This window comes from Dermacentor albipictus, chromosome 3 (genome assembly GCF_038994185.2).
Source record: "Dermacentor albipictus isolate Rhodes 1998 colony chromosome 3, USDA_Dalb.pri_finalv2, whole genome shotgun sequence".
Taxonomy (NCBI): domain Eukaryota; kingdom Metazoa; phylum Arthropoda; class Arachnida; order Ixodida; family Ixodidae; genus Dermacentor; species Dermacentor albipictus.
The window spans coordinates 63,811,564-63,955,742 of NC_091823.1; the positions used below are offsets into that span (position 1 = coordinate 63,811,564).

At 46.0% G+C, this 144,179-nt stretch overlaps 6 protein-coding genes across 6 annotated transcripts in view; 2 read left to right on the forward strand and 4 right to left on the reverse strand.

The window, feature by feature from the left end:
• Positions 1-258: 258 nt before the first annotated feature.
• LOC139046734 (alpha-tocopherol transfer protein-like) lies at positions 259-17,133 on the reverse strand. Its single transcript, XM_070536614.1, has 6 exons — positions 16,703-17,133; positions 7,980-8,135; positions 6,370-6,621; positions 5,515-5,708; positions 2,886-2,996; positions 259-633 (listed from the first exon to the last, which is right to left on the reverse strand). The coding sequence occupies exons 1-6, from the start codon at positions 16,755-16,757 to the stop codon at positions 442-444; spliced, it is 960 nt and encodes a 319-aa protein (XP_070392715.1). The 5' UTR covers positions 16,758-17,133; the 3' UTR covers positions 259-441.
• Positions 17,134-24,322: 7,189 nt separating this feature from the next.
• Positions 24,323-42,940, reverse strand: LOC135905238 (alpha-tocopherol transfer protein-like). Its single transcript, XM_070535511.1, has 6 exons — positions 42,897-42,940; positions 36,517-36,672; positions 35,180-35,431; positions 33,975-34,168; positions 33,176-33,286; positions 24,323-29,948 (listed from the first exon to the last, which is right to left on the reverse strand). The coding sequence occupies exons 2-6, from the start codon at positions 36,653-36,655 to the stop codon at positions 29,763-29,765; spliced, it is 882 nt and encodes a 293-aa protein (XP_070391612.1). The 5' UTR covers positions 36,656-36,672; positions 42,897-42,940; the 3' UTR covers positions 24,323-29,762.
• A 3,405-nt stretch (positions 42,941-46,345) lies between these two features.
• On the reverse strand, positions 46,346-86,788 carry LOC135905257 (uncharacterized). Its single transcript, XM_070536447.1, has 11 exons — positions 86,696-86,788; positions 83,567-83,708; positions 82,115-82,360; positions 80,495-80,688; positions 79,122-79,232; positions 77,474-77,855; positions 57,839-57,997; positions 50,260-50,511; positions 48,423-48,616; positions 47,285-47,395; positions 46,346-46,639 (listed from the first exon to the last, which is right to left on the reverse strand). The coding sequence occupies exons 1-11, from the start codon at positions 86,777-86,779 to the stop codon at positions 46,466-46,468; spliced, it is 2,049 nt and encodes a 682-aa protein (XP_070392548.1). The 5' UTR covers positions 86,780-86,788; the 3' UTR covers positions 46,346-46,465.
• Positions 86,789-104,872: 18,084 nt separating this feature from the next.
• Positions 104,873-123,553, forward strand: LOC135905259 (alpha-tocopherol transfer protein-like). The gene is made up of 6 exons (XM_065436280.1): positions 104,873-105,241; positions 108,469-108,643; positions 112,921-113,163; positions 119,250-119,443; positions 120,244-120,354; positions 123,173-123,553. The coding sequence occupies exons 1-6, from the start codon at positions 105,233-105,235 to the stop codon at positions 123,356-123,358; spliced, it is 918 nt and encodes a 305-aa protein (XP_065292352.1). The 5' UTR covers positions 104,873-105,232; the 3' UTR covers positions 123,359-123,553.
• Positions 123,554-124,929: 1,376 nt separating this feature from the next.
• On the reverse strand, positions 124,930-126,209 carry LOC135905260 (alpha-aspartyl dipeptidase). The gene has a single exon (XM_065436281.2). The coding sequence runs from the start codon at positions 126,011-126,013 to the stop codon at positions 125,258-125,260; it is 756 nt and encodes a 251-aa protein (XP_065292353.1). The 5' UTR covers positions 126,014-126,209; the 3' UTR covers positions 124,930-125,257.
• Positions 126,210-138,792: 12,583 nt separating this feature from the next.
• Positions 138,793-144,179, forward strand: part of LOC135905261 (trichohyalin-like) — a 48,027-nt gene continuing 42,640 nt past the window's right edge. Inside the window, exon 1 of the mRNA XM_065436282.1 lies at positions 138,793-140,839. Within this exon, the coding sequence (XP_065292354.1) occupies positions 139,205-140,839 (1,635 nt within the window). The 5' untranslated portion in view covers positions 138,793-139,204. The remainder of the gene's footprint in view (positions 140,840-144,179) is intronic.

Genomic DNA, 144,179 nt, shown 5'->3' on the forward strand with positions numbered 1-144,179 from the left:
AGTTTTGTTGTCTACTTACCTCGTAAATGCGTTTGAAATTGTGATTTTCATGAGGTCCGCTGTCTTGAAGGCATCGCTGAGCCACGATGAATACCGCACATTTGCCGTCAAGTCATTTTGAAGTGTCACACCAAGCAAGCTTTAATTTGCAGTTTGTGTTTGTGTTTGTGTGCAAGTGTGTGTGTGCGTACGTGTGTGTGTGTGTGAGCATGCGTACATGTGCCAACCGCATTTCCTCACAATGAAAATATTGCTCTTTAATAGCCCCCTTTTTGACAAAGCCTCTTGACCAAGCTACTATGATACGTTTTATTATTCAGCCCAGTAAATTGGGCGCCATTACTTTCAGACACTCTTGTGTCATAGAATGTCTTATCACAAACGTTCATTCGGCGTTATGCGCTTTCGCTCGTCAGGCAGCGCTAGCAGCGCGATACTGAATCATCTGCAACGACTGATGGGCATGCGATATCCGTACCGGCTGATCTCGTCGAAGAACTTGGCTTTGCTTTGCAGGTCTTTTTCTAGCTTGTCGTAATCGTAGAATTCGTGAGTTCCGCCAGCTTCCTTGGGTATTACGTCCGCAGGAAGCAGGCTGTGTAACTTCACCAGGTCGTGTCCCAGAAGACGAACCTGAAGAAAGCAAAACAAAGTGTCAGCGTGAACAAATAAGCGCGTATATTATATGCCTCAAACTATGTAGACATTCGATAGAAGCGATTTGTCAGCGAAGTCCAAGGGCTATTTCGAAATGAGGATGTTTGCTTCAACCGCACAGCATTGTATGTTCGACAACTCCTGCTAAATCGTCGCACAATGCTGGGTTGGCTGCAGTGTAATGTATTCGTACGCCCACTAAATCAAGAGTTCCAGGGGCAAATTATGCAAACTTGAAAATTCGGGGGATAAACGAAACCTAAACACATATACGTGTTCACTTAAATTCCACTCAGTGCTGCATACGGAGCGAGACAGAAGAGTCAAAACATTTAAGAAACACATGAGGAAGAAGTGCAGGTAGCTTCAAGTTCAGCCAACTTGCGGCACCTTGCTCTGTCACTCGTAAAAATTTTTGGGATTTGCGCAGTCGAGACGAAAGTCTCGCTTTTCATCTTCGCTCTCTTCTTTTGGAGACGCTTTTACTGCTCAATTTGATTTGCCGCGCAAGCCTTGAGGTCACCGTCCGAGGACTCGTCACCAACCAAAAACGCGAGGGACATTGGCGTCGGTCCTGCAAGAGAAATCAAACATCACAACACTTTTACAGCGAAGCTAGACAAAGTGTCATGTGCCTGTAGAGGTCGTATGTATAGCAAGGTGCTGTGTGCTTCGCCTTAACGTTTTGCAGCAAAGCCATTAGTGCGATTTAATGGGCACGATATAGTATATGCGTCTTTTCACGATGTCTTGGGTAAACTACACAAGTCCGCGAGTTTCTATTTAGAGGAAAAACAAGCCGCATTGTGTCTAATGTACAAGCAAATCTTGAATTGTGCTCGTCATTAAGGAGCTAAATGAAAATTGCTAAGTGTTCATTCTTTGCCTGTTTAGGGGAATTATATGAAACGCTTACGAAATATCTCCGCTGCGCTAGGATAATTAAATTTGGCAACAATTTTATACTTGTAGGGAAGTTGGGATCACGTTATATGGTGGGTACCGAAAGTGGGATGTGCGTAGGTTGAGTAGAAGCGTTGGAAATAATTAATAAATTATCGTATTTAAGGGGCATTATACGAAGCGCGTACTTGGCCCGGTGTTCTAGGAGAGCTCAACGGGGCACCGAGATTTATTTGGTCTGTTACATAACGCCTGGCACGTTGCTTCTTCAATCACCTGCACATAAGTGCTGTACGCTCCTCTTGTTGTCGAAGTTAGCACGATTACGTTGCGTCACCTGCTGCATCTTCTCTTCAAGTGTCCCTTCCTTACAAGAACTATTCATTCTTCATCTGAATAAATATAATCATTATAGTATTGTGCGAATATTCGAAATTTCGAATACGAATCGAACAGTCCTTGCCGTTCGAATTCGATTAGAATTCGATTCATGAGCTTGCTAATTGAAATTTCCGAATATTCGTTTCCATTTAAATATTCGAAATACTGAACAACACTGCAGAGTGTCGAGCGAGCGAGCCCGACGCATGTGATCACTGTTCCGAAGGATATTGCTGCAGGAGAGCGGCAGTTCTTGTGCAAAGGCATGAGTTCCTTTGGCGAACTTACGGGCACGTAAATTCTGCTAGATCATTTACAGTCTCGAGTTCTCGTCTCCATTTAGGGAAACCAAACTATTATTTGTCCACTCTAAACGTGTATGCATAATTTAAAACGACGTGAGGTGCTCTAGAATCACACTCCTCCCCTTCAAAGAGCACAACAACCTACGTGCATATTTTCGCTTCATCACTGTCGTCATGGTGCTCTCGATAAACGAAAGCATTTGTCTCAAACTTAGAATTTATTTAGTTGTCTCGGAAGCAATATGAGAAACTATTACATGCATGTATCAAATAACTAACTAATCCTCTCGCTCTTTTTTTTTCTTCTTTTGCCAAACAGCCTCCACGCTCCGAAATGGACATAGGGGCTTGCTTAATTGTCTTTACATTGCGCTTTAAAAAGTTATCAAAGTGGACTCCACGCAAACTGTCGAAGCTTCCAAACATTCGATCTTGGTTTCGATATCCGAGTGTCGTTTCTCTCGAATATTCGTATTCGTATTCGATTACATTCGGATATTTCGCTATTTGCACACTCCTAGCAAGCATCTCTTCGCTTCCTTAAGGCCAACACAAGGAAACTGGCACTCCGTTATCAACGTTGAATACACACGTAAGTGCAATTCTGTCACCAAACTTGCATACAATTTCTGCGCTTACCCTTTGGAGCAACTTTGGCTTCATAAAACGCTTCGCTGCAGCAAAAAGTACATCAAACAATGCTGGGTTGTGGATTACGTAGAGGGCTTTGACACGGATGGGATAACAGTCCTGAAAAGAATGGGTTGCATTGCGTTAAGCAAAACCAAAAATCCACTTTGTAGTCCTCTTCCAAGCCTCCAAGCCCCTGTGTCCCAGTCAACCTCTTCCCACCAATTACGTTTAAAAGCAAGCAAGAAATGGCGTATGTCTTTTCAGGGTAGTTACAGACTCTTACATGATGGCTTCCTTGAAAGGCTTAAATCCACGAAACACTGTCATCGTGATCACCAAGCGTTTCCGTTATCTTTGAGATCTTAGCATAAATGTCATCGGTTCTATTCTACATAGATGGCTTTCCGTTTTTCTTAGATTGAATTTTTTCTCTCTTTCTTGCGCCATCTCTCTGGGTTTGAAGAAAAGAACACACACCCACAAAGAAATAAAACGTCAGGTACTTGAGCTAAAAATTAAGTCGTTACCAATACTCCTGTTCTTATTTTCGGCGTGTAATGAATGACACACAAAAACACACAGCAAATGTGTGTCTGGAGTCATTTCTTTTTATTATTGTGCTTTTTTTTCTTGAAATGTGAGTAGTAATCTTTAGGAACATCACACACTATTCGGTATGCGTACATCCTCATTTAACCTCTTTCACTTACACGTGGGTCCCTGGTTATGTGCTACTGGGTATATGTGACTCTCCAATTAACCTATTTCAAGTCAGCTTGGATGGTTGAGCGTGGACCAAGGGGTATTAGCGCTCCTAAATAAAAAAAGAACACGGTACTGCAATAGCGAGCCGCTAAGGAAAATTAAATGCGTATAAGATATCCCAGAAGATCCCGCATCCCAATGGCTGTAGGCGTTAATGCAATGAGTATCGACGCAATGTAGCGACACACCGTATTGCCGCTGCTGAAACGCGACATGTGTGACCTTAACATGTTGCTTTTTAGCGCGAAAGCTCAAAAAAAGAAAGACAGTGAGATGCGAAAGGAAAGGAAAGGCGAGCGCTACGCTTACAACAGTTGTAAGTGTAGCTCTCATCGTTCCCTGCCTTTCCTTCTTCTCTTCGCTCTCTCTCTTTTTCCTTTCGCCTCTGACTGTAATTATTTTTTCGAGTTTTTGGCTTAAAAGCAACATGTTAAGCAAACGTCAGCTCGCCCAATAAGCAGTTATTCTCAAGCGACATGTGTGAGGCGTGTGTGCAGCCGGGCCCCTCTTTCGTCGCGAATTCCTCGGGACATACGGTGCCATGTGCCGGTGCTGGCATGACGCCCACGCGTGGCGAGGGACTGGTAATATGAACACACACACACACACACACAAACACACACACACACACACACACACACACACACACACACACACACACACACACACACACACACACACACACACACACATATATATATATATATATATATATATATATATATATATATATATATATATATATATATATAAAGACGTTCATTGAAATGCGGCACATATACCAAGTGTAACGTACTCATTGACCCAAGGTTGGTTTCGAACACGATTCCCCTCAGCACAGCAGCCCAATTGCCCTACACTATAGACCATAGATTACCCAGTGCGCCAAGCTGACGGGAGAACGGTTAAAACACAAAACCAACTAGCCTAAGAAGGCTAATCACATTAAATTTTTTTAGCATCTTCGGTGCTGGGCTGATTTGAACACGTAGCATATAGGTGCAGCAACCAGACATGTCAGCGAGGCGCGCCGCGAATGCACTGGTAATTGTGCCGCTCTGCAATTAGGAAAACTTTTTTGAAATTTATCTAGTGCTAGGCGCGATAGAACCCGCGTCGCACGGTTTCCTCAAGCACCGCAGCGCGGCGCTATAGCGAGCTGCGCTACGAATGCGTGCGGCCAGCGAAAACAAATTTCAGCGTTCGCCCACACCAATGCGCCACGCATCTCGGAGGTCTACCAAAGACTTCACGTCGTCGCCGGTAAATGGCGCAGCGTGTCCTGAAGGAAGAAGAAGCATGTGCTTGCTGCTTTAAAGCTAGGGAAAACGATGGAGCATGTTTTATTAGAATGTGAAGATGTTTGCCCAGTGGTCGATTTAGGCACTACTGGCCTGCTTGAAGCCCTTGGGTTCAGCTAGAGCAGGGGAAAAGTAAACATGTCCGCAATAGAGTTTAGTAAGAGGCAATTGGAAGATTGGTGGATGAAAAGTAGGGAAACGACAAAAAAAGGAGACGTACAAAAGCGAAGTTCGCAATAGGGGCTCAGAAAATTTGATTGTGGGAGCTCATTGTGTTATTTTTTTAACCTAGGTATAATAACAAGTATAATAGCAAGAGCTTGGTGGCGCAACCCACCGCCCTATTCCAAAGGGGACGCTCATAACATCCATCCATCCAGTCATCCAGTCATCCATCCATCCATCCATCCAAAGCGCGAGAGTGAGCCCGGCTGAAGTACACACGTCATGCATGACGCGTTTTGGCGATTTTAATTGTACTCGCATTAACGTCGACAGTCATCCTAAAATGAGTTCTGCCTTGTTTTTTTTTCTTTTCTTTTTTCGCAAGGGCGTAAAATCAATCTCACCTGCATCAGGTACAAAAGCTTGCTGATGAAGTATGGTGTGTACTGCGTAATGTGGTACACACTCAGACCTTTGAAGTCGAGCACGAACACGACGCCTCGGACCTGTACGTCCTGCTGAAAGAGCAGCCACTCGACCTGTACCAGGCTGACTCGGAAGTAGTCGATGAGCGAGCACTTTCGGCTGTTCCATGCGCCTGAAAGCAGCAACCATACACAGAAGCCACAAGAAATATGAGACTCTGAGCCGAAATCCTACTGCGAACAGAAACACAGCAGTAGACCACGAAAAACGCCGCACAGTTCTGGGCTTGCTCGAAAGTCCTTTCGTTGCTACGTGCCACACCTCTTAGTGGACACTTGAATATAAGACCAGAGCTTGTATGCAGTACTATATGTAAACTTTGTACAGGTATAGTATTGGTCTTGTTAGCACATTTTGTCTAAAACTTAGAGGAAAACAAAACTTCAGACAGGTAAAGACGTTGCTAGACAAGTGGCAGAATCTTTCAGGACTCTTCTGCTTTTCGAACTGCGAGCACGCATTATTTACAACAGCTGAATAAGACAAAATAGACAATTGAATGTATAATGTGACCTAATTTCAGAGTTTTCTTTTCCTTCCGAACTTGGGCAAATGCGAATCCGTCACATGTGAAAACTACGTTGATTCAGCATTTGTTCCAAGAAAACAGGACCACTGTCAAACGCTGTCGTAATTCATAGCGGAGTAACATGCGTGCAGAGGATCCGCCTCCGTGGCGTTCGCTTCGTTCCCACGGAAAGTCTTCCGCAAGTACAGCCGCACTAGTTTACCTAAAAACTCACATTTCGCAAACAGGCAGACGCGATTCTTACCCAATCTCAGAAGCACAACTCCTCTCCCGAGTGAATCCCTTTGCCGGGACACTGTGACTAGGCGGTGCTGGCGACATGTGGAGTCGAACGGAACCGAATATGGATTCAAGTTGTCAAACATTTCCCGTGTCTCCTGCTTGACGCGGAAATACTTTCGAATGTTCTTAAAGGCCTCCTCCACGTCGTACTTGCGGGCGCGCAGAAACTTTACCAAGAACTCCTCGTCCGTGGGGCACTCCAGCCAGGACTCCTCTGAAAGAGGGAGACATGCCATGACTGATCATTTTACAGTATCAGCAGCAGCAGCAGTGTGGTTTAAAGGGATGTGATTTAGTTGGGCACGCTTAACGTGAGTTGTCGTCGCGTGGCTTACTTTAATGCCACAAAGCCGAACGTATCATTATTGACACGCCGACTCTGATACCACAAAATTCAGGTTTAAGTGAGAGAAGCTTAACAGAAAGCGCATAATAAGTTTTGGATACACTGGAGCTAAGTTTCATTTGTGGATAGCTCGGAGAACCAATCACTAAATAAGCAATTATAATGCTAATTATATTGCGTCTAAGCACATTTCATTGCCTTCTTTTCTTGTTTTTTTTATTATTTTTGTTTTTGGCACGAGCATACTCTCATAGGTCAGAAGTAGAGGCGAACTAGTTCTATTTTCTTTTTCTTGATCTGCAAAGGTGTTAGGGCTTCCAAGAGTAATACATCAACAAACGAAACAATGTAATGACAGTCATGGAACTAGGGCCTTAGTCAAGAAGGCCAGAGTGTCAATACCACAACCCCTAAATCAGCCCTAAGCAATTCTTGACAGAACAATATGTACTGAGGTGAAAGCACATGTTAAACCATGTGGCGTAAAGTGACGTAAAGCGTAAAGTGACGTTATCTGTCAGCCCTTGTTTAGCTGTGCGAAATAAACTCCAACCAATCAGTTAATCAGTTTCACTAAGTGAACGATGTATTTTCAATAAAGGCGAAGACGGCTGGAAACGATCAGCGTCGTAGCCAGGACAGCTGCTCCGTTGTTATAGGACCCCTCAAAATTTTACTGGTCCATAAGAAAACGCCCTCTTAGCATTTAGAAAGAGATAGCGATCACGCTCAAAACACTTATTCAAGACATCCCCAGGAATCTTGGCCATTAACCCCCATAGAAGTAGTCTACCTTCAGTGCAATAAAACTGCGTAACTATATAGGCAGCATCTTCAAAAATTATTTTTCAGAACGTCTACCGATTTTCAACAAGCTTTTGTCAGCGACGTCGAACAGGTACTGGCTTCTAATAGCGTATGCCTTTACGGCACTGAGTTAGCAGGGTTTAGTTAGCAGAGCTGAGTTAAGCAGGGTTTTTGTAGGGACCAAAACACTGCTGTTACGTATAGCACTAAGTGTCGATTAAGTGCCAAAAAAGGGCATGTGTTTAAAAGTAAATGCCCTCTCGACGTCGCTATTTGAAACTTGATGAAACTCCGCGGATATCTCTCTCTCTCTCTCTCTCTCTCTCTCTCTATATATATATATATATATATATATATATATTAAATGCTTCTTATTATGAATCCACTACGCTGCAATCTGTTTGTCTGACCAAACTTACCGGAGAGTAGCCGGCGCAGCTTCCCGATGCACTTGGCTTTCACTTCGGCCGTTTCCCCAAGCTCGCGCCTCGCCATCTCCTCCAGGTCTGCTGTCATGTCACCTCCTATTTTATTGGCGACGCCTAGGTCGCTTGCCATCGAAAACTCCTCGCTTTCTGGAACAGGGTGAAAAACGCACACATATAAACGCGTTTTTGTATACAGTAGGCTTCCGTTGAGACGAACTTGCACGGACCGCGAGAACAGGTTCGCCTCATCAGCGATACACCGAACGAAACTTTCTGCTATTCATCGCGCGGCCAAATGTCTACGGCACAACATAATAAACAGAACAGCATTAAAGCTAAAACGCAGGCGGAAAAAGAAACATTGATTTACGTGATGCAGAAGTTTGATTTGTGCACCCTTGCTTAAGCTTTGTGGAGCTATCGTTACTTGCTACCGCTGTGAATATATGTGCACTCTCGCAAAAGCTGACATTTCACCAAGCTTGATAAAAACGTTTTCTATACCCTCATGTTAAAAAAATTTACCAATGTATTCAGGGAATTATCGGCTGCGCCATGTGTGAAGTCGGTTGTCGTTGCTTCTGGGCAGTGTCCTCACCGTAGTAATCAACCTGCAGAGGCACATCTTCAACACCCTCAATTATTGTTCTTATGGTGTCACCACTACAGGTTTCCATATCATCGTCGACCCTGACGTAGTCAACTGAAATGCCGTTTACTTCTCGTGTAGCTAGAAGATTCACTTTTTCCAAGTCTACGATTAGGGCTTCTGGTGGACCCGAGTAGACGTCAGTCGCGGATGTTGAAGTTCAGTCTATTCGTATCAGCGGTTTGTGTTGGGATATCTTGTTGGGTATATAGGGAAACCTCCAAAAGTGTACACATTGCTCGTATTATCCGAAAGCTTGAATTAACCGTGGTCATTCTAACGGAAGCCTACAGCATTTCTGTGCACGCTGGGCAATGAATTATGTTAGGCGCGGTCAAGTTTAAAAGACTGCGTGTCGGTTTGCAGGGGTGTTTAATGTTTCGTCCTAATATCTTCTTTAAATAATGAGCGCCTATTATTCAATACTGAATGCTACAAGTCATTTCCTTGGATATCTGGAGCAAATAAGTATATTACTACGAAGAACTAGGGACGCGACACTATACAGGTACAAACGTTGAAAGGTGAGACGATAAATCATAATACGTAGTTTGTTTACAGTCACATACCAGCTTACAAAGCAAGTGTACAAATGAGCGTCAACAATTTATTTCCTGCGTACCGTTGCACTGCAGTTAACATGATAAATAAGAAAACTATCTGTATTATTATAGATCCTAGTATTAAAATATGTAAAATAAAAAAATATTTTACTTCACAGGGAGCGTGCGTGTTCAGCAAATGAAACCAGTTGATTTCCTGTGTTTGTTCAGGGTAAGGTTACAACGTTTCAGAAGAAGGATACGAAGATAAATGTGGCACATGATTGCAATAAAGTTCCTCAGCAACATGTAAGACATAACACAAATAAATTTTAACGTCTGCTATTGTGTTCAATGTCTACGTGAGTGCCGATTGACGCTGTTCAGCAGATTTCAGGCACTCGCTTTTCCAAGCAATTGGAAATGTATAACGCGTAAACAGTGTACCGTATACATAAATGTCATGAAAGTGCAAACTAGATGTCGTTTGGTTTAGTTATTTTTGGTAAGCGAACAAACGTGGGAAGGTACCGTGATTTGGGTTTAATCAGTTTTCATTGCTCGCCCCTATCACTAGTATGTTCGCCCATGATACAAATTATCATGATCATGATGACGATTTTTATTATTCGCGTTGTACGTTACACGGTTTCGTTGAAGCCAGAACTGTAAGCGAAAACAGCCACGACGTGCAGACAGATACGGTTGTCCGGTCAGATCCGGCTGCCCGCGTTCATTCGGGAAACTTAACTGCAACCGCTTCAAAACATTTCGAACCCCCTTTCCAATATCGACGCTTAGCAAAGCACGATCTTAGTGGTCTCATTGACCAATAGTCGGACCGCCGACCCCTTTCTAGGCACAGTTCGCGCAGTTATCAACCCCAAAACTGAGCCATATTGCAAACCGGTCCGAACGGTTATTCGTCACTCGAGCGCTTAACTGAACTCATTACAAAAAACCGGCACGCGAAAACCGGAAGGCAAATCATCCGGCGACCCGTCGCACGTGCTTTGCACAGATAGATTGCAGTGTATGCAGTGAATGTAAAACGAAGAAGGGGGAAAGTGGGGATAGGTAACTGGTGGCCAACTTCTTGCGCAGTGAAAGAACGCGGGCAGAAGCAGCTCGCTGAAGCACGGCAACAGCGCGATGGGGAGGATCGCTGCGCCCCGTGATCATATCGGCATGGGAGAGGTGAGGGAAAGTGATGAGGAGGCGTTTCACGTAAGACGCGCCCGGAAGTACACACAAAGCTGGCAAGCTCGCGCTCCCTCTACAACCCGCTCCTCCTCTGCGCACGGCCTGTAATTGTTGGCCGTAACGATATCTCCACTTCCGGAACTACTGGCGTCAATATACGGGTGCGGTGCGCTGAAGGCGCCGCTCGCGTCCCGGCGCGAGCGGTGCTAACATGATTTGAGATTTGCATGAGATTGCCTGATGGTGGGCGGGCCGATTGGTTTGGCGCGTGTAAAGGAACATTGTCTTAACTACTTTATCAATTTGACGTATGATTTTTACGGTATCGCTTTTCTTTTCATCATTTTGTGGCGTCTGTTCATTTTATGAAAACACGCGCAGGAAAATAGGACAGGTAAATAACAAAACTTCTTATCGCTGATGAAAAAGAAAAAGAACGAAGAGAAAACATTACGAGTTTCTCTTGGTCTGGAGGTGCACATCGTATCTACAGTCACTGAATGAGGCCTGTCGACTTCAGGGATTGAAGTAATGCAAGTATCTCTTTCTGAGCTTGCGATACATGTGGTTACTGTACTTTTGTCCCCGTGAAGGTTTTCTTCTTTTTGTCTTTTTAATCCGGGTGATCTAACGCGGCGTGGAGTCGAAACCTCCTTTCCCCTGCTTAGGGTAGCAAACCAGACGTGTGTCTGGTTGACTTCCCTGCCTTCACTTCACTTTTCCCTATCTCTCTCATCGCTGGCAATTCAGTGAAGATACAGCTAGACCTAGCGGAATATTTCCACGAGTATTATACATTATGCGGGTACAACGCACATGTTCAAATCTTTGTCAAGCGAAGCTTTCCCGAAGTGGGTATTTAAGTTCGGCAAAACTAAATCCGATGCCTACAATAGTCTTTATTTTCATTCTACGCGACGTATCATCTCATGCAATGACCGTGCGCTACAAAGGTCACGACTCCAGCCTTGTGCGATGTTCATGTTTATGGGCTTAATTCATTGTTTACGTGCTATGCCCAAATGCACACAGCAGCTCATGCGGATGCAAACAGCGAGACGGTGACGCAACGATGTCGCTCACGAGCATGGAGCCTTGATGTTCGATGTCTTTCGAGGGAAGAATGGCAAAGAGATTGGGTCGGCGAATGGCAAAGAGCAAAGGGACGGGCGTGGGCTACTCGTGACTCCTCTTCTGGTTCGAAATAATTATGCTTCCCGTATTGAGCAAAACTTGTGTCACGGTGTCACGGAGGTGTCACGGAGGTGTCACGGAGCGAAGTGTCCCAGTCCCCCTACTTTAAACAGAGTGCTGCTGCTACGCTTGCCGGTGAGTAGAAATACCCGATAGGAGTGCCCGTGTAATAAACGTATTCAAATCGCAAAATGCACAGGCAATCTCGCACATTTCTTTTTTTTTTCGCGCCGTCTTCCTTATAGCCGGGGTGAAGATCCCAGCAAAATGGCGAGGTATGCTGGTTGGTGAGCGTTCCATCCAGAACCCTTCGATCTATCATCTCGGCCGATTTGACCAACCTCGAAAGTCAAGAAAACCTGCCCCTTGATGCGAACCCTTTCAACGCGCAATTCACTTTCGATTTCCAGATATGCCCCCGGTTGCACGTGGCTTGCTGGTCTCGCTACGTATTTTCAATTCACGAATAAGTAAAACGGGTCTTATTGCCGTTTCACGAGCGCATTTACCACGAAATCCGCTACGGCTGCAAAAAAAAAAAAAATCCGTTTCCTTCGAACAGCGTAAACGATATGAGCAGTGGAGAAATAACATCCCAAAGTACGTTTATTGCACTTCCTTCAATTTCGTAATCGAGACAAGGGGGCGTTACCTTCCTTCTTGGTACCCGCCGTGGTTGCTCAGTGGCTATGGTGTTAGGCTGCTGAGCACGAGGTCGCGGGATCGAATCACGGCCGCCGCATTTCGATGGGTACAAAATGCGAAAACTCCCGTGTGCTTAGATTTAGGTGCACGTTAAAGAAACCGAGGTGGTCGAAATTTCCGGAGTCGCCGACTACGGCGTGCCTCATAATCAGAAAGGGGTTTTGGCATGTAAAACCCCATAATTTAGTGTTTTTTTTCCTTCTTAGTCCTCCCCGTTAAAGTTGACGCACTCGTAGTCTGCCATTGCTTTCTTTTTTCATGTTTTAATGTCTGCCACCTGTGTCGGCCGTGCGCGCGCACCTACTGAAATTGGTTCAGCTCAAAACACGCGAGCAGTGTATCTCAGTGTGAGCAAGTGAGCCAATGGCGTTAAAACTGGAGAAAAGAGAAAAAATTGAAAAACAATTTTCCAACTCTTCTAATGAGGCATCACTAGCCATTCATCATAGAAGCGTGCAAACTCGTAAACCTAACTTCCGTGCGCTGAAAAAAAAGATATGTATATATCACTGAGAACGCAAAAAGCTAGCGCGAAATTCACCGCGGCACTTCGAACCTACGTCAAAGTTACCCCGGTTCACATGTACGGGATAAGGCTTCCTGTCATTAGAGTGTTGCCGTCCGCTTCTATGTGGTTAATTTCGCTTCATCCTGTACTGCAGAAAAGTCTAATTTTTCGTTCGAATACATGCATGGCGGCGTTTGAAAGAACTGGAGCGCAAGAAGTGGTATTTGCAGACACACGGTAGATACAAACGCGCTATCTATCAGTACGTGCAATGTGTAAAAAAAAAAATATTGTTGCATAAACAATCGCGTATTACAATTACAGTACCCTCAGAAACTGGGCAAGGACGCTGCTGGGCCGACTATGCCCATCGTGCGAAATCATCGAAAACAAGTTTTATGCACGGGTTGCATCTTGAATCCGCGGCCGCCAGACGTTGTGCAAGCCTGATTAGTCACACGATTCGCTGCCATTGAGTAAATGCTGTCACGTGTTGCAGACACCAGCGCACGTACTTTGCGCGGATCCCGAATAAGTGTGTGAACGCGGTGCATGATGGTCTCTCCGACTGTGCGCATGGACAGCATACCACTGTTCAAGTAATGCATTCTAGCTTCTTTTCATCACCCAAACAGCACTATGGTGACTACGGGGACCATTTTAGAGTTATTGAACGGCACCCGCTTGCATACGCTGCTCTGTAATAATGCCGCACCATTGTGTACTCGTATGGACGCACTTCCTCCTCTTCATTCCAACCCTTCATCTTGCTTCTTTTATCCGCCTTGCTCAGGGCACAGAAGCTAGCTAGAAAAAGTTAGCTCAGCTGGCTGCGTTCAGTAATTACAGTAGCCGTCCCTGCTTTTCTCTCCGCTTTAATGCGCGTCCATAGGCAGGAAATGCTTCGTGTGATATTAAACGGACCCGCACCTTACTTGTCGTCTTGTACACGTGCCCGCGACATGGGGACATATTCTCGGATGATCACTTTCGGCGATACTATCGCTTTAGCGTGACACAGTGCTCAACCAGCCACTGAGCTCATGCGGTTTAGCTCAACCAGCCAATAAGCGCGCACTGAAGGTGATATCGCCGAAAGCGACCGTCCGAGAATACGTCCCGTGGCTTTTATAGATGGATTGAGTGAGGAAAAGCTAAACGAGGAAAGCTATGGAGGTAAGACAGGCGAACGTCCTCTTTGCTACCTTCTACGGAGGGGGAAACGTCAAAGGGGATAAAAAAAATCAAAAGCGACAAAGTGGAAAGAGGCAATGACTCAGTTCGATGCACTTCGAGAACAAGATATGCGCACCGCGAATTCGCCCCTTGCGAGGTAGCAAATTTCATGGTCGAAAGTCCACACCACATTTGCGTGCGTGCCGCATGTTTCGGTAGCTTCCTGGGCGTCGACTTTGTGGCTGTCTCGAGCTTTGTCGTATAACTGTCTCTGTGGCATCGCAGGAGGGTCTGTCTCTGCTGTGGTTCTGATGCAAACATCGTTCTCGACAAAAAAAAAGAAAAAAAAACAACGTACCATGACAAACAGTTTGCGCAAACGAAAGCCATTCTGCCGTAGGCCCCTGACTCTCCGTTTCTTTTCTTTTTTTTTTTAAGCGATTAGCTCGCTTGGGCTCTTTTGCCAGTTTTTGTTGCCGGTAGTTTGTGGTGCTCGGACTTTGACCTCCAACACAAAGACACCGATGCAAAGCTCTCGCTGCGCGAGAGCTTTGGGTCATCGGAAGGTTTAGGTGCTGTGTAGGAGCGTTCGGGAACCACAGCCTTCCTCTTCCCTCGTCACCCTCTCCCCCTCTGGCATCTGCTGGAGACGGCCCCAGCGGCGAGTCCCTTTCCACGCCGACGCTCGCACGCCTGGAGACAATGCTTATATCAAATTAAGTTCCGAGATTTTCTTTACGTGCCAAAAAGCCATGATTTGATAATGAGGCGCGTCGTAGGGGTGGACTCAAGGCGAAATTTTACCACCATGAGGTTTTCTTAACATGCGCAAAGGTCTTGCATTATGTCGCCCCCATCGCGGTCGGGGTCGAACCCCCGACCTCGAGCTCAGCAGCGCAACGCCATAGCTACTAAGCTACCGCGACTAGTGGGAGACAACAGCGATATTACGAATCGAATTGTATACGTATAGCCACCGCTACAAAAGTGATGGCTGGTTAAACAGCTCCGTTCCCTGAATTGCGCAATGAAACAGGAAATGCTACCTAAATATCCTCACCGCAGGAAATATGCGCGACAAAGTCAATCATTTTTTTTAATAAAGTCAATAGTTCTCTAGAAGCGTTCGGCTATTCGCTTACATTGACAATCATCGTTTTCGTCTTTAGTATTGCCGTGTTACCTCCATCGATATTATTTTAGCAGCTACAGCATGCATTTGCCGAGCGCGTTGCCTCAAACTTGTCCATAGTCGCCACGATACTTCATCATGTTTTTTTTCGTCTTGCGCACGAGCTCTTCGCAGGCGTCGAAAGCTACAGCGAGCACATTCCGGAAATGGTAAGCTCACGCGTTAGTAATCAGTGCGCCTGCCTCGTAATTTGTAGATTGCTGACTCCAATCGAAGCTCAGCTGAAGGTGTAGGATATTTTCTTCACATCAAATATATTTTCATGCAAATATTGCAGGCGTGCAGTGTAGCGCTGCAGTCGCTTAGACACCTCTGCAAATCATTGGTGCTAGGCAATTTTTCTTTTCTTTTTCGTTTTTAACTGGCCATGGCTTCGTCCTTTTGTTATGACATGGTGCTCTATGCTTCTCGCAACATTTATTTAGAGCAGTTTAGTGTTAAACCACACGCAACTGATTCAGCTTACGAAATAATTTTCAGTGGATAAATAAATAAAGCAAATATGTTTTCGTTAAGTAAAGGATGTATACTAGTAACGGTCATCATGGGCTAACCTTCTGGCATTTAATTTTTTTATTACCTTGCTGGCTAACGAATCCGTCTTGTGCACTCATTGGATAAATTAAACTAAAGATGTCGTCGCAACAAATATGTGATGACGAAACAGGTCAAGAATGGTAATGCAATAATAAAGAGGCGATAACGACGTGCTATGACAGAAGGGCAAAGTTTACACAAATTCATGCAAGCCCATGATTGTCATGCGGCCTGAGCTTCCATTCCTTCAGCTAGTCCAGACATTAACGTCATACTTCCGTTTAATAATTTAGTATGAACGCTCTGCATCGTTAATCGTTGGTTGTAGTGAAAGTCGGCAAGGTGCAACGATAGTTATGGCGAAGCAGGATCTACGTCGCATAAGCAATCAGCGTTGTTGCGAGAGCGGCCTAAACTTTAACGCCTGAGGCCTTTGTGTCCCGTACCTGCTTCACCAGTAGCAGCCGATGGTGTCGCTGTTCTACTTCCTAAAGCCGTGGCGGATGCTCCACAAAAGTCCGGTTTGCGATGAGCTTGCAGAAGCCACACGAAAAATTCTTACAGCGCCGTCCTTGCGCCCCAACCCCTTCATAGATTCTAATCTCTTACAGGCTTCTGAGCACATCGCTGGCGGTCGTATCTTACCATTACAAAATCCAGCAGGTTCCAGGGGACTCCAGCATTCGAATCCAGAACGTTCAGCACGTGAGCCGAATTGCGAAGCCGTTACCGTTTTCTGTGGACTAAGTCGGCGACTGTGGACTAAGGCTAAGCTTGCTGCGCTGAGCGTCGGATACTCTTGCAGATTTTCGCGGTCCGTAGTTAGGTTAATAGCACAAAATGACGTTAATCTCGACAGAGTTCGTACAATTGTCAAATGCGCTACGGCGCGGTGACTTGCTCCATATGGATCGACCTTGCCTAAATTTAAAACGCACAGAAGTTTGCAAGAAGAAAATTACCTGTCCATTTCGATGTTCGCGACCTCTCCCAAAACACTGCGCTCACCTTTGAACAGCGTCTTCCCGTCGGCTTCCCGCTTGAAGCGACCGACCATGTGCATCCAGGTATGCTCCGCAGAGAGCCAGCCGTCTTGCTTATCGTCTTTCACTGGAGCGGCCGTAACAACTTCCGGTTTCGGAAGCGGGATGCGATGACTCCGGCACCCCTTTTCGTTTCGTATGCTGTGCGAGGCAAAGCCAGACGTGCTACAGCAGTGCGCCGGGGCGACAGTGTTTGCTCTACAGCAATGGCAGCGGGCGACCGTCTAATCCGCTCATCTGTACAATGTTACGCACACACTTCGTCTCGGCACTGTCGCGACCGTCACTGTTACTCGCGGTTCCTCGTTCGCCGAAAGTAAACTTCCGTCTCGCAGGCCGGGCGCCGCGTGCTCGTTTCCGAGCGCTCCTGGCCAAGTTAGCGAGCACACCATTGGGAAAGGCCCGCGCGCGACCCCAACTCGCTTTCGCCTAGAGGGTTTGTTTTCTCTTTCTCGGACCCCGCCGGGCCAACAAACAAGGCGGCTTTTCCGGTTTCCCCCTTACCTGGTCCACTCTTTCTCCGTTGGTCACGCTTTTGGTGCTACTCTCCGCCACGTCCCCAGGCTCCACGGTGCGCTTTTATGGAACCAAGAAACATATGATTCGGCCGCAGCCAGACATTTTGGGCAGCGCCACAGGCTATTTCAAACTTGGAATCGTCGCCTTTTTGATGCAGCCAATGTTTTCCCTCGGGAATTTTGTGGATGTTGTTGTTTACTCGCGAGCTTCCGTTTGATAAGGATGTATTCGCAAGAATTGGTCGTTGTAGTAAGTATCAGTTGGCTGGACGATTCTGTTTCCAGCCTTCCAGCACTGTATTGAGAAATTAATAGCTCCGCTGGGCGAAACAGGGAAAACAGGGTGTACTTCGATCGTAACCTTTACGTAAACCTCTGCGAACTTTCTTTCTTTTTTTCAACTTTTACATTTTATTTATCTGGCTGTCACTGCTTATGAAGTTGTTTCTTAGTACCGGACTTTCATTTCGTTTCCCTTTCTTCTTCATGTGTTTAACAAAGACGTGATGTGTAATTTCGATGCAGATAAGGATTAGCTGGACAGCCTTGTTGACTGCCATGCGCAAGTAGCGCATATAGCAACCCATTCAAATTGCGTGCAACGATAAAAACAGCATAATAGCAAAAGGGAGACCGGTATTGCTCTATTACTGTTAATTTTACTGCAAACACAGAAATAAAGAAGAAAAATATGTTCGGGACTTTGGACATTAGGAAACAGTGTCAACACAGATGCAACATCGAAAAGCGTTTCTAGACATTCCAGCAGCTATCCAGGGGAAATGCTCCAACAGGAAATCAGCGCCCGCCGATTTGAGGTCGTGATTGCCCGTGGACAAAACAGCAGATGATAGAACAACTGACGCTTGTCGCGGCTTCGTTGGCTCATGCAACCCCCAATACACCGAGCGCTCAGAGCTCAAATGACACGTTGGGCTTCTGAAGGACGGAAGCTGTAATTCGAGAGTCTGGTACTAAAAATGTGCGACATATTCAGGATGCGGCGTGATTCCTTTTAGTTATACTGCTTGTGTTTAGACGGCAAAGCGCTCTGTTGGGGCTTGTACGCTGCATTCCGTTCCATATGGTCCTCTATATCTCGCACAGTTTACCTAAACCTAAAGCGCCTGCCGCGGTGTCTACTGTGCCGGCTCAGTGTCTCACTCACTCAGTGTGAGTGAGTGAGACCCACTGAGTGTCAGACCCACTCACCCTCCGCGGCGTTCTGCTATACAGATGGCGATATGGAGGTGTCAGGATTGGGGGCTCAATCCCGTCGCTCGTGATCCGTTGTCAAGATTGGAGTCCGGCATGAATTAGAAGGTAGCTGGCCCATGCCGACGTCCAACTTATTCACGCTGAGGACGTTGATGAAGGGAAGGACTGCTTCTCATCGAGAACGAGGAATATGGGTTTATTTACAGTATTTATATCAGTCTAACATATCTGTTTGAGAAAGTACACCAGTCTAACATGACTGCTTGAGAGAGAGTGTCCTGAGCAGCCGCACAACAGTGGTTTTTAAACACTCGGTCCTCTCCCGATACAAGGTGATCCGAACGTTCGTTTCGTCATCGCAAACTAGCCGCCTCCCCGCAGGACGGTCTACACACACAAATGCACACACGTTCGAATGTCCGGAGCCGACGTCAGAGGGGCCCCGTAGAACTCGGAGCCGTTCCGGGTAGCGCATTGGGGAGTTTGGGAACAATAGTTGGCCCGCCGAACTCATTCCGTCACAACGGCGACGACGCTAGAGGTTGGTGGCGGTTTCAGCACAAAGCCTGCTTCATCGAACGCATCCTAGCTGAAGCGACGGAGAGTGGGGGATGCCCGTATTGTTCCCTGACACAAAGTCGATTTAGTCACGCTGTGGCTAGAAGTGGGCGGCGACGCTCCCGGACTGTTCCCGCCATAGTTGAAACTGCGTGGCAAACTTGCACTGCAGCTGGCCGTTCTTAACAGCGGGTATCAAGCCTCGACGTGGTTGCAGGTACGTAATGAAGGCAGAATGTCACATAGCAGAGTGTGGGTGTATACGCCAGTTGGCTATTCATGAGTTTGGGAAGTTACCACAAGCAGAACACGGAACTTGAAGAAAGGTACAAACACGAAGTGGTACTGACAACTGATGATTTAATGAAACGAACGCCAAGCTTATATAGATCAGACACACGTGTGCACCCGAAAAGCTTGCGGTAACTTCCCAAAATCATGAAAGCAGAATACACGAATGCTCGTATTTAAAGATTTATGTGCCCGTTAAACAACCCGACGTGGTCGAATATAATTCGGAGCCTCCGGCTACAGTGTTTCTCGTCGTCCAGAGTTACTTTGTGATGTTAAATTCTCAATAACTAACCATCCAATACAAATAGTCGCGCACAAAATGATCAATATTTACGCACTTTCGAGCCTACCACCTCGCCTAATAAGAGCGTATAGATATACTGCCTCGCGCTGACCCAACACTTGAAACCATGCTCCATCATAGTGTCATCTGTTATGCCTTTGTCTGCTTTTATTTCTTCATTCGCTTACGTCAGATTTTTCTTCCAAAGTAACTTTTTCATCACTGTGTAGCAGGGGTGTACATTCGCTATCAAAAGCCTGGAGTACGTTGTATTTGTGAGAAAAGAAAACTGAATGCCCGCGGAGCCTAGGCACATATATAGCCTCAAATTCAGAGTTGCAGACCGCAGTCGTTCGTGGAAGCTCCGAAGTAATTCATTTAGTTAGAATTGGCATGCCGTAACAGGTCACGGCCTGTATTAACAAAAAACACAAAAAACACTAATTGTGTTGGAATTGTTCGTAATAGAGAATACAAGGCAATTGTGATGCTGGACATGTTATTACAGTAAAAACCGCCAGCCAATGGTAAAGTGCACTTAGGAACAAAGAGCCACGTGAATTCGACCGCAAAAATGTGTCGTTTTCGTGAAATCCGTGTTCTGAGAGCATTTTATGCCGTCTGTACTTCTCTATATGCGCAAAGTGTATAACGACGACGCTGACGGTCACAGTGAGGTTCCCATACGAGGGCAATTCGATTGGAGTATAGAAAGGTATTCGCGTGAGTTGTCAAGATGTATCCATTCGTGTTCTTGCGCCATGAACAGTTTGCACGCGCGAAGTGGGACGCCCTTGACGCGTGGCGGTGCAGGCGCGCCGCCTCGCCCGCTTTCGAAATTTTCGCCTCGCCCGCTTTCGTTTGCCGAGAGGCAAACGTCCTGTTTGCCTCTCGGCAAGCATCAGTCATGCGACGTCTTGTGCAAGTCGCGAGCAAATATTTTCTTCCAGTTCTAAACTAATACCAGCTGCGGTGGGTGTGTGTGACCTCGCCTTATGCACGTATACGATGCACGGGCGACGGGTGCGACGCGAAAATAATCAAGGAAAAAGAGAAATGTCGCTGTATCACCGATTTCGCCATACAGCAGCCGGTCTTATCACTACCATCGACAGTTTGACGCTCCTTTTCTTTCGCCCCCCCCTGCCCCCCCCACCCGCCGTTCAGGCCGATCTCGTTCTAGTTTGTTTTTCCTTGGGGTTTGGCTCAATGGGAGCAACGACGCAGAGATCGTTGACTTGCAGTGGCGCGGACAAAGGTGCGTGTGCCTGTGCGTGTGTATGTGTGTGTGCGTGCGCGTGCCTGCAGGGGCCATTTCGTCTCGGAACGCATCAGATTTTACTGCGAGAACAGTTAGGTGCTTGAAACTGGGTTTCTGTACTGTCCCTTGTGCGGCCGTCGTCGTCAGACTAGCTATTCATCCTCAGTTTCACTTTCGCGATGTAGGGAAAGTAAGACAACATAACTTTGCCCATCGCTGCAATAAAAGCGCACTTCTGTGCGAATTCGCAGTTGCGAGCTGGACGCGCTAACCACTGCGGTGTGGCACAGCTTTGGTGCTAGCCACTGTGGGCGGGGTGTTGCGCACCACGCTGAGAATAGCAACTTCTGCGCACGTGCTTTGCATCTTAGACTACAGGCAATATCGTGGCGAACGAGAACGACGTTATGCATATGGCAATTAAAAGAAAAGTCGTTCCTGAGAGCTCGGGCGGGGTCTCCTGTGCCATCTTCCTGCTGTCGCAGAGTTTGAAGCAGGCAATATGACTGAAGTATAAGCTGGTTTGCTTATTATTTCATTTTCTTCGCGCCTGTGAGAACGACAGGATACAGCTTATACGTGCCGGCTGAAAACAGCCGCCGAAATCAAAGTCAAGGTGATAACACCTTGACTTTGATTTGGCGCAACAGATGACTGCATATAAAACGACCACAGTCCGGGCACTCATTCCCCACAGGTGACTCAAGGCCCACCTGTGATGAATCCGCCAAATTTGAAAAAAAAGAAAAAAAAACGTTCTCAGGTCAAGGGTGAACCTCGGGTAGCTCCCTATCACCTTAGCGCTACATCTGCGAGCGCGAAACCACTCCAGGCGGTCAAACTTATCCAGCAGCCGTTCAATATATCTCACTGTTTCTTTGGAATGTTAGGCCTGGTCAATCAAGTGCGCGCATTGATGCAAGCACATGCGTAATACACGACCGTTTAACATATACGAACTATATAGTCGGTGACAACCTAAGAATAATACTGTGGCAAATACTATATCTCAAAGGGAATTCCTATAGCCCAATTGCGTTCGCTCATTTGTGTGACGTCACGGTGGAGGCAAACTTCTTTCAATGTCGGCGTCTTTCGGCAACTATATTTCGGAGTATGAAGGCCTGGGAGGAGCTCGCACCAAGTCTATAAGTCGTCGCCTATACTAAAGCGCATGTGGAAATGTTTACCGTTATGTACATTTGCATGCGTAAATGCACTCAACTTACGAACAGCTGTGTTTCTGCAGTGGGCATGTACCGGGTCGAACACTAAGTGTTACCAGACAATGACAACAGCGGAAACACCCAAGCGAGTTTAGAGCCCAGAACGAACAACGCTGGGAAGTAGTGGCCGCGAAGAACGATTGCTTTTCGGTGTGTGTTGTACAGTGCATTTTTCGCATTACCGCTAATGCTTGTATTTTTTCAGCTTTGAACAAGTCAGCCTCTCAGTAAAACGACCAGCACAGCTTCCGGTCTTCCGCGTGTTGGGCCAAAACAACAATGCCACTGCCGAGAAACTCGGTCCACCGCTACGAGCTTTTGCTTTCCGCGAGGGTATTTCTGGACGCTCCTCGCGGCACTTCCTCGTAGTGTTTCCGCCCTCGGAGGTTGCTGACCGGGATCTTGTCGTCTGCGGCACAATCCAAAGTCGTTGCGCCATGTTGTTGCATAAAGAGGGAAAAGATAAGCAGCTTTGAACGCAGACAAAAGAAAGTAAAGCATCGCCTTCCGTTTAGCAAAAACTAACTGTTCTTTTCGTTGTTACATAACCGCATTTCTGAAGTTATATAAGGACAACACTGTGCACGGAGGAGGAAAACTGCATAGAAAATCACACGAGTATCGCAGAGCTACTCTTTACAATGATTATTCTTATCGCAAGCATTTGGCAACGCACGACGCCAAGCGAAACGGCTCCCGGCAGAAAGCTGTTATCGTATTGCGCCGCTTCATTCACCTTCGCACTGTCGGGTAAAGCGGCAAGCGCGTCTAACGGATTTCAGAAGTGTCTGCAGGTGGTTGCACCGTAAAGCGCCTGCTTTACGGTGCAACACTCAGCATGAGAACAGTTAAAAGCATACACCAACCAAGAAAGTTTATAAAGGAGCCTTGTTCACTATTCTGAACAAGGCTCCCGTGCGGGAGCCGAAACCGCTCTCACTTTTACAAACTTTCGTGGTTGTACGTGTCCGCTTTTAACTGTTGTCATGTATATTCCCGGCGAGATGGGTTTCCGTCCAATTCTTGATTTCAACACTCAACGTGGTTTTCCAGCGTGCCTGCTGGTTGACTCCTACCCCGTAGAGCAGTGCAGACATCAAGCGCAGCAGTGCATCATCAAACGTTCCACATGTATACTTACCACGCGTATCCCCGTATTTATCCGATTGCAGAAGCCGTTCTCTTCAATACTTGTTCCGATTTACCTCTTTTAATGTATTTCTATCTCTTTCCTTTGCTGATCGGGTACTTATTGAATCTATGGTAGTTTAATGGGCATTGTGACCTAGCGATCAGCGTGATTACGGCGAGCGTCCCTTTACAGGAAGTCGAAAAGAAGTTCAAGCTCTAGATACCGGCTATAGATGCCGATCTGTAGAGCCGGGTGGAAGCCGGGTGGATGACGGTAGATAAATAATGGAGTCTATAGAGCGACGACCAGACAGCCAGCCATATTTCCTTATTCTATAAAACAACCAGGAAAAAATGTCAGGATAGTTAGTGCCTTGGGTTCGTCCAGTAGCGCTGCTCAGAGGGTCGACTGAAAACACAACCGCTTCGCCACCGATTCTCAAACTCAGCGTCGCTGGCTTGAGCAGTACACTTCCGTTGGTTAGGAACCTGCCGTGTACTCCATTTTGCAGCAATGCGGTACGGCGTGCATGCCTTCGCAATGGTGCCGCCATGATTTAATTCCGAGTGATAAGAGTTGCCGAACAAGGAATGTCCCTGGAGCCTCGAAAATTTAGATGTGTGCTTTGAACCCCTGGCATTCTTTAGGGGCGGCCACCGCATGCTCGTATTAACATGTATTAGTATAGTTAGTAGGTAAGCATTATAGGGCTACTTCCCTCGAAAATCTGTCTGTCCGCCCACGTGTAACGGGTGACACGACCCGCTCGGTAGGTACGCATGGAGTCTTGTGGGGCAGTGGCGTAGCCAGAAATTTCGTTCGGAGGGGGACTCACGTTGCAGCTTGGCCTTATACAATTTGTTAAGGGATTAAACAGGCGAATAATTATTGCAGTGTCATTGCCACAGATGCTACAAACGAATTCTTGAACGCTACGCTCTGTCAAGACAAATAAAATATGTGTTTTTTCATAAAAGAATGTACTCGTATGTCCCGAAACTTCTGCCCGAAATAACTGATATCAGTGTGTTCGATGGGGCTGGTTGGTTCATCTTTGGAATAAAAACAGGAACAGCGAAACACAGGACGAGCGAGCAAACAGGACAGAAAATGCTTTATTTGCATAAGCAGCATATAAAGACATCATGAATGTGACAAAGAACATAAAAAGGAGGATCAGAAGGATAACCGTCAGTCAAGAAGATAATCAAGCTTTTTTGTTGAGAGCGTGAGGAGGCATCGCTGAGGCATGTTTGCGAGCTGCTCTGAAGCGCTCGTGTGAGCACTCTGTTGAACAGAGCTTTTCAGCGCAAGTCAACAGAATAACATCAGCAGGCTACCCGACCAGCGTGTTGTGCAGTGTTGCTGGTGGCCTTGTAAAATAGTTAAAGAACGCCGGAAAGCAAACTATGCAGTCATCGCCTTCGAGATCTAGGCTTGCCGTCATTCCTTATGTACACCATGTTTCCCACAACATTATGAAGATTGCGGCCAAGGCAGGAGTGAGGGTGGTGTGCAATGCCCTTAATAAACTGAGCGGGTTGTGCAAATTAGTCTATAGGGAGGATACTGTCGCGCGCAAAAGCTGCTATGAGAATCATGTTCGCGGCTTTATTGACTGTACAACGCAGGTCGTCTATGAAATCCCGCTTGATCGTAAACGCTGCTATATCGGGCAAACGGGGAGGTGCATTAATGATCGCCTGTGCGAGCATGCCGCTTCACTAAAAGAAAACCCACACATACCCGCCGTGGTTGCTCAGTGGCTATGGTGTTGGGCTGCTGAGCACGAGGTCGCGGGATCGTATCCCGGCCATGGCGGCCGCATTTCGATGGGGGCGAAATGCGAAAACACCCGTGTGCTTAGATTTAGGTGCACGTTAAAGAACCCCAGGTGGTCAAAATTTCCGGAGTCCTCCACTACGGCGTGCCTCATAATCAGAATGTGGTTTTGGCACGTAAAAGCCCAAATATTATTATTAAAACCCACACAGTCATCTGTGACATGGGTGGTTGCACCCCGATATTTAAGAATTGTGAAGTAATTGGCAGACATAGTGAAAAGCGTGCACGGGAAATCTTTGAAGCATTTTGCATAATCAAAAGTGGCGACGCGTGCGTCAGTTCTGCGTCCCTGACGCTCTCAACAAAGAACTTGATTATCTTCTTGACTGATGGTTATTCTTGTTATCCTCCTTCTTATGTTCTTTGTCACATTCATGATGTCTTTATATGCCGCTTGTGCAAATAAAGCATATGGTTGCTAGTCAGCGCTCTGTCCTGTTTACTCGCTCGTCCTGTGTGGCGCTGTTCTTGTTTTTATTCTAAAAACTGATATCAATGCTTCCGTGTTTTTTGTCTATTGAATAAGTGAAGAAAATATCACATGAATTTTAGAACTGTATCAGTTCGAAACCAGCAAAGCAGTGCATGCCGCTGATATGAAAAATGTAAAGGCCATGAAATGAACAAGTTGAGGACAAATATTTTAGTGAAGCTTTGTCATTCAAGAACCTTGTTTACATTTTTGTACATATGCAACGGCAAGGGAAAAATCCCAATGACGCTCTCTTTTGTTCCAATGTATTGCGCAGGAGCAGCTGTCACCGGTTGTGTAATGTAATTGCATCAAAATTATAGTCGGAACAGGGAGCATACATAAAAAGCAGGTGTTCTGCGAAATATACAAGGGCGAGTCAAATGAAAGTGAGCAAATGCGAATATATGACAAACGGGGTACGTTATTCAAGAGTAGTCTCCATGTGCGTTTAGACGTTTGTCCCACTAACTAGCCATTCGCGTGATTCCCGTCTCATAAAACTCCTTGGGTTCCTGCTTGTAAAAGTTTAACTGACAGTTTCACATCATCGTCCGATTTGAATCTGTTTCCCTTGAGCTGTTCTTTCGATTGCCCAAAATGTGGAAGTCGCAGGGTGAGAGGTCTGGGCTGTATAGCAAATGTTGCAGCGTTTCCCACTTGAACTTTGCCACTTTTGTATTAAACACATCAGTGACGTGTGGACGGGCATTGTCGTCGAGCAAGACGACTTCATTCGACAATTTTCCACGTCGTTTGTTCTTGAGACACACAGCCGATCGAGCATTTCACAATATCGGAAACGATTGATAGCCTCTCCAGCTTTAGCAAATTCGATCAGCAATGGCCCCTGACGATCTAAAAAAAGAAGTCAACAGCACCTTTCCGGAGAAAATGACGGCCTTTGCATTCTTTGGTGGTGGTGAGTCCGAATGCTTCTGCTTTAAGCTTTTCCGTCATGTGTCAGGCTTGTAGTAGTGGTACCACGATTCGTCCCCGGTCACAATTGCAGACAAGAAGTCGTCACCCTCATTGTGATACTGGATCAGATGAGTCAAGGTAGCGCCGAACCTCTCCGTCTTCTGGTGGTGGTTCAAAATCTTGTGCATCCATTGCGCACAAAAGAGCCGATAACCGAGATGTTCATGATTTACGGCGTGAACCGAACCGTGACTGATGTTCACGCACTCTTCCAGCTCATCGGATCTTATCCTCCGTTCTTGTCTAATCAGCTCATGTACCTCTGCAATTGTGTCGGGCGTGATTGCACGATGGCTTTGACCCGGTCGTGGATCGCCTTTGCAACTTTCACGTCCTTCGTTGAACCGTTTGCTCCAACGCTTCACAGTGGCCTGTGAAATGCAATGTTCACCATACACGGCAGCCATACGGTGACTAATTTCTTTTTGGGAAACACCTTCAGCTGTCAAAAACCTCACGACACCACGCTGTTCAACTTTTGCAGCGTCCATTATGTCACGCAACCATGTTCATCCCAGTGTATGAGAGCATTAAAGAACCTTTATCCTCACACCACCGTGTCACTTTTGTAAATCAGAGATGCCTGTGTGCTACGCGCGTGCCTCGCAGATAATGGACCGAATCATTATTGCGCGGAGTGTGTTGGCTAACTTCCATTTGACTCGCTCTCGTATATTAGAAATGCGAAGACACAATGGAATATACAAATGCGAAGATACAGCTTGATAAAGGGCAAAAAAAAGTGTCACTGGTAACAAAGTTCACTGCACGTATACACAGAACATCGCAACAAGATATCTAAGTATACGTAAAGGTCTCCAATAAATATGCGTATCTAAGAAAAGGTTGCTGCATATAATGCGTCAAACAGGGCAAATAAATATGTTGCGCAGTCACAGATCACAGAATCCCAAGCCCCCCCCTACAAGACTTTCCGGAGAGGTTGCGCTCAAGCGAACGGGTTGCAATCCGTCGAGTCCCCACAGTGATGGCGGCGAGCGACCATTGTTTCTTTTTCTCGTCTGCTAGCCAGAAAGCATTCAAAACTCTGTCAGGCCGAAATCCACTCGGCCAGACAAAAACGAACGCTCACCGAAATGCGCCGCGCGGTGGTCGGGGCAACACAAGAAAAACGCATGCGCTCTAGCTTGCTCTGCAGCCCGCGGGTAGCGAGACCAAGAAAATTGAAGAGGCTCAATGTTTTTTCGCGAATAAAATTCAAAGTACAAAAAAATAGAAACGTAGAGACCTTTGCTGGCTTTAGTGTCTGACTTGGATGCTCTGGCGCAGGTGAGAAAAAAAAATTCACATTCTTTTCTGTGACATGATGCCACAAATGAATCACCACAACGCTTCGTTTCATGGGACCTCGCCGCGTGCTTTGTGAACATCTCTGATAGTGTCGTCATTTCGGTTGTCTCGTTGTATGTTCCGATGTAAGACTTTAGAAAAGTCAACGCGCCTTTGACGTCAAATGTTTATGACAACATTAAACGCACAAAGTTCTGGAATTAAAGATCTAAAGCACGACTTTGGAAATTTCAATGTACCTTTCGCATCAAACGTTTATGAGAACTTGATACCCATAAAATTTCGGAATTGAAATTCATGCGCTCTGTAGATTCCGAGGCCTTCACGAGAGGCCGCGACGAGCCCGCTCGCCATCAAAGCGCCCTTGAAGCTTTGTGCTCGGATGGGCCTCCTTGCGTTATGTGACTCCAGGTGCATGGCCATTGCCACAAAATCCAGCCCGAGTTCACACTGTTCGCGCTGAAATGTCTTTTCGAGCAGGAAAAAGACATCTTAGACAAAATTCAGAATGATTTCCGGCGCCGAGGGCTGTTTGGATCGGTGGTGCGGGACAGCACGAAAATATTACCGGGGGGGAAGAGGGGGGATGGCCTAAGCCCCATAAGCCCCACCTTCCCCCCCCCCGGCTACGCCCCTGCTGTGGGGGATATATATGCCAATGCCTTACAACCACGTATGAATACTGATGTGTCGGCTGGCGCTCATGCTGATAAGAGCACTCTGCGAAGTGCGTATGCGCCACTAAGTGTTAAAAGCAGAGTGCCCCTTGCTAGCGGCCCTCTCTTTCTTGCCGAGCCTCAACCCATAAGCATGGGTTAATAAACGTCGTTCACCCGGAACTTGTCTGCTCCTTTCGACACGCCTGGCGCAAAACGTAACAAATACTGTGATGTATTATTATGTCTATAGAACACTACAGTTACAGTCGGCATAGACAGAAAGTTGGCTACTGCAGTCGGCGCAACAAGTAGCACTACCATTTTTCGCAGGTATGCACAAAGCCTATAAAGGAAGAAAATTGAAATATTTCATTTTGGTTTTGCATAGGAAAGCATTGGCAAATAAGCAAATGAAAAGGACACAGCAAGGACAAGCCTTCATTGCGCATTGCACAAAAAATGGTCGCTCTATTGCAATCCACGTGCGAGGTGACGATTTTTAATATTCCGGCTATTTTCAAAAATGGCCTGCGGTAGGTAACATAATTCTTATCCTTGAGCTGGATTGTGCGAAGAGGCGCACATTACTAGCAGGAGAAATGGAAACACACGTTCAACTCATTAACGAAAATTCACTAACTACGTACTTATCTACTTCACCGAACATATCGCAATTTATGAATTGTAGCCGGTCAGGTTGCTAAAATTATTCAGCCGAAATGAATCACCAGGTTGACACCAGCTTCGAAGTGTCAGACGAAATACGTGGGCGTTCCAGTTACTTTCGCATTTCAATGCACAAAAGACCGTTTTGTTAAAAATGTAAGTGGAACAACGGTGCATTTCTATGGCGAGTTTGATGGGACGTATCTCTAAACTGGTGTCATTCTGTAAATTCATTCCGAGTGAATACGCCTTGCAAACTCACCCGCCAGAATTAGTAAATAGTAACACGTCCGTAAAGTAATTTAAGAAGTTGATTAGTGAATTTTTCTAATTAGTTGAATATGTGTTTCGATTTCTCGCGCAATTAATGTCCGCCTCTCGGAATAATGCAATGCAAATACTAGAATTGTGTCATCTGTGACAGGCAAGATTTGAAGATTCCGGAAAACTTAAAAATTATCACCCCGTATAACGCGAGCTAATGTCACTTACGCTACTAGAGATATTAAGCTAAGCAAACTCATTTTAAAGAGCTTTGACCACAAGGAACGTGATGCCTTCATAACAAACAACTCGTATTGCTTCTGACTTAGTTCAATGGCTACTTCAGGCTTTCTGTGCGATAACCGAATCGGCTGATGTGCTCGAAGTAGCTGTTAGAGCTCTTCACGTCCTTTTCTAGCCTGTAGTAGTCGAAGTCTTCGTGCGTGCCACCATATTCCACGGGTATCACGTCAGCTGGAAGTACACCGTGAAGCTTTTGCAGGTCTCCGCCCATAAAGTAGATCTGAAATAAAATCAGACGATATTTGTTTTTCTAAAAATAATTTGTTTATGATCCACTTGGAAGCCTGTCTTGCTTCTAACCATAACATAAACATCCGTATTGCCGGCACGACATCTTAGACATTATATGGTTTGATTTCCACTCATCGATAATGCACCAGGTGACACGTGCGAACAAAATTCAAGTCTCTGAAAAATAGTTCTGCTCCATCAGTGTAGAAAAGAAACGGTACACTTAATATATGGACAAATTTTGTCACTGACCCAAGCCACTTGCAACATAAAGCATCGATAGCTCTCTAAATGAATGAATTAATTAATTAATCACTTTATTTTGTTTAATTCACAAGCAGGCAGGAATAGCGAATGAAAGGTGCCATTCGGCAGCTTGACGAGCCCGCTGCCCCCATTACCAGGGTTTACAGCAGCAGAGACATAATTATACATTAAATCAAAATAAACAAATAACTAAAGGTCACATCATTACAGTAACGAGATGGCAAATATAATCACTATACAGGAAGTATCTATACCAATAAATTATGCTCTCGCGCTTGCAGGTTTCAAGCGCAATTTGCTCGAAGCACAAGAAAACAAACCTAAATTAATAGATTCACAGTGACTGAGAAGATCTGCCAGCGTATACCACAAGCGCAGCATTCCCGAGTTTAAGTGCCCGGTTTGTATTTGTGCCCGGTTCATTCACTACCTGGTGCACGTATCACCCGCGTGCCTGCTCTTTCCTGGAGAAATCAGTTCACGTTATTATTTCAACTTTCGCCTAGTTTAAATCATCACATACTTAGCAGTATGTCTCCATTCGAGTATCATCTCCGAGAAGCTTGAGTGGTGTGCTCTATAGCATGTGACGTCACCTGTGGAACGCCGCGCTGCACGCGTGCTCGCAACAGGAAGCCTGCTTGAAAGCAGTTGGTGCACCACCCCGGCTCGACTTTTTAAAACCCCGTAAATCTTCTACTTTGCTGGCAGTGCACGGGCCTGTTTTAGTGCACCATGCGCCGCGAGATCTAGCGGAAGGAGTTGTAGCATCGCAGGCCGTCAGAACTACGCTTAAAAAGTGGATCGCTACTCGAATCGTATGCCATAGTTATCAGTGTGCATGCATGTCCACGCCCATCGACGCACAAATAGCTTGCGATGGTTTTTTTTTGCGTGGTTGCTTTACACAACACACCTTGACTGCGCGCTCTGCCCTATCTCTAACGATGAACTGCAGCACTGTAAGTTGTGCTGACCGTCTCTGCACTGTTCAATGCACTGTTCAATGCAAGTTCAATGCAAGTTCAATGCAAGTTCAATGCAAGTTCAATGCAAGTTCAATGCAAGTTCAATGCTTGTGTACAGCACGCCATGCGCGGTTGGCCGCATGCTCTGTACGCCCCATTCCATTAATTTTTGTCGTCAAGCGCTCGAAGAACATATTACGGAAGCCGGTCGAGGACGTTATGAAGAAATTAAGTAGTCGCTGCGATGTACGTAGTACTGTGATCCAGCAGCAGGGTGACTAAATCAGGCATTTACTGGAATGTGGCATTCACGGTAAAATCTGACGTTAGGTGAGTACGGGACGGATCAGCAATGGTAATTGGTCAGGCACGATGAAACCCGAATGTGCAAAGAATGCAGAGCGCTAAGAAGGCATCAAAACATTGCACTGCGTGGTGCCAGGTCCCACGTTTACCTGATATTATTGCACGCATTGCAGGTACAATAGGGAGATTCCCCACTTTTCGTTTATGAAGTCATGTTCTAGGGAAGTATATTATAAAGTCAGCGCAATCGTAAGGTTTCAGTGCCATAAAATGAAACAAACCGTAGTGGAGCGCCGCTGTTTAGATTTCACTGCGTACTGCCTAAATGCTCGTTTACAGTATTTCGATGGTAATCAAATATATCGAATCCCTAGTATGTCTTGACGCGCGGGCAAAAGTAGGTGGAAAAGCAGACGACGCTAGCTAGTGATGTGCCAGAGTGCTGACACGCCTTGAAAATTTAGGCTTGACTAACTCCACCTTGTCTTTAGCAATAAGAGCGGCACTTCATAATGGCGTCCGCTTGGTTCTTGAGCGTTATCGGTCGGTGACCATGTCAGAAACAAATAATACAAAAAATATCCCACATTTTATGAGGAACATTTTTTTTTTGCCTTGGACAGCGCGTACAGTTCGCGCGCGCGATTTGCCCAAAAATATACATTATTAAAAACTGCAAATTGAAAAGTTTCGCTATTTGGTATGCCACTTCCGGGTCATTACTTTTTTTTTCTGTTAACATTAACGTATCTGCACATGCGTGTATCTTGTATGCCGGGTGTTTCAACGAGCACTTACAATATTTTTTTTTATTGCTTGTGGCAGATAACGCAATTATAGTCCATGAGCAGGTCCACTCGTAGAGGCGGAGCATTATTTATTAAGTGGAACGACAGGGCACTTTTGCCACAAATTTGATGACGCATATATCGTAAATGGCGTCATCCACACAATTCTTTTCAAGTGGATATACCTTGCATTCTTACTCGCTAGAATATGTAAATTGCAATATGTGCCACGTGGTAATTAGTTAAAAAGCGAATAAGTGCGTTTTTGTTGATTAGTCGATTATGCAATATCGATATTTTGCGCAAGTAATGTTCGCCCTCTTTGAGTAGACCAGCTAATGGACTAGAATTGTGCCACCTGCGGCAGGCAATCTTTTTTTTTAATTTGTAAAAGTGCCCGCTGAAACACCCTGTATATATTTTCTGACGATGTTTTGGAAAAAAAAACAATTGAGAGTATATAGCGCTTGCTCCGTCTCCACCCCACTTCCTGTCGTGCCGTGTTTTCTGTCACGCCTGCACAGACTGTGAGAGTTGCGGCGTCTGAGCATGTATTTCGGAGCCCACAACAGGCAATACTGTGCCGAAGGTTGATGACGTTGTCTGCATCGCATAGAAGTATTTTGTGAAACCCTGTGAAATCCTGCTGCTCTCGCAGTAAATGAATTAATTTGAAGCCAGAAGAATCACTGAAGTCTGACTATCCTTCTTTTCTTCAAACGAGTTTTCTTCACCAGGAACGTGCATGCCTGAGTTATGGGCAAGGTTACGTGGTATATGTATGGACCTATATCTCCGTGTAACATAGAGATTGGTGCACACGTGCTACGAAAAAAAAAAGTGGTTGCGCAAAACAAAAATTATGCTACATCGAACGTTCAACTCACCCGTTGTAGAAGCTTCGACTTCAGGAAAGGTTTGACAGCAGCGAAGACAATTTCGTATGCAGGGGGATTATTGATCACGTAGATTGCTTTAATGCGTACCGGGTAACAATCCTGTAATGAAAATAACAAGGAAGCTTGAAGTTCCCAATTCACTCTTGGGCACCGATTCTCGGTACGGAATAATTCCTTTCATGGCGACTTAGTCAAACACCATTGTTCACTAGTCATTTACTAATATGTGTAAAACGAGGCACTTTAAATGCAATGGGGCACATTTACATGCACGTCGTGCGAACAGTGTAACGTGCGTGACGCAGAAAAACGTCAACGCTAGTTTCGTAGTAAGTGGGACAATAATAGGGGCGCAAATGAACACTGGGATCGGGAGCATTGTGACGTTTGCATATTTCTTGGCACACCTGATCTATTCTCATGTCGTGGTATATCTGATTGTCAAGAAACAAAGTTGTCCAGTTAATGAGGTGCACTTTATTCAACAGCTTCTCGTCTAATGGAGATACCGAGTACGTACACGTGCAGGAGTATATGCGGCTGCTGCAGACTGTTCGCGCAAACCAGCATGTGAGCTAATCGTATCATCCAAACTGTCAAAGATAAAGGCACGACATGTGCTTCTGAGAAGCGTCAGATTGTCGTACGACAGTCGCACCATCAACAGCGTCTGATAACTTTCTTACAAGGCTCGAACGGTTTCCTACAGGTTCGAACAAAGCGCTGTTGCTAAAAGCGTTTCCATTCGGTTTTCTGCGATTGCGCGTGGCACTCGCCTTCTGTATACCTGCATAATGTGAGCCGTCTTCTTGACGAATCCCGGCGTGAAATGGGCCATGTGCATTATGCGCAGATTCTTGAGGTCGAAAACACACACGACTCCCCGAACCTGCGTCTCTTCGTCCAGCAGTGCCCACTCTGCCATCACCAGCGCTGACCTCATGAGGTCGGTTACCGAGCACACGCCGGTGTTCCATGAACCTGGAAATAACGGGGCACCAAAATATGTGCTCAACAGATGGGTTTTCTAACATTTCACTTCTGATAGCAAGGCCCTGTTCCGATAAGATATGCGACAGAGAGGAAATACAACGTGAAAAAATTTAAATGGGTTAACGGGAAGGGCATCTGATTGGAGGGGAGGAGAGTTAAAGCGACGATAGAAAAAGAACTTATGCTTGCGCAATTAGAATGTCACGCGCCCAATAGAAATCACTCGGGCTCACTTGAACTCAATAACGCAACAGCGCATTCAGGCCCCGGTGCGCCAACGAGTAGCGCTTCGATATGTTCTGTGGGCACAATGCGCAACCGTCACACTGTGTGTGTGCGTGTGTGTGTGCGTGCGTGCGTGCGTGCTTATAATCGTTCCCCTCTCTCACTCTTTTCATGTGTGTCCCTCTTAAGATCTTTGTCTTCCCTTACCCCTTTCCCAATGCAGGGTAGAAAACTGGATATCTATCTTCTGGTTAACCTCCCTACCTATCTCTCTCTCTCTCTCTCTCTCTCTCTCTCTCTCTCTACAACCTCATTTGAAAGGCAGACATACTGCTTGTATGCAGCGAATAAGCGTTGAACGCTAAAAACAACTCGCCGTTCTTGCTATGTCTCTTCATCGCTGATTATCGGACCTACTATGTCCATTCGTTCGCTTTTCTTTTCTTTTTTCTCTTGTGTCATTAATAAAATGACCCGCTGCGCAGGACCATACGCATATCTAAGTGGATTAAAATACTTGGAGGCCATCCAGTGAAATGTATCGTTACATATTATACAGGTCAGGGCCGCAGTAATGACGTACAGTGGTTCGTTTCACTCGTTTCTGTTTCTTTCTTACCACCCACCGCTCACGAACTGCTGATGCTGATCATAACGTACGCGTAGCGCTGCCCAGATCACTGACCAAACGCGAAAAGGACTATTGCAATAGAATTATTTATCCCGGCCCCTGGGCCTTCTGCAAGCGAGTTTGGGGAGGAAGAAACGTCTCACCAAGCTTTATAACGGCCACTCTTCTTCCCTCGGGGTCCTTCCTCTTGGACACCATCATGAGCCTATGGTCGGGCAACACTGCGCCGAGAGGCACCGTGTACGGAGAGAGGTTCTTGAAGAAGTCTCCCGACGTTTGCTTAACGCGGAAGTACTTCTGGATATTCTTGAAAGCCGCTTCCTCGCTGTACTTGCGGGCCCGCAGAAACTTGACCAAAAATTTGTCGTCCGTTGGACAAAGTAGTGGCTTGTCCCCTGCACGAAATGAAAAAAAAAAAGCTTTAGAAACGCGGTACTTACGCGGGCTTAGCGTACCTCAACATAACGTCACTGGCAACGTGCGCACGCAGAACCCAAATTCTTTAATTGTTTTATTGGTCACGTACTCTTGTACGCCAGGTTATTTGTGTCCCCTAACTTCGGGTTTCCTATTCCTTAACCGTTCTAGTAAGTACTTGAGAAAGAATAGCCCTCTTATTTTCTACGGAACATTATTTACCTCAGACAGAAGTCATTCATGTGTATTATCACGGCTTCTTTGGCAATCGTCACAATTTGGTATCGAGAATCTACATAGCTTTGCAGAAATTCCAGCTAAGGAATAAAACCACTGTTCCCCAGGAGAGCAACACATGTGAGGTGAGCGAGAGAAACAAATAACAAAAAGAAAACGAACAGTAACCAGCCTATTCAGCAGCATCAAAATACAGAAATTAGCATAAACAATGCAGTAAGGCTGCTCGTACTGTTACTGCATTTTCACAAGAGACACAAGACCCTACAGCCTTCCACAATCATTAGGCAAGGGATCTGGGCGCATGCTCATCATACCCAATTTGCTTATAAAGTATGTACCCTTACTAGAGCTCGAGTTCCCTGCGTGGTGGCGTGGGTCCTTCTGACAGAGAGACCTTCCGGGATATTCGCATCTTGAAACATCTAGAATATCATGTATTTTCGCTGTGTTCTGCCGAAGCTGTCACGCTTTGCGCATGCTGCGCAAAAGAAGCCTTAGAAACACAATGGAAATAAATTTTGCAGCTTCGTTTCCATAGCGCACAATACAAGGGGCTGCCAAAGTCAAGGAATTGCCATAAGGTCTTCTTCCCCATGACAGCGATGCATAGGTGCTCTGCTTAGGCGTAATACAAAAAGTAATGGCCAGTAAAGGAGCTCTGTTGATTTGAGGAGGCTGTCACCAGTGCCCCATAAGCGGTGGCCAACGCCGAGGGACTTCGATGTCTTTTAATGTACCCGAGAATATGGCGAGACTGAGCGGGCATTCTAAAGGCAACTCAAGAGAAACATTTCAGGTGTGAAATGGGTTCGAGGCTACTCACCGGCGATGAGCTCTCTCAAACGCGACAGGCAGCGAACCTTGACCTCGGCCGTCTCGCCGAGTTCGACTTTGGCGACATGTCCGAGGCCGGGCGGCGATGCTGCTCCCTTTCGCGACGCCACAGAGTCAGTGTTCGTCATGGCCTTCCCCGAGTTCCCTGCGTTGCGAAGGTGGTATGTGCTGCACATATGTATTGTGGTCGCGTGCTCGCCAAACACATATCGAAAAAGAAAAGCGTGCTGTCACGCGCTCGGGGCAGCCTTCTGGATGAAAACGAAGAGACTCATTGTTTATTCAGACAAGGACAAGAAGAAGGGAAAGAACGGACATTTATCTTTTTTTTAGGAAGCTCATAACAAAGGCACGAATGATTGACAGAGTATCAGCACCCATTCACATACGCTCATCACTCAGTCAACAGGGACAGTTTCATATAGCATGAATTTCAACAGAATGTGCGTAGAAAAACAGCGATAGGCAACATCAGCACAATATTCACTTCAAGTTGTCCTCTGTATATAGTGACACATGTACTTGTTTATCTTTCACCGGTGACCGCTTTACACCCGCCAACAAATGTTGCCCGGTGAAGACACGCGGGCACCAATCATTACTCCGGAAACTTCGATAACTCGTGTATAAAAGCCGACGCGCTTGACCAGCAGATCAGATTTCCGACGATAACCGAAATGTGTTCGCCGCTGTCGTTGTGCTTTACAGTACCTTGCTTTTGTGGGCACAGGTTCGCCCATTAAAGAGTTAATTTCGTTATTCACAGTTTTGCTACTGTGTTCTTGACCGTCACTACCACCTGGCAATATACATAAACGTATAATGCATGCGTACGTGCCGCAAGTATACGGAAAAGATTGCGCGTTTGAATCTGAAATTCTGAGACATCATAAATAAATTCTAGTATTATCCCAGCGGCAGGTCATCAATCAATCTGTATCGCTCCATCCATCGCTTACAGCGCTCAGTGATTCTTACGTGTAATGACTCCATGCTTATTGATTTTTAATCATCTGCGTCTCCTCTCGTTAACTGTTAATCTTAATTTTTTTAAACATTGCACATACCCACGAGAGGGATTGACAAATCGAGTGGGTCTCTCGACATAGATGTGTGTTTTTGAGGTTGCCGATTGCACGGCAAAGTTTGCGTCATAAGTCACACGGTTTCAGTTCTTTTAACTACAGCTTTCAACATTATATGCACTCACTTTCGAATAATTGTTCAATATATGCGCCAACTTCCACTGCAGGTTATCAGCATATATTATTCCTTTGGAGCAGTTAATTCTACGGAATGAGGCAGCTTGACATGACGACCCGGCTCTGCCGCGTTTATGCCCAAAACATTTACCGGCATAGGCATGTTCTATAACGATCTCCGTTCTGTGGTAGGTTTTGCAGGAATGTTGGGCCCATACAAAGTAGTCTTGTAAACCAAACAGCCTTTCTTGCTAGCGCCAATATTTCACGGAATGCTGGCATTCTTGCACGTGCTTTATTTTCTCGTTTAGATGCAGTACTTGACCCTCCCCTCCCCCCCCCCCGCCCGTTTCGTTCACTTTAAAATCAGACGTACTCGTCGTCTGTAACGTCGTCGTGCGAGTGATGTAAATATTGTCAACTAAAAGAAAGTTGGCCCCATCGAGCACTTGAGCGAGACCGCTGGGCATCCCGTTATCTCCACTACGGATGTGATGCTTTAAGGTGTGTGTGTTTTCTTTTTCCTAGGCTAAACAGTGAACTGCTGAATACATGCACAAAATATAAAGGACACAATTGTGCAGCTCAACTTCTCTGTGGAGTTGCAGCTCGAATGACCATGTAATTTAGCCGGGAAAGCCATTTATACCAGGCTGTCATTACGAACCCAACATTCACTGGTTCATTAACCTTTTTATCTGCGATGTGTGGTATTTTTTATGGACGCTCGCAGCTGTGCCCGTGTTACGTGCAAAGGGGCAGGCAATGACCCCCTTGTATATATTTAGCAATCTGGAGCCTATTAAAAACGAAAAGTATAGAGCTTCGCCCAAAGTACGAAGCAATGGCATCACTCGCTTATGCATAGTACCACCCATAGTACATATCATGGTAGTTTGCGCAACATTATATACTGTAAATATTCACAGCGACATTTTAACAATCTGCCCAACACCAGCGGTCCGAGATATCGCTGTTTGTGTACCCCACATGCCTGATACAACAGTACGTTCCAGAGCAGCCCAATGATCGAGACAAGCGAGTTGAGTGGCCCAAACGCAGCCTGCGAGTCGGGTCATGTACGAGCTTTCTGAGTCAGCCCGCGTGTGCTCAGCCCGAGTGAGGCCACAAATGCACGAAATCCAAAACCAAAATATATCAGTTCTTACATATTCTTCATTGATCCATTCCCTCCCGTCTCTTACCTACAGCTGTTCCCCGATGTAACGATTCCTTTTCCTGTTCATTTTGGTAGCGACAGCTGTTGCTTCTTCCTTCTTTTGCTTCAGTGCTTCGCTTTGCATCGTCGGCTTCGTTCACACAGCTGACATCAGTGCTGCCTCCTGTAGCATGCGCCATTTGCTTTATTTGTTTGTTTGTTTGTTTGTTTTTTATGTGCTTACACGCTATAAAACTGATAACGATATTTTAAGACAACCTCGAGAACACGTCGCATCGTCTTAGACACAAACGTTGTCTGTCATTTAACGACTGCAGACGTAAACGGCCAATTTAGGCGCGCCAGAATTTAGCCGCAACTCACGCAGCCATAGATCATCACAGGAAAGTAATCAGAGATCAATGACCAGGAAATGAAGACGCAGCGACAGACGGATGCCAAAACACCCGACGTGCCATGGACAATATGCCCCCTCAGAATACGCTAGCTTTAGGCCTCACTGGGTCGGTGTACCTACTCCTAAAAATATGGTTTGTTTAAAGCGATACCGAGTTAGGCTGCTTTCAATTGGCACTTAGATCAAAGAGCAACAGAGTAATTTTTGACGTCCTTTTCTTTTTCGCGATGCAACATAGCGTTCCTCTAGCTCAAGTGGAGCAGTAATCATTAAACGTAGCCGAAATCAGTAAAGAAGGTTGGTAGATGCGGGAAGTGACGTCATATCCCAATGGTGCAGCAGTCGTCGGCCAGCAAACTTATATAATATATATATATTCCAATATTGTACAAAATATTCGCCAAGATCATCTCAAATAGAATGATGATAACACTGGACTTTAGTCAACCAAGGGAACAGGCAGGTTTCAGGAAGAGATAATCTGCAACGGATTGCATCCATGTCATCAATCAGGTAATCGAGAAATTGGCAGAGTAAAATCAGCATCTCTATAAGTCTTTCATAGATTAGGGAAAGGCATTTGATTCAGTCGAGATACCAGCAGTCATAGAGGCATTATGTAATCAAGGAGTACAGGAAGCTTACGTAAATATCTTGAAAAGTATCTACAGAGATTCCACAGCTACCTTTATTCTCCACAAGAAAAGCAGAAATATACCTATAAATAAAAGGGCCAGAGAAGAAGACACAATCTCTCCAATGCTATTCACTGCGCGCTTGGCAGAAGTATTCAAGCTATTAAAATAGGAAGGCTCAGTAGTAAAGATCAAGGCGAATATCTCAGCAACCTTCGATTCGCAGATGACATTGTCCTGTTAAGCAACTCTGAGAACGAGTTACAATAACTGTTTGAGGACCTTAACAGAGAGAGTATAAGATTGGGGTCAAAGATTAATATGCAAAAGACAAAGATAATGATCAAAAGTTGGGCAATGGAACAAGAGTTCAATATCGCCAGACAGCCTCTAGAGTCTGTGAAGGAGTACGTTTATCTAGGTCAATTACCCTGATCATGGTCATGAGAAGAAAATTTACAGAAGAATAAAAATGGGTTGGGGCGCATTCGGCAGACACTGTCAGGGCCTGGGTGGAAGCTTACCATTATCGTTAAAAAGAAACGTGCACAATCAGCGCATTCTACCGGTGCTGACATATGGGGCAGAAACTTGGAGACTGACAAAGAAGCTCGAAAACAAATTAAGGACCACGCAAAGAGCAATGGAACTAAGATTGCTAGGCATAACGTTAAGAGACAGAAAGAGAGCGGTTTGGATCAGAGAGCAAACGGGTATAGCCGATATTCTAATTGACATTAATAGAAAGAAATGGAGCTGAGCAGGTCATGTAATGCGTAGGTTAGGTAAGCGGTGGACCATTAATGCTACAGAATGAGTGCCAAGAGATAGGAAGGTCAGTCCAGGATGGCAGAAGACTAGTTGGGGTGATGAAATTAAGAAATTCACAGGCGCTAGCTGGAATCAGTTGGCGCAGGACAAGGGTAATTGCAGATCGCAGATCGCAGAGGCCTTCATCCTGCAGTGGACATAAAACAGGCTGCTGTTGATGCTGACGAAAGTTTCTCTTGCACTCGCGAATACCAATGTGCTTTCATTTTTCTAGCCGCTAATGTACCTACACACCTACGCCAGCTGGTGAATGGACTGTCATCAGTTAAAGCAATAAGTCAGCGTCAGCCAAACACAACGTTACAAGATGTCACCAACGCTACTACTTTTGTCATCTTTCCCCTATGTTATGTGGTATTACATCGCCTCTATTCTAAATTTAGCTCAATGAACATTGTGGTTACACGTTCGACAAGGTTATATCTTCTGTAGCTAGGCCCTCACTAGCCAAAGCAAGTTGAAAGTTATTTATCGTGAGTGTAGTAAAGCTATACAATTCGGGACTTCAACGAATACTCCACTTTGCTGGCGAACATATACTTTACCAAGCAATTAAAAATAATGAGTCTGAGAAAACGCCCAGAAGCATTGACAGCTATCGCGAACGGCCCGCTGGAAAGCAAGCATTGGCGGGCCTCCGTGCGGTTCAAGATGGCTGCGCAAGTGTAGTGGTGCGGCAAATCTTTTAACTATCTAGGTGTTAAACGAATATCACAGGCTGCACTGTTCGTCCATATAGCACCGGGTCAACTTGTACCCACATGTCACCGCAAGATCACAACTTTGTAGTTCATGTATCACGTAGCTGTCCATAACACTCTACACTGCCTTCGCTGCGCGTCAGACATTCCGCTGCTCTAAAACTCCGTGCGCTCGACACAGAAAGCACGAGTTCTGTATAATTGCGTTAATTTGAATATCAACCGCCATATCACTATTCGTCACAAAAATCAGCATCACCAAGGCTAACGCCGCCGCAGTAACAAGCACAGTGCTGTTCGAGGAGATATCAGTTAAGTATCTTAGACAGCGAAATTAACCAAGCAAGGCTGGAAGCTCGAAACTGTCGAAGGCCACCGGTTGATGCCTGAACTTTTTTGCGGCGGCTACAAAGGTGGCCTTCTCTTTCCCGTAGCGTAAATTTAAACTGCCCCGATTGCTTCGATTATAAATTCGCTCATAAAAACGGGAAATTGCTTAATTTTTTACTCAGCCAAAAGCGCTCCCAATTTCTGTGAGTGACATTCAACGGATCGATTGCACCCAGTCCAGAGCCCATGCGCAGCAGCCCCACCGACGCCATAATGTAATAGTCCTCTCCACATTTCCGTTGTGTTTAGGTTTGATGAAACATTGAAGAGAATGGTGATGAGAACATATTTTTTCCAGCGAGTTTTAAGTGGCACTCAAGTCGGGGAGGGGAGGAAAAGAGAGGTACAAGTGCTTTTTCTTATATACACACTCCTGTTATTGAATCTTTTCAAGTTCTCACCTACCTTCACTTTGGTCTCGAGGGCTAAGAGGTTTTTCCACGGCACAAATACGGAAACACATTGTCATTCTTACCATAGTTACTGATGAGCCCCCTAAATACCGTACTACTACCGACAGGAAGCTAAACATTTTGACCAACTTGCCTTTCTGATTGAGCTAATTATGACTTTCAAGTGGCTCCAAGAAAACTTAAGAGTGCCCCCTCGACCTCTCCGTCCTCACTCCCCCATGAAGAAGGAGCCGAGTTGGTTCCGAAACGTCGAGAAAACAAACTTACTTTTTTTAGTTGGAGCCACTTGAAAGTCATGCTACTACTACCGGCATGCTACGCGGCAGGGGTGTCGTTACGAAACTTGTGAAATCGGTTCGTACTCGCCAAAGTGTGACACCACGAACAGATAGATATATGGAGCGCTATTTTTCCTGCAATGCGCCACTCCACGTAGCACGACCATATCACAAAATTACAGTATCCTGTAATTACGCAGTTGTGTAACGCACCACGATCACGAAGTATTCAGATCGCGAATGAAAGCGCGCTTGCAGTAACGGGAACGCCTGTGGAGTTCATTGAAATGAAACAGTATACACTGACAAATCAAGCAAGCTGCATGGCCAAGACCCACTCACCTTTCAGGACAACGCACCGAATAACCACTTGGCTCGAAGGCACGGTTGCATAACAACTTGTCATGCAGGGCTCCAATATATCGCTTTCCGATCTCGCGTAACCTTCGCTCGAAGGTCCCGCGCTCCGGCAAGACGTTACGTTCTAGTTTGCGCTCTTCACACATGCTGTCCTTGGCCTACTCTATTTCTTCATTTCTCTCTTACACATTTTACTATCATAATATCCTCCCAAAAGTGGGATTGTTTTCCGATATTTAATAGTTCTATGTACATATACTTTTTTAGAGGAGATGTGAAGTCGGTATAGCTGTTTAGACTTTCGAAAAGATGGTACGCGTGCCCACGCACGTATAGAATCACAAAAAACCCCGCAGTGTTGGGACACACAAGTGCACACAACGAGCGCTGACTTCTAATTGACGTTCATCGAAAGATGAACGGTATTTTACGTGCATGCACAGAGTTCGCTCAACAAAAGCAAAATAGCAACAGTCGTGTGCGTGAATTGCAGTTTTTTTCTGTAAGTGCTTTGGCTTTTGTTCCATGCCGTTCTCTGCATAAACATTAACGTCAGTTGGAAGTCAATGCCTTTTGGTGCGTGTTCACGTGCTGAAACTTGCTGGCCCACATGTTGTTTTTCTGTGTGTGTAGGATTGATGAAAACACGACAAAAACTTTGCTATAACAAAAACATCTCGAGCAGGTAAAGCATACCAGCGCCGCTTTTGAATACTTTTTGAGTCTGCGTTATCGGGGTACGTCGTCTCGCGATGCTGTTTTCTTTTTTTTTTTCTCAGCAGTCAAGTGTAGCTTGCAGCCGCCACGCATGCAAGCGATAAAGAACAAACTGGCCATCTTTTCTTTTTTTCATTCACTCCCGGATGGCAGGGCGGCAGTGCGCGAGTGGCAGTTACAAAGTTTGATATCCTGTCCTTTGTGCATCACGTAGAAATATTTTCGGATACTGCTCTCACCTTTGCGCTCCACTCTGCCTCCCTAATAATAATAATATTTAGGGTTTTACGTGCCAAAACCACTTTCTGATTATGAGGCACGCCGTAGTGGAGGACTCCGGAAATTTTGACCACCTGGGGTTCTTTAACGTGCACCTAAATCTAAGCTCACGGGTGTTTTCGCATTTCGCCCCCATCGAAATGCGGCCGCCGTGGCCGGGATTCGATCCCGCGACCTCGTGCTCAGCAGCCCAACACCATAGCCACTGAGCAACCACGGCGGGTACTCTGCCTCCCTATACCAGCTGAAACGGCTTAAAAGTTCAACGCATCAGTATGATTTAATTGTAGTATGAAACACAGCGAAAGGATAAATGTATATTTGGCGACATAATTTTTAGCAGACCTGATGTATGCCGTATAAAGCGTGAATTGACACCTTACAATCGAAATTTCCCTCCTGAGATGCGGTAGCTTGCCTTCTTAATACAAAATATTTATAAGATGCTGGCGCCTTTAAGCGACACCAGCTACAACTTTCCGGATATAATGAACACGTGCCAAAATTGAACGAACAAGACGGCATTGAACAAAATAATGGTCACAAGAACAAAAAAAAAGAGTCAGACTTGATAGTCAGGTGGTGTGAACGCGCTAAAGACAGCTTACAACACTCGCCACTTAAAAACAGACTGAAATCGAAAGTCCCATTCGCACAGTTCATCACAATTCGCAGTCACAGTCGAAGCCACAGTTTGCGCTACTTTGTCTTATATGTTGTTGTTGTTGTTGCCTCAAAGTATGGCTCGTACCCACGAGAGGGATTGGCCACACTGGATAGATTGAAACGAACACCTAACAACATACCAAAAGGTTAAAGGCGAACATTTAGGACGAATCATTTGCCAATAAACTGATAACACCAATTTTGAGAGTACCTATACATCAGTTAGACTGAAAAGTTAGATTGAAAAGCTCAAGAAAATAATAACAATTTAATGAAATATCCCACGGTCGGTAGCCTAGCAGTGTAACCTTCCGGATGCTTCAATAAACTTGTGCAGAGCACTAATCGTCGAACTGTGGCTTGTGCCTAATTGACAGGCACCAAAAGACAATGTTTGGCGTTGTAAGTGATAAACCTAGTTTTGTAGGTTGAAATATGAGGAACATATCTTGCGAAAGGAGAAGAAGCGGCGGCAAAAAAGAAATAAATGGTCAATAGTTTCTGGTTCATTACAAAAAGAGCAGAGGTTGGTTATGTATAGACCAGATCTATGAAGGTAACGATTTTTGCAATTTGAATTTCCTTTTCAACCAATTCACTGATATTCACCACCGCCTGACAATTCGTTTAGTGGCACTTGTCACGGTGTAGTGACGGTGACTAAAGCAACAAAACTGTAAATGTAGAAACTTGCGTTTTATTGGGCGAGCCTGTGCGTAGGTGAAAGAGCGCAGTCACGTAGTTTTATTTCATATTTCGCGGACTTTCTTTAAACGCCGAAAAAAAACGCCACGCAGCATATACGTTGCCGCAAAAAATTGGATCGGTCGTTTCTGAACTCCCTCTACAACGCAACGAAACACACTTAGCACTTAAGTGAATATTACGAATATTGCATAATTCATATAGGTAATTAACTAATTAAGCGGAATATAAAGAATACTTTAAGGAGTGTCACATGACCGCAAACCATTTGCCTTTGGTTTCGTTCAGCTGCGGTTAACCATATTCTTTTTTTATTCCTTGGCACAACTTACGTGAAACACCCTGTATGTATTTGTTTAATTACATACTGCCCTATATCGCAAATGGAAGTAACGAAAGTCTTTGTCATGAGAAACGACTACAACGTTCTACTGCTGAACAAACACACGGTCGTTGGTTCAATTCCTGACCTCAGTGACCGCATTTCTACTTGCGTACAGCATGAAATAGACACTCGTGTACTTATATTTGTGTGCAAGTTACTTAACCTCAAGAGCCCAAGGGTAATCTAAAGCTATGCACAAGGGCGTCTTTCGCAACGCAGATACAGTGCAGCTTTTTGGTCATTAAAGTTAGTCATTTGAGCACGAAAGAGACTCTTCGATGCAGGTGGAACGGCCGGTAACGTCTGAGAAAAAATACAGGGAACCTTAAAGCTATGTTTTTTTTTTCTTCTGAACATGTAGTTATAATATGTTAGCGTAGTTCATGTATAAGTTATGATTTACATAATTTGTATGGAGTTATCTTTGTAATTCTTAATAGTGTAATTTGTATAACGTTCTGTAAACATCACAAAACTCGCAGAAGCATTGAAAATTCTTTATCTGTTCTGAAGCTGCACGCTTTTTAGGATTTAGGAGATGCAAGAAATGCGGCAAAATAAAACTTTCCGTGAGCAGGATGAGGCGGCGGGTGTAGTGGCGGGAATATTGGAGGGAATATTGCGCATTGGGCACTGGTCAAAGAATCCAAAGCGATCAAAAATAACCAGTCAGCCAGTCAAATCACTCATATTCTTTAACAAACACCTGCATAAAACGCGACATCTATTCGCTATCACAGACGACAAAGCCAGGGGCCTGAAATATTCCCGAGGACGAGTATGATGCATCATCTGTTCGCTATTTCCCGTACCCGAAGCGATTGACGTATTCGAAGTAGTCGCTCGTGCTCGTCACGTCCATGTGCTGGCTCGAATAATCGAAGTCCTCGTGGGTGCCGCCAAACTCTGCCGGTATGCAGTCAGGTGGGAGCAGGCCGTGGAACGTACGTGGGTCGCAGCCTAGAAACCGGAACTGAAATAGCAGCAAAAAATGAAGAAAACGAGCTATCAGACGGCGTCATCAGCGTACTAGGTAATAGTGAAGTATTTTTTAAAATTCAACTTCCTTCCTCTCCCTCTTCCATGCTGCTATTGTGAGGTCGTTGGCAGTAGTGGTGTTGTGGAAAGGGAATGGTTATGTCACTACAAGTCATTGCGTTAGATAACGACTAGTAAGAAATGAAGGAGAAGAAAGAATTTTTTCAAATGGCATAATTATTGTTTAACAGCTGCTTCGCCGAGAAAAAAATACGAGGCAAGAATCCATTTTCTTTGGGCGTGTCATGAGAAATCCTTCTAGCAGTTGCGGAAAGAAGCACTGAGTTCTTTTGACACATACTTTTGCCTCTTACAAAGCGTGTGGAGTGGCTCCGGTTCCACATTTACGTTAGCATAGTTTTTCCGTTTGTTCCGATATTCTTTATTTTGCTAACTTTGACGGGGGCATGTCAGGGCTAGTGGCGTCCAGTGAAAAGCGGCAACATACGTTAAGCATCAAAATAAAATTTTGTTAACCACACTGTTGCTGCTCTTCATTCTAGGAAAACTACTATAGAGCAACAATTTTTGAGCTGATATAACTGATGATCGAATTGAGAGAACTCCTGCAGTACATTACCCGCCGCAAGAGCTTGGATTTCAGGAAAGGCTTGAGAGCAGCGAACAGAAGTTCGAAAATAGGAGGATTGTTGGTGACGTAAACGGCTTTGCGGCGTGCCGGATAACAATCCTGGAAAATAAGAAAGGAGGAAAAGATTACATGCCAACATTCACACAGTGATATAAGACCGTTTTCAAGAACCACCCGTCGTTACGTTTTTGGGTCTATCGCGTATGCCATGGCGGAATGCGAAAATTCTCGTGTATTGCGCTTTGGGGCTATACGTTAAACAATCCCGGGTGTTTAAAACGTATTCAGAGCCCTCCACTACACCTTGTAGCCTTCCCATGCTACACCCTATCAAATAATATTTGACTATACATATCCCAGAGACATTAAGCACTTGCGCATTTGTAAAGCATGTATTTCTATTTGTCGCATCTTGGTCCTGCCAGAAATCAGCAAATAAGGAACATGACATCGAACACCTCAAGGCCACGTGAGATGTCCAAATTGTTCGGTTTTATCATCAACAGCAAACGTCCAGAACCTGCAATGGTTATTTTCAGGGAAGATGACTGCGTGAGGTAGCATATTTAGAACAGTCAACGGACTGATCGAATAATGAGTTATATTTATTAGCCTATGAATGATAACTTCCGTAAGCCACGGTTATAAGCATTTTTTGCACTACAAATAGGAGCAGTGTTTTTTTTTTTTCATTTAGATCTCATATATGCACAAATTATTAAAAATCTGCATTTTACAATCCTTGCTTTGAAATGCGATCCGTGACATCGGCAGCTTTTGGGACTGCGCCTGAAGCATCCCACTGCATTCACTTGATGATGAATTTGGTGTTTTATGCCGCAAGACCCAAGCCACGTTCACGTACACATTCGCAAAAAAGAAAATGAACTGCCATTTTAATGCAATAATTTCTATAGGACTTCCGAACCCTAGCTGTTCCCCTGCCTCCCCCCGAATCGCACGTGGCCCGAAAAAGTCCCAAGTTCCTTATCCCTACGCAGCATGGTAGCTCTCGTAATTTTCCTCTCATCAGTTTTCATTCAAGATGTATACAAGACGGTGTCGCTTAAAAACGCTGCGTAGGCTCTTACGTCCCTCCATGTAGGCGGTGCACGTCTCTTCTCACCTGTACAATATGTGCCAACTTCCCGAGTAAGAATGGAGTGAAGTGGGCGAGGTGCGATATGCTCAGGCCCTTGAGGTCAAACACGCCCACGACACCCCGTATCTGAGTCTCCTCGTTCAGCAACGTCCACTCCGCCATAACAAGAGCCGCCCTGACCAGGTCGGTGACTGGGCAAATGCCAGTGTTCCAGGCCCCTGCAACCGAGCGGGAAGCGATTACGAGGACGGTAGCACAAGCCAACGACAATTTGTCCAGGAATGAGAAATAACGGGAGTTATCAGTCCCTTCCTTGTCCTCGTCTGTGTCTTGCGCTGCCTTCCTTACAATTAAAAATTACCAGTTGGTCCAGTAGTCAGTTCCACTAAAAGCGAACGCTTCGCGTAGGCGCACGGTGATGCGCAGTCGCCAGGAAAAGTGCACGGGACACGTGTTTCACGACACATGTGAATCGCTACTCTGTTAAGGCCTGGTGCTTCTACGTTAATAGACCACTGTGCGTAGGTCACCAGAAATACGACGGACAAAAGCTTTGAAATCAAGGCTATGTGACCGGGCAAAGCAGGAATAGGGCTTTCTGGCAGATACCGTGTCCTCTAAACTCTTAAAGTCGACTGTGAGTATCATATTGTTGACAGATTGCTCAAGTGCCAGCAAAGGCTCCAGGTAAAGAGCCGAATAATTAGAATTAAGAAAAAATTGAGTGGGAAAGACGCAGTCACAAGTAGAAAGTTAGCTCGGAATTAAAATTTCAATTGATTTCGATATAGGGAAAAAAAATCTGCAGTGTGTTGTGCTGTTATCTTGATGCTACATGTCTACAGGACCCACTTGGCCGCCGACTAGAACTTGTCTCTTTACTTGCCTATCGTCTGTGCGTATTGACAGCTCCGTCAGAAATGGGCTACTTGGTAACTCGCGACATTCGCAAGACCGCGAGTGTCCAGGGCTCGGGGGCTGAAGCCCCCGAGTTTCGGTTTCGCGCGCTCTTAGAACCGCAACTCGTCCTGCGTTAGTTCCGCGAGTAATCGAATTTTTCCAGGTCCGGAAGTGGATACGTCTTGTAGGGGAGCTCACTCCAGTTAACAAACTACGATGAGTCCACCGAAATTAAAACTTGGCAGGTAATAAATATACCTTTATTACTCATACTCCGCTTAGTAAATGGCGTGTAACGCTAGCTGGGGAGGCTAAAGAGACTTTCTGCAGTGACTGCATTCGCACCAACAAATAGTTCGGTGTTCTTGCTAGCAACTAGGTGAAGCTGTTCTTTATTTAGAATCAGTATTAAGTTAAAAAAGTAACCCTTAAATAAAGAACAGTGATCCGTGTATTTATACGGCTCCTAATACGTTCTTTCATAACAATTTTTTTGGTTTTATGTAATTTTTTTTTCAGTCCATCGCGGCAGCCTAACGTGCAGGCTCACGCGAGCAAACGCCATAAGCACACAGCGAAGCACAGACGGAACCCGCAGCACACGGAGTGATAAGTTTTGGTGGCGGAACTTCGTGCGTAGTTTCCATAGCGTTCCACGCTAAGTATGAAACGAAGTATAGTGCGTAATTACAAAGTATCACCCGTCAACCCATTGTTGCCACCGCTGACTGCTTGTTTCCGAAGGAAACGTCCTTTTAAATATTACTTAATATCTTCGTAGAAACACGCGGTACGTATTTCACTTTACACTTGCGTATGTTTGAAGAGAGTCAAACTACAGCCATCTCGCGGTTCGTCAACAAAAAATCATTACTCCTCCATTATTTTTGTACACGCACGCACAAACACACGCGCGTGTCATTGCTCGTTATTTTGTATTTGACGTAGCAAACAGCCTTACCGAGTTTCATCATCGCCACAGCCCTTCCCATGGGATCCCTGTGCTTGGAGATCTTGATGAGGTGGTTGTCTAGTATGACATTTTCGTAGCTTGCAGTGTACGGCGTGAGGGCCTTGAAAAATTCCGGCGAGTTCCGCCTCACGCGGAAATACTTCCGCATGGCATTGAAGGCAAGTTCCACTTTGTACTTCCGGCCCCGAAGATATTTAACCAAGAACTTCTCGTCCGTTGGCCAGACTAAGGAAGTGTCGGCTGAAAGTGGTGATAAGAGGTTTAGAGGTATTGAGTGGAAGCATTCATCAAAGCCGCGCGACAACTTCGAATGCCACAGGTTTTGCTCGATGTTCACACCCAACGTCTCGCAAAAATAAGTGCGAGAAGGAGTATTTTAAAAGTACGAGGAAGCATTTTTTTTAAGCATCTTGAATGTTGGCATCTTTCATTTGGCATTTCGCTCTCACACTGACACTCTTGCGCGCCGATAACCACAGCAGAGCATCGCAATCGCGAAGAGTTAAGGGGAAATGGGAGCAGGGTATTCAAGCGCTTAGGCGGGCTTCAGTTTCAGTTTCAGTTTGTTTGTTTATTCAGACATACATTGCCTGGGTTGAAAGGACTAAAAGGCAGATGAGCTCTGCCTGACTAAGGTCCCTCCACCCATGCATTTGCTCAGAAGCAGTGAGAAAAAAAAAAGGAAAAACAATGGCTTTGTACATTAAAGCGCCACAAAAAGATTTTCATGAACAGAGGTAATATCGTGATTAGGCATTTTAAATTGGGTAACGGAAACTCACAATAATGCAACAGCAACAAACCCATAAGAAGCACAAACGCGTACATAAATGGCAACATATTAAAAAGTACAAAGTTTGTGCAAGCGTTATACAAAATGTAACATAATTCCATACAATGTATAACTATTAGAAAACGCAGCAGAACACAGAGGTTATAGAACAATAAAAAGGTTTTTTTTTTTTAACTCAAGAACTTATTTAGGACAGAGCACCAGACAGTAAGTAAATTGTAACATTTTTCTTTAAGCTGTGGATAGAAGTACAGTTTTCAATAAGTTCGTGGATATGACTATTGTTGCGGAGAAAGTTAGGTATAAGGTAGAGCAATGTTTGATTACCGTAAATGGTTCTGAATAACGGTATTCTAAATCGCTCGTGTCGGAGATCATAGGGAACATTAGTAGGGTAGCACTGAGCCATATAACTAGTCAATTGATTTCCAATTTCCTTGCGAATATACAAGGCGAGCTTCAGATTAAAAAGTTGGTTAACAGTAAGCAATTTAAGCTTGATAAAATATGGCGCAGTGTGTTCAGTTGGTTCCAGATTTTCTATGCAGCGAACAGCTCTCTTTTGTATAATTTTTAACCTTTCAAGGTTCGTTCCTGAAGTCGTACCCCATATTAAGAGACAGTAATTGAGATGGGAATGAACTAGTGAATAATATAACTGGAGCTTTAGCCAGTTTGGTACTAGAGACCTAAGTTTATATAAGACAGAAATTGATCTAGACATACTGGCATGTACTTTGTTGATTTGCGGTGTCCAACTGAGATTTTCATGAAAAAGTACACCTAAGAATTTAAACAACGGGACACGCTCGATGTCATTATTTTTAAATCTAACAGAAATGGTGTAATCTTCGCGTTTATTTCTGCCTTTGAATAAAATATATTTACTTTTACTAACATTTAATTCTAGCTGGTTACACTCAAGCCAGTAAGAAAGCGATACCAACCATTCGTTCGCCGCGATTTCTAAATCTCTTACACGGCTTCCAGAGAAAAACAAGCTGGTGTCATCCGCATACAGAACTATAGAGGAAGATTGTGGTACCGGCACGATATCATTTATGTAGATAGTAAAAAAGAGTGGACCGAGTATAGAACCTTGTGGTACACCGAATTTCAAAGGCTGTAGCTGAGATTTATACCCGTGGAGAAACGTATACTGTAGCCTGTCTGTTAAGTAACTGCGCACTAATTGTAGAGCTACCCCTCGAATGCCGTAGTGTGGTAATTTTTCAAACAGTATATTATGCTTGACCGAGTCAAATGCTTTTCGGAAGTCTAAAAAAATTCCTAGGGTGAACACCTTGCTATCAATATTCTTTGCTAATTTTTCTTTGATACTAAGTAAAGCTGTTTCAGTAGATTTTTTCTCGCGAAAGCCGAATTGTTCCTTGATAAGCAATTCATGTTCATCAAGAAACTTGGTTATTCTTGTTTTTATTATGTGCTCTAAAACCTTTGAGAATAAAGGTAACACCGAAATCGGTCGATAATTGTTAAGATTATTCAAAGGACCACCTTTGTGCAAGACCGCAACTCTAGCTATTTTCATATTAACTGGAAAAATGCCTGTTGATAATGCTCTGTTGCAAATATGCTGCAAAGGTGCTGATAAAAGGTTAGCAACGAAAATAATTGGAGTAGCTTTAATGTCGTCATTACCGGCAGCAGTATTTTTATTTAGCTTCTTAAGAAAAGAGTTTATCTCTAATTCACTGCAAGGAATTAGAGATAACTTAGTTTAACTCTAATTAGTTAATTAGAGATAATTAGTTTAACTCTAATTCACTGCAAGGCTACGCACCCGGTGATTCGAAGGCCACCCGGTCCGGGAACTTTCCTAGCGCCTCGAATGTACAAGGGCAGTGATGCCCTCTGCGGACGCCGTCGTAAGACGCAAGTTGACTCACAGCAGCACTGGAGGGCACTGATGTCGGCGCGGGCGTTTAAAGAGATTCGAAAGAACCCAACTTTCCTTCTCGTCTCTGCGGCATAAAGGGGCAAAGCCTTTCTCGACGCTGTCCGATTAATGTCCGCGCATAACTGTCCCTTCTTATTCAGGGTGTTTCAAAAATAAAAGGTATAATTACTGAACTTGTGCTACCCAGAGAAAGCCGAGGTTTCCCGGCCACGGCGGCCGCATTTCGATGGGGGCGAAAACACCCGTGTACTTAGATTTAGGTGCACGTTAAAGAACCCCAGGTGGTCGAAATTTCCGGAGTCCCCCACTACGGCGTGCCTCATAATCAGAAAGCCGAGGTTGACGGTGGCCATGATTATGCTACAAGAAAGTCAAAAGCCTACATCGCATCACAGGAAACCATCGTAGATACGGCCACTGGTTGGCTGTAAAACAAATGAGGTGCCTCTTGCTATCTTAGCTCGATTGGCCGTGTTCAACAAAAACTTCATTCCTCGATCCTGAGAACCGGGTGATGAATTTGGAAGGAACGACGATTCTCGAAGTACTATGACTGCTGTGGCAAGAGAGAGAGAGAGAAAAAAGAATGCATAGAAAGGCAGGGAGGTTAACCAGAGGCAGTTCCGGTTGGCTACCCTGCACAGACGGAAGGGTGAAGGGGGATAAAAAGAGAAAGAGAGTGGACAGGGGAGATAGAAAGAAATGCAATGCAAAAGAATAGACAGTTGGGCGAGTTGGTACGGTAACATGGTCTTGGCTTGTAGCGCGAAGTGAACACGGACACAGAAAGGAGCAGACAGGACGAGCGCTACAGGCCTCGTCCTGTCTCCTCCTTTCTGTGCCCGTGTTCACTTCGCACTACAAGCCAAGAAAGAAACACACACGAGCACGACCAAACCGCGTACACTACAGAGTGGTAGGGGGCGGCTTTCTTACAGTCTATCGTGAAGCCCCGCATGCCGCAGGAACCTTAATAACGCGGTTAAGGCCTTTAGCGTGGGTGTTCTGAGGGAGTACTGGCCTAAAGCTTTGAATTCTGATAGTGGACGATTGTCCAACTGGGCCAGTACTCTGCACAGTACTTGTCTCCGCGCACTACATCGCGGGCCGGCACAGATAATATGTGCGAGAGTCTCATCGATGTTGCATGTGGCGCACGTGAGGCTGTTGTGCATTCCAATAAGGAAAGCATACGAGTTTGTAAATGCAACGCCTAGTCACAGACGGTACAGCATGACATGTTCACGTCGTGGTAACCCAGGCGGTAGATGCATCCGTATGTCCGGAGACAACTAACGCAAACGACACAGGGTAAATGCGTTCGAGTCCCACAGAGGCAAAGTGCATTCACGGGACATCAGTCGCAGCCCAGCCGGAGCGTCTGTTCGCGAAAGCGGAATCAAGGCACGTTGACAACTTTCATGTGCAGATCGGGCGGCTTCGTCGGCTTGGTCATTCCCGCTGATCTTGCAATGTCCTGGAAGCCATTGAAAGATTTTGTTGTTTCCCTTGTCATGGCTGCGATGATACATGTGTCGAATTTCTGAGGCCAGTTGTTCGTTGGGTCCGTGGCGCATTGAGCTTTGTATGCACTGAAGGGCTGCCTTGGAGTCACTAAAGAGTGTCCATTGTTCCGGTGGTTCCTGATTAATGAAATCAAGTGCAGCACGCAGTGCCGCAAGTTCAGCGCCCGTTGATGTGGTCACACATGAAGTTCTTAATTTGATTTCTTTGAATTTTGCCGGGATGATGACTGCAGCAGCTGAGCTGTCGAGTTTTACCGAACCATTTGTGTAGACATGTTGCCGGAATCTGCATTCGTTGTGAATGTGTTCCAAAGTTGCTTGTTTCAAAGCTTGCAACGGCGCTCCAGCTTTCTTTCTGTTCCTTGAATTGTCAATTGCACTTGCGGCTGGTGCAGACCCCACAATGGATTTGATAATCGCGTAGCAGGCGTAAAATCTGATGGCAAGTAGGACTGATTTTTTACAACACTTTTGGCAAAGTTTGAATGTAGCCTTTTTGCTGGCAAGCAAGCAAGATGGTGTGAGGGAATCCGAGACAGGTGTCGGATATGGGCTCTCAGGACATCTGTGTCTATATAGACTGTCAAAAGAGTTTCTCCGGCAATGGCCCCTTTCGCAATGGCTATAATAATGGTCACTGAGCGTATAACGTCGGAGCGCGCCATTGTTGTCCTAGGATCAGGTACGACTTCGACTCATTTTTTTTTTCATTGATTTCTACCGTAGAAATGGTACGTATGTTACCACGCAAAGATGATTCGTAATTCTATATTGATTTTTATAGTACTCTCAACAGGCTACTCGACGTGCCGGCTAGAGGGAAAGTAAATTCCATTTCAAGAAAATCAGGAAGGTCAGCCTGAAGTAACATATGCTTCGGGCCTGCAACTCTGCTCAGTAATTGCAAGCGGAAGAGGAGAAAAAGTGGGCTAGGAATAATGAAGATGAGGACAAGCACACTTATGATGAGCTTGACGGCTCAATTCGCTCATATAATGTGCGGCAGCGGCTTTTCATCACTCAATGGCTTGTTGCATTTGGCGCTAAAGAAGAGGCTAAGGCATGCCGCTTAGCAGAGTGGAATAGGTCGGCTGGTCCAATCTTCTGGAGCATATCGTTCAGTGCACTTCATGCAACTCTTTCCGGTCGGTGCATTACACTATGGAGCACCTTAGGACACCGATACAGCTGCACGTACAAGAGAGGGCGTAGCTGCAAATTGGCACCCTTCGGAAATCCAGCTCAAATTAGCGCTGCGTCAATGATAAAACATAATCCCCAAGCAAGGGCCGAAATTTCGTATGAAAATCCGAGCCTAACGAAACAATATCTGCCTTATGGGATGAAAATAATTAGTGTCCATACCTTAATGATCACCAGTATACACGACACTCTGCGTTAAGCAACAGAAAGGAAGAAAAACAGTGCTAGGCAATCGCAGCGAATGTTTACGTATGACGGCAGCTGCGCAAAAAAGCGGGCACACCGTACCGGGCTGCTTAAAATAGCCATTGGATAAAGTTTCACAGAGGCTAGAATGTAGATCAAGCTAGCATACTTTTAAAATAAAATATAAAACGCGTAGAAGTTGGAGACGTAAAAACCGAGCCAATTACGTGCAATCGTGCCAAAGCCCGACTTCAAGAAAACGTAGCTCCACTCTGTTTACAGTGAGCCGTCAACTCTACCATGTATACACTTGTAATATGCAATTTATAGCCTTTCTTGTGGCGCTTACAGCAATGCTAGAACTTATTGAATGAGAGAGAGGGGGCAAGGAGGAAAAAGGGGCAGGAGGTCATGGGGATCTTTCACGAGTTCTGGAGAGGTTTGCCTGACTGTATGCCTAGGATGCTACTCCAGATGGGCACAACGAAATATGAACTGCTGTGCGCAACGAATGTACACCTACACAGGCACACCTTTATACCCAACAAACTAAAGTATATGCTTGAGAACAGAGTATCTCCCGTGTACTTAGATTTAGGTGCACGTTAAAGAACCCCAGGTGGTCGAAATATCCGGTGTCCTCCACTACGGCGTGCCTCATAATCAGAAAGTGATTTTGGCACGTAAAACCCCATAATTTATTTTAGAACAGTGCATCTAAGAAAAGCTAAAGGATGCCTCCATTTAAAATAAATTCTTGGGTTTTACGTACCAAAACCACGATTCGCGGCGTCTTTAAACCACGGCGTCTTTAACGTGCGCCCAATGCACGGGACACGGGTGTTTTCGCTCTCATCGAAATGCGGCCGCCACGGCCGGGATTTGATCCCGCGACCTCGTGCTTAGCAGCGCAACACCATAGCCGCTAAGCCACCACGGCAGGTGTGCCTCCGTTTCACGAGATTCAGAACGACAGAAAGCTGAGCTAGTTGGTAAGGATTCATTGTGCAAACTAGAAGTGAGGCGTGCAGACAGGACACAAGAGTAGAGAAGTGGACAACACGAACGCCGACTATCAACTGAAGGGAGCACTGAGGCGAAAAATGAAAGAAGACACAAAACTCATCTGCGCATGCTCAGGAATGGAACGCCACGTGTCAATCGGGTACACGTGCTGGTCTACGTGAGAGATAGCTGTTAAGGCACTTAATCTCTTCCTTATGTAAAGTAATCGAAGGCTGACTCACGCACGCACTTCCACCATTATATATATACCATGCCTCTACCATAAGACGCGTATCTTCATTCTTATGCCTGTACAGTATCGCGCATTCATCTAACTTTGGCTTGCAGTTACAATCTCGGCAATGTAGCGAAAGATTAGAAGGCGATCCACCGGTTAACGACCTTTTATGCTCCATAAGCCTCTGATTGATACACCGTCCCGTTTGCCCTACGTAGAACTGGCCACAGCTAAGGGGAATTTGATATACCACACCCATACGACATTCTGTAAAACTGTAAAACGACATTCTGTAAAACCCGGGCAGCGTTAGTGCATAGTGCAAGTACGTGTTGCAGTTCAAGGGATGACTGTCCTTGATAAGTGTTTACTGCTGACCTTAAGGCTGTTCTATCAGTTGTTAATAGCCTGTAAGCGCAGACTGGGCGGAGTATATATCTGCGTGCGGTTGCACGCAGGGCAAAGTAAGTAGCGATCTCATCTGTTTCATTCTACAAAAGAACTCCCACACAGCCACTATGGGCCGTGGAATGAAACGGCAACGATGACAACTAGAATTGCAACAACGAAAGCAACAACGAACGCGAAAACAACAAAAGGAACTCGCTGTTTCTTCTCAACACGAAGTGAAATGGAAGAGTGCAAACATGGCCGACATTTTCGAGAGCATACGTCACTGACCGTCTGTGACTCACCGTCGATAAGCTGTCGCAGCTGCGACAGGCATCGTTCTCTGGTTTCCGCCGTCTCTCCCAGCTCGGTTCGGGCGACATTCTCGAGGTCCGGCAGCGTCGTATCAGCGGCCGCATCTGTTGTCATCGCCTGCGAGCAGCTCACCGTGCGTCTCACTGGAGCTGCATTGTGACAGTATTGCAACAGCCCTCCACTCACGATTCGTGAAAACAAAAACAAAAAAGAAAAGCGACGTCGTAGACGATAATGTTCGGCAACAGCTGACTCCGCCCTGCTTTCATCCTCCCATCTCTTTGGCTTTAACGGTCTCTCTCTTTATTCTTTCCTTTTTTTCTTGTATTTCTTGCTTGAGCACCGCTGATTATCTCCCGGGCCTTCCTTTACAGTTGCTGCTCGGCCAGGGGACATTGGCCCCAGCCGGCTAGTGTCAACGTTGATTAAGCGCCGGGAGAGACGCGGTTTTGACCCCTTCGCACCTGGCGTTTGTCAAGCTTTTCATTTGTTTTGCAGTACCTGCACTTACGCAAAGGGGAAAGGGTCTCTCTCGCTCGGTAGGCAGCATGGTAATGCCGGGAACTGGGGGCTTTAGGTTGATATCTTTCTTGAAGAGCTTAGACATCTGATGTAGGAACCTAGACACTAAACGTTTTTACATCTTTAAGAGAGTTAAACGTCTTTTCCCAAATTTACACCCTTCATTACGGCTGTTTTACACTCATCTGACTTAAAACACCTTATAGTAAGAGTGTCGCGAAAATCGAAACACAATAAAGAATTAACAGCTTACACGAAAGGTGTTCGTACGCCTATACTAGCAACGTTAATAATATAATAATAATATTTGGGGTTTTACGTGCCAAAACCACTTTCTGATTATGAGGCACGCCGTAGTGGAGGACTCCGGAAATTTTGACCACCTGGGGTTCTTTAACGTGCACCTAAATCTAAGCACACGGGTGTTTTCGCATTTCGCCCCCATCGAAATGCGGCCGCCGTGGCCGGGATTTGATCCCGCGACCTCGTGCTGTCAGGATTGGGGGCTCAATCCCTTCGTCCGTGGTCCTTTGCCAAGATTGGAGTACGGCATGAATTCGAAGGTAGCTGGCCCATGCCGTCGTCCAACTTATTTACGCTGAGATCGTTGATGAAGTGAAGAACTGCTTCTCATCGAGAACGAGGAAAAAGGGGTTTATTTACAGAAATTAACTCAGTCTAACATGACTGCTTGAGAAAAATAGTATTAGTCCAACAGGACTGCATGAGAGAAGTGAACCAGTCTAACAGGACTGCTCAAGAGAAGTGCGTCCAACAATCGCACAACCACAGTTTTTATACACTCGATCCGCTGGTCCTACGACGCGGCGGCTGTTCGTTTACACATCACCAACTCGCAGCTGCTCTGAAGACCAGTTTACAGACACAAAGGCACACACATTCCGAAGCCCAAGCGACGGCGTTGAAGGTGGTGCCGTTCCGGAAAATCGACGCCGCTCGAGGGTCGCTCGTTGTTTTGCAACATGCTGAACCGTGAGAGCGCAAAAATAAGACGTTCCCGCGGTAGCTTCTTCAGGCGTGTCAGATCAGCGCCGCGTTGAGGAACTCTGGAATCATTGTCCACACACCAAACTCGTCTTGTCACAATGTCGAAGCGGGCTGGAGGAAGGCGGCGGATTCCAGCGCAAAGGTCGCTTCTTTGAACGCCTCGCAGCTGCAGCGGCGGAGAGCGGGAGGTGCGCGTCTTGCACCCCTTGTCGTAATCGGGTGGCAAGGTGACAATCTTGTTGTGCAACCCGCCGTTCTTTACAGCGCCTCCATGGCCCCAAAAGTCTCGACTGTCTAGCGCTGACAACCGCTAGGCAGGAAGAGAACGGCTGCTGGTCAGGGGGGGATTGATGTCTTGGCTCGCAGCGACCACTTGTGCATTGATGTCACCGCCCCAAAACATCCAACAAGGACAGGCAACTGCAAAATGAACCCCACAACACGGCTCTGCGCCGAGATGACGTGCATTGGCTCTCACTTTAGACTCGCTAGGCTTCAAAAAAAAAAAACAACAACAACATAAGTGCAGAAACAAAAAAAAATGCTGCATTTCACTATGCCAATTTCTGAAGCAAATTCCTGCTGACAAATTCAGCAATCATGGAGGGAATCCTGCTAAATGAGAGGGGATCTTCTTCGCTTAATAAAATTAACACTAGTAACCCTAAAATTTAGGCGGGACCCTCAAACGCAGAATTCAAATTAGCCTGCTCAAACCATCCGCATTGCTATGCAACTTTCCCTTCTTATATCTAACGGAGAAGTTGTACTCTTGGAGAGTGAGGCTCCATCGGAGCAAGCGGCCGTTTTTGTGTGACATTTGATTGAGCCACGTCAGAGGACAGTGGTCGGTCTCGAAGATGAACTTCGCTCCGTACAAGTAACACGACAACTTCTGGGCGGCCCAAACCAAACAAGCGCATTCCTTCTCTGAAGCGCTGTAGGCTTCCTCTCTTACATTTAGTTTACGGCTGGCGTAGAGGATAGGATGCTCCTCGTTATCGTCGCCGACTTGACTAAGTACCACGCCCATACCTCTGTCGCTTGCGTCGCATTGAACTATGAATTCCTTTGTGTAGTCTGGCGCGCGAAGCACAGGGCGAGAAACCAATAGCGTTTTCAAACTTTGGAAAGCGTTCTCTTTGTCCTTATCCCAGTGTACGTTACTCGGTGCTCCCTTTCGGAGGGCGTCTGTTAATGGACTTGCAAATTGCGAGTAATTCGGAATGTACCGTTGATAGTACCCCACAAGTCCCAAAAATGAACGAACGTCCGTTTTCGTGCGCGGCTGAGAAAAATCTCCAATCGTAGCTATTTTCAGCTCAGCCGGCCGTCTCATGCCCTGACCAACAACATGGCCCAGATAAGTAACCTGCGAACATCCAAACCTACACTTTTCCGCTTTCATCGTTAAGCCGGCTTCCCTCAACCGTGAGAACACCTGTTTGAGGTGCGATACGTGTTGTTCCCAGCTGTCCGAAAAAATGGCTACATCATCAAGATAAGGTAAGGCGAACTCCTGCAAGTCTTTTAGGACAATATCCATTAACTTAGAGAAGCTAAACGGCGCGTTCTTCAGCCCGAAGCTGAGGGCGAGAGGGCGAAAAGTGCCTACAGGCGAGATGAATGCAGCATAGCGGCTGGCACTTTCTGAAAGGGGAACTTGCCAGTACCCCCGCACGAGATCTATAGTTGAAATGTATTTAGCAGCGCTAACTCTTTCAATTCGTTCCTCAATGTTGGGTATCGGGTACAGCTGATCCCTAGTGATCGCATTTAACTTCCTGTAGTCAACACACGGACGAGGGTCCTTGTTAGGGGTTTCTACGAGTATTAGCGGTGACGTGTAGTCACTCTCAGCGGGCTCAATAACTCCCAACTCTAGCATGCGCTGTATCTCTGCCTCCATAATCTCTCTCTGTCTTGGAGACAACCTGTAAGGTTTTGATCTTACTGGTTCGGTAGAGGTCAGCTCAATTTCATGCGTTATCAGTTCGGTTCTACCCGGCCGATCGCTGAATCTGTCGAGATATTCCCCTAACACCCCTTTTAGCTCATCTAGCTGCTCGGGTCTTAGAGCATGAGAGCTTACCGAGTGTTCCACTACTTCTTCTAGGCCGATTTCAGAGTTGGAGGTTGCCCTATACTCCTTAAACTTGGTACCAATGCCATCCGGCTCTTTGACAGTATAGTTAACGACTCCGCTCCGCTCTACATACGGCTTCATCAAATTACAGTGATATATCCTCACTTCCTTCCTGCGACCGGGCATTCTCAAAGCATAGTTAGTTTCTGAAAGTTTGTGCAACACTTTAACGGGCCCGTCCCAGTGAACTTCAAGCTTGTTCTTTCTTGAAGGTTTGAGGATCATTACCTGGTCTCCGGCGTTAAACGTACGAAGCCTCGCATTCCTGTCGTAATAGAATTTGGCGTTCTTTTGAGCTAGTGCCATGTTCTTTCCGACTAGTTCTTGGGTTGCGCTTAGCCGTTCCAGTAAATTCAGCACGTATTCAACCACGGTTGGACTCTCCCCTCTTTCCTCCCACATCTCTCTTAACATTCTCAGTGGAGAACGGAGTGTCCTCCCATACACTAGTTCTGCTGGAGAGAACCCTGTCGCTTCATGTGGAACCGTTCGCAAAGCAAACAAAGTTGCCGGCAGACAGTTCTCCCAGTCCTCCTTGTGCTCGTAACAGAGCGCACGCAAAACTCGCTTAAGCACCGAATGCCACCTCTCTACACTGTTTGACTGAGGGTGATAGACAGAACTGTGTATTAACTTTACCCCGCACTTTTGCAAGAATGTGGAAGTCAGTGCGCTCGTGAATACTGACCCTTGATCTGCCTGAATTTCGGCTGGAAACCCAACTCGTGCAAACACTGTCAAAAGCGCGTCTACTACTTCAGTGGAGCTGAGCTCTTTCAAAGGGATTGCTTCTGGAAACTTGGTAGCCGGACACAGCATGGTAAACAAGTACCTGTAGCCTGATTTTGTTTTTGGAAGAGGCCCTACCGTGTCTATTACAAGCCGTCTGAAAGGCTCTGTTATTAAGGGCACTACCTTCAGTGGAGCTTTCCAAGTCTCTCCTGGTTTACCAGAACGCTGGCAGGCGTCGCATGATCTTACAAAGTTTTCTACATCTTTGAAACAGCCAGGCCAGTAGTATTCCATAAGCAATCTTTCCTTTGATTTGTTTATGCCTAGGTGGCCGGACCACCCATTTCCATGACAAAGACTCAAAAGGTCCTCCCTATACTTAGTAGGTATGACTAACTGATCTAAAATCCTACCCTTTCGATCTCTGTAATGCCGATACAACAATCCTCCTTTCTCATGTATCGTTACGTTGCGCCTAGCAATGCCTTCTTTAGCTGTGTCCCGTAATTTAGCTAAGCTCTCATCATTCTTTTGCTCAGCTGCCAGTGACTCTCTATCCACGCGTAAGAGTTGATCAAAGTTCTTTGAGGCCGGTGATAATAACGACCCTGTCTCGCTTGGGAGCGCGTCTGCATGCTCTTCCTGCAGGCTAGAACTCTGACACTCTAGTGCTACGCTCTCATTGAGCTGGTCAACTGGCAGGCTCTCCTCAACTGTTCTTTTGTCCCTCGGGCCTAGCTCGGATTCGGGGATTGAAGCTATCCCCTTTTCTGCTTCAGCTGGTGGAGCTTGAGCATTTTCAGCCGAAAGCGCCGAGATCTTACGAGCTTGGCCTCTGGTCAATGCCTGTACTATGCCCTCTCCCAGTTTGAGCCCTCTGTCACGCAGTAACTGATTCGAACGATTCGAAAAGATGTAGGGATACTGCAGTGACAAAAATTTGGAAACTGCAGCCTCAGTCTCTAGCTCCCCGAATGGTCCACTGATTTTGACTTTGGCCATGGGCAGACATACGCTGTGTTCTTCTACAACCTGTTTTATCCATGCTACTTCTCCGGTGAAGTCCTCTACCATCACGTAAGACGGATGGACAATGTCCAGCGTGGCGGCACTGTCTCTTAGCACTCGGCATGGTTTTCCATTAACTTGCAGGTCGTGGAGATATGGACTTAAAAGTTCCATATTCTCATCCTTTTCCTCCACGTAGGAAAAAACTACGCTAGGCTTCTCGCAGTTTACAGCTATATGTCCCAGTTTGTGGCATTTGTAACAGCGAATTGGTCTAACAGATTCGAATTTTCTTTTCTGTTCTTTTTGTGTGGTTTCTCCGTTAAGTTTCTCCTCGCTCTTTTCTGCGGGCTTTTCCGCCATGTCTACAGGCTCGGATCGTCTAGTTTGCGCACCCTTTTTGAACGGAAATGGCTTCCGCGGTCCATTTCGACCGTCCCAGTTTCCCTCCTCGGCGTTCAACTTTCTACGGGTTGCGTACTCTTCGGCTAATTCAGCCGCCCTTTCCACAGTGTTTACATTACCTCTATCTTGCACCCACAGTTTCACAGCTTGGGGGATGGTTTTGTAAAACTGCTCTAGACACATGCATTCAATGATCATGTCTCTGCTGTCGTACGCTTCCGCGCTTTTAAGCCACTCGACTAGGTTGGCCTTTAAGCTATATGCAAACTCCGGATAGCCCTCGCTATCTTTCTTGCCTGTGCTCCTAAACCTTTGCCGAAAAGCTTCGGCTGAAAGGCGGTATTTCTTCAGGAGACTAGCCTTAACTTTTGCATAATCATATGCATCCTGCACACTCAATCTGGCGATTACTTCCGCCGCCTCACACGGCAACATAGACAGCAACCGCTGTGGCCATGTACTCGGGCCGAAGTTCATCTTTTCGCAAGTCCTTTCAAAATTGCTTAGGAACAATCCTATGTCGGTCCCGACCTCAAATGGCTTTAATAGCCTGTCCATGCGGTACGATTCTGCCTCACTTGATCGTCCCAGAGCGCCTTCACTTCCTTGAGACATCTCCAAACGTTTGCTTTCAAGTTCCAGTTGCATTTTTCTTAACTCGCGATCTTTATCGCGTTCCTCCCTTTCTTTATCGCGTTCCTCTCTCTCTCGTTTTTCTCTTTCTTTTTCCCGTTTCTCTCTCTTTTTGAGAAGTTCCAATCCCATTTCAATATCTTGCTCACTGGCCTGATTGGAAATTAGCTCCAATAATTCCGATTTGAGCATTTCCTTGCGTACATCTAGGCCCAGTTCCTCACCAACAATCAACAACTCGTCTCTCAGCAGTGTCCTTAACTCCATGACTGCTGCTTTACTGCCTTGATTCTGCTCTCTAAATCTAGCTAGGAAAACACAACCTAGCTAACACACAACAATCTAGCTTCCCTACTGTTCTAAACAGAACAACCACAAAATGGAGCCTAGAGAGTCAAAGCAAAAACCAAGCACTCACCACAGATACAGCACCATGTCGCAAAGTCCATCCCACCGCTGCCACCAGTTGTCAGGATTGGGGGCTCAATCCCTTCGTCCGTGGTCCTTTGCCAAGATTGGAGTACGGCATGAATTCGAAGGTAGCTGGCCCATGCCGTCGTCCAACTTATTTACGCTGAGATCGTTGATGAAGTGAAGAACTGCTTCTCATCGAGAACGATGAAAAAGGGGTTTATTTACAGAAATTAACTCAGTCTAACATGACTGCTTGAGAAAAATAGTATTAGTCCAACAGGACTGCATGAGAGAAGTGAACCAGTCTAACAGGACTGCTCAAGAGAAGTGCGTCCAACAATCGCACAACCACAGTTTTTATACACTCGATCCGCTGGTCCTACGACGCGGCGGCTGTTCGTTTACACATCACCAACTCGCAGCTGCTCTGAAGACCAGTTTACAGACACAAAGGCACACACATTCCGAAGCCCAAGCGACGGCGTTGAAGGTGGTGCCGTTCCGGAAAATCGACGCCGCTCGAGGGTCGCTCGTTGTTTTGCAACATGCTGAACCGTGAGAGCGCAAAAATAAGACGTTCCCGCGGTAGCTTCTTCAGGCGTGTCAGATCAGCGCCGCGTTGAGGAACTCTGGAATCATTGTCCACACACCAAACTCGTCTTGTCACAATGTCGAAGCGGGCTGGAGGAAGGCGGCGGATTCCAGCGCAAAGGTCGCTTCTTTGAACGCCTCGCAGCTGCAGCGGCGGAGAGCGGGAGGTGCGCGTCTTGCACCCCTTGTCGTAATCGGGTGGCAAGGTGACAATCTTGTTGTGCAACCCGCCGTTCTTTACAGTGCTCAGCAGCCAAACACCATAGCCACTGAGCAACCACGGCGGGTACTAGCAACGTTCGCTGCCGTTGGAAACTGTCTTAGCAACTGTAAGGATGTTAGGTTCCAAGCGTAACGAACGCATTTTGTGCGAAGCAAGATGTGGCCTTATGCAAGGTTTTCCATGAAATGAAGCAGTAGGTGTTGCTGGATAACTTATACATACATATATATACCAAGATTTGAACAGCGTGTAACGTGGCTCCCGTGTGGCGTAGTAGATAGGTTGCCTGGCTTTCACGTCAAGTTCCTGGGGTCCAATCCACCTTCATGCATTTCATCCGTAACCTAGGTTCGGAGGAGTGGCTTGTCCTTTTATTCTGTTTACGTAGTAATGCCAATAAGCATCTCGTAAACAGTGGTAACTGTATAAAAGAGATTTAATTTCGCTTCCACTTCAGCCAGAGACGACACCCTTATAACATATATAACACCCTTATAAGGGCGTTAACCAACTAACGGTGCGTGTATTAACGCCGTGAGGGTTCTCGTCTGGCAACAGGCTGATTTTACACCCTCAACAGTGCTAAATAATGCTCCTTGTCTTATTGTCAGTGATTTCTAACAAAGCGTAAGTATTCGCAGCACGGTGTATTTGTATAAAGTGTTAAAAGGTACAGTCGCGGACAGAATATTACGGACCATGAAATCTAAGAAAAAGCTGAATATCTCCGCAACCTCACAACGCAATCTGGTATTTGCATTTTGTACCTCGACTAGAATACGCTAACAACGTTGTCGTGGGCAGTCTTACTGATTACTGCTACAGGCTGCTCGGGAATTGAATGTTTTCGGAGATCCTGTGGTCCATTTTATTCTGTCCGCGACTGTACCATCTACGGGTGGCTTTATTCGTAAGGGGAGTAGGTTCTCATTCACTGCTCGCCGCTTTGTGTTGCCCTTCTTAAAATTTTAGCTTACCTAATTGCACTTTTTGACTAAACAGCAACTAACAGTGTATTGTGTTACGAATAAGAAGCTTGTTGCGGCTCGAGGTGGCGTTAGGGCAAGGAATCTACCAAGCACATCAACGAATGCATCCAATAGTAGGAATGAAGGAATAAAGGCGTAATTGACAAAAGCTAAATGGTTCCAGTTACGGAAGCCCTCTCCATGGAGGAGCATGTTGAACGTCCGAGTTCACATCAGGACACGCCGGTCCCACTGCACGAAAAGTCTGCTCTTTTAATACCGTCGTTTTCCCTAGGCGACTCGGCTAGGGAATTTGATCACTGCATCGCAGATAATCACACTCGTCGAATCGGTTTTGATACAACGCCCATGCTGTCGCAACGCTCCGCAGCATCCCTCTCCCCCAAGCCGCCGCACACCCGAAGCATGGAAGAGGGGTCGTGATAGCAACCTGGGAACACACTGTCAGCGCCTTTCTTGGGTAGCATTTGACGTTGGCCCTTTTCATCATTAGTTCAGGCTATCAGGTAGTGTGGCGGGGGTGCCTTTTGTGGACCCGTCAGCAGTCGGTGTCAACGCTGCGTTGACTTCCTGGTCTCGGCAGGCGCTTGGTGGATGGGTGGGGGTTGTCTCGTGGCAAACGTCTAATTAACGCCTTTGGCCGTGTTGAGACGTAACAAGTTGTTTAGGCTTAGTTACACGTGTTTTTGCAGTCGATGTCCAAGCCATGCACGTACGCACGCGTAAGTCAAGCTGAATCAACCTTCCCCATTCGGGTATTCCCATCGTCGCTTTAGCGCCCTTTAAGAAACTCGCATTCACAGTGGCGCTACTCTCAAAGGTTGGAACACGCAACACGGCACCTGGCCAGTCAATCGTTGTTGTCAGGCCAGTGCTGTGTGCGCCACCTTTTAGTGTCCGTTATCTCGAGCGCCGCAGAATTTTCCCCCCAAAACATACAAGGTGCCAACGCCTAATGATAAGAAGCTAAATGAAAATAAAACAAAACGCCACAACTTCGTTTTTCGTTTTTGTGAGCCGCGATAAAAGCTACTTCGGGTGAGGTGATACAGCGCTTCCTATATTTCCATTTTGTTCTTTGTATTATCACTTGTCTCGCCGATTAGCCCACGCAGGCGATGACGATGACATGCTAGCCATTCACGAAGGCAGGCAACAGCAATAACCAACGGAATTATGTAAGAGGGCCCATTCGTGTTATAGCTTTCTTTTTCATTAAAATCGCTTATGCTTCATAGGCTCAAATTTACCCGTTACTCTCGTGCATTTAAGGTGCAGGGAGTTTCATTTCGTTTAGAAAGCGGGAACAAAGGATTTCTACAACGTAACACATTCGGTCAGTGGCGCAAACTGCGGTGCATTGAACCATGGTAACAGAATTGAAGTTAGCATAAGCCGCGTTTACATGAATGCGACAGTGTCGCATCGCATCGCATTTCCAGCGCATCGCATTCATGTAAACAGCAGTAATGCGCTAGGAAGGCGCATCGCATTAATGCGCCAGGCAAGGGTAGATTTACGGGCGCGAGTCGACTCTCGCGGGGCATGTAAACGCAGGATCGTCGCATTAGGAATGATGGGAAGGAATTACCCACCAACATGGCGGCGGTCCCGGCTGCCCGCTTCGAATTGAATTTGGCGTTGCTTTGTAAAATGTACTTCGTTCGCAGCAAATGAATGTGTAAACGGCTTTCGCTTAGTCCCAGGCCGCTTCGACGACAGGGTATTATGGATAACCTTGTGGTGTTTTCGAGATCGCTTCTCGTTTCGAACGAGGCGAAGCCTAATGAAAGAAACATTCGAGATGTCAGCGCTACCTATCGCTATAGTCGGAAAGTAGCCGCAACGACCACTAATGGCCTCCGAGATCTGAAGATCTCGCTGGCCGGCTATAGCTGCAAAAAACGTGCGCTGCTTCGCGTCCGCCACACTATAGCGTATAGCGTACGCTATAAGTTGCGTACGCTAAACTAAAACTGTCTATTCCTCGGCACTCAACCACCAACGTGCACTCGGCCCACAACCGGAAACCAGTTGCACCGGAAGTCGGTTGCATTTCACTTATACGACACCATGTGGCGCTACGTTTTTGCGAGAGTTAAGGCAAACGGCGTCGCATCACCTTTCCCAAATGCGCTTGGAAATGCGATGCGCCACTGTCGCATTCATGTAAACGGGGCTATAGATCGCAATATTAAATAGGTATTATTATTATTATTATTATTATTATTATTATTATTATTATTATTATTATTATTATTATTATACTTTAATATGAAAACACACATACACACAGAGAGAGAGAGAGAAGTCGGGAGGGAGCAGGCTGGCAATTTCCACCTAGAGGTGCAGAAAGCCTGTCTACCTTACAGAAGGAAGGGATAGAAAACAAAGTCATTTCTTTAATTCAATTAGTAAGTACCAGTAACTTCCTCTATGTGGTCCTTGGTGTCTTTGTTTGTTGGCTTCTCATAATACGATCAAGGCAGTCTAGTGCTACAGGTTTGCTCGCGAGGGCAAACCTTCAACCACTTTCACAAGGAAGATGACTTTACGACTGAAATTCATTTATCAATTATACCAAGGCCATTTCAACACAACACGTTCTAATTGCCTACGAGACCCTTACAAGTAATCATTTAGACTAGATCATTCCAAAAGAACCCGCTAGCCATTAGGTCATGTTAACGCTCACAAGTTCTCCCTTTTTCCATCGAGGATCTTCCATTGGAACAATCTGCATAACGATATTGCGTGTTCCGATAACATTGACTCTTTTATGAACCTAATACAGTGTACTGCATTTTCACCATGAAAAATTACCAGTGTTATGTACTGTACATTGTACAATTAACTAACCATTTATGTACCTACTCCTGCACTGGCCGTGGCGGGCCTGTGGTATATTAAAATAAAGGAGCAAACGCGGCACGCAATGTGTGTGCAGGCCTTTGAGTGTCTTTTCGTTACAGTTTTTCTCAACCCTCTCTGCTTCTCTCTCGATCTAGTGCACCTATATATGTACACGGGTTGACCTTTTTGTAAAGTAAATTTGCTCGCTGTCTTTCTTTCCCCCTAATAAAATCTCAGTCGGCGCCTGTCACCTTTTCTTCTTCTCGATGTCATTTATCTCTTTGCGCTGTCTTGAAGGTGAACACTGACCAACTCGTGCAATTACTACATTTCATTTTATGAGTCTTATATTTTACATAAACGCATCATCGAATGAGGACGCTGCTACTTACGTATTGTTGTTCGTCGTATCCACTATCCTCGCTGGTCACTGCAGGTTCCTTTCTTTATACTACTATGGCGGCGACGATGCCATTGAGAGCCGTGCAGGAATTCCTTCCACACTTAACGAGTCGGTCGAACACCCACCGCCGAGGCTGTGTTTACCACGACTAGCGAGCCACGTGCTCTGGCAACACGGTAGCGTTTCAGGAAAGAGCGAAACTACATTGGTCCTCTCCCGCGAGTCCAACGCCTCGACATTCAAGCGAAGCGTGGTGATAGCTTTTGCTCTCAATCGAAGGGAAAGTTACAGGGCGCGAACGCTCGAAGGACGTTACTGGTGCGAACGGAAATCAACAGACTGCATCGCCAGTACATTCTCCTTCCGGCCGTCGTCTGCTATGAGAACGCGTTTGCGACCCCGAGAGGCACGCAGCTGCGACCTTGGAGGTACCGCGCTCGCACACTTTCACCCCTCTCACGTGACCCCCAGCTTACTGTTTTCATTTCACTTTAGCGCTGGCGGATAGCTCAACGTGTCGACGTCGGCCAAGGTTGACGGTCTGATGCTTTCGTAAAGCTTTGGAAGCGCTTATCCAGCGACGAGGGTAGATGAGAGCGAGTCGAACGTCACGTCTGAAGGTGTGTTGGTTATTGCCGTTCATTCCTTCGGGCGGAACGGCGATTGCGGCAACAAGACGCGATGGCCACGGTAAGAGGAAAACCAGGCACCCTTCGGAGCACGTCCTTAATGCGCCAATGCCTTTTTAATTTAGCGGGTGCAAGCGCGTACATATCTTTTTGAGGCGGCTATTTTGCCGTGCCTACTCATATTTATTGTTGTATTCATATAGAAGGTTGTGGCCAAGTACTGCACCAGGGTGGCCAATCCTGCTCTGGTGAGGGTGTGCGTTACCGGTTCTGGTCACCGGAATCAGGCCGCACTCCAGGCCTGTTTATGCAATTTTATCAACACGCGAAATTTTTTTATTATTATTTTTAATCCGGTGGAAAATTGCGCGGCACCGGGATTCGAACCACGGTCCTCTTGCACGCGAGGTGGATGTTCTACCTCTACGCCATCATTGCCAGCTTAGTGGACGTTAGGTGGACGGATGAGATTAAGAAGTTTGCAGGGACAACATGCTCACAATTAGCGCATGACCGGGCTAGTTGGAGAAGTATGGGAGAGGCCTTTGCCTTGCAGAGGGCGTAGCCAGACTGATTATTATTATTATTATTATTATTATTATTATTATTATTATTATTATTATTATTATTATTATTATTATTATTATTATTATTATTATTATTATTATTATTCACATTAATTAAAGCTTAACTGCACATTGTAAATTAAATACAACAGACTTCGGATAAATGAAACTGGCCTAAACGGAAATGCCGGATAAACTGAACAATGGCATCAGCTTTGGTTGACCGCTGACAGACAGAGTTTTGACAAACTTTGGTTAAACGGAACCCATGTTCTTGTAAACTCTTCTTAAACGAAACTTTGTCGAACCTACGACCTACCTCACCGTTGTATGGAACAGAAAAAGTGCGACAAACAGGCCTGACGTTTGTGATGGGATGCTATGGAAACATGTGATGCTATAAATAACAAAGAAAATCAAATGTATTGGAAGGTTGCGGTAGATTTAATGCAAACCAGTTATATCGAAGTTGCAATGGTGTTTCCTTCATTAGGACTTCTGTAGTTACCATAGGGGTGATTGGAGATCGCAGGGAGAGGCCTTCGTCGTTCAGTGGACATAAAATATGTTGATTATTATTATTATTATTATTATTATTATTATTATTATTATTATTATTATTATTATTATTATTATTATTATTATTATTATTATTATTATTATTATTATTATTATGAGGAGGAGGAGGAGGAGGAGGAGGAGGAGGAGGAGGAGGAGGAGGAGGAGGAGGAGGAGGAGGAGGAGGAGGATCCCTAAGGAGTAAGACAGGAGCAGCACTACAGAGTAGGGATGATTTTGCATCCAGGCTGGCTCTACTGTTTCGTTCAAACCACCACGAATAACATTCCATATGATGCCCTTGTTAGCTGCTGTGAGGAGATATCAAAAAATATTATCGGCGAAAGTCGTGGCGGAGACCATATATTTATTTCTACATATAGAGGAATACATAGATATTAATGTTCCAGTGAGCGCTACTCTTCCAGATCAGACGGCAAGTTCTGCATTCGAAAGCCAATCGCTAGCGTTTTTATGAACACGAGGACCGCGCAGAATTATTGAGAATCTTTTCGCGCGTGAACACAACCTTGCGCTAAGGAACCTACAATATTAGCAACCGAGCGCACATCAAGTCTCTCTTTTGAGCCACTGTAATACCAACACACTCGTATACGTTTTTTTGAATAAAATGATTCTTGACGATTTTGATAAACTTTGATAAACGAAACAGATTTTGCTGTCCCTTCGAGTTCCATCTGAGTAGAGTCTACTGTGCATCGTCATAGCGGATGGGCAGGCGCGAATTGGAGTCATCGTGTCACACGAACTCAAACACACTGCTTTTCTGGCTCGCTTTCTGGCTGCGCTCGTCGGGACAGCGCCGAGCGCAGAATCAAGTTGACGCTGCTTGTACAAACGACCCCAATTCCCTTCTTGCAGGGCGTGCATCATACACTTCAGGTCGTTATAAATTCGGCCTCTGGCAGGCACACACGTCATATTCGCGTACTGGAGGACACTATATTATTCTTGAGAAAAACCCTATGGTGCAAAACTTCCGCGACTGTGCACAGAGAAAGTACGCAGGTTTGCATGGAACTCTGTGCAGTTTTCCTTCTACACGATTGTCGTCCAAATTTGTACTTCTTTGTCTGAACGGCGACGTCTATATAGCAGGGCAGTTGTCGCCTACGGAGCGAAACGTTGCGCGCGCCAACCTCCGTGAGCATCGCGCGCGTACAGAAGCTGTAGCATTGCCACAGAGATGGAACTGAAAAGGAATATAGGCGTGCCGAAGATCGACGTGAACGTCGCACCAGGTGGAGGGAGGAGCTATAGGAGCAGTGCGAAGTGGCCCAAAATTCAAAGGGGCAAAGGGCGACCGAGGCCAGATAGTGGACGTCTGGCATATCCCTGATCATTAGCCGCGTCTTGTGTAGAGAAGGCACAGTGCACACTGTTGCAGAGTTGCAATATGCTTGCGTATGCATACGCCCAGGAGAAAACGGCGTCAGCACTCACCAGTGCGTTCTTTCGCGTAGCATGCGGAGCTCGCGTATTTGTTTCTTTCATCGGTGCGAATCCATCAGCGCAGCAATACATGTTACTTTAATAGCTACGCTTGTGTTATTGCACTTTTAAGAGCGCGCGCGCGCGGTCGTCGTAGTCACACTGTTTTCACAACCACGAGCTCTGACCGGCAGCTCCGAGCAGTTACCTTATATCGGCAACCTTCAAGCACACTCAGTGCCACTCATATCCATCTTTTTCTCCTGTCCTCCTCTCCTCTGAGCAGAGCGGCAGGCTAGAGTGTTACCTCACACCAAGCTCACTGTAAACAGCGGTGTAAACATTCTTTTTATCTTGCCACGCAGCTTCAGAGGTTCGACTGATGTCCGCATGCTCGGCTGATCCCCCTTCGGAGATGCTTCCACTTTTGCGCGATGCCATGCACAGCGCGTCGATTGCAAGGTCGACTCATTGGAGCGACAGCCGGGAATCTGGTCAGTGGATCAAGCAATCAAAGCTAACTGAAAGCTCGTTGGCGGGCTAATTGGTTAGAATCTATGATAGAGTGTATAAGCGCGACTGAAGGAGGACGTAGACAGAAACAGATACACAGAGACAGCGCCGTCTATCTGTAGCTATTTCTTTCTGCATCCTCGTTCAGTCGCGCTTATACACTTTATCACTCAAAGCGATGTGTCCGAAACCCACCGAGAGTATTTCAATAAATGCCCGACAAGATAACTGCGCGCACGCACCATTCAGCTACGCTATAGAAGCCAACGTAGCACCACAGTGGTAATCGCGGATGCCATGCACCACTCTGTTCACCGTGACTCCGTTCGTTTGCACAAGGCGGCGCCACTTCTCAAAACGGGCTAACTGGAAACAAAACAAATGACTCCCTCATGCAAACAAAAGGCAGCAGAAGACCGTAAAATACAATTTCAGGCAACACAATATCGTATACAAGCAAAATAACTCTCCCAACGCGTCTCTTTGTTTCGTTGCGCTGTTTCACCGTCCAAATACGCCACATGAACATTCTTGCACCGCTTTCAGAGCCCAAATAAAAATATAATTCCTTGTTTGTGGGATACAAGCAGGATCGTTCCCTTAAATAGGAAATAAGGTATTCTCACTACAATCTAAAGACAAGCTGGCCAGGCAAGCTGTTGTTTCTGGTTCGCAGCCCTAAGGTGCGGGTACAGTCTGGCGATTCCCAAGACGGCCTTGTTGGTAAGAGCAGTTTGACGTGTTGACCTGGAGTGGCGCTTTTGTGCGTGGTATATCAAATTATGAATTTGCACGGGAATAAAATGTTGAAGTTAGCTCATTGCACTGTGTACGTCTGCCTCCTGTCCTTGTTCTCCAACACTAAAATGTTATCCAAGTTCAAATACCAATGCGACCTACATACAGCGGTGCTTTAATGCTGACGTCTATAAATTTCACACTCGAAAAAAATGCAGATAGTATTTGGTGAGTGCAATGCTACGTTAACACGCACTTACAGCGGGAGCAAAAATTTCCTTCCTCTCTCTCTCTAGAGCGGCCGCAAGACTAATGAATATTCAGGTATTGCAACCAGAGCGTAGCAGACGACAAAGGCGATTCCTCCAGCTGATGTCACTGGAACGCCGTTCGTAGTGCCAACAACGGTTTCGCACGAGACAAGTAGCTTACCTGTGCCATAGGGCACTTTGTTACTCCGTATGTTTCGCAGCTGGAAGCTTCCACTGAACCATTTTTTTCCTTAAGTAATAAACGTATTTATTTGCTGTATCGTTGCTTAAGCCACCTGTATAATGATAATGATGATGATGATGATGATGATGACCAAACCTTAACTTCAGAATGCTGTAGGGTCCCCATAATCCTTTCTTGAGGTCGAAGTCCATATAACAACGACGCCTCATATCTTTTACGAACTAATCACATTCTTACAGTCACACAACTCGTTAAATATGACCTAGGTACCTCTTTGTTCCGTCAAATCAATTACATACGATGCGATAGCTTGATGCCACAACCTTCTCTATTAAATACTAATATTACCAAGTTTGCAATAAATAGGAACTTCATTTTACCCAAAATACATGCTAATTATGGCAAACAGAGCGTCCAGTTTTCATCTATCGCATTCTGGAACATGCTACCATTATACACAAAAACACTTAAAATTCAGTAATTCAAGAAACAACTAAAAGATTACATTCTGTCGAATACTCATACCTATTCCATACTCACAACCAGTCTTTCAGAGGGCCTTCATTTCATTTTCATTGCCATACCATTGGTTTCTGTTTCTGCCTCACATATGCATTCGAGTTAGCAAATTGTACTGTGTTCGTCGCGTCACCTACGCTGTTAAGTACTTTATCAGTTGTCAACGAGATTGTGTTACAGTGCTTTATTTTTCATGGCATTTATGCACATGTAATTCTTCAACCATGCTATTTATACTAAAACCTGTAATTTTTCTATGTGCAACGATTTGTTGAAACTGCTGTATTCTTGTTTTATTAGGTTTACATTGTAATGGAGGCCCCATTGCAGTCTTTGACTTGGGGACCCCCTTCTTAATATTAACAACTTGTAATCTTTCTAATCATCTCAATAAAAACCTATTCTGAAAAACCGATTCTGATTGAAAATGATCGCGCTGTTCCTTGTTGGCAGAGAGCACCACATAACGCCACAGCCTCCCGGTACAGGACCAGGACCAGGACGAATTTTTCTTCAACTTGAGGCTTTTCTTTCGAGGAACCCGAATGGGTTTCCTTTGTAGCAATTGCTACGAACGGGTGGATGTCTGATTTTCCCTTTATTAACTCTGTGCATCTGTTTCTTTCTACGTCCTCGTTCAGTCGCGCTTATACACTCTATCGTGGATGAACTGTTTTCGACAGCTGACATCTGCGCGTGCAAATGTGGCACCAGCCTGAAAAGACGGAACTTAAGGACACGGGTTGTGTTTCCGACAAGTCCCATGTGTGCGTGTTTTTCTTCTTTTGTTTGCTAAGATGCTAACTCGTACTGATCCATTAGGCTTCAAGCAGCGGTAAGAGCTCGCATAGTCTTTTATTAGACAACATATTAGCGAGGTGTGTGAAGATATCGATGATGTGAATATATACAGAAAAATAAGGCAATTTTGTTTAAGGTCAATTCTAGCCCGGATCATCTCAATTTGCGGAGATGTTTCTTGTGGAGGCGGAATTTAATACCTGGCACCACCATGCTTACCGCTTCAAGCCCGAACAGCAGATCATTACGACGCTGCATGCCATGATCGACTGTTTCCACTGAAGTTGTGCGAACATAATGTAAGCACGCAGTTTTTGCCCACAGCTTGCTAACTTCGGAATAATATACTTTCTCGGCATTGAGTTTACCGCTTACTACTTCGCGCTAGCGCTCTGTTGGTAAATACAGTGCTAATTATACTAATATTTAACTAACGTCCGTGCATAAACGCCTTTTCGCCTTATTTGTCAACGCACGTGCCGTTCCTTTATTTCTTGGTCGCCGAGATGAAGCTTTAGTTCACGATAACCCTTCACAAATGCAGAGGAAGGGTCTGTTTCGGCTATTTTCTTTCATAGGGGAATATATAAAAAAGAACTACCTTTCTCCCAGCTTATCACTATACTTCTCCATCTCTCTTGGCTCATGTGGCACTGCGATCAGCTGTGCTCTTCTGCTGGCCACACAAGTGCGCTTCACTCTCCGTATTTACTCGGTGTAACCGCGCACAGAGATATATTATTGGTTTGTTGAGGTGAAGGTTGGGCGAGGGAGGTGCAGCGCAGTAACTGTCTCTCAGAGGAGGACACCTCAACCGCGCTGCACTGGGGAGTGGGGATAGGAAGGTGGGAGCTCGCAGCGGCAGCAGCAGGAGCGTCGAGGACGCAGAAAGGAGATGTGGTAAGAGGCGATCGGCGCAAGGCCGGCGTGGTCAGCGTAGGTCAGCACAGCACGGAGAAGCACGCTGTGATGCAAGCCGAGGGATGCAAGATAAGTTCCACCCCCGAGCAAGAGATGTTTTGCTCGCGACAGACCTTTGAGAGACATTATTTTGACTTCTAGCGCGAAGTGAAACACATGAAACACGTGATTTTGGCTTCTTGGCTTCTAGACGCCTCCACGCGTATGTTTTTCTCCGCGCATCGGCGAAACGCAATCGCCGGAAGCAGACTCCGGGTGCCGTCGCGCGAGGTATGACGTGGGACATGGTTTCGCGTTGTAATATTCTGACGCCCTGAGCAGTGCGATACGCTGTCGCCTTAGTGTGAACGAGGCTAGAAAGCTGTAGACATATGTCCTGCAAACGGACTTGAAGCAGGCTGATGACGACAAAAAAACGCCCATATATCGAACCCAAAGTGGTTTGACTGCAATATACTGCATCCTAAACGCCTTGTTGCCAGACGACCTCCGCGCTTTTCATTTCTCCTTACACTGTGTTTCAGTTCGACCGCGAATATTTCAGCCACTGGACTCTTCCATCTTTTTCAGGTACTTGTGCAGCGTCTTGGCGTGCACCGATCCTTCAGACACGTCGTCCGGAAGCAAGGGCGAGTGGGCGAAGCAGCGCCACAGCTTCTGCGCCAGCTGGACGCGGGCGTTGCGCGGAGGAAAGCATCCGCCGCTGTCCACCGCGGACGCCCGCTCGGACACGGCTGAAGAGGGCTGCTGTGGTCGATGCCGGTAACCGAACGTCTCGTGCAACCTGAAGGCTTCCTCGTTCCGCAGCAGGGCGTCGACGAACTCCGAGTTGTCGAGGGGCTTCCGAAGTCCGTCGTACTCGCGGGGCAGGATTTCGCGAGGCAGGTACTCGTGCAAGCTGGCGTAGTTCCTTCCGTGCAGGTGAAGCTGGCGATGCACGGGAGAGATCACGAAAAAAATGTGGAAGAAAAATAAACCATTATTTAAGGTAAAAAAAAGAGCAGTTGGCGTTCTGATATGCGGAAGCGTACGAAAGCAGTTGTGCATAAATCAATATCTCCTAGCGACACCTGCCTGAGCCTCGATCGCTCTCCAAACTGCCTTGCCGATAGATTACTGTCGAGTCGGCTACGCTTATCTACACACTCGTCCAGTTGCATTCCAACATAACTGTGCGTCGGAAGCATGAGTGCTGTCGAACGTCGACAACGCGGACGTGCCTTTGTTGCCACGCATGTTTGAAGGGTAGCCATGCAGGCGCCCTGCCAGACGTTTTGTTTTGCCGAGCTCGGACTGTAGCCCCGGCGCACTCCACGATTTGTACATGGCATGGCAACACTGTTATCATGATATCTCCTGTGCTCTTTCTCCACAATAGTATTTGATTTATTTATTTATTTATTTATTTATTTATTTATTTATTTATTTATTTATTTATTTATTTATTTATTTATTTATTTATTTATTTATTTATTTATTTATTTAATACATGTCAAATAGTGCTATCATGGCTTACGTTGTGACCCACTTCCATTGTAGCGTGTGAATTGATCGATTCAATGAGTAAGTCAACAAAGGTAGAATGTTATACGTCGATTTCTCAACTTGCGCATGTCGTCCACGCAAGCAGCTTCGATTGATTCTTTCGAAAAAATAAACATATCGATGCTCGTTGTTCTTTTCGTACGACACCAATAAAATGAAAACGAAGTGAACAAGCAGCTGCGATTCCTAAATGGAAAGCGATGGAGGAAGACATCGGTGTCATTTAAAAACTAGGACCATATAAGGAAGAAGGGCGGCTATCAGCATGATTTGATCAGTTTCGAGACAGTGCAAGCGTTCAGATTAGCGGAAGCCGCTTGCCTCAGCTTGTTACCCACTGCGAACTGGCAGCTTCGCTACCCGAAGCAGAACAATGTCGCCAACTGTCCTCTGCGATTTCAGAGCGAATGATTTGCTAAATCAGTGGCTGTATTTTGCAAGGATTCTTATCTTACGATTATATTCATTTCACATCATTCGTTGCCTTCCGTGGCTGATCCCAGTGACAATAGCGAAGCGGCGATTTGCGACTCGATGACGATGGTCAAAGTGAATTAAAAAAAGTTTCTTTACGCCCAAAAGTCTTGCGCTAACTGACATTCTTACAGATGTATGTAAACAACAGCTTGCGCAGTGATTCTTACTTACTCGCTGGAAGAACTTATTCTTGACAAATGGCTTCAGGAATCTCAATAGAATTGTAAAGAACAAAGGCTGGTTGACGACGTGGATCGCTTTCAGACGCATGGGGTAGCATTCCTGCAGTACACAAGGCAAGAAAAGAAAACACATGTCATAATTCCAGATAAACACTCTAATGTTACCGTCAGCCTCCGATTGGAATGTACGGTTAACGGGTTACAAATTTTGCACAATACACTTGCATGTCAATTTCGCTGTTACCTCGATAAGTATGCGCAAATGTTGGGCAAAGCCGCTGTGCTTAATTGAGAAGTATAAAAGAAGCACGGGAAGCAGTAGTCGTAACACATGTGCAGAATTGTTGAGCGCATATCGCCTCGCGCTTCGCATACCGCCTAAGAAGCAAGAAAAAAAAAAGAAATTGTGTTCGACGCGTCGACTCTGCATCGCTCCTTGTAAGATAATAAAGCAGCATGAACTAATTCAATTATTTCTGACTAAACGTAAAGAGTGGTTGCGTAGGATAGCGTACATGGTATCGGTATGCAAGGAAAACTCCTGGCATGGCTGCGTGTCTAAAGATAGCACAGGCGCGCCTAGGTATTGCGGGCATGTACGTATTGTTAAAGTTATCCTCTCGGGAAACTGACAGTATAATGACACTTCTATTGCTTTAAATTTCGGGAGATCGTTTCTTAGTTTATATTCAGGAGCGGTATCTAGTACTGCGATAAGCTTGCTGATTGCTGCTGCAGCTTCAGTCCTCCAAGGAGCGCCAGCTTTGCTGTTTCACATGCGGAGTGTTTGTATATCGAAGAGCCGTGCATCCGGGATTGCCACTCTGGAATCCGGGCACTCTGGAGTTCCATCATGTTGGCGTTTTGAGCCAATCGTAGAGGCCGTAGCAGCCTCGTTAGCCAATTAGAACTGAGATGGCGAATTCGACAATGCGGCGATATAAGGTATATGCCGAAAATAGCACTACCGTGCAGGTGTACGCGGCCTGCGGTGTATCCGTCCTGTCTACTTCTCATTTGGAACTCCTTGGGTGAGTTTGAACTTGGGCAAGTCGGTGATTCATATTAAGCTTGCAAGAGAGCGTTATGGACATGACACAAGAGCAGTTTGGTGTGGAGCTAGTTAGCACATGATGCTAGGAACAAAACAGCGCAAGAAACACTGTTTTTCTTGCGCCGTGTTTTATTTTTATTTTATTTTTTCACCACAACGCTGTTTGTCTCTCGTCCATGTCCCGTTTCTAGCTCTGTTTTTTGTTGCTAGTGCAGGACACAAACCGTGTTTGTCGCAATAGTTCTTTTACTTGGGTCCTGCGGTCCGTATAACGTGCTTTTGCGATTTCCTTCGTTGGCGCCGCGTACCTGGACGCAGTAGACAATCTTGAAGGCATGCTCGGGCGACATGGAGCCGACGTGTCTGAGCGAGCCGCCCTCGAGGTCGACCAGCGCCACGATGCCGTTCACCTGCGTCGCCGGCTCCTCGAGCACGTGCTCCCAGGCGAGCGTGCACGGCTTGTACATGGCTTCGAGGGAACAGGCGTCGGGGCTCCACTTGCCTGCGAGAGTGGCAGTGTACTTTACTGCGTGTCTCTTCTCGCCTCCGCATTAGAAAGGCTCACGTGTATATGCACACATACTATGCCTTAAACACAGCAACACCGCTATGCCTTCCTCTTTCTTTCTGTGTCCTGCGTCACGCTGTCAAAATCTGCCCTTTACAGTAATGTACGTACCAACAAGCCCAAGTGAGCATGTGGAAGTATCGTGTGCAACGAAAAAGAAAAAAAAACAGAGAGCATAAGATGGAAGAGCGAGAAAAATGCACTGTCCGACATGACATTTGACCTCAACGATGACCATCGAGCTTGGAGATTTCAATCTTTAAATCAGAAAGCACACCCACTGGGGGTAGGTCTTCTGCAAAGTCAGTGTCTCAGAGCAGCATTCAGAAATGCCTACCACATCCGCAATGGCCAGAAGCCCCAGAATGGGAAGTTTGTAGGCGTAGAGACAATATGCACCTTCTCTGTGGATCTCCTCCTTTCGGTGCTCAAGGAACAGCGTTCTGCACCTCGCTCAACGACTTGGCAACGATCCATTACAGAAAACAGAGTCCGTAGACTGTAACTATATTATGGGGTTTTACATGCCAAAACCACCATCAAATCATGAGGCACGCCGTAGTAGGGGACTCCGTAAATTTGGGCCACCTGGAGTTCCTTAACATGCACCTAAATCTAAGTACACGGGTGTTTCCGCATTTCTCTCCTATCTAAATGCGGCCGCCGTGGCCGGGACTCGATCCCATGACCTCGTGCTCAGCAACCCAACACCATAGCCACTAAGCAACCGTGGCAGGTAGTCCATAGACTCTGGTCCCTACCGAAGTAAACCTGAGCTGCTTTAATGAAACTGCCGGTGTTTTATTGTTTCAGCATCTAGCTGGAGTATATGAAATACTGCAACCATTGTCAGGCGCCTTCATACGGGCAAATTTTAAAAAAAATTATTCTCTTCTTTTCTTTTTATATTTGAGCACTTCCTCCACAGCCCCCCCCCCTTTATTATAAGTACCCAACCGGACAGTTATTCTGTCTATTCTCTCTATTTTTCATCTTTCTCTCTCTCTTTATCTATCTATCTATCTATCTATCTATCTATCTATCTATCTATCTATCTATCTATCTATCTATCTATCTATCTATCTATCTATCTATCTATCTATCTATCTATCTATCTATCTATCTATCTATCTATCTATCTATCTATCTATCTATCTATCTATCTATCTTCCCTCCATATAATAACAATGCTGAGACTAAAGAGTAAGGATATTTAAATGATAAATTCGAAGCTTTAGCTGAATCGAAGACAACATTAATTACAGACCAATTTTTGGCTGTATAAGACTATTTCCTTTTCGTCCGCGTTCTGATTCGCAAAGCAGCAATGCTTTCAAGACGTTTCTCCGGCCTATCTTACCCATCCGCAGGAAAAACACTTTGCGTCCTTCCGGATCGGTGTCCTCGAGGAAACCGAGGCACTGTAGGTCGAACACTTCCTTGGCACTTGAAGGGTACAGATTCTGGTACAGGTCGGGATTTTCAAACCGCATTCTGTAGTAGTTGCGAAGCAACTGGAACGCAGCGGGTGTGTTGAATTTTCTGGCCCTCAGAAAGCGGAGTAGGAACAGTGGATCTGTTCTTGATTTCAGCACCGTCGCTTCGCCTGCAGTAGGAGACGAACATATGAGAGACGGAATTAAACGCAGTAAGAAAGGGAAGAAAAATGAAGACAAAGAAACGGAAGTAATATTGTTATACCGCATTCCAGTTACGAGATACAGGGTGGCGTGTAGCTTGTCATTGTATACAAGACGGTCACTCTACTGAAAATTCTGTGTCCCACGGCCGCCGCACTTAAAAATCAAAGGCCGTCATACAGGATTTTCTATTAAGCCTCGTATACCAAACTATGGGATCATTGAATGCGATGGTAATGTCCAATATGCTTCTTGTTAATAAAGATTTTATTTCCACAAGGCCTCAAGCAAATTTGTGAGAAACCCCATGGCGCTGCACAAATTCTTCGCACTGAACACAAGTGTTGCTGCAGCATATCATTAAAGCTCGTATCTCTCTCAAAGAAGAAAGGTAGCAAGCAAGGAAGAAAGAACTTCCTAGATCTGTGGCCTCGCAACTCAACCTCCAATTACAAAGTTTCATCCATTTTTTATTGTTATTGACATGATGTGATAGGAGAGGTTGGCATCATTAGGTGGCATGAGCTACTCCTCATGGCTTAAATCATGAAAAATATAAAAGCATGAAATCTGACGAAAAGTACCGAATAAGTTCACTGTATAAACACAAAGTTCTGCACCTGAGTCCAAAAAGCCAGAGAAAATAAGCGTGCACTCCAGTTTCTCAACGAAATACAAGTATATCTAACTGTCCGAGAACCCCTACAATATACACAGTTTTGCATACTACTGCACAAAACATAAGTACACATACATAACACAATATTTGCCTGCTTGACAGCTCAACAAGCTTAGACGCATACCACACGTACGTATTTCAGAGGACACTAACAAAATGTAACCCAAGCTATTCGTTTCTTCTAAATAAACTTCTAAAGCGACAAACACTTTTATGTGAAGCCATCATTATGATCATATCACAGGTGAATAAAGCAAGGCATAGTAGCTAACTGGACCCGCCCCACGGTGCACGTTCGAGAGCGTTAGGGCACAGCTCACGCAAACCCGCGGGCGGCGCCTAACAGATAGCGCTTCTTTGTTCACTGCGGCCGAGACGCCGTCGGTGAAGCGAATTAGCACGGAGCAGGGGCGTAACAGTGGTGTGCAAGGTCATCTCGTCGAATGTAGGTCGTGCAATGATCTGGAACAATCGCTGCGTGAATGAAACTCACCGTCGACCAAAGCACGCAGTTCCTCGAGGGCCTCAGCTCGCCGTTGGGACGTCTCGTTCAATTCCGTTCTCGCTCTTTCCTCCAGATGAGCTGGCAGCAGCTCCCCGGTGTCTTCCATCATTCTGTACCTGCGGTGGTTCTCCTGTAACGTTGCCATAATATGTCATGGTTACACTAGGCATCGTGGAGGCTTCGATTTAAAAATCAACTGCAGTGAGATTTCACTCTTGCTAAATTGATTATTACTGAGTAGTACATGCCGTTTAAGCAGCATGCATTGGCAAAGCTGAAGGGCTGAAAATTGTCTAATTTTCTTTTTGAACCTCATTTAAGCACCATCTAAGCAGATGATGTGGGTACCTAAGCTTAGCGAATACGACAAAAATCCCAGACCGTGGCGTCGGAGATTTTCAGGACGCCAGGAGCGCCTACTGATCTCGGAGGTGACGCCAAAGCACAGTACTGCTTCTCAACGCTCTTCTATAGACAACGTCATAGATCTTGTCTCGTCCGTTCATCAAAAAGCTTAAGCAGACTGTCAGCAGCAACGTTCCTGGACGTTAAAGGCGTTTATGACAGTATAACTCATCGAGCCATCCTGGACGCCTTGGGCGATGTCGGCCTAGGTGGTCTTGTGTTAGAGCGCAGCTCTGGGTTCCCGTTCAAGCGGCGAGTGTCGGCGTCGGCGTAACCGAGCGAACGAGCTCAGCGTAAGATGAAAGAGAATGCGGAGCGCAGCTGGGGTAGACGAAAGACGCGAGGAGGAAAGTGGAGAGGAGGTTCCAGCGCAACCAGGAGGTGGAAAGCGGAGGAGGGTGCGGCAAAAAGGGTGAAGAGGAAAGCGGGGTGCCGGCAAGACCAGGCATGCGGCCAGCGCGGAAACAAAGCGCTCGCGTGGGCTTCGGACCCACTGCACATACGCTACTTCGCCTGCGGCGCCGATCCCGCTAGAGAATACGCTCCGCGCGAACCACGCGCTCCTGTGTCCACGCTCTCTTTCTGAACAATCATTGACGCAACCCGTGGAAATGCTTCTGTGCCGCTGCTGCTAAACGAGCTGCCCGAGCAATGACCCAGCGCCGCCGCCGAGACCGCCTTGTCCTTCGGAATCAAATACTTTGCCATAATATATCGCGGATTCAATACACCCAAAGAGCAGCGCTCGATGTTCGCATTAGGAAGTATCGTGCTCGTCGGTGAATTTTTAATGGATATTCAGCTACTTGAAGGACAGGTCATACTTTGTGCGAACAGAGGATAGTGTATTTCGCCCCCATCGAAATGCGACTGCCGTGGGCGGGATTCGATCCCGCGACCTCGTGCTTAGCAGCCCAACACCATAGCCAATAAGCAACCACGGCGGGTACTTCCAGAAGTTCTACATTCAGCCTCGAGAACAGTTATACCACGCGTGTCTGTCTGCGTACGGCCCACGGAGCAACGTGGCAATTTCTGCCATTTGGTTAAAAGAGAATGGCATATGCCTTAGAAGCTCGAGAGGAAACTTCAGCGGTAATGGCAGAGAGAATTTTTTGCTCAAGGACGTTAAAAAGAAATGTTAATAATAACCCCTAATATTCTGGAGTACAAACAAGTTCAGTGTTGCCGCAAGCCGAGGCTTGGTAAAGAGAAAGTGACGTAAAAATGAAATACGAGTAGCATCGCTCCCATGACATGCTCGCACAAGCCCCCAATGACGTCGTAGATATTGCTGACTTCTGGAACGTGTTAGTTAACATATCATTAATAAAAACGAACTGTTGGGTAGAAAGACGCTAATCTGCAGCCATAGAGTTCTGATTAATAACGACGACTGAAAGGTCTCCTTCTGAACCATTATGACTCCTTGGTCACATTGAAGTTGCGCGCCCTTCGTATTGGACACTGAGCAAGCCGTACCGTGGTGTTGTTCAGCAACAACAGGCAACGATCTTCGTGGCCCGGGTAGCCGGTTGAACCCGGTACGCATGCGCCACGCGCACGAGGTGTCACGCGAGGAGAAAGAAGAAGACGGTTCGAGGCCAGTTTGAGAACGCGACCGCAGTGACCTTTAGTTGTGGGCACAGGTCTACACACTATATATACCATGCTCAATATCATCAATATACCACACTAATATCATGCTCAAATGTAGGCATTCATTATGCCATTGTAATATATATATATATATATATATATATATATATATATATATATATATATATATATATATATATATATATATATATATATATATATATATATATATATATATATATATATATATATTTCAATGGCATAATGAATGCCTACATTTTAGCATGATATTTCAATACGAATCTTTGTCTTATTCTTTCTGAGCTAAGCACAATTTTGTTAATTATTTCGAGAAAATGCCCAGAGACATTTAGAATATTAAGCTGTACCACTCTAAACTGATTTATTCTGCCTCTTCAGCCCTATTGCGAGACTCTGCCATACTTCAAACAATCAGGATAACGCCACACAGTCACAAGAACTATACAAATTCAGTACCTTTAACACGTGTTGCACAAATCTTAGGACGCTATTTATTTGGCATTTTCTAAAAATTTACTACTTTTTAAGTGTATTCGAAAGAAGAAAGTACTGGAACATAATTGTGTGATTGCTTCCGGCAGCGCCAGTAACTAAATGTAGCCGATTTTCTAGTTTTGCTTTAACTTTTATGTGTAATTCTTTAAGTCAGGTTAACTTTGAAGCTGGATGGATATGTTCAAGCACACTGCACGTGAAACGGTCGATCTCGCTCCTTGTAGCTGAATGATGCTCACAGATGAGACGTGGAAGTTACATAGGTGGAAACAACAAAAACTCATCAATATATTTCAAATTATCAGCCTGTTTCAATAAAGATGCCGTAAAAAAACGTATATAACTAAATTTTCGGCACAGATAAATAATTTCAGCCGCAAGAAGTTGGTGTGCTAATCCTTAAGAAACCCGCACTCCGTATGGGCAACCTGCAATGCCGATACTTCGCGCGCCAACGGCAGCGCCCTAACACACCACCTTGCTATAACGGGCCAAACGGTTTTCAGCAGCACATGCCGCGATTTCGCGTGTACAAGCTGTTCGCTCATCTTGAAGCAGACGTTTCCATCTTCCTACCTGAGCGGACGCTAGCCCTCCAGAAGGAGAAGCGCGTGTATACGCTCCTCTCGAAGTGCATGACCAGGGACAAAGCTGGGCCATGCCGGGCTGTACGCATCGGGGCTAAAGCAAACGTTGATACAGTGCCGCGTCTGTTATCAGTAAAAAAAAAAGTGCTGCGCCATTCTTGTGGAGCGTCCCTATTAGCCGGATGGTGTCAGAATATTTTAGCTGCACACTGGAGCTCCTGGCCAGCACCGCTTTCCCATACTATGCGCATAGGAGTGACGTGAGTTCTGCACTGTATGCCGCGCTGCTATTGTAGCAATGGACTTCTGCCGCTGAGATGCGCGGTGTGTTGCAGACGCTCGAGAAAAACTGCTCAGAGCAGCCGGCCACTCACCGTGTCGTTCTGGTGCCGAGTCAGCCTTTACAATCGGCAATCTAGAGAAATAGTCGCGGCAGCGAAAGTATACCGTAAAGGGGACCGGTTTGGTGTTGGTTCAGTCGCAGTCGCCCTTGTTCCCGCTCTCAGCGGCGACCTTTTCACTTTCCTGGTCTTGGCATATATTTGCAGTACACACGAAGTGGCTGTTTGCTCTGCAAACGCACATTGCTTTTCTTTTTTTCTTTCTTTTGTTTTCTCGCACTCTCCGTGGCCTTCAACTCCCTTCTCGCTCGGCTTGTTAGTGGTTTGTAAGCCAGACGCCACCATTCCTTTACGTAAATCAGTACGAGGATATAAATAGGTGCGAATGGTACGTTCGTGTTACCCGATTGGTAATGCCGACAACCGCCGTCATACGATGAAGAAACATATACGGCGGCTCACCTTTCTCAAGAACCCTCCGCCGTAACCCCGGGGCTGTGGCATTGCGTTGCTGAGCCGGAGGTGACGGGTTTTAATCGCAGGTGCGACGGTCGCATTCGGATGGGGTGCAACGCCAAAGACGGCCGCGTTCCGTGAATTGGGCGTACGTTAAGGAACCCCAGGTAGTCAAAATTAATCCGCAGCTGCTCACTACGGCGTGCCTCAAAATCAGATCGTGTTCTGGCACGTAGAGCCCCAGAATTTAATTTTAACTTAAATTTTAGGAAATGCCTATTGCATGAAACAAACAATGATTTTTTTCAAGGGAAGTATACCACTACAAGCTAGCACCGCCCATCAAGGCACCCCAAGTAGATATCTCCAACATCCTCCGAAGTAGAAACAAAAACGCTCCTAAGCCATGTTTGTGTTAATAATGACGGTAACTGTACCTTCTTGTTCCACGACTGAAGAGCAAACGTGAGGAAATCGTTCGACATGCGATAGTATTAGTTTACGATGCACTGGGGGGTTTTTAGAGAATTGTTACGTCGGCCTTATTAAGGGGAGGGAGGAGGTTAATGAGAGCAGAACTCCGGGCAGGTTGGTAATCCATTAATCAAGTATTATTGTGCAACAAAAAGACAGGGACGTAAGGACGTGTGTCTTCTTCTCTTGGGTGCGTGTCTTTTCTGCTGCGCAATAATACTTGAGTAAGGGAGGAAGGTTTCACCTAAACTGATAAGCTTGTTTTGCTGGAAAGCAAGCTTACCAGCGCTGTTTCAACTCCCTATTATCAATATATTCTATAAATCGGCACTACGCCGTCATCCATAGCCCAAAGGGAGAATTAGGACAAACACTAAATCATTTTAGACTGATAAAGTGTTACTTCTAAACCATATTTTCAAAAAAATTCAGGTTAACAGTTTGCGTACTATAAGATAAAATTAAGGTCAACGTTATAACATTGCGTTTAATTTAGCGCCGAAGCACCACCGCCAGCATACGTCAATGCGAGCTCACGCATTCAAATATTTTTTTTTACCTTTTTCGCATATCGCTTCTGGGCCGTCGGGGCTCACGAAAAGTTCTTGGAACTTGCTACGTGCCACCGTTGGCTCTTTTAGGAAGCAGCGTAGTCCATATTTGCCGATAAATAATGAACCAGCCTCGACCAGTCGCCGTCCCAGTTCATGACGTCTTGACGAAGTGGTGCGGGAACTCCCGAGACAACGTCGCCATCTGTTTTTTCATTTTTGTTTCTTCTCTGGCGGAACAAATGCTTAGAAAGCATTTGTCTCACGATAGGAGTGGCTTTTTAAAGGTAATGGAGTGCCTAAGAGCGGCGCATGGCGTGGCATCTTCTTTCTTTTTTTCTTATTTTGGGTATTTTAAAGCGGCGATCAACTAATGTAGCTTAATCTATCCCTTTCTCTTTAATGTCTGTTAAACAGCTGAGGAAGCAGTCAAGATGGCCCCGAAACGTCGGGTTCAATAAATTCCACCATTTAGTTGGATGTGTTGCTAACTTCACAAAGAACACTTCTGCTAGGAATTGATGGGGCAGTGGTATGTTAAGAATTAGTTAACGAATAAGTAATCTTTGCGCTACATTTTTTTTTCTCCCACGTACTTCAAATACAAACATCGCTAAGGCGAGCACTTGCGGGAGATGTTTCCTTGATTTACGCGGCCTGAACTGAGATAAACGAGGAGAGGGGAAAAAAAGTTACCAAAAAGTGATATAATTCTTAAAGTAAACGTCAAGGCGACGCTGTGCACTCTGTCGCTAATTAAAATGTCAAGCGCCGACTTGCTTCGAGAAATCGTTTCTAACTCCCTATGTATACGCCAGGATTACCGTCATTCGCACCCCTGAGAGTTGGTTGAACCGCTGTTGGCGCCCGTTGCCACGATGCCAGAAGATTCTCTTCTTGCAAGGAGCAAGTTGTCTTAAGTGCGTGAGTGCAAACCCTTGATTCATCTCGTTTTAAGATTAGCGCGTGAAAGGGCGCGTGCACAGAACCGTGGGTAGAGGCGTGAACGCAGTTTTCACAACGCAACTTGTGTTTTTCTTCATGAACTGAAACGCACATGTGTTTGTAAATGACACTGTTGGCTGAACAAAGCGGCCCATACCAACCGAAACGGGAACAAAAATGAATCTTGTGAAATTCGGGGACTTTAAAAACAAACAAAAATTTTCTTTCCCACCCCTCCCCCCAGAGCACTTCGAATGCATTGAAAGTTGTAGTGTCGTGTGCAAGGTGGTGGCGTTCCGCTATCTAAAAAAAAAAAACTTTCTTTTCGATTTTCTATTAGGAGACGTACATTTTATGTGTTCTTCTCAACCTTCCACCTAATTTGCCAGGCACGCATCGTGAAGCATGTGCGTGTATTGGTTCACTGGACTAATCTTTCGCGAAATGGGGATATTCTTAGATAGGCGTGAGAAATTGGGTCCTGTATAGAATAAAGTATCCCTAAAGTACCGGGAAGTACCCTTACCCGTCTTGACAAATGCACAACTTGGAAGAAAAATCATGCACGCTTGGCGGTGCGCTATAGCACATGTTGTCGTTTGCCAAAGTTCACACTTCACAGACGCGGACTGAAATCATGGGGGGAGACAAATGGGTGCTTCTTTTCAAGCGGCTTCTCATAGATCAAGAAAACATTGTGATCATACCAGCGAAAGTCACCACGAAATCTGCGTAAGGTACTCTTAATGGCTATCCCTGAAACGAGTACACCTAGCTTAGGCAGCGACTTCAATAGTGTCACGATCGGTCTGTAGTAAGAAAGAAAAAAGACTAATACTAATAAGAAGGACATAGACGTCGGTTTGAGACACCTCTCTCAAGCCAGCTAGTCTGCGCCATGTGAAATGGAATAAGGAAAGAAAGAGGAACAAGATGGTTGACGATGAGGACAGAGCGATGGAGAGAGAGAAATAGAGATAGCAAAAAGAGGAAAGGCAGGGAGGTCAACCAGACGAGCGTCCAGTTTGCTACCCTACGCTGGGGGAAAGGAAAGGAGGAACAAAAAGAGGAAAGCGGGATATAGGGAACACTGTGTTTGCACGCAGCAAAGCGCCTGGAAATCAGTCAAGTCCAAGCAAGTGCTCCGCCGATACGTTAGGCTGCCGTCATTCTGCTGTCCGAAGCTAACCTTGGTGCTTCCCCATAGCTGGTGATGCACGTTGAAGTCACCACCGAAAACCAAGTAACTGGTAGGCGTCAGCAGTACGTTGCAGTACGTGGCAGTATATTTTTAAGGTAAACCCCAGCCTTTTTTACTTCATGCGAATAGAATGCTGCGGGTAAGCCATGATGCTTACTCAGAGAGAGTATCATTGAGAGTATCATATCATTACTCATTGAGAGTATCCAGCACTCGCATTGCACTTCGCGCTGACGGAGTGTGCGGGTTATTCAAGAGCACTCGAAAAGTATTCCTGAGAGACTGGAGCATCATAAGAAGAACCACATAACGGGAAGGGCTTATACTCAGAGTCTAGAATCCCAACTCGTACTGTTTAAAAGACCAAATGAGCCCTGGCTTGTAAGTTATATTTTCGATCCCGCTAAAGCTCCAGTATAACATGCTATGACAAGAGCTGGCTCTTGTGGCAGGCAAGAAGCCTACTATCGATTCACTGTCGATCTTGCATATGATGAGCACAAACACATAGTACATGATCTATATCCCCTATCCACCATGATTGCTTAGTGACTTTGGTGTCACGCTGCTAAGCACGAGGTCGTGGGGTCGAATCCCGGCAATGGCGGCCACGCTTCGATGAGAGCGAAATGCAAAAACGCTCGTGCACTTATATTTAGGTGCTCGTTAAAGAACCTCGGGAGATCCGAATTATTGCGGAGCCGCCACTGCGGCGCGCATCATGATCATATCGTGGTTAATTTGGCACGTAAAACCCCATAATGTCATTTCATTTCTACAGACCCAGGCACCTGCATAGCTGACTGTCTAGACAGACATTGCGTCACATGAAGTGCACGCAGTGACGCGTAGACGCCACCTTAGCCCAAGCCTGTGCAGAAGACTGGCAGTGATGAGCGGTGTACTCAATGCGTTCTTTGCGTGAGAAAAGATGCAGGGAGACGCGGTGAGCGCCTGCTTGCGTGTCATCGTCTAACCACAATGCAGCTTCCTACTATAGAATGCCCTTTTTATTTTTATTGTATTTGATTGCTTGACTTGCGTGCAAGCCGGCCATAACCTCCACTTAAATTTGTCCGTCTTAATTTTATTTCATTGTTTGGTTTGCGTGGAAGCCCGTCATAACTTCCACTTATGTGTGCTATTTTGATGTAGGGTTTTTTTTTTCTTCTTTTTTTTCCCACATTGGTTTAGGAGGGACTCTGACTGCGCAACAACAGAGGAAATAGCTAAAGTAAGTAAACTATACAGCTACACAGATTTTCAAATTTTCATTACGCAATTTCAAATGGCCTGTAGCACGTGTTCGTATTACCGTGCCTCGCACGAACCACCCTTTCTGTGCTATAGATGTTTCCCACTTCAAACTGTTAAGCAGCAGACCACATGTACGGTACTGGACACAGCTTCTTCCTTTCTTTCTTTCTTTCTTTCTTTCTTTCTTTCTTTCTTTCTTTCTTCCTTTCTTTCTTTCTTTCTTTCTTTCTTTCTTTCTTTCTTTCTTTCTTTCTTTCTTTCGTCTCTGCGAGAGAGTAAGCAAAGCGACGGACAGGTAGCGGTCATTGTTGTCATCAGCGGAAGCAACAAAGATCTGGCCTGGCCTGAGAACTTTCGCAAAAGGCTTCAATTCCACTAATTAACGTTTGACGAGTTAAAGCCCATCTGCAACGAGGTTTCTGTCAACTCCATGAAATTATTTGAGGTTACCGTGGACCTTATAAGTCCACAATCTCTCCGGCAAACAGATGGTCGACGGCTCCTATGAATGCAGTGGTCAAGCGATGATCACTGCGCAGGTACTACCGCATATTGCTGCCGGTAACGAGAGGAAGCTACGAACCTACGTGGCAGCGATGTCGATTGAACATCGGTTATCCAGTCATTTACTGAGGAGCTTAGAGAAACGCCAGGTCAGAACAGAGAGACAGAGAAAGAGAAATAACAGGAAGGCAGGGGATGTGAAGAGTCCCGTTGGCTACCCCGCGCTGGGGGAAGGGAGTAGGGGAATAGAAAGAAGTGAGAGAAAGAGAGAGATGGGGATAAAGAGACATACACGAACAGCAATGCAAAGTCAAATACGCTAGCACAAGCCAGACGTTCTCAGAAAGCACAGAAGTGCATTTAGTGCCTTCTGAGCCGATCAAGGCCAGAAAAGACTGCGTTACTTTTTAGCGCTCTGTTTGCATTTATTTGCAGCAAAACGCTTGACGGCCGTACGAATACAGCCTCAGAACTCGAGCGTGTTAATACGGCTCCACTTTATAAATAGTTTATAAACTGTAGATCTCAGCTTCTTATAGAGTTGTTGACCACTGGGTCCATAGCCCGCAGTTACAGTAGGGAAGTCGCCAAGAATTCGTCTCTTTTAGAGCTGGTAACTTGCTCTATTACTTTTTTTCTTTTTTACACGAGAGAAGTAAACGGAAGAGGCGACCCAGAGTGCTCGTACTGCGCTGCGCTTTTGACAGGTCGACCTTAAGCGAGTTCTTTCGCTGCAAGTATATAGTACGCGATGTTTGTCTTAGAGAAAACGACAGAAATTCACAACGCTTCACAAAGACACGCGGTTTGCTTTATGCGTTAGGAATTGCAAGAAGGGGCCCAGGCGGTTCGCTTCCTTCCCGAAGCGCACGCGACGTCCTTCCGCCGTATACGATCGATGCGAACTGCATCGACTCGCGATGTCAGCTCTGTATACGCGTGCAACATATCCAGCGTGGCCGGCCGCCACCACGCACTCGCGTCCGTTGCAAAGCCATTTGAGCCGAGGCGGCCTCGGCGTGCAACGGCGGCGCGGGAAGGATGCGACCTTGACCGCCAAATTACGCCAGCACACTCCCGCCGACCGGGCGTCCGTTATACGGGACCGGGTCATTACCCATTATCTCGCGCCACCGATGAGTAATGGCCTGACCATTCCGGATTTTAATAGCGCCCGCTGGAATCGGTAAGGCGTATGCAGGCAGGAGGGTGAGAGGAATGTTAGGTGAGGCGAAGTGCACTTCTTTCCGAGCAGTGTAGCCCTCACTTCCCCTGAATGCAAGACAAGTCTGTTTCCGCTTAGGTAATCTAGTGTGTATGCTGGTAAGAGGGACGAGAACGTCCGCTTTTATTTATTTCTGATCTCTCTCCCCTTTCTTTTCTTTTTTTCTTTTTCGGTGGGCAGCGACGAAAAGAAGACGTACGCTTCGTGGTGCGTGTTTTGTGTGTGTGTGCACCCACCCCCCGCCCTCCCGCCAGAACTGGGTCAATGGTAAGAGCCGCCACAGGCTGGAATTTCTGGAGGAGCCAGTCTGCGGGTCGCTGCCGCACCGTGTAGAGTGGCGTGCATGAAGAAGAAGCAGCGGCCGCGGCGGCCGACGCCAGTGGGGGAGATGTGGGTCAGCCGTTCCCCGTGGATGCACCCGGCATCGCCTCGCCTGCCGACGACGACGAGGACGACGAAGAAGACGCTGCTGCTGCGACGCCCGGCCGCTCTGGTCGTCGCCGTTGCCGGGATTTAGCATCGGCGCCCTCTCCCACCCACCCCCCACCTCCTTCCCCCACTGCCACCTGCTGCTAGTGGTGCGGCTGCTAGCTCCGCCGCTGGGCCGCGGTGGACGGTTTCGACCGTCGATTTCGGGAGTGTGACAATCGACACCGGCCAAGGACGCCGTGTGACCCCCCCGCACCCCGTAGTTGGCCGGAGTCGCGCGGTGTTTGCTCCCGCTCCTTCGAAGGTCCCGAGGGCTTTCGAGCCGGAGGTGAGATGACCTTTGCGAGACAATTCTTTTCCTCGTTTCGGAGAGGCGGGCGCCGCTGCCCTTGACGCGTGTGTCTCTGCGCAACTTTCACCGACTGTCTGTTGCGTGCCGTCGGCTCTGGGCCGCGATCGCGGGAGAGCGATAACTCGTGTCTCGCTGAGGGTTATTAGTGGGTCACTTCTGATAGTCAGCCTGTGCAGAAGTTCATTGTAAATGTTTCGTCGAGTGTGGGGCTGAAACTTGAAAGTTCAGCCATAGGGCTATGAGGTCACTGAAAGCGAAAGTGTCATTACCCTTTTGTAAGCCGTATTTGAAGAAACAGTGCTTGCAGGGGCAGCGGAGCTCGTGACCAAGAGCCACTATATATATATATATATATATATATATATATATATATATATATGCGCCTACGAATTCGTTTGCCAGCACTGCTCTTAGCGAGTTCTGAGTTCTAAGTCCTGGATGAAGAAACGCCTGTCACTTGTTTACTTTTCTTAACCTTACCTTCGTGTAGCGCTCTCTGTCGGTCGAGAACCAAGCATCATACCGATCCTCTGTAGGACCGCAGCTGTTGCCAGAGCGTATGCATTAACATTTATAACGGCGTGTTTGCTGTTTGTACGCGCCAAATTTTATTAATTTGTACTGGAGTACAGCCCACAATTATTATTTAATTGTGATTGTCAATTTCGAACAGACGAGAAATATCAATTTTACAGAACGGCCCTGTGCATGCCGGCGGCCAACAACGCCGTTGGGATATATTAAATGACAGCGGCGGCTTTCTTCAGAAAACTCCATTCCCTAACTCAGATAACTTGATGGGCGGTTCGCTTTTAGAAATGTAAATCATGGCTAAAGACGTTAATGTTATCACTAGGCTTACACGCGGGACGGCTTTCTTTCCTCTCGTGTCTTCCTTTAGGTCCTCCAACTTTGCATCATACTTGCTTGGCCTAAACTGCAGCATTGATATGAAAGTTATAACAACGGACTTAATTCGTTAGCTCAATTGAACAATCAGTTTCTACCATACGTTGTCCTGCTGTTGTTAGAATGGCTGTTCCCGAGTATGCCTGTACAGCCCTCGGCTTAACCAACTAATCGGCGACGCGGCATGGATGAATATTTGTTCATGCGTTGACTTTTCCTTTAATTCATGACTGTGCATGTGCACCCGATAGCTGTGCTAAACAACAGATAACCTGTCTTTACCAAAAGCATGCTGTCGATATCGCACGTACACCTCGTGTATATAGTTCATCTCTTTCTACATTCCGTTGTTCTTGACTATGATTATCTTTCTAGTTACTTCCCGTTATTCATATTATGTGGAATATGAGTTAGTTCGTATGACCACTGAAAAACATCTACCCTTGCGAATGATGTCCATAAAGGTGTACACACCTAAAATATTTATCGATATAGAGTTATTGCACTCGTCTCACGGTATATGATGATCTGCAATATTTCATCGTGCTTCTAATGCACTGCAAAGTATATAACAACATGGACAAATGCTATACCACAAACAGTGCACAAGGAATCTGGGCCGTGAACACAGTGCTCGGCCAAGACAGGGAAATGAAATGATGACCGGGGAGTCGGACACCATGCTGCATTACCCCAGACGTGCTACCAGTGCATATTGTGTGAAAAATACGTGTTTAAAGCAAGCCTGGTCAACAAAATTTGGTTACAAGACAGGACCGTACTAGCCCCTTTCACCTTTGATATCATACCCGGGCTATCATGTAGTTATCTATTACGCTATCAGAGAAACAGAGACGATTAATAAGTAGGAATCGTCGCATTGCTGAAAACGAATACTTCTACATTGAAAAGATGCCTGATAAGCTTAACATTTACTTTTGTGCCACTAGCGGTTTCTTTCTTTTTTTTCTTTTCTTTTTTTCTATCCGTGTGATTTCATTGCTAAAGCAAGCGCAGGCTCAATCTACTGCCTTTTCAGATAGATTCAGTTCCCTAAAGACGAATCCAAATTTAGAAACACCTTTTTGTAGAGGCCAATTTCTACATCCGTGTTAGCTTTTCGAGAACAAAAGAAAGAAAGAGCAGCCATCTTGCTCCTCGAAAATTTAACAATCCAGAAACATGGCGCCGTAAATGCGAAAAACGTTCAGAATTCAGCTGCGAGGTGACGGGCTTAATTTTGTCTTCGTTCCCTCGTAGGCTCCGGTTTCGCATTTAAAGAAGTGTGAATCCCAGTACGATGATTTTTGTGGTCTCGCTGCGTGTCCGTAACAGTCGAATCGAGCGCCTGGATCGACACAATACGGATACTTGTTGCCTTGAGACATGAAAGAGCGCATGGTAACGGCAAGGAGGATGACATCGGCACATTTCAGCGCTACGCTGCTGCTTTCCTATCGCTGTACGCTATGTTGTTCATCTGCGCCGAGCATGCGTGTATAGGCAGTGCCTGGTAAGAGTGGTAGCGCTGCACCAAAACCGTATGACGGTGTGTGGCCTAAAATTTGTGTTGAATGAGAAATACTGAACTAACGCTAATGCGCACGCTCCGAATACGATTGCCCCCCTAGATGGCATGCTCAACATTTGAACACTCCCTAAACGTTCTTTTTTTTTTTTTCAAAAGCATAATCTTATACATAAAGTAAGTCGGAACTGAAGGTGGAACTTCAGTTCCTGGCTAGCTTTCGCTCGCCAAAACCGGGAAGCCATGGCGTCATTCAATAAATGAAAGTCTACAGAGATTCCTAACAATAAGTTCATCGTACCTCGGAATGTAATGAAGCGATACTTGCAAGCAGTACATGTTGAAGTTATTTGACGCAGTCGATTTCTCCTTTTCCTCTATCGAAGGTTTCGCTGGTTCAGGAATTCGAAAGAGGCGGTGTTATTGACTGTGCGCATACAGACGTCATATTTTTTCTCTCACACAACGTTTCTATAGCAGTGAATAGCGCGCGGAGAACGAAACAGTAAAATTCACACGAAGTGTACGAGCGCTCGTACTGTTCGTGTGTGTCTGAATTTTACTGTCTCGTCCTCTGCGCGCTATACATTGCTATTCAAATCATGCACGAACAAGACCAAAAAGCTACGCTGCCGAATTACATTTCTAGCACAACGGGCCCAATCATTAATTTTACCCAGAATCCCAGCGCTACAGTTGCAATCATTGCTGTAGCTACTTGTCGTGCTCGCTCAATTTCGTTGTGCATTCGTAACAAGTTGCTCCCAGAAGACGTGAGAAGATTGTTTTGGGGATTCGTCCCGTCAGCTGGACACAGGCAGGCTCGGCTTTCCAGAAAGTTTCTATACTTGGCAAAAATGTATGTTTCTGACTCATTTGGACAGTATGTATGACAACACGTTCTTGCTTCCCTTCAGTGCTCAATCGGACACCGAATTCCAGCTCACTGTCGTTAAAATGAACAATAAATAATAAAGCTAAATTAAGAGTATTAGGTATAGGTGGATCAGCAAATTACGCTTCTGCAATAGCAGAATGACCATTCTTACCACAAGAACAGGCGCTGGTAAGCCAGAGAAAGCGCAAAGAACAAGACTGGCGGCGACGAAGCTGTAAGGTTCCCGCACTAGATAGCTATGACCATTTAGATTCCGACAGCGTCAACACGGGTACAACTAACTTTTTATCAGTAAATAAGAAGTACGGTGCATTTCAAGAGAACCAGGGACTCAATCTAGCAAGTTTCGAAAACCTTTTCTTGGGCGGAAATGGTCCAAATACAAGTACAAACTTTGCAATACGTGATGCCACATTGTGGTACCGAAGCTGACGTTTCACGCACAATATGATGGAAATTGTTACTTTCCTTTTGTCTTGAACGAATCAAGTAGAGCTCAAAATGCTTCACCAACATAAACATATTTGCTGTGTCTCTTTAGCGTCACTTTAACTCTGACTAATACGTTCATTTTAAGGTCTTCTTGGCTGACGAAGCTTGAATATACCGTTCACAGCCGGGGGCCAACCTGGCTGGAGCCATCCACGCACGCAAGCGCGTCTGCCAGTCGATCCGCGCTTGCAGCCCTTGCACCTCTCCAGGCATCAGTCGGCGTCTCTCCCATCTCCGTGCCATACACGCGGCTAGGTGCGCCCGCGTCATGATTTTACGTAACCCGGTTAAAGCCCCAGGCGGCTAGCGAGACGAGCGCCGAAAAGGCCGCGGGGGGGAAAAAATACAAAGAAAGAGGAACAGGCGCCGACTGGCAATCACAGGCGGCGCTCGAATGAGGTCACAGTCGTCGTCCAGAAACAATTTGAGCCAGGCCGGCTCTGACCCCTGCCAGGTTGACAGCGTGCCCCGAAATTCTGCAGCGTGGCATCAGTCTCCTTGCATGCCCATATTGAACGCCTTGCTTTTCATTTCATGCTATTTTTCTTCTTCTCCCCACCACCTCCACCTCTGTAGCTGCTTGCGAACCTATACTGTTGAAGGAAAGGTGGAGGCCTACTTATTCCTGTTTGCTAGCGCCCTTAAAAGCGGATCTTGTCTTCCCGTTTTTCTTCTTTTTTCCCGTCTGTTTATATGTAGGTATAGGCGGGGGGGGGGGAGGTGAGGGACGAGTCCGGAGAGATTTGGGTACGCAGAGAAAGTTCTAAAGACGGCCAGTGCAATTTGGTACATCGAATTCCATGCGGTATACGTTTGCAAGCGCGATGTCTTAACGAACTGTGTGGAGTGCATGCCCGTTTACACCCGCGCGCATTGATACAGGTGCCAGGCCAACGAAAGTTCGACCAACTGAGAGGCGAATCTGCCAAAGCGAATGCGTTTGTCAACCAACCAACCGCAGCGCTCCACGCATGTCGAGGCTGACAATGTTTCTCCCGCATGAAAGGTATCTCGCGAACACTTTTATATATTCGCAACAAGTTGCACAAAATAAGCTCCTACCGCAGTAGCACGCTGCGCTTGCTCCGTACGACAAACAAAAGCCGTATCCCTCACTGCGCGCAGGGGCACAGGGAAGTGGTTCCCACAGTAATGCCGTTCTTAACGCTGATGTTAATCTTGCAGAGCCCAAACACACGTATACGTACGCAGCATGCATTCAAGCAAACCTGTGCCATGAGAAACGCCGTACTACAGTCTCCGGGTTAATTCTGACAACGTAGGGCTCTCTAACGTGCATTTACGTGTGCAACCTTTTTCCGTATTGATAACCGTGACGTCGAAATCTCGTTGCCGTCCTTCCGTGAACAGAGATTAAGATCGAGCTGTCAACGGGAAGACGCGTTAATGAAGGCTCTAAGGAAGTGCAAATACAGAATGTGAAGGAAGCGTTTCCTTGTTATTAAGTAAGAGGGCAGGACATGAAATTTGATTTGTCTTCGCGTCCTTTCACATAATTGAATGCATGAGACAACTAGTCCTGCAACAAGCAGAGTTTTGTGTGTGTGTGTGTGTCGGGGGGGGGGGCGAGGGGGGGAGGGGGCATGCGTGCTCTAACGGTGGCACTAACTGCGGAAGCTGTGTGCTCCAGTGCGACATGAACAACTTAATAATCACCCTAGTTTGTGCACCACATTTTCACGCGCCCTTGTTCCTACACACGATGTGACGACGTCAATTACGGCCACGCTATGTCAAGTATTTCGCGTGAGCCGTGGAAGCTCAGATACATGTTGATGACAAGTGAAGCAGCTGGATCTGACCGTCGACTGCCATATCTCCCCAGCTAGGCTGCTTAAAGGTCTCTTAAGCATCTCGATAAGCTCTTCTACTATGTCAATAGGCAACACTCCTCGAGTGAAAAGTAGTGCGCTCAGGGGCACGTGAAGTCACGTAGTTTCTGATCTACTTATGAATCACACAGTAAAGGTTCGTTCGTGGTTGCTCCTTGTTGCTTCTTTTAACCACTGCTTCATCGAAGAGATGAAGCCCGTCCGATCAGAAATCAAGACAGACCCGGGTGGTTGCACCAGAGGTGCAGTCAACTGTGACGGGGTCTTGGTGACTGGCTGTAGAAACTGGAGAAGGTTTGAAGTTGTAAGAATAACGCAGCTTTTTCGTAGAGGAATTTACATGTAAGACGTCCCATGTAAACTTGTCTTGCATAGTGCCTGACCTTAGTCCAGAACTCCGGACAATCGTTACAGGGAGTCGTGTTAAAGGCGCGGATACCCGTTCTACGAGTCGCAAACAACCCATAGCAAATGCACTGAAACCTAGTTGATCCTTTTCGTGCCCACGGGGTCGTACCGGGACGGTGACCCGCAAGCCAATACCGACTGTACAACAACCCTCTCCCACATTCCAAACACCAAACGTGAGAAAACAATAATCCATACAATGTCCTTGGGGTCACCGCGCGCCTTCTATTCTTCCACGTGTTCGGCGGCAAATCCTTCCTATCCCATCCGGCGCCGATGTGTCGCGAGCACAGAAACGCTGGGAGGATAAGTAGAGATTTTAACCCACGTGGGGAGGCGGCTGCGTCAAAGCGTCTTGCCACCCCGAACACTCGGGCTTTTGTTCCCGACGACAGCGGGTCATTCAGATGCGTGTTCGAACCCCCCTCCCCCGCCCATACCCGTCTTCTACGAAGAGCAGCAAGCCGGTTCGCGTCTTAAGACGTACGCTGTCGTCGTCGCTGGGCTGCAGGCTCGCTACACTTTGCTCCCCTACCAGCACCACTGTATGATCTTAAAGCAGGAGTTGGCATTATTATATCGGCATTATTACTCGCAGCGCGAACAAATCAAACACGGACAAAGAAGAGATACATAACGCGGTTTCTTCTTTGTCCGTGTCTGATTTGTTCACGCTGTAAGCAGCAATAGTGCAGATGTACCCACTCGCCCAGTTAACTACCGTACTACAGCTCATTATTATAGCGGAGCAGAGACGACAAGCGAAGCCTATGTGGATATATAACCAAGTTGAACAGCTCCAATTGATAATACATTCGCAAGACATCGAACGCGCAATACGGCCAAAAGGAAACGCATTTTTTTTAGTTGGAAATGGCAGGAAAAAAAGATTGTTGAAGCGCAAGAAACATATAGGCTGGAGCCTAAAATGTCGCAATGGCTACATATCGGCAGCGGTGCGTCCAGAATTTTTTTTCTGGGTCGCTGAACTTGACCAGGGGGAGGAGCTGGTGCCGGCGTGTGTTGTCGCACATCGTTTTATGTCAGGTATTTTGTTTCGCTCGGTCAGTTGCCCCTAGGTATATTACAAATACAAAAAGGGGCGTCATACGTATACCAGCAAGTTTGCTTCGTGCATAAAGTCTGGTAAAGACCGGCAAGACAGCCTATGTATTTAGTGTCGCAAGCTAAGTTGGTGTGCCGCAGGCGCTCTTGTTGTAGCTCCGGACGCAACCACAGCAAGTGTGTCACATAGCAACAGGCAATGGTGCACAAAAGTTTTGGGGAGGGGGGCACGAGCTCGGTGTACCAACATGCTGCCCACGGCCACGCCCCACGTATGGCATGAAGTGACTGAAGGCACTGATTGAGAGCGCTTGAAATTTAGCTTACATTACTCTCCTTTCCTCTTTTCACCTGTCATCTCCTTTCCCGTCCTTTGCTTATTCAACGCAACTACTCGAATTCTCACGGCCCAAAAGAGGCATAGAGCTGCCCCACGTGCGTCTCCACCAAAGTTAGGAAATGGTTCAATTCTGTCAAGTGTCGCAGGCACGGAAGCAAGGTCATGTTCGCGTTGGACGTAACACTAAAGAGAAGCATTAAACCAGTCTAGACTGATATAGGATTCTTTTGTAAAGCTGTCTGTTTTAATTTTAAGGTGTTATTTACTGGAACAGAAAATAAAGCCCCAACTTTCGTTTTCTGTATTTCGCGCCGAAACGCCCCAGCGCAGGCACGTTAATTTTATGATGTCACGGATTTAAAAATGCTGCCTCGTGTTTGGAGCAGCAAAAGTTCTTGCAACTTCCTAGGTTCCATCTTTGCCGATGTGGAGTTAACTGACAGCCGAAACGTTGGAAGTCCGGCATGACGTCACGGTGGGCAGGCGCGTGAGCTTCCAGGCGGGCGTTGTCACCCGTGTTTACTTTCAGTGTCTTTTTAACCATTTGTAGAAATGGTTAAAACCATTTTTACAAAGAGGTAAAATCATTTCTCACAATAGGAGTGGCTTGTTCCTTCACATCGTAGAAAAGTAAAAAAAAATGACAGTCTGGGGTTTTACGCACCATAACTACGACCCGATTATGAAGCATGCCGTAGTGTGGGTCTCCGGATAAATTTCGACCATCTGGGGTTCTTTAACGTGCACCGAATGCATGGTAATTTCTTTTCCTTTTTATTTCTTTTTTCATTTTGCTTCCATCGAAACGCCGCCGCCGAGGCCAGGAAATGCTCCCGCAACCTCGTGCTTAGCAGTGCGAAGCCAAAGTCATTAAGCAGTCACGGCGGGTTGTAGAAAAATAGTTTGCTCATACAGCTCGATTATTTTTCTCTTTAGTGCCCCATTAAAGTGACGTTCCGGCGAATTCAAAAGTGACCGAAAGTTACTATTGCGAACTACTGCATAAAAGAAGCCATTTTACGCTGAAGCTTGACAGCAGACGTGTACTAGGTGAATATATAAGGCGGAAAAACAAGGCTAATAAACACACGAGGCATTTGGCGTGCAATGCTCGCTGGTAACTGCGTAAGGTACAGCGCAACGCCAATACAGGCAGAAATAGACACACATAGGCCGATGTTCGACAAATTTTATTCGAAAAACGGCGCGCGGCGCATGCATGCATGCATGTGTACATACATACATACATGCATACATGCATAACCACCCCGGCAAAATATCACAATCGTGGCGCTGCACCACTCAAGCACACATCAGACAGGTTGTGTATTTCCATGGCATGGAATATCGATATTTTCTTAGAATTCAATTTATTTATTTAGTCGACCAAACTGTCGAGGAGGTCTTTACAGAGGCTGCGGCCAACTGCGCAATCTCTTTTTCTTCAATAATTCCACGTGTTAGGCGATTTCTGCTGCTTGCTCACAGCAGTGCGCTTCATGAGGGAGCATTGGCATCATCTACAGTTAACAGCTGTTCAAAAGCACTGGGGTTGGTTGGCGATTCAGTCATGAAGCAGCAACTAGCCCAGCTTTCCACACTTCTGATAACTGAATTGGCATTCCTTCTATTGAAATCTCGAAAATAATAAATGGACCAATTGGGTAATAGGACGCTTGGCACGCGTGCATGATGTGTGGTCATGAGATGATGTGCTTTGGAACTTCACGCCAAATGTGAGCCTTTAAGCTCGCATTATCCCTCTTGTCTCATAAATGCAGTTGCGGCCGTCCTGCGCATACAGTGTTTCGTCTTAACGCTTGTAACGTGGTTCAAAATCACTTCAGAGAAACTTACCGTACGTAACTCGTTCGGTGTACATTACATGAGGCCAACAATCGACGCACCGTAACTGCTCAGCCTACGCCTGACGCCCGAGCATCAGCCAGCAGAGCGGTGGGCTAAAGAAAGAAAAGAAAAAGGAGAAATAGCAGAAAGTAGAGATAGAAATATTAGTGTGGAAGAAAAAAAAGTAAATACGCGGTACTGGCGATGTTCACAAAAGCAGCGTATGGTCCGCGTTTGATGTGTATAAGGTCTTTTTTCAACAGTTTTTTCAACAGTTTAGTCGGGTGTCTATGACACGAAGAAAGCTCGAGGCACGGTACCTTGTCAGGCCAGAAACCGTTTTACTTCTTTTTCGCTTCAGCGGGAGAGCAGCGTAGCGCAGACACCGTTAAGTTTTCTTCGATTCCGCCAAGTTTCTCTGCAACTTCTGCACTGCACCTAGGCCTTCGATTCACCGAGGTGCACCGGTGCACCCTGCACCCCCGTGCTCGACTGAACGGGGTGCAAAGCAACGTGCCGCCGCGGTGCAGTGCACCCTTGAACCTTGCAGTGAGCGGGCGCAGTCCGGCGCGCCGTAACTGGCACCACCTGCACCTTTTCGTTTGTGGTGCCGTGCACCTTTTCTGAATCGAACAAAACTTTACTTTCGCGCGTTTCGCCGAAAGGGTCGAGCGAGTTCCCCCGCCACTCGCGGTCGGCCTGCACCAACGCTCCCTCAGCCCCGCCCGCTGCCGTGGTCGTTCGTAATACCCTGTGTCCTTCCTTTCCACCTTTCTTTTCCCTTCCCCTTTGGGTTACCATCTCGTAGAAACCGATGCGTCACCCGTGTTTTCTTTTTGCTTGAACGCATCCCGGGCCTGACTGGCTAAGGTGCCTCGATGTTAGCGCCGCAGTGAGGCGCCCTAAGACTGGACATCGCACCTTAGGACCACGAAAGGAAAAAAGAGAGAACGAAAGAAAGAAAACGAAAGAGAAAGCAGATAATGAAAGAAGTAAAGGAATTGTCTGCTGGTGTCGGCTCGCTCAGATAAGGAGCGCATGCAGCTAAGACGTCCTCCTCCTCCCTCATAAAAATTGACGACGCCCTTCCCACTTCACTCCCCGGATTTAAATGCTTCAACGGTTTTTTCCACGCAGTAGCGAAGGGGCGGTGCGCGACGCCGGACAGCCGCAGATTTTCTCGGACCTTCAACTAAACCGCGCCGACGGGTCCAGCGGGTGCCCAGACGCTATGACCTGCTCGGGGGAGACGTGCTACCTACGCCGGAATGATGTTTTCCGGAAACGGGACGTGCCAGCCCACACTCTACGTTGGTGAACAGGTCGCAGTTGTGTGGATTGTGTCCCGTTACAACGGCACAGTCTTCACGAGTGCTGTGCAACAAGACATTTCCAGCCTAGCGCCGTGCCTGACGTCTATTGTTGACTGCTCAAGGAACTAGCTGACATAATGACGAAGGTAAGCTACGTTAAGAGTTTTCTTCAACTCTGACAGTCGGGCGTGCTCATTCTGGCAGTGGCTAGATGTGTGGTTGTGTGATAGTGTGGGTTGCGTTGTAGTACACCGTCATTAAGCGTCGATCTTAGAAGCTAATTTCTTAGCGTCGCAATGTCTCAAGGTTACATTCAAGCACAGGGATAACATCAAAGCAAGAGTTTTCCTATGTTGCAGCTTTCATCCTCCTTGATCAAGTTAGTGACCGCTTTAAATGTGCTTTCGGAAGACACAATCAGAGCCTCCAAGCTGAACAAAGCTGAAGAGGCTGAAGTACAGCTATGCATGATGCGACAACCATTTCTGCTAAGAGACCTACTTTGTTTCTGTTTGATGTTGTCACTTACAATCCCGATATACGGCGTTAAAGTAGTTCCGACAGATCTGAGCAAATCGGACAGCTCGCAAATTGGGATCGTTGGCAAAGATGGCCTCTGGTTTAACAGTGCACTTTACCCTCTCCTATGATCTTGCATTCTGTTCAGTGTTCACATGTTCGAGGCTTCTGCTCCGGAACAATTTTTTACGGTCGCTCTGTACGGAGCATACACACCCACCTCCACCAGTGCTTTTATTCTTCCCTGTCGCAAGAGCAAACACTGTTGTCCTTGAGTCTCAATAGGGCGTGCCTCTCTCACAGCAACGTTCCGAAAAAAGTTTCCGGAGCAGCCTCTTATCAAACAAGGAAGGGCTCGTCGGGGCCCTCCATTACGCGCACGTCTTAAGTGTTGGGTGCAACCGTGTTTGAACAAGCAGCGGTCCCGCTTCCTGCTGCCCAACACGTTTGGCTGCAGACCGGCTGCCACGGAGCGCCACTCGATAAACTTATGCACTCGTGCATGCAACGAGCGTGCGTGTGGACGGTCGGTTCCCCATCTGTTTGTTCTTTTTTTTACGTTTTCGTTTAAAGCGTACGCTTGCGGAAGCGCTCTGGAGCCTTCCTCTTCCCACTAGGCTGTAGATTTGTCTGCTGACGCCTGGACTGCTTGGCCGTTATTCATGTACCAGATTTATCGGCGCATGTATTAAAGGGACACTAAAGAGAAGCATTAAGTCGAGCCAAGGTGGTAGTTTGTTGTTCGAGAACGTGTAAGGCGTCAATATTATCGCGAATACAGCTTGAGTAATCGAGAAATTGAGGCACACTATACATGATTTGACTCTCTCGGGCCGAGCTCCTAGGCCGATGACATAGGCAGTCCTCATTATAATGGTCACTAGTACTCAACCACTCGTAATGAAAAGATTATAGCATCACATTATAACAAAGGAAAAAATGCTATTTCTATATTTATATTCCATTTCAGAAGAAAAAACAAACGTATTGACGTCACCTTGACCGCCCACGCGAAAGCGTGGGCGGTCAAGGTGACAGTGATGGTGACAGGTGACCCATTTTTACAGGGTTATCACTATCGATTTTTCCTGAGGCGCACGATGCACCTGTCGTGATGTCACATTTCTTGTAGCTCGACGTGCTAGTATCCGAAGATGGCGGTCACGAAGATGTCACTGCAAACCATCTATAACACGTGACGCGATCATATCGGAATCATGCCTCGGACACGCAGTTCATCATAGCGTGGTTCACTAGTGCTAGTATAGGGAAGGCGTCACACTAAACGAGGACACCATGCAAGTGTTCACTCTTCGTCGTTGCCACCTCTTCGCTTTTTAAGCGTTTAGCGCCCGTTAACAAGTTGACGCCCGAATTCTTCGAATATGGAATTCCCTTCTCCAAGCGCACCTCTGCCGTCACCAGGCTGATCGCTCGGACGAACAATCCCCATCCAACACCAAAGATCTTCCGGTCAGAACCCGCCGTGGTGGCGTAATGGCTTAGGCGTCGCACCGGTAAGCCCGAGAACGCGAGATTGAATCGCGGCGGCCGCAGCTCGATGGAGGCGAAATGCAAAAACGCCTGTGGGTACCGTGCAGTGGTTGGTGTTTAAAGAAGCCCAGGTGGTCAAAATTGACCCGAAGTCCCTCGCTACAGCGTGCCTCATAATTATATCATGGTTTTGCCACGTACAACACCAGAAGTTTATTATGGTCAGAGGATCGCATACGAACGCGCCATTGCTACATCAAGCGACATCAGCTGAAACCATAAAACTATGTCGCACAGCGCGCCATAACAAAAAAGATTGCGGCTTAGCTTACCTAACCCTCGATATGCAAAGCGACAGCTTGGTTCAGCCTGGTTAAGTCTTGCTTTCACTTGGTTAACTTTTGATCTAGCTTTATTATACTTAGGTATACAATCATCGTTAAGCCAGGTATGACGGCTGTGCTTAGGTCGGTGGCTAGACATGACTGTGATTACGCTTGGATAGACACGCATGGTTCGACCCTGTTGTGCCACAGGGAAAGCGCAAGTGCTAGACATGCAGATAGACACCGCAAACATACGCAGCATCGAAGCACAAACGGACAGGGCGCGAATGCGGTCGCTACATTGATCTCGCCGATGCGACCCCTGTTGCATTCAAGACCTTCGCCAGTGAAGCAGCTCGCCGGACTATATCCGCGGGGTGGTCGGACGCCGGTTCAAAGCCTTCCGTTCAGTGCAACGCTCAGAGAAAACGGCCCGGTCGCGCCCTCACGTACGGCCAAGCTTGCACTGACTAGGCGAGCTCGGCGCTCCTCTTTTAGACAGGCGCGCGGCGAGTCACGTGGTCAGGCGGCAACCCAGCTGCGGAGAGCGCATGCGCCAAGCCGGCGGCGGAGCTCGGCGCGGCGGTTCACGTGATGCGTTGCCAGTCGCGTTGATGCGCAGCTGCGGTCAAATGAAGGCCAAATTGCCGGCGACGGCGATACTCTGCTTGACGCGGTTAGTAAAGCTTCCGCCTTAAAAACACGTGCATGTATAGACAACCTGACCCAAAGTACGGTTTCTCGTATACAATAAAGTCAGTTGAACAACTTTGCAGCAGTCCGACTAACCGCCTTTCCAACGCGGTGTCCCGCTGGTCGTGGGGTTGCCATGCGAATGCGTTTGCGAGACACGCACGCACGGTACGACGCGGCATCTGGCGCTGCGTGCGGCACGTCGCAAAAATGGTAGGACGTGGTAGGACGCGGTTGTTGGTGCCATCTCTTCGCCGAAACGCGAACCGGTTCACTTGCACCGCGCGGTGACTCATCTTTATACTTGTGCATTCTTTCCCGCTCTCGCACCTCCACTGTAGACAGAGAGCGACCTGCTGGACCCGCCGTCGACGACGGCGTCTGACGACGACGAGATCGAGTACCCGAGTTGTGGCCCGCTCAAAGTGAGCCTCTGGCAGCTCGCCGAGCAAGAGCTGCGAGAGACGCCAGCTCGCCGACAGAGGGACCTGCAGATCATCAGGGACATGATACGATGTGAGTAGCTGTATTTCATTATATACAGGGTGAAAGAGAAGGGGCCAAACAGAGGGGCCAAGTTTTTTATTAGTCATATCATAAGAAGCCAACAAACACTGACACCAAGGACAACGTAGGGGAATTTACTATTGTTCATTTTGGAATTTATCTCAATTGGCGACTGCACGCAGTAATTGTTTTCGGATTGAACGAGTTGCAACGACTCAAGGCGATAAAATGACTGGTAGTTATCAGCTTTTTCTAGATCTGCGGATGCGAACAAGAGAACGGTTCGACGTAGAAAAGGATGGTAAGGATGGTTTGTATGTTACCGCCGGCACGGTGCTTGTCTTTTTGTATCGTATATGTTCGCACTCGTTGTTCGTGCACCATTGCCGTCTAGCATAGTGTCACGAATGAAGGGCATGAGCGTTACCGCCGCTGGGTACTCGCTGCGGCTGATTCATCAGCAGCAGCCTATATTTCGGTCCATTGTAAGACGAAGGCCTCTCCCAGCGATTTCCAATCATCCCTGTCTTGCGCTAGCTGATTCCAACTTGTACCTGCAAATTTCCTAATTTCATCGCTCCTCCTAATTTTTTGGCAATCCTGGACTGCGCTTCCCTTCCCTCGGAACCCATTCTGCAACTCTAATGCTCTACCGGTTATCCACCCTACACATTAAATAGCCTGCTCAGCTCCATTTTCTTCTTTTAATGTCAACCAGAATATCGGCTATCCCTGTGTTCTTTCTGAACCACAATGCTCTCTTACTTTCTGTTCACGTTACGCCTAACTTTTTTCGTTTCATCGCTCTTTGCGCGGTCCTTGACTTGTTCTCGAGCTTCTTTGTTAACCTCCAAAATTCTGCCCCATGCATATGTTACCACCGGTAGAATACAATGATTGTGAACTTTTCTTTTCCATAACAGTGGTAAGCTCCCACTCAGAATTTGGTAATGCCTGCAGTATGCACTTCAACCCATTTTTATTCTTTTGTGAATTTCCTTTTCATGAGCCTGTGAGTAATTGATCTAGATAAACGTACTCCTGTAGAGGCTGGCGTTCTCGCGTTCATGTTCCCTTGCCAGGCTACTGAACATTACCTTTGTCTTCGACATTTTAATCTTCAACCCCACTCTTGTGCTTTCTCGGTTAAGCTACTCAATCATTTGTTGCAACTCGTCCACAGTGCTGCTGAACAGGACGTCATCTGCAAACCTAAGGTTGCTGAGATATTCGCCGTATAATCCCCACCCCTGAGCCTTCCAAGTCTTATAGCTTGGAATACTAAGCATGCAGTGAATAGCATTGGATAGAATGTCTTCTTGTCTGTCCCCTCTTTTGATAGGTAATTTTCTACTAGTGGAGAACCTGCGGCTGGTTACTCACTGGAAAAAAAAGATGAGAAACTGGTAAAGAGCTCACTCTGTCCCGAAAGTCGATCTTCTGCAGGGACGAAGCTCCTGGACAAGCAGCCCGCGCCAGGAAAACGCCTCGAACCTCTGTTCGTAAAACAACCTCGAAAAGTCTGTTCGAGTCAGCGCGCCGCCGCGTTTAGATGCAAGTCTTATCTCGCAAGGCATTGTCCATTTTCGCGGTTGCTGCTGACTTCGGCGGTATGTCTCCCGATAATTGCCCGTCACGAATTGCTTGCCAAAGGAGCGCACACCGAGCTTCCGGCTGACTCGCCATATAGTGGTCCATGACAATAATAGCACGAGGAAAACGGGAGGCATGTCGTCCAGAAAACAATACAACGCCACGGGTGCAGAGCTCGCATACACGCAGATAATATCTGCAATCTTTTTTTACAAACTACAAGAACTGACGCGTGTGGCGCTGCTGTAGCGCCCACATCGAAGCCTGCGCGTACTTATTCCCCCCTGACGATCGCCCAATACAGTGCACGCGTGCTTGTCGCTCGCGTACTTCTCTATCGATTGGTTGTCTGACGACCTGCCGTATCACTATTTTCGGTGGTGAATTGGCCAAATCAGAGCGTGCTTACGGCACATAAAGTCGCAGAAGACTGAAGAAGTAAAAAAAAATGCTTTATGCGCATTGTTCATTTCTTTTATTCTGCAAAACAGACGGCGCGTGGAACTGGAGTGTACAACTCGGCTATAAAAGGAGCGCATGAAACTGTCTGCGCCGCCCAATGCATTTGTCGGTCACGCATGTCGTTTCACAATCAGTTTTTTTTTTTTCTCTGTCGTTTCCTCTTGTTGCAAGTGGAAGATAAGGCACAAATGAGAAACGCGTGCCTAAGATAGCCATCGCGTCTACGAAAATAGCAATAAGTGACATAAAAATGGCACGTAATGTAAGACCCTGAAAGAAAAGCGATTGCTTAGGCACAAATGAGTTTACGCTCGTTACATGGAGGAGCAACATAAAACCGGTATTCGAGTTTTAGTCTGGTATTCTGGTTAAATTCTGGTTAACATTGGTATTCAAGTTAGTTTATGCAGGCGGCACGTAGGTCGACTCAAGGCACACGGTGGCTTTACCGGTTTTAGGCACGTGACGCTCTTTTAAACCAAAATATGCAATCGCTTTTTGGTACGTGTGGCTGAGCATGCAGCCGGCACGTGCGAAACTGTTCAAAACGTACCGTGACGTAACGTTGGTGCTATGACGCCATGTCAACGTAATCGCATTGTGTGAACGCCCGCCGTGGTTCAGTTATTTTGGCGTTACGCTGCTATGCACGATGTCATGGGATCAAATAACCTCTGCGGCCGCCGCATTTCAAAGGGGTCGAAAGGCTAACATGCCCGTGTGCCGCGCATTTGGCGCAGTTAAAAAAAACCCGGATGGTCTAAATAAATTTGACACGTTAAACCCCAGAATATTCAACTACTTGTAAGCGCTTGAAATCACACGCTGTTTGACAATGAAGCGAAGCTTGAACGAGTCAGCATAAGCGTAAGCGTCAGCTGATGACATAGAAGCACGAATTGTAGATGTCAGTATAAAATTTAGTTAAGAATAATATTGGATAGGGAGATACAGAAACGAAGAGGGAAAGACAGGGAGGTTAACCAAGTACATGCCCGGTTGGCTACCCAACACCTGGGAGAGAGAAAGGGGGAGAATAGATAAGAAGCAAATAGAAAAAAAAAATAAGTCTGCTATTGTAATCACATTAGCAGAGGAATGTCCGCTGACTCACGCATTCATGCAGTTAAGTCGTCTTCAAGAGGGGCTTTTATGACCTTGCGCACGTAACAGCGCATACACCATGGTCCCAGGATCTCTTCCTCCGACAGTCCTCTATTATCCAGTCGGCTGAGTCTAGCTTGTAGAGCACATCATTGACCGTCGGATGGACAGTGGCACAGAAGGTGCTCTATTGGTAGGTGACACTGTTGGCCATTCTTAATAGGAATGAATGACATTTGCAAAGGCGGCACCCAACCACATGCGAGACAATTTTTGTGATTGTGGCGTGTTAGATTGTAGATAGATAAGGAAGGCGGGAATGAGTCTGAGGTGGATAAGGTTAATCGCAAATGCGTTCGATGCCCTATACGTGTTCAGAGGCATTACTACAATATGATCTTGGTTTGCGGCCTCCACTCCTGCCATAAAACAGCCAAGCGAAAGTGCGCTGAAATACGGGGTATTTCTCAGCACTCATTACCGTTTTCTACTAATTTTCTACTAATTAGACTGTTAGAGCTAGATTAAAGCGTATTACATACCCCACATTAACAAACAGAGAATTGCGATCGAAGGCTGGTATACGAAGTCACAAAAGGCTCGTTACGCGCAGAAGGCACTCGCGTAGTCGCCTCGGACTTTTGGCGAAGACTGCACCCAGCGAAACATACCGCGGCATAATATGGCGCTAGGCTCCGGAGTGGAACCCTGAGCTTGAACAAACGCTGCTCTGACAAGGAGAGTCGCGGTTGCGTTCACATGCAGCGCACCTGTTTGGAATACAAGCTAGGTTTTGTTAACCAGACATCATCCGACACTGCGAGCGAATTAAGAGCATGCGAACGTGCGGCGTGTCACCCTGGAGCGAACGTTTGGACGAGGGAACTTGTCTTCGTTCCCTCGCTCAAACAGCGGGTCTTTGCCTTGAGATTTCGTCATCCAGTGACATATTATAGCAGTATCTTGAACGATAGACCGTGATGTAAAGGAATGCATTCCTTTACATCAGGCTGACGACGAGGACTTAAGGCTGAGTCTCTATAGAGCCAGTAGGTCATTTTCGTACAGTTCGACACTGCTGCGCAGTGTTGTCGTTAAGCGGCTGACATCCTTGCGACGCCACGCAGGCGACCGGGACCTCGACTGCCGCATGGACGACGCCTTCCTGGTGCGGTTCTTGCGCTGCCGCAAGTTCGACAGCAGCCGGGCGTACAAGGTGCTGCGCCAGTACTACCGGCTGCGCCAGAACAACATGCAGCTGTTCCGCGACTTCTACCCCACATACCTGCGCGCCACTTTCGAGCGGAACCTGCAGACGGTGCTGCCCGACCGCGACCCCAACGGATGCGCGGTGTTCATCTTCAAGGGCGGTGAGTCTGTTACTTTGCGAATGGCAATCTCGTTGGTGTGGCCTGTCAAAGCAAAAGACCCAGATTTGGGAAATAATTCCAAGAAGGTCTCACGTTAATGCAGTCATTGACCCTGGGACTCTTCTCGTATTTCGTTTGTCTCAGAACCTAACCGTTATGTGAAGCAATGAACTGAATAGAAGGAAGGTTTTGCGAAAACGTGCAGCTTCCGCAGAAACGCACGAAGCACTACGTCAAGCAATTAAACGGACACTAAAATAGCTCTAAATCTGTTCATACTAATAAAGCATTCTTTCGTAAGCTTATTTTCGTTAAGCTCGCCTTAAAAGTTTCGTTACTGAGAATGAATCAATTTCATTTCCTGAATTTCCGCCGCCTGTCTTTTGTTGTTGCGTGTTTTCTATGCCGGGGGTTTCTACTAAGACTTTAATATAATATACAAATATAGCCGTTCTGAAATAAAAGAACTGTACCTTCAGGGATGGCGACCGTAGGGTGATCGGTGATACGTGGTACTTAGTCGCCAATTTTAAACAATGTTTTAGCGGGCTCATTGTGATTGGGAAACTGGAATGAGCTCTACCTAAAAGCCATATCAACTTTCGGATCTGGAAAAATGCGATTACCTGCGGAACTGTCGCACGACGAAATTCGGCCACCGCAGTGCGCTAAAGTGAAACATACTACAGCGCTCGCAAAACCATGCCCCTCGAGGCGACTTTCTTCTCGCGCCAGCGTCACCCACACTCCTACTCCAAAAAAAAAAAGGTTGACACCCTTTGGGGTGTATACACTGATAAGAAAAGCTTACACCCTTTGAATCGTATTTTGCCACACAACGATAAACGTTATCTGTATTGTCCACATTCCCTTTCTTTAACGCTGCGAGCCCGGTACTTCACAGTAACGAACGGCATGCGCGTTATCTGTATGACAGCATTCCCGACAGGAAAGTAGCTGGCGCGGCGTTTTCATGAAAAGAAACGCAAGCAAGGCAGATTATCGTTGCGTGGCAAATATACACGCCTAAGGGTGTAACCTTTTCCTAGAATGTACACTCTTACACTCTCAAACGTTTACACCCTTTGGGGTGCATATCTGCCACACAATAATGCGTGCTGCAACAGCGAGGAACACGGAGCAGTAGCACGCTGACTTCGCGCTACTAGGTGACGTCAGCAGAACGTCGCCTTGATGGGCACGGCCATATAGGGCACGGCTTTGCGCTCGCTGCAGCCTCCCAGTTTCGGCTTCGCGCGCTCCGACGGCCCCGCCACCACTCTCTCGCCTCTTAGGTGATTATTGCAGACAAGCGGATACAGTTCAACACGTTTACGAGACGTGTGCTTTATTCCTATTTAGTTGCGCAAATATAGAGATCGTTGAAGATAGCCGAGGTACTCTTCGTGAAATCTTACTACAAAAAGATAAGATCGGGAAAGCTTTTCCTGAGCAAGAATATAGCAATATACGCCATCAGATATATACAAACTTGAATATATCACAATTTTTGGACTCAATTTGTTTACAACATAACATGAAGCAATGCAACCCCATAATGCAATACTGATTGCTATAGTCAAAGCACCATTATATCCTCAAGTACTGCTTATTTTCTGCTGGATAAAGCAAAGGATAGTGCTATATAATCGGACACAATAGTAAGTTGGTGATTCGATAATCAATACACAACGAGATCTCAAAACATCCATTTCAAGACATCAGTCCATTGTGTAATGCGAAGGTTTCGCTATTGTATAGAGAATGTGTTCATTTAGGCACTTGATCCCTGTAATGAGTTTCTCAGTAGTCTCGTTCAAATGGATTTCGTGAAAGTGTTTTGTACTTTTCGTGGGTGGGGTAGTGTGAGGCGGTTCAACAGTTCGTGCTATCTTTGAAGTTTTCAATCGCTGCAGACAAATTGTGCAGAAACAATCAATGATGATTGTCATTGAAAGCGAATGGCCAGAACGAGCGAGCGAGTAAGAGACTGAACGGACGAACGTTTTTCTTGCCGAGTCCGACCTCCAACAAACCATGAAAACGGCCGTATGAACCAATGAAAACTATTCGCTTCCAAAATAACTTTGTGATGTTCGCGACGAGACCGATATGGTAAATATAATTATTAGCAGCACGACTCGCGGAAGGATTCTGGAGATGCTCGCCCTCGTCACCCGAAAATATATCTTGACTTTCTCGAATGTCTGTAGTCGTCAGTTTTTCTCTTATGATATCTATCGTCTCTGTAACAGTAGGCATGCTGTTTCTAGGCGGTCCCCATAAAATTTCGTGACGTAGGCTCTTTATTCTTTGTTGCAAATTACTCGATCTGTCCCCATATGTTGCAACATCTCGGATGGATACCTTCTGCCTAATTAAGACGGCTAGGTGTGAAGTGCTTTGTAGTACCTCTGGCAGAACGTGTCCTTCGCTGATCGGGGAACACGGGAGCTGTGAAACCTTTTCCATAACGACGTAGTCTTCTCTTGACTAGCAGCTGGAACAAACGGCTCCTCAATGCCCATATTTTCTGCCTCCGCCAGCGGCTCCTCCCAAATCTGGGGATGTTTTGCTTCAATTCAGCGGCGCTTTTGGTGACAGCTTTGACCATTCTGTCCGCTTGGTCAAACCTAAGCACGCTTGTTTGAGAGGCAGTATAATCAGTGCTTCCATTCGTGAAAATTTCAATAGCTTCAACATGAGAAATGTTTCCAACTTAAGCACCATCTTTAGAAACCCTTGTGCTTTCGCTCTATCTTTATTTCGTCTTTCTGATGCTGTCTCATACAGAAACATTATCAGAGATGGCTGTAACTTAAAAGAACTGATCACAGTGAACAAGTCTTTAGCGTCCACCTTGCCGGAGGGAATTTTCACAAATTCATAACTTTCACCTGCAGCGGTAACCCAGGGTAATGGATTTAATTGCTGACCGCGATGGCCAAATTCAGATTGGGGGCGGAAGTTGGCGTCCATCTCTGCGCGCATAGTGCGCTATGTATTGCATACATTCAGATTGTTACTACAATTCCTATTTGTAACAACCGTTTAAATTTCTTGCAAGTTGTTGGAAGCTATGCAGTGGTGAGCGTGGATGCGACGAACATGTGAGCAACTGCCATGAGCTGCTGACGCAGTAAAAACAAAGTGTGGAATTAAAATATACTTGCATTTTCGTCTCCACACGAGGCATCGATGGACTGGAAAGGCCATAAGTACACTTCAGTTTACAAGGTTGCCTTTGAAAACGATGGTAACTTATTAATCTTGCGTTTGTAGCAGTATGGTGCAGTCGGGAAACTGGTCTAGTAAGTAGGTCTGTTTTCAAAACAACAGTTCAACAGTTCAAGCGAGACAGCTTTGGCTGCTTAGAAGTGCCAGTTTGTTCATCACAAGATGCAGCTGCATTGCAAAACTTTAGTGACAAGAACTTCCAAAGTAATTAAAATCGACGGCCACAGCTTCGTGAAAACCGAAATTAAGGTCAGATTGCGTTTACGGCATACACATTGACTTATCCACGTTATACTGGATGCTTCTATCTGTACAACATTCCACTAGTATCGGTGACCTTCATTCTAGCATGTCTGTTCATTCTTTGCTTCTGATGTGTCTTTCTTGTGCACCTTTTCAACTCAATTTCAATTTATTAGTCTAATCTGATTTCGTGTTTCACGATAGCGTCCCTTTAAACTACTATTTAAAACCCTAATACTATTTGATTTCATGATCATAGGTTCACTATTATTCATAGGGAATGAAGGTGAAATTGCAATTTTTCATGCTTCGTGCTGTAACCCCAGCGCCAGTACGTCAGCATGACGTCGTGCACTTTTGTTTTCTTCCTATTTGAGCCGCATTGGCTCAGTGAAAGTTACCGAAACTTCTCATGTTCAATCTTTCGCTCCTTCAGACTGCATGTAGTCCATTTTTACCGATAAACAATTAGTACTGCAGGTGCGGTAAAAATCTGTCATTAAATTCAAAGTGGTGTAGGCATGTCTTTCCTTTTTGCGCCTTTTCTGGCTCATGCCGTTTTTGGCATTGTAGAGGGGCAATTTACTAATACAGGCGAAATCATTTTTTAGTGTTTCTTTAGTACACAGAATATGTAAGACTCCAATCAAGGACACCTTATTGATGTACGCAGTGAAGGTGACACAAACTATAAGTGGTTCATGTTGTCAGTAGTTTACTGGTTAAATTCAAATGATATGCTGAAGAGGGCCTTGGTATTTGCTCAGCTCAGCAGTGCACTTGCATGAGCTGCCCATCTTGCTGAGCAGGCCGTTTTGTTTATGTGGCATACTAGATTTTGTACTAGAATTTGGTTAAATGTTCATGTCGGAACACCCAAATCATAAACGGCAGGGAGATCCGATCCCCCCTCCCAAGTTCTCTAGGAGGACCCAATCCCTCCTTGCTTAACAATTCGCAAATTCATTCATGCATGCATGCATACATATAAGCAGTCCATGTAAACATGGGCGTCTCCCAACGAGCAAACGTATAAGTGTTGAGTACACCATAGGGAACAATTAAATGGATGAACACAATGATGCTTACTGAGTTAGCTTCATTATAACCATTAAGTAACACATTCTAGAAACATGACCTCTGTGTGATGTGGTCTTGAGACCAAACAAGTTTCACTTGGGAATCTTACCACGGGAGCCCTATTTTTATTTCTGAACATTTAGCTGTATTCTCACAGCTTTTTGATGGTTCATTATGCCCTCAGCGGACTATCTGATGGCTCTTCCCGTAGGTATTCAGTAGTAGCAAGATGAAAGCTGCAATTCAGATGTAAAGTTGTTGACTTCTTATGTAGAAGCAGAAGAAAGGGACCAGAGTGGCCCGGTTTTTAATAATCGTATAAGAAGTCAACAGACACCAAGTACTCCTTGTTGGCTTCTGATTAATAAAAATTGGTCCCCTCGGTGCTCTTTCTTCTCGTTCATTGCATTATGGGGATCCCGAACCTGGCAACATTGATGCCTTCAGGTAGCATGTGTAGGTTTACTGACCGGTTCCTGTCGCCCAAATAGATCCTGCATTCGCGACGCCTGCGGCGGAAAGGATGTTCTACATCTGCCACCAGTGTTTGTGAGTGGTGGCGTTGGCTAATACACCCAGGGTTAGTTCTAGTAGTAGAAACATAAATACCCCAGAAAGTGGATGGGAAAACGGCGTCGCAGTAGTTCACTTGGCAAGAGCATCGCATGCGTATAATGCGAAGACATGGGTTCACATCCCACCTGCAGCCAGTTTTTTTTTTTTTCATCCCTTTTCATTTGCATTAATTTATCATTCCTTCAACTCGTTATGTACAAGTAATATCCCCTGTGTTGTCCTTGGTGTCTTTGTTTGTTGGCTTTATGATATGTAGAAACGAGTCACATTAGGGTGCTAAAAAAAACTGAATGCGTGTTTATGAACATGCAACTGTCGTTCTGCACAATGTAGAAAATAACTGAGGTGCAGCGTGTAATTATGCAGAAAAGGCAGGTCATACAGAAAGGATTGCTAATAAACAGACTGATATTGCCACTTTCAAAGAAATTCAATGCTAAGGAAATTTTCGAACGCTTGCCTTAGGGATTGCACTGAAATTTGTACGTTATACCATTTAGAGATGGCAACACCACTGCATAAATGTTACGTCACTTTGTGGGGCTTTAACCCGGGCACTAAGTAACGTACAAATAAATTTATCCTTCGCTCTTTGCTCCTGCGTGACCTTAAACAATAAACCTTAAACAATAAACCTTAAACAATAAACCTTAAACAATAAACAGTTTCCAATAAATATTTGGAAACTTGCTGATATATGCTGCCCGTGTCTCTTCAGAAAGCTCTTACAAATTACATTATTTCAAGGTGCTAATGTGCACCTGCTTCTCTCTAATAATAGTAGTCTGTTTCCAGCAATGATATTGATGGCAGAAATGCATATTTGTGACAATGCATTATGCAGCTTGCTTATAGCAGCATGGGTTGTATCTTGTTAATATCTTGCACTTCTTTTTACACTGTACCTTTGTTTCGTCCATCTCTGTAATCGTAATCATTTGCTCTTGTAGGTCAATGGGATCCGTATGGGTGCAGTTCTGAGGACATCTTCCGGGCCAACGTTCTCTGCCTAGAGCAGGCCATTATGGACCCTGTGACACAGGTGACGGGGCTTGTGGCAGTCATGGACATGAAGGGATTCGGCTTCACACATCTCCGCTTCTGTCCTCCCAGCAACCTGCAGAAGGTTGTCTCCCTCATACAGGTAGGCTATGTGTTACCCAATCATGCTCAATCTCAGTGTGGGGCATGAAGCAGCTTTTACCTACCATGGCTGATCAGTGGGTATGATGGTGAGCTGCTCAGCAGTGGGTTATTAGAACTCCTGGTGCATGGCTGCAAAAAGTGTTTGAACATAGCTGTGCATTATACTACAGCATCCGAACTGTTGCTTTTCGCAATAGTTGGTCAAGAAGCAGCCATTTAACAAAATCTAAATACTGTTCTCAACGGCTACACTGACTGTTGCGGTGTGGGAAAAACAAAACATTGCATTATCAGTTCTTTTGTTCTTTTTTTTTCTTTTGTACTGAGTAATGTGTACTTGGACACCTTTTTAGGCATCTGGAGGCTTGAAAACATGCAGGCTCCTTCAATGCCTTCTAATATATGGAATTTCATTCGTACTGATTAACCTGCTTCACTATACCTAATAGGTTGGGAAATGGCACCAATCGTAAGGGGCTGGTATTCTCTAATTATAATTTACAATATAGATCAGCCCATTGGAGAAAGTTACCACAACCATCGAACACAAAGGGTGAAATAATTTTGTTCCTGCAATTTTTAAGGTTTTCTTGTCTCGCAAAACTTATGCTACGAATCAAAGTTGATTTAGGTTCTGCAACATAGTTTTGAGAACATCATTCTGTAATACATTGCTTTTAGACCAGTATTGCATCGTAATGGTGAGCTGTTAACTTGGTCTAGCCTTATGCAGTACTTCTCTCTCTGTGCATGTACTCCAATTCAATTAATCTACTGATTTTTTTTTTTTATGAATAGGACTGCTTCCCTGCTAGGTTCAAAGCAATCCACATCATCAATGAACCAGCTATATTCGGAATGCTGTTCAGCATTGTGAAGCGATTCCTGAATGACAAGCTCCAACAAAGGGTACGTATTCACGCCTCCGTGCTTTGTTTCCAGGAACAATGGTAATAAAACTCGATCAGCTGCTGATCTTGCATATATTTTTGCCATCCAGCATAGCAGGTGAAACTAACATTAACCCTTTGAGGGTTTTAGCCGTACATGTACGGCGGCGGTTTTCTGTCCCGCAAGGTCTTAGCCGTACGGGTACGGTTTCGACCCTCCGTTTGAAATTTCGCGCCATAATGACGATGCACGCTTACTGGGAGGTGCTGCCACCTCTTAGGTCTTACAAGAAGCGTTTGAAATTTGTGCTACCTTCTCGGGGAGATAAACAGAACTGACTTCAAGCTTCAGCGCGTCGCGCAGACTGCGGCCACACCCCTTTTGCGGTTTCGGTTTTGCCGCGTGATCGCAACGGAGGCGCGCGAAACGTCATTTTTCTCTTTGTCGGCACTCTCTTGCAAATGCTGTGGAAGTTGATTTCTATCTTGATTGGCACTGCTCTTAGCTTGTTTATAACCGCCGCTCGCGGGGTATTCTCGCTCTCAGCGGCAACGCGGTTTCGGTTCCGCCGCAACAGAGGCGCGCGAAACGTGATTTTTATCTTTGTCGGCACGCTATCGCAGGGGCGGCGGAAGTTGATTTCTATCTTGATTGGCACGGCTCTTAGCTCGTTTATCACCACCGCTCATGAGGTATTCTCGCTCTCTGCGGCTGCGCGGAGACTCGTGTTTCAAGGAGTACCACACTCTAAAATACTATGGAACATATTGCAGTTCTGAGTGATGCCGACACCAAAATACTGTTCCCTAATTTTTTTTACTATTTATTCCCGACTTTATACTTCTTGTACATTCAATATCTGCAATAAAATAATTTGACCCTCCGGGAAAGTTTTCTTCAAAATAATTCGACCCTCAAAGGGTTAACATTAGTGCTGCAGGCCAATGAGTGTCCCTTGCCAATTGCAAGTTGATAAAAAGTTGCAAACAACTTTCTGAACACAAGTGCTGAGTATAAGAAGGAACACTTAATCCGTAGGGAGACTAAAATAGCTTTGCCAGTTTAGAGTGATCAAGTATAGGCTATTCTATCCACATTACAGCAACAGTGTTTGCAACCTCCAAGGAATTACCATCACACATACTTGATGCCCTTGTTTGCAAGGAAAATGGAAGTATGTTTTCCCATAGCTGAGTTCAGATACCTGTTCTTGGTGTGCTATATATACATGCATCATCTGTCAAGTTCATCTGAGCTGCTTTCTTGTGCATTTAGGAGTAATGTTCATTTATAAAACATAACTGTGCGCTAATCCTGATACCATCTGGATGGTCCATCGTACAATATTTGCAGTCTATTGCAAGTTGCATGGTCTTCATTACCAAGGAAACTTAGTGTACTGTTCCCAAGAATACAATCTGATGTCTTTTGAGTATTGCACATGTAAAAAATTTTAAGAGCCCATACTTTCATAACTCTGTTTTCGTTAACTTCAAGGCGAGTTTGATCACTAAAAAGAAGTTAAACATCAATTTTTTTTCAATTTTGCACCCATACCAAAGTGCCAGTATACGAGTCGGATATCATATATTGTAAAGTATTTAAGCCATTGTGTTATCGTGAGAGTTTTTGGACCTTCCCAAGTTTAGTCTTTGGCTGCATTAAATGCGATTTATTCCATACTTACGAATAAAAATTTACTACGCCCGAGCAAAGCCAACTTCTGACATCATGGCAAGTGAGTGTGGGAACTACAATGTGACATTGACACCCACCTTTCAATTTTGCATGATTTCTCGGCTATCAAGTGTCCTCCCATAGTAAGAGTGGCTCTTTTGGTATTGCAGAAGCATAATCTACAACAGCTCAACTTTTGTCTTTGGTTTCCCTTTAACTACTTGCTTAGCTAGTGGCTTAGCTTGTCATCATAGTCTGTTTTTCGTCATAATAGTGCACATGAAATGATGCACCTCAAGATCAGAATTATGCGGTACGGGTGCTTTCAATTAGAGTGTTCATTGAAAACTGTTTCCAAGCGGTGCCATGTTAGGTATTCTGGTGACTTTGTTTTTAATTTTTCTTTTTACTTGCTTAACCTCTGTTGTTTTGTCACTTGCTTCCTCTTCTATTTCTCAACTATTGCGGTATTCACAAGTTTCTTTTGCACAGTTTCTGGTGAGAAAGACCACGAGGAGAAGTGGTTTCAATGAACATGCTTCAGGTTAATAGGGAGCAGATGCTCACAGCATTACAAGGTGGATTAGCAAAGAGTGCAATGGGCTCAATAGTGGTCTGAAAATTGGACCACTTGGTCCAAGCACAACCCTCTCTGTTGGGTGAGAATACATAGACCACAGAAGGTTAAAAACGATAAATGAGACATTTTCAATAAGCCTACAAGTTGAACCAGCTCTCATCCAGTTAACCTCCCTCCCTCCCTCCCTCCTTCTCTCCCTTCCCATCCTGTTATCTGTCTAAGCTTTATCAATTAATTCCAGTCATGAACTCTACTTGGCTGTGTATATTGTGCATCAGTCAGTTACAGTGGCAAATTAGCTGTAACTGTCCACAAAACAAACTGAAATTGCAGGCACTGACCTGGATGCCACAGTATTTGGTTACTATGCTTCAGCTACTCATATATTTGCAGATTCGCAGGAAAAATAGTATCAAAGCGTATTGCCTTAAATCTCGTTTCAGGCTTACTCCTTCTAGCTCTCCATTGTGGCAAATACTGCCTGTACATGGTGGCACTATGGCTACTTTCACACCCATATTTCATACTGTTTAGTTTTTCTTTGGTTTTTCATACTACAGTTATTCTCTAATATTGCAGATACACTTTCATGGATGTAATATAGCATCCTTGCACAAGTTTGTACCCCCCGAGATATTACCTGAGGAGTATGGCGGCTTCAACGGCCCCATGGATAACTCTGAGTTTGTGGCCCGCATGTACAGGAATGACGACATCTTCAAGAAGGATGCTGAATATGGCTTCAAGATCAGGATCAAAGGATGACTCTCACTGCGTGTTAGCCAGTGTACTTGCCCTACAATGTAGGCTGGCACTGCTGCTTTTTAGTTATGACAGTGTTCTTCAGTTGTGATGACAGGTTGTCCAAGTATTTATTTGATGTGTGTGATGAGCTGGCTTCCTTTGTACAAATCAGTCAGTGAAATAAATGTGACCCTCAGCAGTTGTGCAAAGCCTGAACTTGCTCTGGTCTTGTTCTTTGAATACCATCATGGCAATTTGTTAGGATAAATCCTTGGATCGCTTTTGTTGGATCTAGCCAGCAAGAAACACTGCATAGTGAAGTTTCATATGCTGGCTCCATTGACATTTCTCAAAATGGAGTCCATCTGAATGATATTGCCATGTGGGTACGTACATTTGCAACAAATACAGCACTGCTTACTAAAGATGTATTGCTGCCATAAAATGCCTCCCTCATGATCCCTACTGTGAATGGTCGCAGCGTCTTCACAGCAGCTATGACACTTGCAATGAGTTAGCCTGTACTTAAAATTGTGTGCTTCAGTCTGCTGAAAGCATGTGCTATAGATGGTTTCACGCGCTGCGATAACAGCAGTGAGAGTGCGGCCCCAAGAAACTTCCCGTCATGGCCCTCGTCAGTCTACTGCATTGGAACACAAGGCGTGTTTTGAAGTAGTTTGACTGTACTGAACGTCTATTTTGATGTTTTGAAATAAAATACATGTGCATTATACCTCAAGGCTAATACATATAATTTTTCGTATACCTTACGGCAACCTAAACTTGTAAAATCGTTATGTATAGAGGAAAAATACCTAAAATCCGCGGGCTTCGATTTTTAACATGCTCCTGGTACTCGATAACACTGCCAGTGTGTTTTTGCTCGCTACATTTAGCAGGCTGTGTCCGTCAGCAAAACCAGAAGTCGTCCAAGGCCTACGTTTGTAAATGGCGAAAGGGTCTATATTAAGTCTGTATGACTTGGGTTGAAAGTTCCTATAGACCTTTCTTGCAAGTTTCAAATGTGTACACTGGTGTTGTGCCACTAATCACAAGGTCATATGATCAAATCCTGGCCGAAGTGGCCGCATTTCAGTGGGCGGAAAATGCAAAAACACCCCTATCCTGTGCATTGGGGGGACATTAAAGATCCCTTGATGGTCAAAAATTCAGTCCCCCACTGGAGCCTGCCTCGTAATAAAATCGTGGTCTTCGTACAAAAAACCCCAGAATTCAATTCCAATGAGTACTTGACGATTGGCTTAACTAATGACAAAGGTGAAGCGGAGAAAAACATGGATGATTCCGCACAAAGTGTTTAGGTTGGTAGCATCTTCTGCATGCTCGGTGCTTTCTCCTAAACTGCATTATTTTTTTTCATAGGTTTCACTATCGTAATCTACATGCTTCTCAGCATGGAATGCAGCTTGAATGCGTGTTTTCATTTGGACATCTTGAGCTGCTGTTGCTAGGGCACTCGTGTATTTTAGTAAATGCCTAATGCTGTAGCTGTCTGCTGAAAGTGCCACCCAATGTTAGCACTCTCGAACAGCACAAACTTGCAATGTTGTAAAGAAACATTACAGGCAAGCTTACAGGCATTACAGGCTATTTATGTACTGATTGCACCACTGGAGTGTCTGTTTCACACACGGTCGATTTAGAACATGCTGTATATGACTTGTCTTCACCATGCACCGCATTTGAGCAATCAAGACTACACTCCTTCAGGTAGAGTTCATATAAATGTGTTTCAGAGTTCAGTCCTGGAGATAAGGCACCACACAAATACATAAGCAACTGTGGCTTAATTTCGGCTTCGTCACTGTCTAAAACATCATGCCGCGACGCCCACGCAGTCAAGCAGAAAAGTAGATGGCAAAAAAAAAAATGCAGTGTAGGCAACCACAAGATTCACCACTAAACCTTAGTGTCGGTTAGCAAGAAGCTCATGTCTGCACCAGGCTTGTAGTACACAGGATCCTCATTCTCCTTGAATAACTTTGCCTCATTGCACAGGAGTACAGCACGGTTGCCTTCGACCTTCAGTATTGCACCCTCTTTCAATCCCAACACAGGCAAGTGGTTGCCCACTTCCAGGTACTCGTCGATCCTTTGATCCCTTGTCTCACCCATGTGCTTGCTGTCGGGGTCGGTTTCAGTGTAGTGCGGATTGATGTTGAACGGCACGAGGCGGAGCGCAACGAACGTCGGCGGGTAAAAGATCGGCATATCATTCGTGGTGCATATGTTGGCCGTAGCAACATTCGTTCCTGCACTAGCGCCCATGTATGGCATCCCGTCCTCCAGGCACCTGATGCGGATCGCCTCGGCGGTGTTGGATTCGTAAAGTGTCTTAAGCAGTCTAAATGTGTTTCCACCGCCGATAAATATGCCCTGGGCCATCTTCACAGCACTCACCGGATCGGCGGCTTCGTGAATGCTGTCCACCTCGAAGCCCATCTCGCCGAGTCGAGCCCTCACCTTGGCCGCGTAGTCGGCGTAATCCTTGCGGGCGTAAGGCACGAACAGAATTCGCTTGGTTGCCGACTTCTTGAAGAAATCCTTGATGGTCTCGGCGGCGAACTCGAGGAATTCGCCGTTATACATGGTGGAATTTGACAGCAGGAGAAGCCTTCGCGGGGAAGCCATCGAAGAGGACGATGAAGATGACATCTCACAGCAGTGCAGGTGACAGTGGCTGTTGTAAGGGGCGTTCGGTGAGGACTAGTGCAATCGATAGCACGGGCAGAGATAAATGAGACGCCCCATCGAAGCGACAGGGGGAAATCACCTCCACACCCGCTGGCCCCGCTAGCAGCCGCCAAAAGCTCCACGTAGTGTTGACATAGAAAAAGGAACCAGCAGAAGCAGAGCTAAGCCGAGCCGCGAGGCGTAGGAACAAGTACAATGCAATAAGTCGTCTTCTCTACAAAAGATGGCAGCTCCATAGTTTTTGCAAGTCGTTCACTGCGGTGGCAACACATTGCCTCCAAGACTAAGTGGTACATACGCCCCATGATGCGCACGGTCGCACGGCGAGTGTCAAATCTCGGAGGCCAAAAACAAACGTTTGTAGTGTAAACATTTATCGCTTAATGGCGCCACTTTTGCAGCCAAGCCCATTCAAACTTTATGCCTGTAGTGGCGGTTCCCTTAGTTTTACACAAACTTCGTAAGGCGACGCTCGTTGCCTTTTCAACTTATTTCAACTTCCGGCAGTGGCGGCCGAATGCTTTCATCGGCGCGGCGCCTGCAAGCGACCGCTCTCGCGAGCCTCCGTGAGGGTAACAGATCACATGGGAATCTCAGAGGCTGCAGCAAGTGGTCTAGGTTGCAGGCGTGCGCCATAAGCGGCGCTCGTTGCCTTTTCATGGAGACGAGAGGGCACGGAACCGAGTTTATCGGACTACGAGGCAGGCATAACGGCCAAGTCATAGTCTCCTCTAATATTCTATCCCACTGCCAGTCCCGTCACCCGCATTCAATGGGCCGCGGTGTTTCACGCTTTGACCGTAAGAGGCGCCAGCTTATGATCCTCACGGTGGGAAGTAGTGGGTGGGAAAATGGCAATTGACTATTGATTACTGCCTGATGACAGAAGGAATTAATGATAAGTTGAGAGAAATGGTCGTTGACGAGGAAGAGTATAGCATAATAGGAAGTGAACATAAACGCATCATTTTGAAAATGGGATATGTAGTTGGGAAAGGGAGCAAGGAGTGCAAAATGGACAGTCCAAATTTCAACGCTGTACAAAGAACAAATATAGTCACTAGAGAAAAGGAAGAACTTGGCAAATGGCTAAGTAAAGAGTGGGAATATAGTGAGTTTCTCAGTGCAATAACGATAGAAATACAGAAAGAGAAACAACATGTTCGTTGGAAAGGAAAAAAGAAACCGAAAAGCTGATGGAACAGGGAGATAGGAGAAACGATCGCCGCGGACGACAGAAAGTATCTCGAGGCAAGCAAAGAAAGCGCACTTGCCGCAGGATGAAGCAGCCAGTAAATGGGAAATATACCTGGAGAAAAAGTCTACGGTTCAAACACTGGTGCCGGCAAAGATAAAAGGTGAAAGTGAACGTTGGTTGTCAGAAATGGGTGATACAAAGAAGGCGCCGCACCTAGAATATATTGGAACCATATAAAATTATTAGGCAGGAAGTCAACAACAATACAACATATGCTAGACGAAGATGGAAACAAACTGGAAGGGGAAGCGGCACTAAATTACATCCGCAAGATAACAGCCGAATCTTTCCGAGGTAATGACGAGGTGGTATTTGAAGAAAAAAAGAGCGTGAAAGAGAACCGGATCGAAGATGAGCTGGTGCTGACAAATTTCAATTGGAAGAAAGCCGAAGAGCAAAGTTCTAAGCGCACAACAACAGGGCTAGAACGAGGTTCCCGTTAGGCTGATTAGTGAACTAGGACCAAAACGTAAGGAAGCGCTGCTGAAAGCAGTGGAAAAAAACTTTAAAAGATAGACGAATACCAGACAGTTGCCGACAAAGTGGAATTAATTTAATTTATAAAGGTAAGGGAGAGAAAGATAGAATTCACTCGTATAGACCGTTGACCATTACATCGATAATATACACGCTAGCAATGCAGGCAATCAAATTAAAGCTGCAAGAAAGGGCAGATAATATTGGCATTTTGGGTGAATTTCATAATGGCTTCAGAACAGGTAGGCGTTTGGATGATAACTTATTTGTTCTTACTCAGTGTACTGAAATATCAAGAGTAGAAATCAGACCGTTATATGTGACCTTTTTCGACATTAGAGAAGCGTATGACAACGTAGGCCGCAACATTCTGTGGGATACTCTGGAAGGGGAAGGCTTAGGTGACGATTGTCTACAGCTTTTGAGAGAGATTCACCTAGAAAATACAGTTTGCGTTGAATAGGAAGGGATGAGGAGCGAGGAGAAAATTGATATCAACAAGGAACTGAGGCAGGGGTGCCCTTTATCCCCACTGCTGTTTATGATGTACATGGCGAGTATGGCGAGGGCGCTAGAAGAAAGTAATATCGGGTTTAATCTCATACAAACAGGCGTATACCGTAGTAGAGCAGCAGCGTCCAGGTTTAGTCTATGCGGACGACATGGTGTTGCTAGCTGACAAAGTGATTTGCAACGTCTGGCTAATATCTGTGGACAGGAAGGCGAGAATTTAGGTTTGAAATTTAGTGTTAGAAAATCAGGTGTTATGGCATTCAGGGAAAACAGTGAACAGAGAGTGGCAATACAGGGTCAGGAAATATCTCGGGTAAAAGAATGTAAATACCTTGGTATATGGATCAACGAAGGCAATAGATATATAGAAACACAGGAAAAAAAACAATAACAGTAAAGGAGAAGAGAAATGCAGCCATATTGAAGCACAGAGCGCTATGGGCATGCTATAGGTACGGTGTGCTCCGGGGTATGTAAATATGTGTAATGGTTCCAGGACTTACTTTTCAAAATACGGTTGTTTGCTTGAAATCAGGGGTACAAGCAGGACTCGATGGGAACCAAAGGTCAGTAGGTCGCCTCGCACTGGGCGCTCGCGGGAAGACTACAAATGAAGCAGTGCAGCGTTATATGGGCTGGACTAGTTTTGAAGCGAGGGAAGCTCACAGCAAAATTGATTATGAAGAACAACTGAGGAATATGGAAGAAAGTAAATGGACTGGGAAAGTGTTGAGGTATCTGTACAGGAAAAACATTGATTCCCAGTGGATGAAAAGAACTAGGAAGCTTACGAGCAAGTTTGCGGCCTGTAGGGTGAGCAACACAGCAACAAAGAACGTGAAGCGGAAAGTCAGAGAAGCGGAAATAATCTCATGGGTGGCGGCAATGGAAAAGAAACCTGCCATGAGTAACTAATTAAGATGAAAAAACGAAATCAAGAAAGAAATAATTTATGATAACTCAAAGGGAAACTCATTACATTTCGAAGAGAGATCAGGATGGCTTAGAGCACGCAACTATAAAGCCAGATCAAAGAAGGAAGAAGCATGGGCTTGCTGAGGTAAAGCTAGGGAAGCGCTGCAGCATGTTTTATTAGAATGTGAAGACATCTTCCCAGCCGTCTATTTAGGCACCACTGGCCTCCTTGAAGCCCTTGTGTTCCGCGAGATCAGGGGAAAGGTAAACATGTCTGCAATAGACATTAGTAAGGGACGACTGGAAGATTGGTGGAAGAAAAGTAGGAAAACGACAAAAAACGGAGAGGTACAAAAGTAAAGTTCACAATAAGGTGTCCGAAAATTTGGTTGTGTGAGTTCATCATGGTTTCTTTTTTCTTTTTTTTGAGGTACGTCATTAGGCAGTATAATAGCAAGAGCTTGATGGCGCAACCCACAGCCTTGTTCCAACGGAGACGCTCATAACATCCATCCATCCATTCCGCTCCTTCTCGAGGGCGGAAGGTTACAAGTACAGTGCGCCCGTTTATGTCGCTGGTTCCGTGCTTCGACGGTAAATTAAAAAAAAATATAATAATAATATTTCACAGCTTACATCCCGGGCATGGTTAAAGACTCCAGAGAGAGAGAGAGAGAAAGGCAAAGGAAAGACAGGGAGTTTAACCAGAGATTTTCTCCGGTTGGCTACCCTGTACTGGGGGAGGGGCAAGGGAATGCAATAGGTGAGAAAGAAAGAAGGATAAGAAAAAAAGGGGGAAAAAAACTAAACACACACACGCACGTACAGACGAACTATTTCTGTGGGCACTGTCACGCAGCCCGCAAATGCGTTCCTAGTCTTATGCAGTGTCACCGAACAGTCCTACGTCACACAGTGTACAGTCACAATTTGCCAGAAAGTCCCGTGTCTTTCAAGTATCGCAGCAGCACCTTCATAGCGGATCGCGCTGATGTTCGCGTAGGCCAGGTTTCAAGGATCTTTTCTGTCATTGGGCGCTTGTACAGTTTGTCTAAGGTGACTGACAGGACTGCTCTTTGTGGGTTACTCACAATCACGTACTATAACCTGAAAATATGGCATATAGAATCGCTGTACATACCGTACCATGTCAGTGTACAATTGGAAAGACCGAAATAAAGAACTGCAAACTGCGAGAAATATTCACACAGAGGGACAACGAAAAATGGCTGAGTTTATTCTTTACTCCATCGCCAAAAATCTATGCTATTAGAAAATAATAATTCTGCAGTTGCTGAAAGAAGATATTGTGCATGGTTAATTACTTATTATCATTGCTTTGTTCTCGCGCGAGTTTCTCGTATTTCTTGGTCTCCATAGTATCCAATACCTCAGTAAAGTTTTAATGCCCATGAAACAGCTGTAAGCGCACAAGGTTAGTGTTTTTGCTACCGCTGAGATTGATATGTAGATGTTGTGCGCGGCGCACAATAATATCAAATGTCGAAAATCGTTTCACGCATTCCGTTTTCTTTGCCTTACAGTTGAGTACTGTCAGTCTCGCCTTCTTTTCCGTAGTTTGAAACGGTTTGAATAAATTTGTTGTCGTTAAATTTCTGTTTGAGCTTTCCAAGTTCATTAGGTTAGGCACCCATACCAACTATGATACCGACCGGCGACCGTCGATCTCATTCGTTCATTTCGTGCTGTCTAGGCTAGCGCCACTTCTTTTCGAGGAAGGCCGCTGTCGAGCTTAATTTCGTGTCGACGAACGCGTAACACTCGCACCTTGACACAAGCGTAGCTGTTTTACACAATAGTTGCCTCATTCGAGCAAGAGTCATATTTTGCACGAGTTAGGTATGTATTTCATAGTGGTGTAAAATACATAAAGTTTGCCCGCTTTAGATTTACATGAGGTGCAGTATACAGAAATGTGGTATCGTTTTTTTATTGCTATATTTATGGTATCTTAGTCGGCAGGTTGCAATTTCGATACTTTCGTCGCTTGAATTATTCCGGTTTTCAACAAACTTCATTAAAAAATTGACGGTTCAAATAAAAAATCTGCTTCCTACAGCCGCAAGATTTCAAGTATGCAACAACCCTCATCAGATTCTATACCGACAAATTTCCCAATCAGTGGACCAGCAATACCTGACGGATATCCAGATAAGATCCGAACGTTCAAGTACAATACAAAAGGTATCACGGACATTGAAGGCACGTATATTTTTTCGGTCTAATTGAAACAATTCAATGGCGCTATATACGATAATATAGTGTGTGCGTGTGCGTGTGCGTGTGCGTGTGTGTGTGCGTGTGCGTGCGTGTGTGTGTGTGTGTGTGTGTGTGTGTGTGTGTGTGTGTGTGTGTGTGTGTGTGTGTGTGTGTGTGTGTGTGTGTGTGTGTGTGTGTGTGTGTGTGTGTGTGTGTGTGTGTGTGTTTAGCTGCACCAAATTTCAAAAAAATCACCTGTGAAGGGACGTATACTTTTTTCGGTCCAATTGAAACAATTAAATGTCGCTACAGTAATTATGGTAATTGACTATTTATATAGTGATTGGCTAATTAGCGAAATTGCACTAATTCATAAACTTCGAGTTCGCCCCGGTTAGCACATGTTGCATAAAAAAACGGGTAACAGCGCAAGACGCACGACACAGTGGTTCATCTTCATCTGCCTCCTTCGTACGTCCTAGGTTTCCCACTGGTACTCGTTTTTTATGCTTCACTAATTTAAGTTTTTTTGCTAATATAATTTACATAATGCATTATTTATTTCTTTTCATCTTAGCACACATTCTTTTTTACATATTATTAGCCCATATATATCTAAGGATGGCACCGGTTTCGATATATGCGCCTTCAAGCTTGCGGTAAAAATGCGCTGTTGTTCCTTTTACTTTTTAACAGAAACGCTACGCTATGCATTCCACTGAAGCACGAAAGTAACTGGAATGCCAGTGTATTTCGTCACAGACTTCCAGGATTAGTATTTCGAAACTAGTATCATCCTGAGAATTCGTTCCAAGTGGATACGTCTTGCGAACTCACCGGCTACTTTTCCTAAATTTCAATGTGTCCCGTAAAGTGATTAATTTACCATTTAGTTAGTGTAATTATATAAATTATTAAATTGAGTATCTTGAGATATCGTAGAAGTATTGCCCGCCTCATCGAGTAATTTAGTTGAAGGGTCAGAATTGCGTTATCTGCAATAGACAATTTTTAAAAAATTTGGCGCAGCTAAAAACAAAAAATAAAAAGCACCTGGTATATGCAGTGCCACTTGTTCGGAACAGCTTACTGGGTATCGACCGTTGCATATTCAGCTTGGAAGTCCCGTCGACGTCCTCTAGATATCCAGGAGTCCCACACCAAGATGAAAACCTCCAGTAGACTTCACAGCGACGGAGTCGGCAAGGCCCCGAAAACGCGTCATCACGGACATGATTGGAAGGAGGAATCAGCGTGCAAAATATGTTCTGCGAACGTGTTCCAACAGAAGGCCTGTCAAGCGGTTGTGGGTCCGCGTCACAGACAACGCTTTTTCTAAATCCACATAAACGTTTAGGTTGTAAGCTACAAGGAAAATTCCGAGCCATCGCCCTTTGACCTGTTTTCGCTGACGCATATGAATAGACGGTCACACAGAGGTTCGGCCTTTTAGTTTTGTAGAAAAAGAAGCATGTTTTGTGAAATGTTCAAATTATAACACAAAGCTGCAAAAATCGCCTGCCCGAAAACCAATCTCAAACTGCCGGAAAAGAAACTATGAGATTCTATAGCGTCTCCAAATCATGCATACAACGTTCTTAATTCCAATATGTTTTATTCCGATAGCAATTATATGGACATCTACAAGCGAATTATCGCCGTCGGCGCTGCCGTGACGCCCCGCATATATTTAGGCGTATGTATTCTACATGTTTATCCATGCAGTATATGCTGGTTGCTTTGCTAGACTATTCTGTCACTAAGGTTGCTCTTACCACGTCTCACGTTCTTGCCTAAAGTATTCCTCAAGCTTTTGAGAATGGCAGCCCACACACAAATGTCATGAGATGACATTTACAGCGCAGGAATCTTACCTCAAATCTCCGCAGACTACTAAATATTAAAATTTCAAAACAATATCAGCGTTCAAACCTGAAAGTGATGAAATTTCACTGGCGCGCCTGTTTACGCGTGCAGTTTACGGGCGCCTGTGCGATGCCATTACAGACCCTACACGGCGTGTTAAAACATTTTAGTGTGCAAGAAATTTTGGTACACCCGCGTATGTTCCTTCCACATTGGTCGCACCCGAGTATAATTAAAACACCATCCGAAAAGTTCAAGCGGACGCTAGACCTTGCTATTGCATTCAAGGCTTCGCCCGAATGGCGAAACTTCCAATTTCTTTACAGCATTTACGCTTAAAATTTTAATAAGTTGAATACCCAGCTGTGCCAGACGTAAGGCCTTGAAGAGGGAACTACCCAGGGTACTTCCAGCGGTATATATATATATATATATATATATATATATATATATATATATATATATATATATATATATATATATATATATATATATATATATACTCATTTCCCGTCAATACAGTGGTTGATGGAAGACGTGACACTAAAGGCGAGACACGCTTGACGAAGGTCTCGCACCTTTTACAGCAGGCAACAGCAGGGAACATCATGAATATTACACTCATATTAACAAAGAACTTATTCCGGACAGAAACAATTACTGGCATACACTTCGAGGCGTTTTTGTTTTACTCAGCGTCGTACGTGTAATAGCTGCAGATATAATGCGTAGCATTCGGTCCATGCCCGCTGTAAACATTCCGATGTATTCCGATGCATTCCGATGCAAATTACTGTCCACTACACAGCACAAAATGCACACTAAACGAACGTATTCAAGAACTGCACCACCTAAAACAATCATAGGCAACAACAACCAAATAACGTGCCACGGATACCCAGTGAATGTCATATATTCGAGTGATGCGTCCGATGGGCGTCCTCTGGATGTTTCAAAGTAAAAAAGTGCAGATTGTAACGTCCGATATATATCCGAATGTCCGAGAGTGACGTCTGCAGAACGTTCAGCAGGATGCCTTTTTTTTCGCACCGGACAATCTTGTATACATTAGTAATATGTCATTCAGATTTGTGGAGATGCCCATCGGGCGTCGTGATGTACGTAGTCGGACGTCTCACGGACGTACCCCGGACTTACGCCTCATTGGGTACTGAGGAAAACGATTGATCCTTTCCCTTGTATTTAGGTAGGGGCCTTGAGCTAAAGCTTCCTCTTCATTCTACACATGTTGCTCGTGGGCGTGTGCACAAAGGCTCGCTAACAACGTTAGTTGTAAAAGGAGAGACCGTGTGATTTGTTTCACAGTTTCAGTTTCGATCGTGTACGCTTTGGTTTTGTCGTCGCAGTCTTATACTCCTGTATTCGCAAGACACTGCGAGATGTCAAAGTGCTGGTTAAATATGCAAAATGTTTGTGTGGTTTAATCATGAACTCGCAACAAATTTAAATGGTTTCAGATATTTTTTTCGTACAAGGCATGAACAGCAAGCACAGCAAGCACAGTAGCGGCTTCTTATTAATTATTGCGGTGATGTGTTTAAGAAAGAGAGCCCCGGATGGCTTTGTACGTCTTCAGTTTCGCAATACCCGTCGTACTGAACAAGGTGTGGGAAAGCCCCGCCATACGCGCGTATTTGTAACCAAAAGCGGCAAACGGCAATCGTCGACATTGTCACGCTGTGCTCCCTCCGCCCATGAGTTTTCTTAACTTGATCATTGCCTAGCTCGAGTGCGAACGGTGCTTTATATTTGTCCGGTTGCAGCGTGGCAGCTTCTTCTGACATGACAGTTCTTCTGACATGCAAAATCAAAATTGCGCACGATTTTCTCGGCCTGTTTTAAGGACATACATCTCTCCCTCATTGTCATTTTTTTTTTTGTGGAAGTTGTCACGGGGAAACCGGCCAGCTCGGGTACGCGGGTGAACATACTATTTCATAGCTCCTGACGAAGTTATCGCGCCTGCCAGGAAAATATGCAAAACAAGTGACGCAGGCTGTAACCAGTATCCTCATAGGGTCTGCAATGTAATCGGAGCTTTGCGTCTGGACCGACGAGACGCTTGCCTTTGCATATCCCAGACACGGGATATCCAACGTGCAATCTGTTTTTCACGCTGCGAACGCTGCAAAGTGGGGGAAAAAGGAAACGAAGGCATTAGGTTTTCACATTGCTTGCATTAGGTTTCCACTTAGTTCCTGGTCTGGGAGAACCGAGCAAACAAAATTATCGCTTCAGCATTGAAATTCAGTTGAACTTGAACAACACCCCGAACTGAAACGAAACCTCATTTCACCCGTGAGCACCATGGCTGCTTAGATGTGCAGCAACCTTATGCAGAGAGAGGCCATGCACTCCGTGCCCTTACAGACATTCGGGAGCGTTCTGAAATGGGGATGTCGTTTACTGCTGTGCCCTGGCTCCAATTAAAAATTAAATTATGGGGTTTTACGTGCCAAAACCACTTTCTGATTATGAGGCACGCCGTAGTGGAGGACTCCGGAAATTTCGACCACCTGGGGTTCTTTAACGTGCACCTAAATCTAAGTACACGGGTGTTTTCGCATTTCGCCCCCATCGAAATGCGGCCGCCGTGGCCGGGATTCGATCCCGCGACCTCGTGCTCAGCAGCCTAACACCATAGCCACTGAGCAACCGCGGCGGGTCCTGGCTCCAATAGGGGCCGCCTCGCTCTACCATATAAAACATTACAACTTACACTTATCCAGGGGCAGGAAATACATCTTCGGAGGCTTCGGATTGGAGTTGCCCTTAGACCATCCGTTAACGATTCACAAGAAGTCAACCAACTAACGTGATCCAAGTGGTCGGCTACTGTGCCAACGTCTGGACAACTACTTTGGCTGTGCCCTGGAACTCGGGTAATCACAATTTAGATTATAAGAAAGGCGGGACTGAAGCCAGATATACTTGGAAACTACACCCACTGGGAGCCGGACAATAAGTTTGCAGATACATTGCTACAGTTCCTGCGCTATGCAGAGATACAAGCGCTTATACGCGTATTAGTTAAGTTTATTTCCCACATAGCCTTGCGGCAAATCCTCTCCCCCCAAAAAAGAAAAAAAAGTCTTCGGCGTACTATGGCCCACATGTAGAGGTTGCACGACTTTGTAGCGTTTCCATAGACCACACAAGTTATTCCAATCTGACCGAGCATCCTGACGGAACTTTGCCTAGCTCTTGTAAACACGGAAGAAACAGACCGAAAAGCGCAGATTACATATGCTATTCAACGTAATCATGCGCAGGGCTTCTCATTAAAAGAGACACACTCAATTCGATTAAAGAATTACGGGGTTTTACGTGGCAAAACAACGATTTCATTATGAGGCACGCCGTAGTGGGATACTCCGGAATAATTCGGACCACCAGGGGTTCTTTAACGTGCGCCTAAATCTAAGTGCAGGGGTGCTTTCGCATTTCGCCCTCATTTAAATGTGGCCGCCGTGGCCGGGATTCGATCCCGCAACCTTGGGCTTACCCGCCCAAAACCATAGCCACTAAGCAACCACGTAGAGTTCACAATCGTATGTTCAATGAACTGGTTCAGATCTGTGCATTTAACTTCGTAATGTTTCTCATATGACGCTTAATCGTATTGCTAGGCGTTCTTGTTTTACTTTGTGTTTTCCTATTCTTTTACTTTGCTTTTAGCGCGCTTATTTTCAACAAATTAGCAAGTTCTCGCTTGGCCGCTAGATGCGCCGACAGAATTCGAAGTTCGCGTTCCATCAAATTGCACGCGCGTCAGGAATAGTGCATACATTCTCGAATATACGGGAGCACCAGAGATCAGGGTATCGAACCGAACCGGAGCTGAACCGAAAACCAGAACTGAATCGTTATTTTGAGCCGTATCGGAACCGAACCAAACGAGTATGTTTTCCGCCATCTCGGAACCGAGCCCGAACCGGAATATTTCATGCGTTAGTATTCCTTGGGTACTTCACGCACTTTCTTTGGGCTTTGTGTGTTTGTATGTATGTATATGTAACCGTTTTCCCTCCCACCTGGGTCACTGTATAGTTCATGGTTGAATGGTTATCATCGGGCTGCTGTGGTGAAGGAACAGGGTTTGAAACCAACCATTGGACCAACTTGTGTGGCTGAGTATGTGGGAATATGTACACATGTGCCGCTTTTCAACGAACCTCTTCCACGCCGACATGTGTCCCTTTAGATGCCGAACTGGGTAGGTAACGCTGTTCAATGAAACTCTTTGATGCCGACTTGGAGCACTGGGTATGTACTTTTAATTAATGAACCTCCCAGCGATTAATCTGGAATCTAGGATGAGACATCTATAAGCAGAAGACGAACTTGACGCGTGAGATTCGATTCGTTGGCTGACAGCTGTACTTTGATTTGAGTGTTTCGGGCATGGGAAGTCCGCGCAATAAGGAGTTAGATTCTCAACTCATATGTTGGGTCAGTGGCATGCTTTCGGCCGTTACTGCAGCGTGGCCGCATTATCTAGGGCCCACGTTCACAAAAATGTTCTTATCCTAGAATTGTTCCTAAGAGCAATCGCCAGCCAATCGTGATGTTCGACATATACAGCTTGTCCCATATAACTTGAGCCAAAGCTTTAAAAATGAAAGGCACTCCGGACGCGAGTTGAGCCGCATGCATAATGTTGGCACTGGCCTAGAGTTACTCAGGCTATTTTTTATTTTCGCCCTAATTAACGGATTAGTTATGTTTAATTATTCATTTTTTTAAGTATTGGCTGCCGACCCGAAGCGTGATATGCAAAGTTCTAGAGCACCTTGAGAAACCTCTCAATAAATTGTTTCCAATACGATATATCTCACGTGGTCCTTTTTTTCCGCGTTCCAAAGAAAGCCCGCGAAATATGAAAGAATATCACGTGATGGGGTGCTTGTGCACTGTTATTGTGTTGCTCTCAAGCGTGCGATGGATGAAAAAGGTCGGCTGCAGCGAGACTGGCCCACGACAGGGCTTTATGCCTTGTGAAGGTATCTGGGCATGTGGCTCTTATCGCATGACGGTGCAAATGCATGCTGCTTTCGATGGGCACTTGTCTTCGTCTTGACGCACACTCTCACTTGGATTTCATTCATACTAACGTTTACTGCGGGCATGAAATGAGCGTTTTAAAACTAGGGAAATACAAAGATATAGTAGCAGAAATTGCCGCCCCTCCCCACCCGGAAGTTTTTTTTTTTTTTTCTAAGGCAGGAAGTGTAAGGCACGATACACCAGAAACCGGTGCGTCGAAAGGTGGGGTTGAGGTCTACCTCCCTCGGACGCTTCCACTGGTATGCCACTATTGAGGCATCCCGTAGATTACGTCACACATTTTATCGCCGTTGATGCGTGAAGCTGTGGGAGCCAGCGGCTGGGTGCCGTCGCACCGATTGCATGAAGCGGCGCCGCGCCACGTTGTGGCCACGGCCAGCCGAGGACGCAGGAGACAAGTGGGGAGTGCCTGCGCCGGCGTGCGCCAGCGTTTAGAGGGCGCTCCGTGCGCTGTAGTGCGTGCTTCCCGCCATTCAGCAAGGCAGCAGGACGGACGACCGGGAACTGACGCGGCACTGGGGCTGCCACCGCAGCGGCATGTCTCGAATCCAAAAATATCTCGCCGCCTCGGTCGGTCCTAGCGCTGGTATTTATGGATCCCTTCTGCGAAGGCTTACTGCGCGCACAGAGCCCCGGGCTGCGTCGCTTTTCTTCCCGTGCTGCATGCACGCGAAATGCGGCTGGCCTTCTCTTAGCCGCAGTGGCGGCATGCTCCGGTCCTCGGCACTGGGCTCTGTCGCGGTGATGCAGCTTCGAGCACGTGATCATCGATCGTCGCCGGCCGTATTATGATGTGAACGTGACGCGGCGGAACAATGAGTGCCGGGGAGTGTCCCGGATTCGTGCCCCACTTCGCCAAGGCCTCGAGGTGCAAGCGCTGCTTCCGCGATGTCTCCGAGCATGGCAAGCCAACCGCAGCGGCCCCCGCAACTGCCGCCAAAACGACGACGAACGAACGTCAGCCGGGGAAGCTTCCCGGCCAGAGCCGCAGGGACAGCTTTCCAAGCCCCCAAAATACACGTGTTGCTGCCGGCTCGTCGCCTTCGCCGGCGAGCTCCGCGCCAACAGCTGGACATTCGAAGGCCGCCAAGCTGCCCACAGCGGCCGCCGCTGCGAACGCCGCTTCAGAAGAAGAGGCCAAGGCTGTCCTGAGGCGCAGGCGGACCGCGGACGACAGTGAGGAGGCTGAGGAAGAAGTCACCAGCGTCAAACTCAGGAGGCGCCGTCCGCTCTCCGCCGAGATCGGCGACGAGACGGCAACGAACGGCCGCTCTCGGAACTCCGTCGATTCGTCGCGGCTCCAAGTGAACAAAAGTGACTCGGAGTCTCAGAGCAGTGACACCGAAACGCAGCAGCAGCAGCAGCAGCAGCAGCAGCAGCAGAAGCGACGCTCGTCTTCGTACGGCGCGAAGGAACGCAGGCGAAGCCAGCGCATCAAGATCGTGGAGGCGCAAGAAGTGGAGAAGGGCCCGTCTCCCTCGTTGCCCTCAGACTCCGCAACGGTCGCGTCGCCATCGGCGGACGTGGAGTTCATCCTGAAGGTGAAGACCACCGCCAGTCAGCAAAAGGAGGAACGCGATGACGACGACGACGATGACGGGAGTTTGGCGCTTACGGAGACGACCGAAACCACAGACACCACACTGGCATACTACGACAGCTACGAGGACATGGAGAACACCGTGGCCAAACTCAAAAGCCAGCTCGCGGCGGCCGAGGACAAGGTCCAGAGGCTCGAGAAGGAGAAGCTCGAGATGCAGAAGAGGCGGTCGGAGGTGACCGATACTGACAAGAAGACGCTCGAGAAGACGGCCTCCGAGATACTGAAGCAGAGATCTAAGATCAATGAGCTCGAGGCCATTAACGAAGAACTCAGAGACGACAACAGGTGTCTCAAGCTGGAGGTGAAGGAACTCCAGCAGGAAGTGGACAAGCGGGACTTGGAGGAAAACATCAAGAAGGAAGCCGAAGCGTTAAAAGTGAAACTTCAGCAGGCCGAGACGCTGTGCGAAGAGCTGATGGAAGAGAACGAAGAGATCAAAAAGGAAGTGCAGGACCTCGAAGAGCAGCTAGAAGAACTGCAGGATTCGTACCGCGAAGACCAGCAGAGCGAGTACCATGACTTGAAGAAGGAACTCGAAGCGACGTCGAAAAACTGCCGCGTGTTGCAGTTCAAGCTGCGCAAGGCAGAGAGGCGCTGCGAACAGTTGGAACTCGAGAGGGGACAACTGGACGACAAGCTTTCGGAGCTACAGAAGACGGCGCAAATTGAAGTCGACAAGACGAGAATGAAAGTGCTCGAAGATGAGCTCCACGTTGCGAACGAGCTCTCTGTTAAGCTTGCCACAGAACTGGAAGTGTTCAAGGATGCGAAAACTAAGCTCGAGATGGACAATGCCGCTCTCAAGAAACAAATGAGCAGCGGGGCCAAAGGTGTTACTGTGAGCCAAGTAAGTGTTTAACTATATAAAGCGTTCACTCACAATGCAATATTCCTTCCGTTGTCAGCAGACGCGGATGGCGCAGTCACATTCTCTTGGACAATAACCTGGGCGCGCTTTCCTGCCGGTGAACACATGCTGGCACTTGAAACCTTGCCAAGGCATCTGCGTCTGGCATTAAAACAGAACAGCGGGGGTCCTCTGGGAGAGCTTGATGAATAGGTGGTGCTTTAAGCCTAGCAGGTGCGTTGCAGACACAGTCGCTTAAAAAAACAACAAATAATAACATTGAACGTCCACATATTACAGCAATACGCGTGTCTTATAAACAAAAGGCGCTTGAAGCTAACGAGTTGGCACAGCCTAAACCCAAATGGTAGAAGCAGCAGTCTTGCAAAAGGCGGTTCCATGGCACGTGCGATTTCTTATTTGTTTAAGGAGCGTAATTTTCTGGAAACCAACGAAGAAAAAGCTTTATCACATGGGCAGTTTTAAACTCCGGAACAAAGCGAGCGTTGTTTGCTACCACACTTAAGAACTATGGCGCTGTGGGTTTTCGTGGGAAGTGTCTTGAACCAACGCAGCAGATAAAACATGGTGAAATATCGACGAAAATGTTGTAGTTGTGTCAGATCTTCGTAGTGCTCAAATAACGTGTCTGAAGGTACGAGTAAATTCAATGAAGTCATTTGAAAACGGTTAGGCTAGGCCCGACGATTCTGCACACGCAAATTCAGTTAGCGAAAATTGTGGACTCTTGGTGTGGACAAGGTTCGTTTTCACTTTTTGTCTCCTACGAAAAGTGGCAAGGAATATTAGGTGACACACCTTGACGATGTCTGTTGCCAAGAACGAATTGTGTTCTGCGCAGTGTTCTGAACGAAAGGGATAACCTAAAGGGTTATACTTTGTGTGGACTTCATTCTTGAAGCGATTTTGTAATAGCAAATAATGAGCTGTTCTATTACGGAAGTCATCAAGGTAGATGTACTATTGAAGGCGTTGTAATAGCCAAAGTAGCAGATTATTAGAAAGAAACCTGGCGCCAGTTTCTTAGTGCGGGGCCAGCGAAGCGCCTATGCCTCCAGGAAACGGAAGCTGCGCATGGATTTGTTTACATTAAGGTTTTCCGGTTCTGAAAGTCAGTTGTGACTTATTATGCCAACCTTATTGAATTCACTTTGTCATGACAAGTTCATCCTGCGAATAATTAATTTAATTAAACATCTGAAAGCTTCCATGCAACTATTGTGCTGACAAAGTTTAGGGTATAATTGAATAGAATGTTTAAAAAGAAGCAGAGACAGGCTGAGTGTTGCTCTCTAAATGTAATATTTACACGTATGGCGACACACGCAGGTTAAAGTGCGGTTTATTGATTATTTCGTGTTAAAATATATTTGTCAGTGAGCACAAAACCCAACTTTACTCCTCGAGAGGTACTTTGAGAAGAAAGTTTGAAACAGAAATCATCCCGAGAGAACCATACTATGAAGTCCAATGTTCTTTCTGAGAGGAGCTACACCAAATTGTTAGAAAATCGATGATGTGTAGTATGCCTTTGATTGGACTGTACTGTCAGCGCTATGACACGGAAGAAGGAAAGATGTTATACTCTCGTTGCCTCACGCTTGATTCCTATGCACAGTGAATAAGTATTGAACGCTATAACTATATCATTAGTTATCAATAATGTAATAATTCAATAGTGTTGCTGACCCCCTTTCCGGCGTTCTAATCCTTCAACTACTGTGTCTGAATCAATATGCAACTAATTCTCATTAAAGTAGCAGTTTCCGATTTTCCGTCAGGTGGGACCATACGAAGGTGCACCGGCCGGCGGAAAATAAAACAAAAATTACGCCACATGTGAGTGTGCATGACCGGTCTGACATCATGGTTGCCATGATTCCGGGGCAAGACTCAATAGTGTATGCCTGCAATAATGAAAGGGCAGAGTGGCTGGTACATAAGATGGAAAATTGGGCGTGTCGGTGGAGATTCGCGGTTGGTTCCAAGAGAGTCATCGCAGATTGGACACAAAAGAACGGAAGAAAGTTGCTGGGCAAACGCTTGAAAGATGACAAACAAGTCGCCATTATCCAACAAACCGTGATCGGCCAAAGACGGATGTAGGTAAACCACTTACGTGAAACAGATTGCACGTGTATGCAACGCACGTAAGCAATTACACAGAGCTGGAAAAAGCTTTGCCGTGATGTGAAAAGAAAAAAAAAACAAGCTGGACAGCAAAAATATGTCGGTACCGTACACTGTTGGAAATTAAACTAAATTTGAAGCAAGTGTCCCGATGTATACAAGTGACGCACGAATGTTCAATGTATTGAACGAAAAGTACCTGTATCGTTCAAGGGCACACAGCCTACCAGCAACAGGTTCTGGGATGCACGCATGCAGGTTCTTTTTGCCATCTGCCGGCGAAGCTGCTGGATTCGCAGCCGCAACGCGCGACACGCTGCCGTTAATTCTGGCTCGGTGTTGGCGATTCAGTTCTACCCTCGTGACAGTAAACGTCAGAATCGTCCCGCTCTTACTGCCGGCGAATACTTGTGTACAATAAGGCCTGCGTACCGAATATGGACGTTGGTACCACGAAGACACATTTGTTAAAATTAATCGTATGACCGGAAAGTTCGTCAACAGCTCAGCATCACGCCCATCTGGTTACCAGTCAGCGTCTCCAGTGGTGAGCTTTGCCGAGGATCATTCATCTTAGCGTTGCACTGTTTAGGATAATATTGATTCTTGATGCGAACACTCAGCCCCATCGATCTGAGGCTGAACATTCCAAGCGACTATCAAGTTGCTGCGCGCTCATACTGTTAGACACTGTATGTTGTAGGCACCCTGCTATTGCTAGACGAGATACAGGGGCGGGAAAGCACCCGAGTGAAAGATAGCTTCAAGGATACGCCATGTTAGCGCTTTGTTTCAAACTGCTTCTTGCAAAGAAATCGTTTCTCGCTTAGAGCCATAGTGGTACTCCTTTATAGTTCGATTTCACTCATTTTAGTGCGAGGCAAAGGACAAGCAGCCTGCTGTGTAACCATCATGGCGAGAAAAAAATATTCTCGCTCGTGCATAGGCATGTTCCGGATGCGCTGCATGGCAGGGAAAAGGAAAGCTGCTGATCCCGGATACAGCTGTAAGGGAGCTGGCAGCTGTTCTGCGCTTATAAGCAAAACAATTGCGAGCGTCTGCAATCGATGTGAAAGAAAGGCGCCCCTTTCCCGATCAGCGGAGGCAATCAAAGACCGAAGCTGCTGATGCACGCAACTCATCACCTGCATGGATAATTATGACAGCGTGCAACCAAAGTTGTGTCCAA

Excerpts from the sequence above, each read along its gene's own strand:
- LOC135905259 (XM_065436280.1), top strand. Across the intron at positions 108,644-112,920 it reads CATCAGGGACATGATACGAT|GCGACCGGGACCTCGACTGC; the intron begins GTGAGTAGCTGT and ends GACGCCACGCAG. Across the intron at positions 120,355-123,172 it reads ATGACAAGCTCCAACAAAGG|ATACACTTTCATGGATGTAA; the intron begins GTACGTATTCAC and ends CTAATATTGCAG.
- LOC135905238 (XM_070535511.1), bottom strand. The coding sequence starts at position 36,655 with ATGACGAACACTGACTCTGTGGCGTCGCGAAAGGGAGCAGCATCGCCG. Across the intron at positions 33,287-33,974 it reads AGACGGCTCACATTATGCAG|GATTGTTACCCGGTACGCAT; the intron begins GTATACAGAAGG and ends TTTTCATTACAG. Across the intron at positions 29,949-33,175 it reads AGTCGAAGCTTCTACAACGG|ATCTACTTTATGGGCGGAGA; the intron begins GTGAGTTGAACG and ends ATTTTATTTCAG.
- LOC135905260 (XM_065436281.2), bottom strand. The coding sequence starts at position 126,013 with ATGTCATCTTCATCGTCCTCTTCGATGGCTTCCCCGCGAAGGCTTCTC.
- LOC135905257 (XM_070536447.1), bottom strand. The coding sequence starts at position 86,779 with ATGGCCCAGCTTTGTCCCTGGTCATGCACTTCGAGAGGAGCGTATACA. Across the intron at positions 50,512-57,838 it reads GCTGCGACAGCTTATCGACG|CCGACACTTCCTTAGTCTGG; the intron begins GTGAGTCACAGA and ends CACCACTTTCAG. Across the intron at positions 48,617-50,259 it reads TGTGGCGATGATGAAACTCG|GGGCCTGGAACACTGGCATT; the intron begins GTAAGGCTGTTT and ends GCTCGGTTGCAG.
- LOC139046734 (XM_070536614.1), bottom strand. The coding sequence starts at position 16,757 with ATGCACATGGTCGGTCGCTTCAAGCGGGAAGCCGACGGGAAGACGCTG. Across the intron at positions 2,997-5,514 it reads AGCTTTTGTACCTGATGCAG|GACTGTTATCCCATCCGTGT; the intron begins GTGAGATTGATT and ends CATTCTTTTCAG. Across the intron at positions 634-2,885 it reads AGCCAAAGTTGCTCCAAAGG|GTTCGTCTTCTGGGACACGA; the intron begins GTAAGCGCAGAA and ends TGCTTTCTTCAG.